The 144,179-nt window shown below is 37.0% G+C and overlaps 1 long non-coding RNA gene across 2 annotated transcripts; it reads left to right on the plus strand.

The window, feature by feature from the left end:
• The first annotated feature begins 11,605 nt into the window (after window positions 1-11,605).
• On the plus strand, window positions 11,606-68,757 carry LOC103566234 (uncharacterized). Of its 2 annotated transcripts, none has more exons than XR_548452.2 (4): window positions 11,606-11,748; window positions 19,867-19,948; window positions 29,505-29,898; window positions 68,557-68,757. It is a non-coding gene; the product is annotated as an uncharacterized lncRNA (long non-coding RNA). The 2 variants fall into 2 exon arrangements; XR_011528733.1 differs by lacking the exon at window positions 68,557-68,757 and adding an exon at window positions 33,393-33,554.
• Window positions 68,758-144,179: the final 75,422 nt, after the last annotated feature.

Below are 144,179 nucleotides of genomic sequence, written 5' to 3' on the forward strand. Positions count from 1 at the left end.
GATATTTTTATTAACAAAAGCCCCCTTTTAAAGATTATGAACAACTTTTGTTTGTCCAGTCCTCTTCAGTGGCTCTCTGGATAGTGCCCTGTTGCTGTCGCTAGCTAACGAACATTTGCCCTAGTGTCTGCTTGGATAATGCAAACCTGAATTTTAGGGTTTTACCTAGGGATTTTTTTTCCCAACCCTCGTTGACTCTGCCCTGGCTTTGGATGTTAAGTCTCTGTCTCTGGAAAACGCCCTGAGTATTGTGAGCAACCATTGTCTTCCAAATATCCCTCTTGGTGGAAAAGAACAGCCTGTGATGTGACTTAATTCACTTCTTTCAAGACCAAAGTAGAAGACACAAGGGAATCCATGGTGAGGAATGAAATCAGACATTGGTGGACTGTCTGGAGTGACTTACGCATCTTCATTTGTTTACTCTTTTGTATTTGAAGCTGGAAGAAGGCAGTGATGACAATTATATATGAGTGTTCATCTAGTGAGGTTTGGCTTGGAAATTAATTCTGAGACATTGTTTCAGACCAGATAGGCTAGGGAATGTTGTAGCAACAAACAACACCAAAATCTCCATGGTTAACCAGAATAGTGCTATTTTTAGTCATGCAAACCTTCTGCTGGCCTAGGCATCTCTCCAGGGGTTCTCCACGTGGGGACCAAACATTCCAGGCCACTTCTATCTCACAGCAATTTTCTCAACATGGGGCTTCAGGGTTTCTCTAAGCAGAGAAAGAGAGTGTTAAGAATTATGCATTGCCTCTTAAGTATTTCCTCCCCAAAGTGACCTCCGTCTCCAAATCCATTGGCTAGAATTAGTCATTGTCCCACTCAACTGCAAAAGGGGCTTAGAAACGTAGTCTTCTGTGTGTCCAGGAAGGGTCGGAAAACCAAGGTGGGCATCAGCAAGGTCTATTACAAACACCTTTGGAAAATGTTTTGAGTCTCGTGTTTGACATTCAGATGGCTGAGGTACGAAAGGAATGGCCTTACGTGGAAGAGTGTGTAGGCAGAAGGGTGAAAAATTTGTCCCATCTCGAAGACGCCCACACTGTCATTACGCACAAGCCTGGATGACGAACTTCCAAAATTTTTCTTGTATGCCATCTTGGCACAGAGACCATTAAAGAAAAACAGACTAATCTCCTTGTAGCCATGAGTAAATACATACACTTTTACAAGATATTTTATAAGGTAGCCAAAGACTTTGAATTGAGGGCTTAGATCTAGCTCTGCCTAGGTAGAAAATAGGCAAGTGTGGATTTATATATTTTTAATTCTGTTTCTTCTGAGGTTCATTGTAGGAATTAAAAATTAAAATGGAGTCCAGGCAACAATGATGAGTCAGAAAGGGTATGTGGCAAGTTCAGGCACATAGGCAAGGGATCAACTATAAAGCTGCGAGCTTTCTCGGAGGGGCAGGAATGGGATCTTTCATTTAACACATCTTCTTAGTTTGTTATCCTGGGAGCGGTTTGATACCAGCCTCTCGTTATGGGAATAGTGATCATGCCCCACTACCTTACAAACATCATAGATGTGTGCATACAGTCTCACCTCTAAAATTTCAAGGTAATAGAAAGTAATCTAATTATGTGGATAATTAAAAACAACAAAAGTGCAAGTTTAAAACTTGTACTTTTATGACTGCAAAGCAGGCTATCAAAATGACAGGGTGTCTGGATGTGATCGTTGCACGCACTCAGATTAAATGAGTGCATTAGTTGATTGTTTCTGGTATGAAGATAAGCAGAGAAAAGTATAATAATGCTGGCATTTAAGTGGACCTAATTAGGCTTCAAGTTTAACACTCCATTAAGATGAATGGGAAAGGGTCACCCCCTGTTCAAGCTGTGGCATTGTCTTAGTGTGTCTGGATTTTGCCTCTGAAGACAACAGTCTGTCAGCATGCATTCTCACAGTCACCCCTGTAAAGCAGACTGGAAATTTAATTCTTTTAAAATTAAATCTCAGGTTCTGGAGGCCACAGTAAAATCCATGGGGAGGTCTTAAATCTTCAAGTTCTGCAGCTGTGTTAGTCATAAACAACAACAACAATAATGATAATACTTTCCCTTGTCTATAAGAACTGTCAAGCATAGACTTCAGTGTTTCCTGAATATAATCTGGTGAAACTAACAACCTCAAGTTTACCATGGAAGGATCCTGTCCAGAGAAAGGGTGAGTGACTTGGGTAAAGTTACAGAGCACATCACTGGTAAAGACAGAAATAACATGGAGGGACTAGTCAGTTTTTGTTGCAATAGTCTGTCATCCATCAAGGAAAGGGAGTAAGGAATAATGATCTCATCTATTAAACTGAGTGCACAAGCATTTGAAAGAAAACTCAGGAATCAAAGGGCAGCACGGCACAGCAGACATGTTTATAGGGAGAAGACTGGGGGAAATCCTGCCATTCTGCCATATGGAAATTTGGCTCAGTAGTGTGTGAGTAGGAGAAAAGTTTAGTCATGACAAGGGCCAAGGTGCATGGATGTGGTCTGAAAGTTATGAGACTCTGGAATCACATTTGTAATCGTCACCCAAACAGCCACAGGATCACCCTATGCCCTTCAGTGACGGGATTCAGAAACTAGATGTCTGGAGAATGCCTAAGGAGAAGACACATGTGGCTTGAATCGAGTGGTTGGGTAATGGTTGCTGTGATTTTCTGATTCTTTGGAGGGTAGTATGACTGCATCTCCAATTGCAGTCTGAGGACTGGTAACTTCTAATTCTGGTTATGCTCTAGACTTGCTGCATGTCATAGGGCCAATAATTTTATCTTGTTAAATTTCAGTTGCTTATTTTTTAAAATGAATAAGATGAAATATGGCCTGCTTATCAAAATTCTAGGTTTTGTTATTCGGTAAGATTGTGGAAAGGAAGTTTTAGTGTACCACTGGTGCCTAGATTTTAGGCCCATTATAATGTCCATTTCTTTTCTAAACATGAAACTTTTATGTATCTTGCAACTGTTTAAATGGATCCAATTATAATAAAATAATGGCAGCATTTATATTAAAAAGAAACCATCTATGGAATCATTGATCTTAGAATTTTGTAGTCAGATGGAAGGAAAAGTGGTTTTCTGAGCCAACTGCTTATCAAATGCTGAGATTCAATATTCCAGATCTTTGACTCATGAAATGCTGTAGCTTGAACATCTCTAATAATGGAGAGTTACGAATGGGATGTCCTTTCCTAGTGCTGATCATCTTGGGTTATTCCTTCTACTATTTCTGTTTGTCTGTAATATTCTATACCAATTGATACTAATCTTTACTCTGAGAATACAACGTCTGTTCCCTCTGCTGTTTGATAGCCTTTGGATATCTGAAGCAAGTGATCATGTTAATTCCTCGGATTTCTTTTTTTCATTCATTTTAGGGTGTATAGGAGTTTTCAGAAACTTCATCACTTCTAGATTTCCCTCAAGCTTCAGTACTACATGAGGATTCAATGTAGCTTATAAATGTCCCATGTCATATCATTAATATTTGATTATTCCCAGTAATTGAGAAGAACTGAGTTGGCATTTGGAATGTATTTTAAGTTATTTTTGTTTTAGGAAATAAACATGTTTGAGTTTGTTCTATAAATGTTTATATATAAAATGTTTGAGTTTATCCTAATTAGTTTTAAAATTTATTTGAAGCTTGCTTTACTCCAGAATTAGTCATTTAACACCATTTACAATAATATATTGACAAGATAAAAAACACGGAAATGGCAAAAGGAAATAAAATGTAGAGAAGTAAGACAGAACTGGAATAAAGTTCACTATATAAAATACATTGGTAAGGTTATTATATACTTATTTGTGGTGGGTCCAAATTTGATTTTGAACTTGCTGGCAGCCAATTCAGAGACAGAGAGAAATATGATCAGTTACGTGACTGGTAGCATCTAAAATATTTAAAAAGACAATTTGAAGAAACTCAATGATTCCTCATGCTGAGTCTTGAGAGCATTTTCTCCCGAGTTCTCATAAGGAGGCTCTGTATGATGAAATAAGAATATCTGCAACAACGTTTATATAGTGAATTCCATAACAGATTTCACAGGATTTTCCCATGATAAAAATGATAAAATTCCCAAGTACAAGTGCCTGGTACCTAGTAAGTGCTTGTTCCAGGTTGGATTGTGTTCCCCCAAAAGATGTTGAACTCTTAGTCCCTAACACTCCCACCTGTGAGTGTTACTTTATTTGGAAATAGGGTCTTTGTAGATGTAATTAGTTAAGATGAGGTCATACTGAATTAGGGTGGACCATAATCCAATATGACTGGTGTCTTTACAAAAAGAGGAGAAGAGACACAGACACAGAGTGAAGATGGCCATGTAAAGACAGAGGCAAAGACTGGAGTTGTGCTGCCACATGCCAAGGAATGCCTGGGGTTCTTAGAAGCTGGAAGCAACAAGGAAGCATCTTCTCCCAGAGGTGTCAGAGGGAGTACGGCCCTGCCCACACATTGATTTTCCCTCTAGGTTCCAGAACTGTGAGAGAATACATTTCTGTTGTTTTAAGCCACTCAATTTGTGATACATTGCTACAGCAGCCTTAGGAAACTAATACAGTGCTCAATGAAAATTTTTTAAATGTATGGGTAAATTGGACCCATTGATTGGTGGGAAAAGGTTGCTCAGATATTTAGAGACACTGCTGAGATCAACAAAGAAAAAAATGGACATAATCCTACTAGATATATTCATATCAATTTCTATTCTTACTGAAGTCAGTATCGAAGATTTACTTATTGTGAGGTTTATATTAACAACCCATGATCAGGAGATTTAGTGTGTACATTTGGTCACTTCCATGAGCCATTTTATTTCCCATGACATACAGCTCTTCTTAGAGCTTTGTGCTCTATCCAGCCTATAGCAGGAATTCAATAAATGTCTATAGGAATAAGATATATGGTAAAATTGTTATTACACGATTAATAATGAGGGTAGGGGAAGGTCCTGTCTCCAATGCCATTATTAGAAAAGGGACATAGTACACATATATTTTAATTAGCTCTGTCAGAGGCATCCTGTTATCTTCCCTTGTGAATTTTACCATGTATGGGCGTTCCTGTTTCTTTTTTATTACTCCTTTTCTCAAAACACATACCCATGACTTCAATCCCTATCATCTCCAACTATCTTCAAGAAATCAGATAAATCAATGACTCCCTAAGCATTGAGAAGAAAAGGAAATGAAAAATGAGCCAAGAGAAAAAGCAATGTTCTGATTCTGGTTGGAATACAGGCTACCAAAGTTGTTGCAAGGCCAGTTTCAGTCTCTTGAGTACTGGCCGCCTCTCCTACTCCATGCCCAGGCAGTCAAATGTTATGACAAGATAAAGCAAGCAACTAATGGGTCATATGCCTACCACAAAATAAAAAAATCACCAAACACAGATGGATATGATGCATGATGAGCTAGTTTGGGGGGAAAAAAATCCACGTTCTTTTCAATAATCTAATACATTATTGGAAATGATAAAGGTTTTGAGAATCATTGACTCCCTATGGATAATGATATCTTCAACTTAAAAAGCACAGGGGGAAAAAAAACCCCAAAACGTGGTGGGCAACCTCTAGCGGACCCACGGAAATATGGAGTGCCTGAATGCTCACGTGTTTTCAAAAAGTTCTGTTCTATTCGTCTTTCCCAGGTTTATCCCACCGGCAGTTCCACCCCTGTCAGAAATATAATGGAGCACAGTCTCGGAGCTGCCCAACGCCTGTAACATTCACAGGTTCTCTCTCCCCCCCAAATTTGAGCGGAGGCACTTTCCCTTTCTAAAGAGCAGCATCTGGCCTCTTCGTGCGCTCATTTGCATGCCAATACTGGATTGCTCTCCCAGCGCACAGCTATTTAATAGTGGTGCTGGTGTCCGAGCTCTGGGAACAAACCAAATGGTTTGGGTGTGCTTTTGTGTGCAGTGCGGGTCGTTGCTACAGTGTGCTTATTAAGAATAGTACACATTCATTATAACAAGATTGCTCTTTTGCTCAGGGGCCATCACAGCGCATTCTGTAAATGAATTAACAGTAGCATGCATTTGTGTATTCCGGGCCCAGAAGATGCATTTGTTTATTAAATAAATCCGCGACACAGAAAGTATAGTTGAAAAAAATCTAGAAAATAATCAGAGTGCGCATGTACAGTAGCTATTTGTTTTGTTTTGTTTTGAAACCTCAACGTCTTGGCGAGTATTCCTCCTTTGTTTCTTTTAAACAACCAGAGATTACAGGCCACACCATAGACCAACAGCCTACAAAAATTGATGTTAAAAAAAAAAAAAAGGAACCAAATTTAAGCTACAGAAGTACAAAACATTTCCAGAGGTGGTATTGTAAATAACCCCATAACTTTAAAATGATTTAATATTATGATTCCTTTGTTTTTCTTTAAATTCTTTTATTTTTTCTTAAAATCGTTTGTCTCTAAACATCACTATTATTTTTTTAACTTAATTTTTAAAAAAAAATTTTGCTAAAATGTAGCTTGCATCACATATATAATTTTCCACACTGAACTTTGTTTTCTTTTGAAATACAAACTCTGCTTTGGGGCACTTCAGCTAATATCGGTCCGTTTATTTCCAACCTTTTGGCCCAGGTAGAACCAGTATAAGTATATTAATAAACATGAGTCAGTCTGTTGGATTTTATCCGGGTTAACTAATGATTTTGTAAAGCCCAATGGCAGTTCACAATTGCACTGAGAACGCAGAATATGTTTTTAGATGTGTTTATTCTCTATTTCTCTCCATGTATATTTTGTATCTTACTGTCTTTAATATGTAATCTACTATGTTGTACACTTAAAGCATAATGGAAAGAACATGGAAATATTTTAAAATATGAAATGCTAAGAGTGTAAAGCCACAGCAGGGATAGTGGGAAACCTATTAAAATGAACAGAGGAAACAAGGAAAGAAGAAACAATCATATTCCCAGATTTTGAAATTCTTATGTTATTAAGAGAATAAATGTCTTTTAAAAAGATAAATTGATTTTGTATTTGATTTCTTGAAATCTTTCTGTAAAATCCACTAAGTGAAAAGTTCACTAAGTGAAATTTGCCAAAATATTTTAAAAGGGAAAGCCTGGTAGAATGAGCAGATTAGGACTTCATAGATTTTTAGGTCAGCAAAAGATCTATGACTATTAAAAAATACCCAGCTAATTAGTACATTTGCAATATAAAAAAATGTTTTGTAAGAAACATGGCAGGACTTATAAAACATATTCCACACACAGCAAAAATACATAGCTGATTGAAGAAGGATTACACTTTTCTCCCACATGGAGTCTTAAATACTTAGCATTTTGTCCTTAAAGAAGTAATATTCAGCTCTGCTATTTATTGGGGGGTGGGGGGGGGACAACCTACCATTGTAACAACTGATTTGATAATTATGTAAGGGAGAAGAAAATCTTTGAAACCCGATTTCTTTTCTTTCATCTCTTTCTCTGTCTCTTTTTTGGTAAAAAGCGCTATTTTCCAGAGCATTTTATTTATTCCACTGCAGCTTTTAGAGAGTCCAGCCAATCAGAAAGTCTGTAAGGGCCCAGGCCCAGACTCAGTGCTGAGCTCCAAATGCGATTCCAGTCCTGACAGGGGGATTATAGGAAACAGATGACTTACGCTTCTAATTTGTGGCCTTAAATTGCAAACAGAATTTCAGGAGTCGAGCAGAGTAATAAATGGCAATAGAAAAAGCCACACACAGCCAAATCAGTATGTGGTGGTTGTAGGTTAAACTAAATGGGAAGAGACAGGTTATGATGGTTCAGTGTATTACAGAGAAGAAAGTCTTAAATTACCAGTGCTGAGAGGTATTGCTCCACGGCAGACAGCATTGCATTGTGCAGCCTACAGATATCCCAAGCAGAACAATAAAAACGCAGGTTTAACATAGAACCTGTTGCTGGAGGAATCATTTTTTTTTCCCCTCTTTTAGAAATGGAAGCTGTGTTTTATGTTTGTTTTGACCTCTGCTGTACGCTTGGCCCCTTAACATCTGTTTTCTACCGTTGCTGTTTTTCACACCAAATTAAATGTCGAGGAGTCAGATAAAATAAGTTCAAAATATGTCCAAATTATTTTTGTTGACTTCCAACAAATGTCTCAGTAACTCTTTTCACACGGAACGATACCATTTAAATGCCAACGTAGAAAATTATTTTCCTTTCAACATTTTAAGAGCCAAAGAAAGGAATTTCGAGGTGTACTTAAACTCGGGAAATATTGCATTGGCATTTTTGCTAACTTGTATGACTGTTGCAGACTTGCTGTAAGGCTATTTCGTCATATAAAGTTATATGCATTTGTTTGATAAAAATTCCAGGAAAATTGTTTAACAGCAGCATATAAAAGAGCCATTATTCAGAGCTGCTCAACACCACAAACATCAGAACAAACAAAAGAGATCCAAAGTGTATCATGTGGAGACCAATATGTATTTGTTTTCCTTCATAATCTCTAGATGTGTGTATTTTTGTGTGCGTGTGTGTAGGACTAAAAGTTACGGAGACAATTATACAAATTTTCACTGTCATCAGAAGTCTGGCTGTCATAAGTCTGTAGTATGAAAATAAAAAAACGGCATCACGTTTTCAACTTCTAATTCAATAAATATTTTAATAAGAGAAAACTATTTTTCTTTGAAAAGAATACCATCTTCTTTTAAGATCCGATATATCTGTATATTGGAATTTGACAACTAATTCATGATAAAGATTGATTCAAAAATAATTACCCCATCCTATATTATTTATTGCCAATATATCAAAATAATGCGTTCCTAGTGCATGACATTAACAGGGCTTGCTTTAATCCACAATGCTGTGCTTGAAGTGGGGCCAACTCGAGTCCATAGTTTTTCTTCCACTTTCCTTATGAACAGGAAATCTACCACACTACAATTCAGATTGCCTAACTACTGTATTAACTTTAAACTTGAACCTTTTGTTTCATATGCTGAAGAAACGCTGTTATCTGATGGGTAACCTGGGGAAAATTAAACTCTTTGCATTGTACTATTAAGCAAGTCTGTTGATAATCATTGAAGATGACTGACTAAATAGATTTTGATTAATCACTTGCAAAAATTATGCTTGTTAGAACCACTTTATATTCTGTGCCATGGTAATATCAATGCAGGTTCTAGCAATTTCTTTGTAGATGGTGTGGGGTTTCTTTTTGTTTTTAAATCACCTGGCAAAAAGAGAAAACAAACCTTAGTTGAAAGCTTTTGTCTCTAACAGAAAACTCTTTTCATGCCTGTCTTTTTTTTTTTTTAAAGAAATGCTCAATTATTATTTGTGTCATAGTGGGAAGGCTGGGTCTCTATAGGGCCTGAACCTTTTCAAACAGGAGATAGCTCTTGTTTTTGTACCCCATCAACAATGATCACCTAATTAAAGCTGATATCTCTGGCTGAAGCAAAATGATTTGTAATAGTTCTTTGGAGTTTACTTAATTAGTTTCGATGTCTTTTGTGAGGTAAATGTGGTGATATTTTATAAAATGGAGCTGAAAAAAGAGGAGGGAAAATGCAGCCTTGCAAGGGGTGAGGGAGAGGGGAGGCCAGAGGGAGGGCAGACCAGGATGACCAAAGCCCGAAAGCAAGGTGGAGTTCCAACGCCAGGGCTGGCGGACCAGAGCCATTCATTAGTTGAGATCATCAAGCAGATCTGACCTGGAAAAAGGCTTCCTGTCAAATGTAGGCCTGGGCATCTGTCAGGGCCTCAGATCCTACACCTTGATCAGCCCAAGACACTGACACCATTTTCTTTAACAAACACCAACAGCCTTTTTTCTCCTTCATTTTAACATCTCTCAGGGGTTGGATTCCCTTTCTTCTCCCGCTCTGTAGAGAGTAAAGGGAGCTTGTTAACTTGCTTAGATATTTTGATTGTGGATGCTCTTTGGCCACTTGCCTGTGGTAACAGTGTCAAAGCATAACTTGGTATAATTGCTATATTTGCAGTCAGAAAAGGGTTCTGTCTTTATGTTCTATCTGCTGAATAAAAAAGAAGTGTCATTTTGGAAAATCCTGTAAATTATCCTCAAAGTTCATGCCAAACACAATGTGTGACATACCTGGTATGTCATGTGTTCATTGCCGAGGTACAGAAGAGTAAAATAATGGGATTTTTAACTACGTCAGTAAAAAGCTGGTAAATTCCTGTGTTTCTTAAGCCAAGATTGGAGAAGAATAAAATAAAATTAAACTTAAAAATGAAAGTGGCAGACCTGGGCTCTTTGCAATTTAAAAAGAAACTGGAAAGCATTAAGATTTTTAATCATCCGTTGTGTCACAAATAAATACAGTATGGATTAAAAATGACAATTTTTGGTGGACTTTCATTTAATAGAGATGTGCATAATTTACAGACATTAGCAACACCCATTCTGGAAGTGGCAATTAAGATGGTAATAGAACTTTATCTTATTGATAGGTAATAATAGACGGCAATCTAAAACCTCATTTATTATAAATGCACTTTTAAAGTATTAGAGTTATATTCACTCTGTATTTTGTATGTTTTCAAAGAGACGTTACAGTAGGAAAAACTGTGAAATGGGATTTGTGGGTTTTTTTCCCTTAGTACATAACAATGTGAAATTTGGTGCACATTCTGCCTCTCAGCAGCCTGGGGTTCGCAGGTTCGGATCCTGGGTGGAGACATGGCACTGCTTGGCACGCCGTGCTGTGGCAGGCATCCCACGTATAAAGTAGAGGAAGATGGTCATGGATGTTAGCTCAGGGGCAGTCTTCCTCAGCAAAAAGAGAAGGACTGGCAGTAGTTAGCTCAGGGCTAATCTTCCTCAAAAAAAAAAAAATAAATAAATAAAAAAGAAAGAAAGAAATTTGAGGCAAATGGTGATGAATGACAGAAAACGATGGATATCCCTTTGGCCTTTTCCATGCAAGATACACGTGTGCCCATCTTCAAGGATGATCCTTACAGAACGTGTGCCAGCTGAATATTACGTAACACTGTTAGGTACACGGCTGCCAATGCTGGCATTGCTTAGCCTGAGAAAAATGATCCTTCTAGTTAAGTAGACCCTCCCTGTGTCTCATAAACCACACAAAACTGTGTGCTGCTGGCAGGTAATGGCTTGCAATTAGAGTGGCAGGCAGGTAATGACTTGAAATCACATGCCAATTGTTTCTGAGTGTTCCCCTCCGTTTCAAAACTCTGGATGAGTGGGAAAGTCATGGGGGGCTGTAAGAATGCAAACAGAGGAAACGGGAGGGACACAACCAGGGAATCTCTTTCTGAATAGAATCTTTCCCCATTTGTTTCTTATTTTACCCCCAGGTCCTCCCTGAGCGACTCCAAAGAGGCGCTGAGAATTGGCAGGTTACTTTACCTGCCTGCTGCTCCTACTGGGCGGGATGGTGCCTATTGAGAAATTCTTTGCTGTTTTGGAATCAAACCAACCTTCTTAGTTTCAGCCTCTACACGAGAAAATTGGAATTGAGAGAGTAATGGCAGCTCAGCTTGTTTGAAAAGAAGCATGAATTACTCAAAGCCAGGTTTTACTTCCCTGTTACAACTTCTTTCTCTTTCATGAGCTTTCCCCAGCTTCATGGAGAAGAAGCATGGTGTTGAAGCAAGAAAAGCTGGGCAAGGAGCCTGTGCAAAATCAAGGCTGTACCACTTCTCAAAGGAACCCATAAATGATTTAGGCCACTGTTCACGAATGAAAATGCCTGTGGGGTCCATGTGAGTAACGTAATTGAACATACTATTGAGAGGAGGGTGGGAAGGGAGGAAGTGGTGGCCAGCTGGACAAGTTTGTGGCCTCCCTATGCTTGGGCAATGTCCATTCCGCTCAAGCCAATTGCTAGAATATGGGTACAGGGTGGCCAGATTTCCAAAATTCATCAGAGGAGCCAGAAATCTGAAATTTTATGGAAAAAGATCCCATTTTTAAAGCATTGAAACTAATTTTAAAAAATTAAAATCTTTGTGTGAGTGGAGCAAAACCAGTGGCCTGATTTCAGATCACAGGCTGTAAGTTGATGATCTCTGTTTTAAATTACATTTTTCTACTTGGTACCTTTTCTCTTTGCAATCTCGTTAGACTAGTAAAGAAGAATAAACAAAGGTGGACTTACACGTGCAAGTGTTACTTGGCTTTAAAAGTTCTCTTGTGATTGTTATGTCCAAACACTTGGAAAAGGACGTTTTAGGAAATTGCCCCACACAATGTCTGCCTGGTTTTGAGCTTTTCCTAAATGCAGAGGGCTTCCTTGGGTCAATCCTGTGGGGCTCTTTCAAGCTTAGTTTTAGAGAAGAACCTCTTTGAGCTCTGAAGACTGGTTCTAATGAGTCATTATTAAGGGGAATTGACTGACTTCTCTCAGGCCAGCAGTCTCGTAGCCTCCAAAGAACACATTTTAGGAGCTGGAAAGGCCTGGATTTCATTTGATCTGGGCTCTGCCTACTTCTATTATTGTGACCTTGGGCAAACCACTCCATCCAACTAAGCTTCCAGGTCCTCACAGTAAAATAAGAGTGAAGTACTTATCTTGTAGAACTGTGGTCAGGATTAGAGAAAAATGATTAAATTATTCCTTTCATTAATCTTTCATGTAACACAGATGAATAGATTGTGGTCGTAGAACGCAATAGCCAGATACATACTTTGCACTGGTTAAGCTTCAAATCATAAATACACTTTATATTTATTTGAGTTCAAACTCTTCTATGCTTTTCTAGAATATTTAAAGAAAATTAAGAAACTTTCTTGAGAAAATTTTCAGTTAAACAGTATCAAATAAAATCATGTTCCAACATGTAGAACACTAATGCAATTACATGTCTAGCGCAAAAAAGGTTCAGCAGTTAGAGTAAAATAAATTTATCTTTTCAATGTAAAATCTGAAGAGAGAACTTGCTTTCATTCTGGAACTTGGTCTACTGGGCAAAATGATGAGAGTTATTTTTTCAAAAGGTAGATTGTTGTTCTTTTACATACAAGTAAGAAATTATCTAGCAAATCAAGGTTAACAGAGATTAGTCATACATAGAATTTGTTAGGTTTGTGTGAGAGTGATAGCAACGTGTGGCTGGTCACTCTGAATGTGCCAAGGACTAGAAGAAAAAGAACTTGCTTAGGTGTTTTGTAGTCAGGGAACCAGATTTCGGAGGTGGTCTCAACACAATCTTAAAAACCATCATGTCTACATGTTCGATTTTCTTTCTATCCCTTACTCTATTTTTAGAAGAGAGGTTTCTAGCTATCTTACGTCAAACTGAAAAATTACTTGCTTATATGTTAGGTGGGGTTTCTTGAGCGAGGGTACTAAAGCACTAAAGTACTAAGTACTAAAAACTTTATCCTCAACTGAAAAACAAAATTGGATCTATATGAGGGCAAAGGTGCAATTGGCATTATTTGCCCTTTTTCCAAATGTTTTTTTAAAATATAGTTGACTAAGCAGTTTGTGGACGCCTATCCTTTTTCTACCTGGCATCAATTTTGTGTATAGATTCTCTTTAAGAGAAAGATATCAAAATCAGTCTCACATTCAGCTACTAGCTTCCAGTTTTTAGATTTTGGTTGTTCAGTTGCATAGTAATTAAGATAAACTTCCAGTCCTAAAGTTTTTTGAAGTTTCTTTCCTCACGGTAAAAAAAAAAAAAATCAGCTAAATTGTTTAAAGATCCAGTTTAATTTAGAAAGGGCAAAATAAAATCATAGGCATAGAGAGCTATAAATATTACCCAAATGTATAAGTTGAATTACGTGGGTTATCTAAAGACAAGAGAAATTGTGTTTTTTAATGCACTATTATTTTTTTCTGAAATATCTGACTATAACTGAAAGGATTTAATACTCTACTATGCTTTTCACATAGTCTGATTCTGTAGATCCCGAGATGTTACTTGTCTTCCTCCTCTGTTTGCTTTTATGTGTGTTCATCTCAATATTAATAGGAATATTAAATGATAGACTTAGTTTTCCGTAAAATAGAACTCTAATAGAACTTAGAGAAATCCAAATACAATTATGAACAATTATGTATAAAATTGCAATACTTAGGTAGTTTATCAGCATATCAGGTAGTTGTCACCGTTTTAAGGGGAAAGAAATCACCTTAAGGTCAGATTAATTATTTTGTTAAATAACTAATATTTTCTATTCTAATTTGTGAAAACTTAAAAACTAGAAGAATTGATAGCATGCTTTAAAAAAAATTAAATCATTTACCCCCAGATTTTTATAAGTCCTTATAAGAGTTTATGCATTTTCTCGAATTTCATTATTTTCTTTTAAAAAGCCAGCTTCGGTGGGGGTGGGGTGGGAGAGAGGGCAGAGGGAGAAGGGAGCTCAAGAGGTATATACATAAATTGTCTTAATTTCTGAGAAATGTGGGTCTGACAATCACTTAAGACAATATAGTTGGTATGGCTGTCAGGACGAACTCTTTTCAAAAGAATATTTTTATAGAATATCATTGTGACACTTTGCTCAGATGGATGTCTTTAGCAGTATTTGATTAATGTAACGTAATAAAAGAGATGCTCACCAAAGTGTCCGTACATGTCTTGTTAAGTATGTTTGATTCATTATATGTGGTTCTCAGTTCTTTCCTCTTTCCGCAGTTCATTTTTTATCATTTCAATAATATATCTATAAATATGAAAAAGTTGGCACTTTCAAAGTCTTTGACATATATGGCTATTAATTCATAACTCTAAAAAATTGTATCTTTCAACCTGTCATTTTAAAGCTTGTAGAGTTTATTATAGTAAGTAACCTGTGTGAGAAATTATATTTTGAACTTTAGCGAGAAGATAAATAAGCTCTTGAACCTAAAAGTTAAAGAAAAGATACCTAGACATAGTTCTAAGACAGAATTACATGAAAAGATCAGCTGTTAAAGATTATAATTTTAACTCCCTGAAGATATCATTGAGGTTTATATTGATTACTAATTTCCAACTTATTTTGTTTTCCAACTGCAGATATCAAATATTGAGCAAGCTTGTAATTAACAAAGCTATCCAAATTCAGTTTCAGGATGATCCTGTTGCAATGGGTTAATGGGTTAAACTTCACGATTTATATATCAATGACGTAGATGGTTTTAAGCCAAGATATTCTGAAGGACAAATAATAACAGTACTTATTTATGTACATATTCTAGGTGTTATTATTTTAACAAGAGTAAGCCCTATAAGGTCGATATAATTTTACTGTCATTTTACTGATGAGGAAACTGAGGCAGAGGTAACATGTCCAAGATCACACACATGCTAAGGGGCAGAGCTGGGCTGGGTTTGGAACTCAGCAGTCTGGCTTCAGAGTTTTTGACCTCCTCTAGGAAAAGTTCAACTCGAAACATTTTCTTGATGCCTTTAGTCCTGTTTCATATCCTTTACTGGATAAGCAACAGCTTGGCCCCCTGACTCCCCATGTTCCTTTCCTTAGTTCGATTAAGAAAATAATGGCCAAACATAAGGACAGCAAGTCTAAAGTGTTCCACGTAATGAGCTCTGACTCACGGATGATTTGGGAATTTTGGGTGCCAGGCAAGCACATCATGAGTGAATAAGCCTGTGGCAGGGGCTGAGGGTGAGGCCTGAGGACATGGTTTATGTTGGAGCCTCACCGTGTTCTGGGTGACTCATGTACACTAAACAGCAGAGTCATGAACCATTTACCCACACCCAATATCAGGTTCACGCCGAGGCTGTTCTCCCACAGCCATGTTACAGCTCTCTCTAAAGAGCCCAGAACTCATTTGGCCTTTTCCCAGGAGGATCTTGAAGGAAAATTAGAGAGCAGATGGCTTTGAGGTCCTGATGGTCCTTTCCTGGGAGGACTGTTCTTCCTCTGTGCTCTGAAAGACACACAGATGGTACTTTCCTCTCTCTTGCGCTGTGTGGAAGGAATGGGTTTGGGGTCAGTTAGTTGGATGCCTAGCTCTCAGCAATGCCCTCGCCACCTCTGAGATCTTGGGCAATTCACTTGTCATTCTTGGGTATGGCTTTCTTGGAAAACTATAAAACTTATAGAATGAAATGGAAGAATTTTAATGCATTGAAAGGAAATTAACACAGAAGAAATTTTAACATTATTTTCAGCAGTCACTTAGCCAATTGCTTCAGCTCAGGAATGACCAATGCCAGAGCACTAATTAAGGATGTTAATTTTATTCAGTTTTGAGTCTGTTTAGTGTTAAGGGAGAGAAAGAGAGGGTTTAAAATGTGCACTATTAATTTTTTTTTACACAAGGCTTTTTGAAACTATAAATAAAGTTAAGGAACCTATGCAAGGACTAAAAGAGGATCAAAAGAAAAGAAGCATTCAACACTGTAGGCTGAAACACACATGGCATCTTCCAGACAGGGAGGAACCTTTTCCATCTTGCACTGCTCACAGAGCCATCCATTGTGGCTCAGCATCCTTCAAGCCTCTGAGCTCTTCTACCCTAGAAGGAACCTGACGCTGCTTATTATCAATGCTATCACAATAGCTGGCAAGAGGAGGGGGCCTTAAAAGGCTCAACTACGTTGGTTAGGACTATAGGTTTTGGGAACACATTGGCTAAAATAAATCATAAAATCATAGTTCTGAGTGAGCCTCTGTTCTGAGAGGTAGAGAATTGGAGAGGAAAGCTGTGTTTGTCATTTTAGAGTGCCCAAGTCTGGCACTTCCCTTCAGTATGTATTTTGGGCAAGTCTCCTCACTTTTCGGAGACTAACTTACCACCCCTGGGTGTTGGGGGGGCTGGACTCACAGAAAGCTAAGGCCCCATTTGAGTTTGCATGCCACTGACTCTGGACTTTTCTATATAAACACTAAGTAAACTTACAGTAACTATGGAGAAAGACTGTGTCCTTGCTGATAATTGTAAATGTCCATGATGTCAAAATGCAGGATGGTAAAAAGTGAAGTTGAAAAATGAGGAAGAGGTGTGACAGGGTGTAATCTAAATAGTTTTGAAGGGTGTGCACTTTTTAGGCTGCCTAAAGTCAAGACTGAAAAATATGTATCTTCTCCTGGCATATTTCAGAGTTGGCCAAACTACATTTTAGTTAAGAACTACATTGTCCAGAAAGAGAGAGGATAATAATTAAAGCACAGATAGCCCTGTGGCTCAGATAATCCCTTTTTCTGATGGATAAAATCCTTGGATGGTTGTTTTTTAATTGAGTCTTTAAAACAGAACGCTAGACTTGACAAAAGACCAAGAACCCTCGCAGAAGGAGGCAGAGAGGAGCAAGGGAAAGAGAAAAGATTTAAAGATTTATTATTATGATATTACATATATTATATTAATAAATTACACGAAATTTAGCATTGAAATTTATATGTTTCAAACATATAAAAAATATAATGACAAGTATAATGAATCTTCATATTCCCATTAAGATTCAACAATCAATTCTTGGCCAATCTTGTTTCATCTGTATCTTCACTTAATCTTGTTCTAATAAGAGTATTTTGAGTTAAATCCCTCACATAATCTGTAAATATTTCTAAAAGTTAAGGACTCTTTTTATTTTAAAAGGCTATTGCAATATTATTAACACGTAAAAATTTAACAAAAACTCCTTAATATTATTCAGTTGAAGTCAGGGATCGTATTTCTCCGATTGTCTCACGTATATATTTTTACAATTTGTTTGAATCTGGATCCTAATAAGGTCCATAGATAACTATTGGTGATATGAAGTCTCTTTTAATCTACAGGTGTCTTCTATCTTTCTTTCTTTTTTTTTTCTCCTTAACATCTATTTGGTCAGGAAACTGGGTCATTTTTCCTGTGCATTTTCTGATTTTAATGATTAAATTTCTGTGTTATCTTTTGACTTGTTCGTCCGTCAGTCTCTTCTGTTTCCTGTGAACTGGTAAGGGCATGATTAGATTCAGGGTTTTTTTTTTTGGCAATTCTACTTCGTAGATGTGTAGTGTATTTCTATTAGGAGGCAGATAATGTCTCCTTGCCTCCCTTTTTGTCATATTAGTAGACATTATTGATTATTCATTATAGGTTGTAATATACTAATTCATTATAGGATGCAATGTATTAATTCTATTAATATAATTCCTTTTTAACCTGGTAGCTGAAAAATTTCTTTTAAGAGAAGTCTCCTTTATTTTATTACGAATTATATGTTCAGTATTATTTGCATACGGAACTCAGGATAAATACTGGATTTAACCCTTATTTATTTACTAGTTTCAGCTTATTTTCTGGCATTCTTCAAAGAGGACTAATGACAGCTGTGTTTGTTTAAACTGTATTATTTTGAATTCATGGATTTAAAAATATTTGGATGGTGAGCTTTTAAGTCAGATGGATGTAGGTTTGAATCCTGACTTTCTGAACACTGGAAGGAATCTTTCCTCCTTTCCCCCATGATTAGTTCCCCGCCACTTTTAGCTCTCTTCTGTAGTAAGACTTTCTCTAACTTTCTTGGCCAGGTTAAAACCTCCCAAACGCACAATTTCACACTCATTTGTGTGGATGTTTTCGTACCTGACTTCTTTGCTGGGCTACAAATTGAGAGTGCCTATAAATATTTGTTTATCGAATGCTGAAAAACTTGAGCAAATTAATCTCTGTGAGCTTCAGTTTTCTCATCTATAAAATAGGGGTAATAATACTGATGCTATGATGTTATTGTGAAGATTAAATGAGACAATGCAAGGTGCATTGTCTGTGCCTGATGCAAGGCACCTGTAGGCTTTCTCAGGTGGTAGCCAGTTTTATTACTATTTCTTATCTAATGGCCTCGGACACTTCACTCCTGTTGTGAATTACTTTGCTGATATCTGTCTGAAAGTATTGCCTGAGAAACAATTATGAAAAAATAATTGTCTGCTTCTGTTTATGAAATGCTAAGTCAGATGACAAATTAACAGCATTTACAGAATTCTAAAATGTCCTGAAAGGGGGAAGAGAAAGAAATAGCATTCAAGTCTCCTGCCTCTAACGTGCTGCGGGGAGACAAGGTAATAATTGAGAATGATATCAAAATAGCCGTAAAGAATTATGTGAATGAATTAAATCTGAGAAGATGGATGGAGTAGTTTAAGTCAGGGAAAGGTCTCCAGGTACATTGGATGCTAAAGGAGAGGAAGAACATACTTTGGAGGAGTCTGTGTGAGTGGAAGAGAAATTCTGCAGTTAGGACTGGTCTCATTCTCAAAAAAAGGGAAGTTGCTGCTTTAGGAAGCCTGAATAAATGTCCTCACAATACTCGCTTGACTAAAAATATCTCTTCCATTTGTTTGAGATCATTCAAATCAGTCTATCCTTATGCAAATGCTAGAACTTTAGATTTTCCCCTCTCACACCACACTTTGTCCTATCTTCATGATTTTTCTCAGGCTCGTCCTTCCTCTGGAATGCCCTTCTTGCTTTTCTTTACTTACCATTTTTATACCATGTCAGGAGTCACTTCTTTAGAATGTCTGTCATAGACCCTTACCCCAAACCACCAGGTAGGTAGGGATTTGTGTTTGAGCAAACTCAATATGCTAACAGTGTGGAGGCTGGGAGACCAATTAGAAGTATCCAGGGAATGGTGATGGCATTGTCCAGGTGCCCGACGATGAGGGCCTGAACTGAAGCCGTGCGTTTGGAGAAAAGGGGACAATGAGAAACAGATTTAGTAGGTAGAACTGAAAGTGCTTGCGTACAGCGTCTTGTTTGAGTTGGCTCCTAAGCATTCAGTACATGAGTAAATCAAAATGTTAGCCCGTTAGTGCAGTCCAGAGCTTGCGATTCCTGTATTATTTGGTGTTTAGAATTACCCCTACTTCTATTCTCTTTCATAAAGCTATGTGACCTTGACTTTTCCCCTGTGTTTTCCCAGGACGTACTGTACATATTCCCATCACTCCATTTACCGCCCTGCTTGTATCTGCTGACTTCACTGAACTATGAGCACCTAGATGGTAAGAATTCTCTTATCCATCTTCACAACCTCAGCAGTGTGCCCAGCACATATTTAGTGTTTAAGAAATAACAAATGGGTGATTGAAGTCTTATTGGGCGACTTGTACGTTTACATTTGGATAAGATATTTAGTTACCTGGAAGGAAAGATCAGGAATGAGTTAACACACGAACCTACTTTATTTATCTGATTGACCTCTTTTCAGGAGCAGGAACAGAGTGGTGGCGAGCTGGCACAGCACAGCAGGTTGATTTTGGGTGGGTAGGTAGGCAGCACAGGCTAACTTTCAATCCTGGCAGAGATGCAGGGAAAGAGCAAAGGAAAACTGCCTCGTTTGTATTTTTCTGGTAGCATGGCCGTTGTGTGAGAGAGAGGTGGGAGAAAGTAAGAAGTGTCTAGGGAGTATTGATCGGTCTTATAGTCTTTTCTTGACTAGATTGTAGAAATTGAGCAGAGGCAAACCGTACAGAGGTTAGATGGGGGTGGGCAATTGTTGGAGACTGGGTTCTATGTAGAAATGTCCATCATAGAAATTCATAATAGTCTTCCCAGGAAAAAACCATCTATATTCGCAGGGTTTTGTATATTTGCACAGAGAACTTGCTCCTCTATCTAGGTTCTTAAAACACTCAGTTATCTGCCTAAGAGAGGTGCTTTTGACATAAACAACTATCTACCTGGTGTCAGAATTTCTCAACAGATAAGACACACTTGTGCTCAGGAAGGAACTTCTGCAGTCAAAGAGCACACTAAACTTTTACTGTGAATATGAGAAGAAAGGCATGCATCAGAATGACAGGAGCACCCGCTCTGGTGTATCTGAACCTGACATGAGGGAGGGGCTGTCGTTTTTATCAGGCATGCTGAAGGCAGCCGCTCTTGCAACATGGACTGTCTTAGATTTTACTGCTTTCTGAAATTTTTAGTACCATGGTAGAGATTAAATGAAATCCAGGATTATTGCAGACAGTGTTAGAAATGAACCATAAAATGTTGATCATTAAGAACCAGACTGATCTTGTATTTCATGGGATTTAGCACTTGTCTGTATTTATCCAATTAAATGTCTCCACCTATAACATTTGTTTTTTTCCTGGGTGGAGTGATGGCCAAGAGTAGATCTTTTTCTACGAAATTTTTTTTTCTATCATGTTTAATTATATAAAATTTCGTAGTTATTTTCCAATAGCTCTGTATTTGCTAAACAAGTTTGTTTAGATATAAAGATTTATCACTGACATTTTTGACTTCTGATTTATATGGAATCTTAAGAAATTATACTAAATAAATTTTTAAACTATACTCATTAGGCAGTCTGATAAATTCTCCTCAAAAGGAAAATAAATATTTTAAATTCTTTTTATAAATATGTCTTGGTGTTTGACAATGCCTCAGTCTTAGAGTAGTGAAAAGATTAAATAAAATGCCAGTTTGAGGCAACTTTTTATATTTGTTAATTTCTTATCCTAACAATACAGAGATAATTCCTAGGAGACCTCATTTCCCTGACAAGTCAAAGGTTTACTGTGCTTCTTATTGTTTGCTTTTTAAGTGTCAAGAACTTCTATTTATTTTTTCTTTTTTTCCCAAAGTCTATTGAACTAACCAAACAAATCTTAGTAGTATTGTTAAAGTCTTATTATTATTTCTTATAATAATTATTTCTTAAGGGCCAGCAGGAAGTCCTCCAGTATTCAACATAGTTTACAACCTCTGTGGGATGGACAATTTACAGAAGTGCCAACTGGGGTTGAAACTAGAACTGGGTTGTCCAAATGTAATGGTTCTGGCTTCCTTTGCATTATTGCAAATTTTTCTTTGTTTCCTTGTTACGGTTGAGCAGACCTCCCCCAAGATGTTTAGATGGACAACTTAAGGGAGGTGTGTTTTCGGGAAGACTTAGTGGCAACATCGGTGAAAAGTCTTAGTGAGACATGGCAAAGGTCATTGTAATGCGGCCTTGGCTCTCATAATTTCGGAGGAAGTAGGTAGGAGGTGGTGGCAGAAAGGAAAAGATACTGAGGTGTTTCTAACACGGGCACAGGAATATGTGGCAATAATAGAACGTTACTAAAGTTTTCCTCTAGAATGAGTCATTGCCAAATATAATTCGAAGCTTTGTGCAGCCCCAAGAAAATACCAATTTGTATGATTTTTATGAAGCTGCACTTTGGAAAGGTGGGCGAATTGGTTGATAGACAGTGAACAAATGCACACAGGATTCACAGTTGAAGTTGAGATTGTGGCTTGAGGTTAGCGAGGTGTGACACCAAAGTTAGTGACACATGGATGTCTTTCCAAAGGTCTGATTTGTTAAAAACAATGCTGAAATACTTTGACAGATAACTGTAAGTATTCTAGGCTTAACTGGGAGGGAAATGTTGCATTATAGTTCAAGAATAGACAATAGCCTTTCAAACCCAAATCAAGTATCTAACCACCCTAAAGAAATGAATTTTGTTGTGAAGCTGAAACAGTTACATATTATATTCTTTAACTTAATTAGCGGCAGATGTACCTTGGGTCTAATAAGCTCCATATTATTCAGTGGCAATGCTAGCATCTCCTCCATCAATGTTATCCAAATTTAATCTTTTTTCTTTTTAAAGATTGGCACCTGCGCTAACATGTGTTGCCAATCTTTTTTTTTTTTCCTTATTCTCCCCAAAGCCCCCCACTACATAGTTGTATATTCTAGTTGTGAGTGCCTCTGGTTGTCCCATGTGGAACGCTGCCTCAACGTGGCCTGATGACCCGTGCCATGTCCGCGCCCAGGATCTGAACTTGTGAAACCCTGGGCTGCCGCAACGGAACACACGAACTAAACCACTTGGCCACGGGGCCGGCCCCCAAATTTAATCTTAATATTATTTTACTGAATCTGTGGCAACAGCTTGTTATTTTTTCCTTTTTGTTTTGTTTTCTCTTTTTTTTTGATGGTAGCCAGGGAGTGTGGTGGGGCAGACATTCAGAAGCTTGGGGCCAGTTTGATGTATCTCCAAAGGTTAACACTTAAATAATTGTCGGAATTATAAAGTGTTCTAGGTCCTCAACTTTTCATATCCAGGAAGATTTGCTACTTTCAACAAAAATCAGAACAGAGAGACTAATAACCTATACCCATATGAATTATTTTCCTATCAGTATAAAGTATGATAAAGTGTGAAAAAAAGCAAAATTTGAGATAGTTTTGTAGGAGCTTGATAGTGTAGGTGGACGTACGTCAGATATTGTACTAATTTAGTCTAAATACTTTCACATGTAAAAAGAGAGGCAGATAGGATATTTTGTCTAAAGAGGACAGAGTTAAAATAATATTTGGAAATGACAAGTAGTCAGATATGGGCATAACGTTTCATTTTAGAGATACGTTATTGTACAGACAAATTTGGTAATAGTGTGTATTTTACTTCTAAGAATTTGGTGAGTAAAGTACTTTGCTTTTCCCCTCATGTTCTGGTAATAAGATTTCATATTCTGTGAGCATTTCACGTTTCTCAATCCTCCGAGGCTATGAAGAGTCCTCCGCCCTGACATCTCAACTTCCCCAAGATAATGCTAAAAAGAAGTCCAAATCCTTCCACAGGCACTGCCAATACCACATGGCAATCTTCATCTCTTCCCAGGGCCTTTGATTGGCTTAGTTTGCAGGAGCCCATGGAAGACTCCACCTTGTTCAGTGGGTATTTAGTAAAATTGAAACACCACTTGTCTACAGCCCATTTCAACTTTTCCGTGATTCTTAGGAAGGCCCTAGGCTCCATTTGGAAAACAGAAAACAAACCACAGATCTATGAAGGTCAAAGGGGAACTTAAGAAAGCAGTAGCAATTGTTAAGACATGGAAACTTCTTGTTTAAATTTCATTGGACTCATTTATATTGACTCTCAAGTAGACACTCTAATGACATAATTTTGTTGGGCACTTTATGAAGCAGAGGAAAATGTCAGGCACTGCAAAATGTATGGATAGAGTCAAAGCTGCAGTATTGGTAATTAGTTCAATAGAGTAAAACTGAGAGTTAGGTTATTTTCTGGGAATTTGAGCACAAATTTGACAAGGCAAAGAAAATGGATTGCATTCCAGTGAGAACTAGCTTAACACTTGAATTCAGAAAACTTCAGATTTCTTCCTTGTTCAGTCGTGCAAATAGAGAAGACGGTAAGAAAGAGAAGTAATTCAGAAGGAGGGCTTCAGAGAGTAAACTGAAGATTTCCATGGAAATATGCTGGGTTTTTTTATTTTTTATTTTTTTGCCACTTTTAAGCTATTGCTTTCAGTTTACTTCAATGCAGTCACTGAAGTAGCTTAGAAAGAAATCTTTGATATGCCAGATCAACCAAAAGTTTTAAAATATGCTTTTGTGCCTCCATTTATAATGCAAATAGTAAGTTGGCATTTTGGGTTCATTTCACCATTGTCTCTGAAGTGTGTTAACATATACAGAGTGAGGAAGGGAAGGGAGTCCCACAAGAGAGCACATCTTTGATAGTTCAATAATAATAAAAAAATGTATTTAGGTCTTTGCTAAATACCTTTCACCTCCTAAGAATATAAAAAATGAGAGGAAGAGATCTAAGAAGAATAAATTGTGGTTGCCCTCTATGTTAGCTGAATGACTAAAGATATTATTCTATGAATTACCCACTACTTAAATATTCCTAAGTCTAGCCTTTATGAGCTCATAAAAAAGACTCTGCTTATGTGTCCAGGAAAGCCAATATCTTTATATACTGTCAGAACAGAACTAACATGCTGTTTCAATATCAGTTGGAAAACCAGTAGATATTTCGTTATATAAAGCAAGCTGGGCAATCACCTTAAACCCACGTTTATGTTTTAGTTTTATCATACATAAACATTATCTAGCTGAAATAGTTTTAAAAAATGGTAACCTATGTTTGAGAATGATGGAAAGAGACTTGGAATTCTGGTTGCAATAGGATTGCCACTGTAGTGCTTTATTCATGAGAATCTCCAATCTTTTTTCAGATATACTAAAAAAGTCAAAATTAATTAACGTCAGAAACACAAATGAAGGTTGGCAATAATCATACATCCATGCTAGGAGGGGGGAAGACTGGGAGTCCTATATGCTGTATAAACCCCAGAGTCCACTTTTCCTTTTGAGTTCCTCTATAAAGCCTCTTATGCATTCTGAAGCTTCAGAATTTCTTCTAGGCAACTGATGTCAAAATACATTTTCTGACAAATACCCCCCAAAAATGCAACCAAGAGCAAAAATATTTCAGGAAGCTTCAGTTGAAGTGTGAGTAATAACCATTGGATAAACAGAAGTTTTGCCATCTTCTGTTTCATGATTGAACTTCTCAAATGTAAACAATTTATAAGGAAAATAGTGAGCATGTCAGATTTGAGCAACAGAGAAAAGCTTGACAAGAAAATCAGAGTTGTGCTTTGTCAGGACAGGTAGGTAGGACACGCCTATGATTCTAAACTGTTTAGATATATTCTTGTCTTTGAAATCATCATTCCTTCCCTTCTCTCCCCTTCCCTCTTGGGCACTGGCTTGGACTTTGTTTGCCTTTGCTTAACTTGGGGACCTGAGTTCAGAACTTCTCAATACTCTCCCCATTCTCCTCTCATTCATCTCCCCCGGAGCCTTCTCCCACTTGGGCTTATTGGGTAACCATTTCCTCGCAGGTGTCTCCTCACCTCAGCATTGCTTAAGTACCTCTTATATGTGTTGCTTAATGGTTATACTTTACGGGAAAATGAGTCTCCCCGTGACCTCCTTTCTTTTGTTATCTGACTTGAATTAAGTTTTACAACTCTGATTAGAGACAAATCTTTATTTTTCGACACTGCTACTCTTTCTGCTGGCTCATTTGACACAGCTGATAGAGAAGGGATCAAATGCTGCAACTGATTAGCATATCAAGACCTGTTTGCAGGAATGATGATAAAATACCATGAGAAAACATGCTATATATACTCTGTAGTAGATGCTGTTGGTACCCTGCCTAGATCCCCTTCAGTGGCTGGTACATACTCCCCCCAGCTGCTTTGAGTGCAACTGGTAAACTCACAGCCGCCTCCTTCTCTGGAGAATTGCCCCCTGACCATGGCTGACTGGGAAGGGGGGAAGCTTGCAAAGGCCAGCCGCTTGGCCTCAACATGGACCTAAGGCTGTGGTGCAATCTGTGCTCCAGAGCGTCTCCGTGGGATCCAGTGAAGCTAGTCTCCAGCTGAGCCCGCATTCTTGCGTAGCATCCACCCCCTCTTTCTTCCCTCTCCTTCCCCTTCAAACACTCCTCCGAAAAATCACTTGAAAAAGAATTCCTTTGTCAGTCTCTGTTTCTAAGGAAACTCACCTAAAACGTACACCTTTAAAATAAAGAAAAGTCTTAGAATGAGTTAACTAAATCTTCAATATGTTAGAAACGACCAGTTTTAAGACAGACATTGATAGAATAAAGTCTTAGATTTGGAAAAACAGAAGGAAAACTTAAGAGGTTTTCAGATGTGGCAAAACTTAAGAAGCATAGAGATATTATCTTTTGCCTCATAAAAAAGAGGAAATACTTTTAAAGGAGTTGCAAATATTTAAAATGTTATTAACCCCGAGAAATCCCGTGAGTGGGACTGCAGAGGTCTCCTAAGAAGTGACATTGTGACCAGCTTTAGAGTTTCCAAAGGAGTTTCAGGTACATGACCTCGACTCAGTCTCAGGAGAGGCATGACAGGTAGGGATAATTATTAGCCCCACTTTCTACAGGTGATGACTGAATCTCAGAGAGCTTAAATGATTTGGCCATTTTCTCACAGTTCGTAAGTACCTGGCCTATAGTTGTCTGTGTGAAACCTGAGTAAGATTTGCCGATTAATTTAAAGTACTTTCTGGTGTTTATCATAGTTGGGCTTTCATAATTCTGTTATTAAATCTATTAGTTAATTACTAATCTTAGTGGTTCACCCAATAACCTAGAGTTAATCTTGGGCGAAGTGGTCAAATTCATATTAAATGTATATATTAGTTATCGATTGATATGTAACAAATTGTCCTAAAACAGCAATTCAAAACAACAAACATTTATTATCTCACACTTTCTGTGGGTCAAGAGCTGAAGGTTGCTTCAGCGCTTCTGTCTCAGACTTCTCAAAGCTACAGTTATGGTGTCGGCCGGGGTCGTGGTCTCATTTAATGGCCTGGTTGAGGGAGGATTAGCTTCTAAGCTCCCTTGGGTAGTTGTTGGCAGGATTCAGTTCCTGGGGAGCTATTGGACTGAGGGCCCCGTTTCCTCACTAGCTGTTGTCCAGAGGCCTCCCTCAGTTCCTTGTCACATGGCCTTTCCCACAGGGCAGTTCACAATATGGCAACTCATGTCCCTCAGAGCGAGGAAGTGAGAGAGAGCAAGAAAAGACAAAGTGGAAGCTAGAGCTTTTTTGTAACTTAATCTTGGAAGTGACAGCCCATCATTTTTACTGTGTTCTCTTGGTTAGAAGTGAGTCACTAGGTCCAGCCCAGACTCAGTGGGAGGGGATTACACAAGCACATGAATATTGGGAGGCAGGAGCCATTTTAGAGGCTGCCTACCACAATTGGTACTTGGCTGTCTCATGCACGAAGCCCTGCAACTTGATCCAACCCCTTGTTCTCCCAATAGGGAAGCAGTGGATTATTTTCACTATGTTAATTTTATGGGTTTAGGCATATGTGCTTTAGTTTAATACTCTTCTCACTTGTTCTTCCTCCCACCCACTCTTCAATTTCTCTTCTCCTTTTGCTCTTCCTTTCTTGCTTCCTCTGCTCTCCTGCTTCAGTCTCTACTCACTTCTCTTTCAGACTCCGTATTTGTCTCTTTTCTCCATTCTCATCCTCTCAGCGGTCACCTTCCTTTCAGAATCCAAGTCCTCTGTATCTTTCCTGCTACCGTGGGCGTTCCTGCTCCTCTCTCTGCTAATAGGGACCATGGATGACCAGCAATTTTAGATGCTGGCTTTTAAATTTCTAAATAAAGTGGTTTATTTCAGCTATCGAGTCTTGTTTTTCTCCCAAGTTCCTCTAGGAAGATGACACCATGGTGAAGTGAGACAACCTACTTTTTATAGAATATTGAAAATCCCATTGCAGAGGGAGCAGGTGGACTTTTCTATTTCTCCACGCATAATGTCAGGTCTCAATTGTGTCTAGTGTTCAGGCTTGCAGACATTTTAAATTCTTTAAAAACATAAGATGAGGGTCCGGCCCTGTGGCTGAGTGGTTAAGTTCATGTGCTTTGCTTCGGAAGCCCAGGGTTCACTGCTTTTGATCCTGGGTGGGGACCTAGCATCGCTCATCAAGCCATGCTTTGGCAGCGTCCCACATAGAGGAACTAGAATGACTTACAACTAGGATATACAACTATGTACTGGGGCTTTGGGGAGAAAAGGAAAAAAAAAGGAGGAAGATTGGCAACAGATGTTAGCTCAGGGCCTCTCTTCCTCACCAAAAAACCCCTCCAAAAATACCCCCAAAACCCAAAAACAAAAAAACTTGACTTGTAAAGATTGTACCGTCATGCTACTAAAAACTACTCCCTGATTGACATCTATCAAAAATAGAATATTAAACAAACAGACATAAGATGATGATGCAGGCCAAAGGACACTGTTACATCACTTATCTCAAATGATCTATTTGATTCTTGATGGCAGGGACACAAACTCTATCTCTACTCCCGGTATCTAGTGCTGTTTGAGTGAGTTAAATGAACGTGGCACTATAGCACATCTACCGTGGATTGGATAGGTTGGTTATTTCAACAACTAAATATAGGGTGGAAAAGTGGTTTTCCGAAATCTTATGTGAAATTCAGGAAAAATGTTAATAGCATCTGCATTTCTATTTTCCAGCAATTGAAGATGCTCTCAAAGAAAAGGGTCTATTTGACCCAACAGAGAGCATATTTCACACGTGAGGGTGATGTGCAGTAATTAGCTTTTTTGTTCTAGGATGACTGATAGTGATTCCACGGACTGTTTCAATATTAGGCAAAGATTCTTGGGGCAAAACATGATGAGAATATGTTCAACTCAATGACATGTATGCTAAGCCTATTGGCACATAACAACCAATTTCATTGCATGACCTACCGCCTAGAAACATCAAAAGTAGACGTCAAATCATTTGGAGAACAGTTGTTTAGTGAGTTAGAATGAATGAAGTCTTTAGTGAGTGCTGGCATCAAATTCCGTCCTAGTTTGTTGCTTGTCATGCCCTATTCTCCATCTGGGATGCCCAAGGCACTCTTTTTCAGGACACTTGACCTACCAGTCATATTTCAGAAACTACTGATTTGGTGCTGGCTGACGGAATTTAGACTCCGAGGAGTCCGGCTGCTGGATTACATACAGACTAATGACCCATCAGATGCTAAAGGCAAAAGCTTAAAGTGCACTAGTGAATTAAACCACAGCATTGTCGGAAAGGAAGAATTTATTATGTCATTAAACCTAACTCAATAAGTTTTGCTTCTTTAGATGCACTGCACTGAGGGAAAAGTAAGAAATTAATTTTAAACAAGTGTTATCATTTTTCTTCCACTTTCCCAGGTAAAACATATTCACATGAAATTAAGAGATGGAGTATTTCATTGAGATTAAAAGAAAGCCATTAAAAGGAATGATAAATTGTGAAAACCGGGTGTGACTGCCTAGCCAGACATGTACTTCCAAGATCAGAGACTACGTGCTTCAGTTCATAAACACAGAGGAAAACCGGCTGGCCTAATTTAATGGTGCCCTGGGTGAAGTTTTCAGGGCTTTGCAGGAAATCTCAGAGGCTCATTGATACAAAGAAGTCAGCAAGAATCATGACCGATACTGAGTTTAATGTGAGAGTTAGGGCACAAAATGAAAACCAAAATGGAGGTTTTTGGTTCAAAGAAGAATTACGAAGATATAAAGAAAATTCTCATAATTTAAAGATTACTATAAAACATAAACGGTAAGATATTTGGTGTTGAGTCCTTCTGTATATACCTTATGGTTGCTTTAGAGCAACAGATGATATGTTTATAAAGATAACTTGAAGACGGCTGAGGTGATTGCTGAGTGTTTATACCTCTCATCATTTATCAATCAAAAGAATCCCAGGGGCTCTAAAATGAATTTCAGGATTATAGAGGTTAAAAAAAATTAGACTTATCATCATATCTATAACGCCAGTTCTAATAATGGACAGACTTCTATTATTTGTATTCCAGGTAATAAAATATATTTTCTATTAGGGGTTATTATGTAGTAGGATAAAAGAAAGAGTTTAAATCCTCAAAGAAGAGATTCTAGTCATTCTTGTAACTGAATAAATTCCACCGCAGATGGCTTATGTCAAATCAAAGAAAAAAAATACTCCAAGGATGGTCTGGTCCAAGGGACTAAACATTGTAATTTCCTTAAAATTCGTTCCTATCACAGGATATGCAATATTCTGTGCTTAAGATAAACATAGGAATAATAACCAATGGTGCACTTTTTTTCTTTTATTCATTCACTACTAAAGATGATGGCTTTAGATTTTTTTTTTTCTTTTCCTGTGGAAGATTCGCCCGAGCTAATATCAGTTGCCAATCTTCCTCTTTTTGCTTGAGGAAGATTCTCCTTGAACTAACATCTGTGCCTGTCTTCCTCTATTTTGTATGTGGGTGGCTGCCTCAGCATGGCTGCGGACGAGTGGTGTAGGTCTTCGTCCAGGAACTGAACCTGGGCTGCCAAAGTGGCGCGCACTGATCTTAACACTAGGCCACAGGGCCAGCCCCCTAGAAATTTACTTAAAAGTGGGGTTTTAAAGCCAATCTGATTTGGAATTTTCCTTTTCCTTCCTTTCTTCTTTCCTCCCTCTCTCTCCTTTCTTCCCTCTCTTTCTCTTTCATGCAGGAATCACAAGATATATTTTGATTTTATTCCTGAAATTATTTTTATCTTGGACTGTTACCTGGAATAACAGACAAGAAATCCCCCCTTCTAGTTATTCAATATGCTTAGTAATGCAAAGAATTTTTTTTTTTGAGAATAGCTTTCCTCCCTATGGTGGTCCCAAATTTCAAGGTAAGACACACCTTGGCAGGAAAGGAAAGCTGAGATGGAAAATTCATCTGCCCTTTGTGGAGCTTGCAATTTTCCCAGAAGCGTCCCACTCCACAATTCTGGGATGAGTATCTGGCCTGGTTCCTCTGTCAATTGCTTCTTTGCCAAGAATGGAAGGCTATAAAGAAAGGAATGTTACAGACCAACATCACCACAGCTGTCCATAGAGATTTCCTAAAGAAGCATTTTGTGCCCATTAGTGAAGTGTCAGAAAGGAAACCAATTTCCAATCACAAATACCATTTTAAACATCTCTCATGTATTAGTGAAACAAAGTTTTTGCCTGTGTCTATAAAACTGTGGTCTTTATACCAACTTCATGAGTTATCATGTGGGTTAATTGAGTAAATGGATACAAGCTCCTAGAACAGTGCATGGACTATAGAAAGACATTCCATATTTAATGCCTCGCAAATTTTAATGTTCCTAAGAATCATCTGGGGATCTTATTAAAATGCAGAGACTGACTCAGTACATCTGAGATGGCCTCAGAGATTCTGCATTTCTAACAAGCACTCAGGTGATGTTGGTGCAGCTAATCCACAGACCACACTTTGAGCAGCAAAGATTTAAGTAGTGATTTATCTAATTGTTTGGTTATGACTGTGACTGTAGAGTCTATGAGGTCTTAGTCCTGACTGGTCATGGTTGTCTTTTAATGATGATCTAGAAGCCTATGAGAGAGGAGTTACCCAATATTATTTTATATGTGTTTCTTCCCACAAACTCTCTTGAAATATGAAGGATTATATAATGCATCATAGGAAGAACTGTAATGTGTAATCCATAATCTAAAGTCTAATCCATAATCCCACCGACTCTCCAGGTGATTCCCATTTATACTTTGGCAATCTTTAAGACATTTGGGAGAAATGGGTGATCTGGGGGAGCAAAAATTTGTTTTGTAAATTCAAAAAATATTTCTGGTTTAGACTAAAAAAAGTTTTCATGATGAAGCCCACCTTATACATCTCTGGGAAGTCTCTTAAAGGTTTCCCTTTAGGGAAGGTATTTAGTGAGATCCAGGTGCTCGCCATGATCAACAGGTTGCCGTGGGAGCATTCGCTGCACCGTTACTCATCCGGTTATGAGGTTTAACCTACCGACCAATGTTGCCCGTACTATCATTTCAGGTATGTGATTGTGAACATTATGAATAGACCTTTTCTCTCTCCAGGATCTTCATCTATTTTTCTGACCGTGTTACACATGTTCCTAGATATCAGTAGGATCTTGTCTTCCTGACTTAGTCTCTTTTCTGGTAGTGTATTTTGTCTTTTACTTGATTCTGTTTCGCCCCAGCTTGATTGTACTGGTTGCTGATATAGGGCCAACCTAATTTGGAGAAGCAAATCAAAGAAAATTTGTGAAATAATAGTATTTATTTATCTGATTCTGAGTCTCCAATGATCAACGAATATAAAGAAAATCCAGTTGAGAATTAAGATTTTGAAATGATCACCTTCTAGAAACAGAAACTAGCATTGCTAAAACAAAGAGAAAAAAAAAATCCCAACAGCTCTACTACCTTATTTTTGGATTTTTCTTAAATTTCCTTTAGATATGGTATTTTATGTCCAATCCCTCCTGCCAGGTAACTAGTTCAAATTATTATGATAAAGATATAGATTTTGCTCTTACATGTGTATTTTGTACTATGGTGATAGTTCGCCTATTCAGGGATGTGGGTCAAATATATTCAGAAGATTGTCATGAATAAAGACTCTTTACAATTTATATATATCATGAATGTAATAAACTCATGTGCCTCATTCATTGGCAATAGCCATAGACCCTCACTTATGACCAGGTTAGTTTTCTAGCTCCGGTATCTTGTTTCCTGGCTAACATTATATTAGCAGCAAAAAGGTAGAAGGGATGAGAGATAGCTGTAAGAGTAGCATGGCAATCTATGGAAAGGGAGAAGATTAAAAAAGGGTCCACAAAATCAGATACAAAAATGGAAAAAGAAATTGCAATCTGCACTATTTTCTCTGAGGGCAAACAGCCGTCTAGATTGTAAGAGCTGTGTTACAACCCAGTTCAGTCATAAACGGCCGTAATGGTGGTCTGCAGTAATCAAGAAAGGTTAAACTTGTCTTTGGTTTGCTCTGTCTCAGAAAACCAGAACATTTATAACACAATTTAAGAAGATTTCAGTGAAAATGATTTTTAAAATTTGATAACAAGGTTTTATTTCTTAAAGAAATATACCTTTTCTGTGATTATGGCAGATAAATCAAGCATTAATTTAATTCCAATTTGGATTTCTTTTCAATCTTAAAATGGATTCTGAGTGAGAAGGGGGGGGTTCAAAGTTTTAATTTCACAGGTGTTTTAACTTTTTATTTATAGTCAAACTTTGTGTGGAAGAGTAAAACTTATTCCTGTCCTGGGAAATGAAGTAAAATGGAATCCAGGAGTAATTCTGACTAAAAGTCTGAGTTTACGAACTTCCAGTGCTGCAAAACTGACAATCTGTGAGTTAATCTTTATTCTGCACCTTCATACTTTCAGGTGAGAAGTATTACACAAATACCAAGCGCTGTAAACCCTGTGGAATTCTCAGTCCTTACAACTACTAACAGCAAGCTGCTCGGTGGCTTATTAGGGAAGGTGTTCCTCTTGCAGGACCACAACAGGTCTGATTTAGGCTGGTGTCTGAATTCATTAGTAAAATCACAGCTCTCACCTGTTTTCTTTCTCACATTCTTTCTGAATTTTAGTATGACCGATGACGTAGGCTATTTTTTAGCCTAAAATATTTTGGCAGACACTTTTTGTCTGAATACCCAGAGTGAAAAATGCATTTGAAGTCATAGCAGATGAATTCTGCATAGAGACTATATACCACCTGATATTACACGAAACTTGAGGTTTTGCCTTGACTTTGGTGCCGGACTCTAGTGGTAGCTGTCTCTAGGATGAGGGTCTCTCAGGTGTGCAATATACCTTTCCTTAACTGTCAAGCACAGGCAAGGAAAGGCAGCTCAGAAGGGTCTTCACTAGCTGGTGTTATATGGAAAGAGGTGTTGGTTTATCTATATTTTTTGTTTAACTGGAAGATAATCCGTAATGTACAACACTGTTTTGAAAGCAAAATACTGCACAGAAAAGCTTTCTTATGTCTGTAATTTCTGGAACTTAACTTCTGAAACAGTTGTGCTAGTTATGGTCTATTATATATTTTTAGAAATCCGGCGTTTTAATGATCACAAATCTGCAATGTAGGAAGTAGTCCATCAAATACTGAGCCAATGAATTTTGATAGCACTTTCGTAAAAATAAGAGGTAGAATTCTCTGATGACTTCAGTAAGCAGAATAAACTAATACATATTCTCACACTCATACTCCCTCATACCTGCACATACACACACATACACACAATCTCAAACACACTGGTTCTTGCCCCAAATTTCACATAGAAAATAGAGAGTCTAAAATTCTCCATCTGACTTATTTCACTTAGCATAATACCCTCACAGTGTATCCATGTCATCGCAAATGGCAAGATTTCATCCTTTTTTATGGCTGAGTAGTATTCCATTGTGTGTGTGTGTGTGTGTGTGTGTGTGTGTGTGTATATATATATATATATATATATATATATATACCACATCTTCTTTATCCATTTGTCCATTCTTGGGCACTTAGGTTGCCTCCAAGTCTTGGCTATTGTGAATAATGCTGCAAGGAGCACATGTGTACAGTTCGTATGGCAACTAGACTTTTGGTAGTGAACAAGACGTAGTCCACACAGAAGTCAAAATATTGTGATGTACACCTGAAATTTATATAATGTTGTAAACCAGTGTGACTTCAATAAAAAGATAATAAAATTCTCATGAGAAATGACTAACTTTTAAGAAAGGCTAGGTAAGAAATATAAGGAGCTGACAAATAGTTGGCAAGTTGAAAGTGCTTGTATAGATGAAGAGGTTTAAAGATTAAAACAAAATGTAAGTCCCAGATTCCCACTGTATCCCTGTTTCAGTCACTGTACCCTTTCCCCATCCCATCTCAGAAGCTGAATTATCTTCTCCCCTCAGACTAAAACAGTTTTTATACACATAGTCTAAACACAGGAAATAGATATTGGAAAGCATCAGGAAATTAGGAGGAATAATGGTTAAATGAGTAAGGATAACAGTTAACCTAACGTATGTGACAAATACCGTCTCGTTCTCCCCTTCCCACCCCCTCACACTGACCTACACCCCACCAGGTATCATATACACAAACTCAGAGAATTTCTTGTTGTCTTTGCTTTGGAGCAATTTCCAGATCATGATACTTTCTGACTACAACTTTTGACATTTTTAGTTTTTTCTTTCTTCCCAAAGGTTTTTTACCAACAATGTTGGAATGTGGAGCTGCTGGTCTTACAGGCTGTACTCTAGATTTTGGTCTCTGAACCTTTCAAACATTGTAATTCCAGTTGTTGAAGCTCGGAGTTACCCAGGTGGTAGTTATTAACTGACGTGTCATGGTTCATGGTGAACAAGCTAGGTCAACAAACTTGTTTTTCATCATGGCTGGTTTTAATTTGAAAGGGAGCTTGTTACCTATTTGATAATGCTTCACTGAAGTTCACCTATTTCAGGTAGATTAATAGCTTGTTCAGGGATGAGGAGCCCAGGGGCCCTGTTGTAGCAGTGTGCTGTAGGTTCAAGGTTCAAACTTCAGAAAGTATAAAAGTCCTTGTTTTTCTTCTACCTGTTTGCCAGTGCATGCCTTAGTGAACTTTTATACTCGGTAATGCTTGAACAGTCACAGGTTGATGATCTTATAGTAATATTAGGAGCTGTGTTATATAATTAAGAAAGAGATGTGCTCTGGTAGTAATTTCCAGAGTAGAAGACTTTTCAGTTTTGAAGAGCATGAGGTTGGTGAAGATTGAAAAATATACATATGTAGTTTCCTGATCATTCACAGAAAAAAGATTCAAAATCTTTCTAAAATAGAATATTAAATTTTATGCAAATCCTGATACCATAGGTAGGTATTAGATTGAAGAAAATAGGTGAGAAAGGCCGTTTGTGTTTGGACCAATTCTTCATGGTGATGTATCAGTAATTCCTTAAATGAATGTCTGCTTAAATATATTTTTAATACATCTTAAAATTTGTAGTAAAATATTCATGGAAAAATTCTCTTCTTTTTGTAAGGGGGAGTTTCACTATGTTTGTTTTCTTTTAGCCTTTCATGAACTAGATCGCTGTGCACAAAAGGTGTATCAGCTAGCTCTGTCCATCTGGAGAAGAAAAAATTCCCGCTGCACTTCCTTCGTAGCGTGATCCTTATGAATCTTAATGTGGCTGAAGTTCCCACTCAGATTTTGCTCCTGGAGCGTTTAAATTCAACACTACTATTTGAAGATTAAACCACAGTGGAAATATTAATGATGTCTCTGTACTGAAAACAGCTTGGCAATCTCTTAAATTGATAGGTTTCTAAAGAAACTCTCCATTTCAAGTAAGGATCTGATATTTGGATCTCCTAAGCAGTCTGAAATGTAGTTTACCTCCATAGATTGGCTATCTAGGAGCTTGTAAACAAATTCATAAATTTGTCATGCTGATTATAGTGTTGGCAAACACAATGGCTGATCATGTTATAAATGTTTATCAACACCCGCACTCACCCACCTGCTAAGAGGTGCTACGCTTTAATGAAATTGTTTGAATATCAAGGCTGGTTGCTAAGATACAATGTTCTTGTTACTAGGGATGTGATGCTTGCAGATTTCTGTTATCAAATAATGATTAGAGATGTGCTAACCTCAAGGTGCTTAGTGTGGTGAAAGGTTTACCGAGCTACAAATTAGTAAACTGTCTGCTTGAGCAGGCACTGGCAGAAGAAACATGAGCCTCATCCATACACGACTGGCATTTTAAAGGAAGACAAGAGAAGACGGGAGCAGGGCCATAAATGATGGCTCCTTGAAAGTTTGCCATGGAAGGTTTACCTACTCTATGGCTCAGCGTGATATATCTCTAGCCAGCCAGGGAATTTGTTGAAATCCATTGCCAATAACTCCTTCCTTTCTTATGAAAAGACCATTTTTTACATTTCCTTTTAACTGATTGTTAGGCAATTATTAACATTAAACACACCACATCTTTTTGTGAGAAATAAAAGCACATGAAAATGTAATCCTACAGAACAGAGGTGTATTTTTAACATGAACACATTTTTAAGATAATGCCAGATTTAAGAGAATTCTTGGTATAAATGCCGTATTTAGTATGATAAATTTTGAAAATGGTGCAAAATGTTTTCTGTTTTTATTTTATATTTTTATTCTTCCATTTTCTAGGAGAATTCAATCCCCCAGAATATTTAATATAATATAAAACATCATCATGTAAGTGTCAGAATGTTTCTTTTTATTTTCACATTATCTCAAAAAATACCATGGAGATGACCAAAGCTCTGTCGTCCACATTAGGCTAATTGTTCGTCTTGTTAAAGCAGAACCTGAGTTGCAGTATCACACTTACATTGGGGATACTCTGAGCACAACATTTTTACAGTGAAAACATTTCCATGATTTTATGACAGTCCCTGGAATTCCCAAGTGCTCTACTCATCACTAGTAATAATTCAGAAACGTGTAGGCAACTGTACTTCTGGTGTCATGTATAATTTTTACTCTTGTTGCTTTATAAGAAATTTCAATTATTAGGATCACAGATCTGATGGGTATTAAATTGACTCTTGAAATTTCCCTTAATAAAAATTGAAATTGTAGATATATTTTAATAATGAAAGTGTTAAAATGATATTCAGATATAACATCTGGCCTTCCATTAGATCATGAATACTATGAGAGCAGATTCTGAGTCTGTTTTTGCTCATCAGCAGGTAACCATCCTCCAGAAGAGTGCCTGCACAAATGAGGCACCTTATGAATGAAGGAATGACAGCTAAATCCAGAAAATTTTGCTAGTATCCATAGCAGATTCTTAGGAGTTTGTAAGTTAAACTTTCCTGCCTTTTGTGTAGAGTACAAAAATATCAAAGGAAAATGTGATAATATCTTACCCTTGTGAAATGGATTTTATATATCTCAATTTTACAGATGTGGAAGGCAAAGTTTAGAGGAACAAGGTAATGAATTTCTCAGTATCACACAACTAATGGGAGGCAAAGCTGGCTCCAAAACTCAGGACCTTTTAGTCCAGTCCTGACTCCAGAACCCCAACTGCCTCTCTGATACTGTCCGAGCTGAGTGGGGAAAACAGGGCTGATAGTTAAGTAGACATGGATGAGAACACATTTAGATGCAGTAAACATTATATGCCTACTTTTTGCCAAACACACAGGTAGGCATATGAAGGATAAAAAGAAATCATTTATGAAGTCCTTGGCCATGAGAAATTTTCAGTTTATTTGTTGAAATATAATATACCCACTTTAAAGAACTTGAGGGCTAAATATGAGTTCCAAGGAAAACATATTCAGCTTGAGCATGGAGAGAAAATCCTCATGGTGGCTGAGGTTCTGAGAGGGCATTGAAAGGATGAGTGTTTGGTTGGGAGATGTGACTGTTAACCTGAAAGATCTGTATTTAAATTCTTGTTCTGCCACATACTGGCTACATGAATTCGGGCAAATTTCTTAACTGAAACATGCTTTTCTTGTTATTATAATTTTCTCATGTGGATTAAATTAGCTCAGTAAGGTAATGTGCTTTGCACATACTAAACAGCCAGTGAATGTTAGTTATTTCTAAGACATATCCATTGACCATGCCCTACAGAATAGAGCTATATTACACTTGTTCCAGGCCCAAAATTGTTTCTGAAACTTAAATTTCACCTCTTTAATGAGATACTTAACTTGTTTTTATACTGTCCAAAGTTTGGTTCAATGAAATTGATTCATATTTATTGATGAATGCAAAACAGACATTGCAAGAACATTTCCGTGTTCTTATTTTAAGACTTTTGTGCTTCGAATAGATTTACAAGCTAGCACATGGCTAATTATAGACATATGGAGACATGTGGAAGTGTTGCTTGGGCAGGAGTGTGCTGTCATGGTGGAGTGACCAGTGCTGGGTGGGCTTATCTGAAGAGATTTGTTCTCTTCCTACTCAGAGAGTTCTTGTGAGACTTAAATGAGCAGCTAAATCTGAATGTCAAAAGGTCTCCAGGGGCTGGCCCAGTGGCATAGGGGTTAAGTTCACACGCTCTGCTTCAGTAGCCTGGTGTTCGCGGGTTTGAATTCTGGACAAGGACCTACACACTGCTCATCAAGCCACACTGTGGCAATGTCCTACATACAAAATAGAGGAAGATTTGCACAGATGTTAGCTCAGGGACCATCTTCCTCACCAAAAACAAACAAAAGATCTCCAAAGTCAAGGTAATTCAGATGACCCTACTGCAAGTAGGAAGAAGTAGACAAACAAACGCCAAATTTCTTAATATTCTCAGGATTATAACGCTTGCCAGTGATACCATATGTACTGACTTTTCTTGGAAATTAACTGTTGTGGTATTCAGCAATGCATCTCTGCTTTCTCCCACTTCTTTTTTGTTCTTTTAATCAAAATTCAATGCTGCTTTCTTTTTTCTGTGCTTTCTTAATGTCTGCACTTCCAGAGTATTTTATCTTTAGTCTAAATACGAATACTAAATATTTGGCCTACTGGCTCAGAAGCCAGCTTGTCTAAGCCAAAAACTGCCTCTACTGTTTAATTTTTAAGGCTATATTTTAAAATGCCTCTTATTCACCAGTGAGAAAATTACAAAATGCACTATTAAAAAAGTGAGGTTTGTGCCACTTAGAGAATATATTCCATACCCCCAAAAACCCATTATTCATATTTAGAGATGCCTCTAAATATAGATGTACTGAACTACCTCCCAATAATTCAGATCATGTCAAAGCACAAACCCCTCTCAGTGTGGGGTAGTGTGGGCATTTTGTTATCTACAGCAGCTGTTGCCTCTTTTTGAGGAGAAAAAACCTACTTCTGTTTAAATTTATGTTGCATTGAGCAAGTTGTGTTGCTTGTGATTATGGGTGGCTCAGTTGTGTCACATGGCATGACCTGCTGTAACCTGGCTTAATGTAGTCCACATGTTGCACTGAATGACACACGTGAAAACATTCCACTTCTCCACGGAACTGTGTGAGCAGGTGATTTCTCTAAATGGCAGACACTCCCATGCTTGTATTTTAAACCTCTACCACTTTAGCTAAAAATATCTTCAAAAGCCCACCCAAAACATTTCCCTTGGTTATTTTTGCAAATTGTTGGGTGACTCACAAAGGGCAGGGAGGGATGCACAAGGGGAAGTTTTGAATTATTTACATAATTTGATGGGATGGTGTCTGCTATAAAAAATCCACTTGGTGGAAGTCATAAATTTATTTACTTCACATAATCAGAGTGCTAGAGAGGGAAACTAATCATATGATTATTAGCTTGCTGCTTCTTGGATTCCAGCAAGTTGATAGTTATGTTTCTCATATAAACTTACTCTCAAACTAAACTTAAAAAAACACTTATATGAAAGTGACTATGTTCCAGCAAACGGCTCTCTTTTTACCATTATATTTATTCCTCCTCTGTGAGAACAATGCACACCATTGATCTTGAATTCAACTTGAAGCGGTTGGCTATCAGTGAAAACATTTTACGTTGGGCCATGCAGACATTTTCCCCTGGTTTCCTGAATGACCAATGAGACACATTGGTAGCACATCTGGAGCAGAATTCTCCCTTGTTATTAAGCAAACTGACCAAATGAGGGTCTAACATGTAGTCTTGGTTTCTCCAGCATTGTGCTCTAAGCAACTACGGCAATTAGTCAGGTGTGTGGCTCAGAAAAGAGATCCTACGAACACAGGTCTGGGAATTAGACCTACTGCTGAAATCCCACTTTCAGCACATATCAGCTGGGTGACCCAGTGCAAGTCAGTTAACCTCTCTGAGCCTTTCCTTCTTCTGTAAAATGAGATGATAATATTATATACACTGTACGGTGCTTTTAAAGAGGAAATTAGCTAAATGCTATGAAGTGCCCTGTAAAATGCTTGATATATAGGAGGCATTCAAAGCCAGGGAGCTACCATTAGTTTTGTTAAGTTCAAGTAGAGAAAGATGAAACCAACTCCTCACAAGTAAGCTGAGTAAAATAAATCAACACATTTACCAGATACGCCAAGCTCCCTTCTGCTTCTTTTTTCTGGAAATGTTTGGGGCCCCAGTGCACCATGCAGGTCAATTCTTCTGGGCACTAATTTTCTGAGACATCTTGTTATAGGCTTGAGAGCCTTTGCTTCCTTTTCCCTTTAACTAATTAAGAAGACTGTTTATCTAAAGTATTTGAAAATATAAAAGACCAGAAGACTAAATGCCACAGCAAAGGCAAGAAATAAAGCTGGTGCTTACCTAAGACATTAATTTGCGCGATGTAATGTATACATTTTAACCTAGTGTTATCAAGATCTCCAACACTGTTTGACTCACTGAAGACAAAATGTCAGGTTAATTGAGCCTATCAAGAAAGATAATGATTTCTCAGTAGAGTATCTATTAATGATTGAATTATTTATCATTGTAAAGTGCATTTGTACCAAGATATGTCCATATTGGATGGATAGAGCATAGGAGATAATACAGCAAAAACCTAAATCTAATGTGTTAGATTTAGCTGCTATTTGACATAAAGTAAATATTTGAATGGGAACATGGATTACTGTATTGGAAAATTTACTTTTTGCATGTAAAGAATAAGATATAACTGACTTGACAACTATGGTTATTTCTTTCCGTTAGAGTATTCGAGTAAAAGTGATCTGTAAGGTTTTTCAATTATTCCTAAGGACATGACTTTACCCAATTTATCAAGCATCATTTTCTCTTCCTGTGCAATGAAGTTAACATCTTTCCCGCTCTTAGTCATCTTCCTTCTTTTCTTCTGATTTTTGGGGGACTTTTTTTCTTTAAGCTAAGTATGAGGGTTTTTTGCTTTTCTTCCATAGTTAAACTTTCTTAAAGTTGCTTATTTTTTACATTTATATAGCATGTTCTAGAAATGAAATAATTTCTTGCACTTCATCTAATATGACAAAATTGAAACTGAGCAGCTGGATCAGTTGCTGATCCACAGTATATGCTCAGTACCTTCATATTGGATGGATGAATGGATGAGTAAATGAAACGATAAATTAAAGAAAGCAAGCATGAAGGAAAAAATTGGATTGTAATGAATGCTGTATGCCATTGTAATTGTTATTATACTTCTCATGGTTATTGTTTGTGCTGCTTTAATTTTGACGTTCACCTGTGACACACGACCTTACATTAAATACAGATATACCCTAGATTAATAGTAAACTTGATGAAGTCTCCATTTAAAAAATTTGAATCCATTTCCCCCCTCCAATACATGTGGATGACTTAAGTAAAAGCTACAATACAAGGACAGACAGGATGGTTGGCAAGATGGAGCTAACTCTGATATATGTCTCACATGTGAACATACTATTTTATTCCTAGAGCATTATGCGTAGGTGAAAGTCTCAATTTCAGAATAAAGAATATTGAGTTTCACTAACAAATCGTATTTACTGAAACGTGTGTGTTAAATACATCTGAGTGGCTTGGTGGGGGTTTGCTTTGGGAAACTGGATATAATTTGAAAAGAGCCTCTGTTAGTATTTTCCATACTGCATCTACTGGACCTTACCAATGAAGTGGAAGATACTGAAGTGAGAACTGTCTCTGGGTGGAGAAAAACTTGGATAAGCTGGGCTGCAAAACTGTATCACCATAATGGTAAATTTTCTTTTTAGAAACACAATGTAAAATATATAATGATAAACATTCTGTTTGGGTAACATCTACTCTAAACCCTTTTGTTTACAGGAGAAGAAACTGAGATGTACTGAAATTATATCATTTGCCCCCAGTGGCACATAGGCTATCAACTGAGGTCTCTTGACTCCTAATCCAGTGCAATTTTTGTACGTGATGTCACCTCTTAATTTATTATAAAAGAATCAAATGATACAATTCATGAAGATGGAGACATAATTAGCATGGCATTCTTAGTATTTTCAATAGCAGTGAAGCATTTGTACTATGCTTATGACATACCAACACTGAGGAGAAGACGAACTGGGAAATTTAAGGAAAACGAAAATACAAGAACTTATAATGCAACTGAGATTGAAATAATAGCCTACTAGGAAAATGGTTCAAGAAAGGACATACCCCAAACTTTTGCTCACAGAAGCCAAATTGTGCAATTCACGTTGAGAAAGGATTAGGCTGGTGGGGAAGTAAGACTTCATGTAGAAAATGGCTTTTAAAGAGAGAGTAATGTTTGCATAGTTAGAGAGGAAGAAGGACATCCAATTAGGGGGAAAAACCTGATGTGCAAGCGTTTATAGTGTGGATGGGCCTGTTGCAATGAGATCCACTGTTGGTGGGCAGTAGCCAAGGGTTTGGAAAAGGGAAAGCAGATTTTGACGTGTGGGGAAGGCTGAGATGCGGCGTGTTTGGAAGAGCATAGACTTTGGAGCCAGATAGATCTGAGTTTGAAGTAGCAACTCAAGTTACTAAACTTTCTGAGCCTTGGATTCCTCATCTGTATAATGGACATAATAAAGACAGGGTTGCGTCAAGTGAGATACGGCAGGAAGTCTTTAAAGAGCCTCCAACATAATAGGTGTGCAGTAAACATATCCTTTTATCTTCTTTCTACTAGTGGTTCCTCTATAATGCATGACATACCATTCTAAGAAAATGGATTCGTTCGTTTAACAAATGTACATGAATTACGTGTGACAAATCAGTCCCTACACTGGTGTTGGGAATATTACAGAAACAATGCAGAGAGCTGTCCAAGATCAGGAATATGTTCTGTGGCAGCACCGTAAAGAGTGAATATAACTGGGCCATATAGCTAGAGAATACACAACCTTCACCAAATTAATATTCTTTCCAAATGAACTAAACTAAGTGTTGATAGTAGTTTGTGGAGAGAAATATTCAGTTGATCTTTTATTTTAGCCAAGAATTAGGTGCAGAGCATGACATTAGTACTGCCTTATGCATCTAAAAGGTGATATTTAACAATTCCAAGTACATGGATTACTTTTATGGAATAGTCAGCTTCACGGGCAAAATCTATGAGGTATATTCTTGAGTATTCTTTGGTTGATCCAATTTCACTAAGTCTTGCTTCTTGCTAATTGGAAAAGTGTGCGTAAGGAGGTATGACTTGTGTGAAGGATCCTATCTACTTTGGAACTTTTATCTAAGGAACTTGGACAGAAAAACATCAATTCAAATGGATTGTGGTAATGGGAACAACTTTGGCTGAATTTTAAAGTTTCCATAACTCCACAAATTAGCTCAATCTCTCTCTGTAGGCCAATTAATATCAGTCTGTATTTTATTGTTGATGCTGTCCATTCTATGGGACACTCTCTGCAAGCATGCATAGCATACATCATAACTAAATGACAGTTTAAGGATTTGGATGACCTGTAGCTTGTGGATAGACATGGAACAATATTCCCCTGGGTTTGGAAATACCAAAGCTTCTAGGTACTTTCAATTATTCTCATCTATCTATGGCTGTGGACCTAGGGTTTTATAAACCTGAGCCTATTATATAGTCTTCCTCTTTTCTATTTAGAGTAATGAAAGTGTTTGAACACAATGTCATGAAATAGGTATTAATGCAATCCTGCCAGAAAGTGACTTCTTATGTCAAAAGGCTAAAATTTAACAAAGATGTGAATGCAACTTACTTTAAAAAATATGAGAATTAAGAATTTCAAGAAAGGTAAATTAAAACAAATTGTAAGAATAATTTCAGTTTAGGAAACCTTAATAGGGCAAGTTTCTTTTGTCTCTATTATTCAATTTCCACTATTTTAGTGACATAGAATTTTTTCTGTGATGCCTCTGTCAGTAAAGGTGAGGTATACCTGTGTGGAGGTCTGTGGGCTCTGTTCTGTGTATGAATTCTGTATTTTCCAGAAGCTACAGTGTGATTCTGTGTTTGATAATCTGGTGCAATAGGCATTGTTGTGGTAAGAATCTTGCCCTTGATGGAAAGTAATGAGACCACATTTGTTCCTTTTTCACTTTTCGTTTGGAAGATGTAAGTGCAGGTGGCGTCTTGGCTCTTGGGGGCTGTTCCTCAGGCTCTGTTTGTTGAAGAAGTCATATCAGATTTGAGTGCCAATTTTTCAACTTTATTCAGAGATTTTGATGTTCAGGCACATGGCAGACACTTATATCTTGTCTTCTCAGAGTTTATTTTTAACTAGGGAAGGACTCGGCTGATGAGAAAAATGTAAAGATAGAGATGCATCAATGGATTAAATATTCATCTTTATTGTTTCTTCTTTTAATCTTGAGATTGTACATGGTGATAACTCCTGGGCTTGAGCAGAGAAAAGAATCTCTCCTTTTTTTGATTACATACATTTTTCCTTGCTTACTACTGTTTTTAAGATACATTTTTCTCATATTTTTTTCTTTTCCTCAAAACTCTCTGTATATGTTTTCTCTTCACTTTCTAATATATTCTCTACCAGATACAATATGGTTACTTCCTAGACTGTGAGCTGATCATTTTTATTCAATTTACCTTTACTGCCATGTCATTATAATTAAGAGAAAAAGATTTAGAAATTGCGTATGTTCAGGTAAAAGAAGGATGAGCTAGGTTGTGCTGTGTAACAAAAATTTTCAAAGTTCCAGTGTCCTAAATAACAAAGTTTTATTTTCACTTATGCCCCTTGTCCATCACAGATCAGCAGAGGGGTTCTACTCATTGTAATTACTCAGGACCCCGTGCTGATGGAGTCACTGCCGTTTTGGACATTTCTAGGCTTAATACAAGAGGAAGGAGAGAGTTCTGAGAGGTAGTGAATTAAAGACTAAATATTCCATCCTATACGTGACACATTCACTAATATTCACAACACATTGGGCAGAACTAGTCACACATTCCTATATAACCAAAGGGGAGGAGGAAGTATCATCCTGTCTTATGCCTGGAAGGGGTTGGACCAGAACTGCGTTCAGTACCACAGCAGGAAGCTTGCCAGGCTGCCTTTGATCTTAGTTGCAGGTTATGAATCATAGATGGAAGGACAGGGAGGTTTGACTTTATTCAGCAGTTTTGAAAAGATGACTGGCATCTGACAGTGTCTACCACGTAGCCAGTTCAGTTACACTGGGCCTTGGAGAGTCTAATTTGGGCCCCAGGTACTTGACATCATTCTAGCTCAGTTCCAAGAGTGGAGACAGTATGATGATATGCATAATGATGACAAACACAAGCTTTGGAGCTGGAGTTCTGGATTGGAATCCTCAAATCTTCAAAGACTATCAGTGTCTCTAAGCTCTATGAGGGTAGGGATTTTTGTCTGTTTTTGTCACATAATAATTTCTACATTCTTAGAACATTGCCTGATACATAGAAAGTGCTTAATAAATTCAAGTTGAATGAATACATGTGTGAATAGGATTTTGATCAGCATCAAATGAGGTCATGTATCTGAAGTCCTTTACACTGTGGCTAGTACATATTTAGGGATCAATAAATAGCAGCTATTATTTTTACAATTCTGGAAGGAAATTAAGATATAAATTGAGGTATTCAAATAATGGGGGAAATCTTTTCTAGGTCTATTCATAGCAGAATGTATTTCAGAGAAGACGCAAGGCTAAAGTAAACACTGTGGTAGGTTTGGAGGTTCAATTTGATTTTAAAGTAAAGAAATTCATTTCTATCCTAGAGAACATCCTAAATATGGAATATTTTTATAACTGGAAATGTTTTATAACTGTCTGGTGTCACTTTGTCACTTTTCTTGGGGTCAAGACAAACTGTCACAGAATTGTGTCTGTTGGGACTTGTCCAAGGGCTGAGGGGTTGACATCTGTAGAGCCAGGCTTCATAATTCTTCCTACCATCACGTATCCATCCATCCATCCATCCATCCATCCATTTAATTTAAAAAATATTTGTTGAGTACCTACTTTATGCCAGGGAATGAAACTTTCCTCTTTATGTTATTTTATTTTCTGATAGGTTAGGAGAGATTTTAGCTTGGCATTGTAAGTAATGATAAAGACCTATGGATTAGATTACAATAGGACCCTTCTGGTAACCAGAGTGTCATATTATATGACAGCACATTCTTGTCCACAGAATGATGATGTATTTGGAATGGTTTTGTAGGTAAACTAAACTGAACCAGAGAGTCAGCAAACATTCTAGCAAGGATGGGGTGATTATGATGCCAATCCTTCAGTTGGTATGTCTTCTAGACAAAGGGTCTGACCTGATTAACCCCATCACTATATTTTTGGTGCTAAGCGTAGCTAAATGCCATTTCAGGGATTTAAGCTGAGGAAGTTTAGAAACGTATTTTTCCTCTTATTCTGAATATTTGTAGATGGTTTGGCACAAATAAAAAAATTCTCTGCTGTATTTATTTATGATACTTCTCTGTTGGGAAATAATAATCTTTTGCTTCTTAATCTAAATTGAACTGCAGTATACCAATAAAACAAGTCAAAACATACAAAGTAAATTTTCTCTGTATAAATAATTAACTCTTTAAGATTTATTGGCCTTTCTCTATTTCCCCCTTTCTCTGAGTGGTGTAATCCAAATAAAATGTTGCGTTTATTCTCATCTGATAAAATATTCATAAAAGAAACCACCACCTTTGCATTTGGATTAAGAAACCATGAAGAAAATACGGCTATGAATGTTGACCTCTGTCTACACCTAAAGCCTGTTAGCTGAACCCGACCGTCTGCAGGGAATCTCCTTTTACTTTACCTTCTTTTTTGCTCCTTGGTTCTTGTTAAGACTTTCATTGACTTTACTACATAATGATTTCGAAACAAACAGAAGTCAGTGATTAGTTTGTATTTTCATCATGAATAGGCTATGATGTGAGCCAGGACTTCGCTAAAAAATATTCTTGGGGGGCTGGCCCCATGGCTGGGTGGTTTAGTTCGCGCCCTCCGCTTGGGTGGTCCAGGGTTTGACTGGTTCGAATCCTGGGCGCAGACATGGCACCACTTGTCAGGCCACGCTGAGGCAGCGTCCCACATAGCACAACCAGAGGCGCTCACAACTAGAATATACAACTATTACTGGGGGGCTTTGGGGAGAAGAATAAAAAAAAATTATAAAAGAAATATTCTTGGATGATCGGGAGTGGCTTTGGAAGTAATGAGCGCAATCAGGGAAAAAGATTCCCTCCGTCCCAGAGGAGCAGATTTTGCTGCTGTGGAAGTGAGATTTGAATTGCTATTTTGACCTTTTATGGTTATCTATTGCTCCGTGCCACGTGGAGATAAAATACATCTCTATCAATCCTCAGGGTAAACTTGCTGCCATGTCTCTTGGTTTATCCTGTGTCCTAGAACAGTAGGTATATCTTGGTTTTGGCTCACATCTAGGCTATAGGATTCCAGCAAGACTAAATGGATTCTGGTGCCCAACTAGGAATCTGAGTTTACTATGAGATGGATTCTCTTGTGAACATTCTAAAAACCCAAATCCATAATGATGGCCAGCAGTGTTCTTAGAAGAGGTAGATCTCAGATGCTCCTTTTACCTTCCAGAGAAGTTTTAAAATTGATTATCAAATAAGCAATTGCTTGATTGTTCTCTTGACAATGTCCCATTCTGGGTGAACAAATAAATCTTTGTGCCTTGGCTCATTTTATGATAAATTCCTCAGTTTAACAATGAAACCACCTTAGCCTCTGAGGGAAAGCCCCTCAGAAAAATCACCAGACAGCTGGCTCAGGAGTTCCCAAACACAGTCCAAGGATCAGCTCCATTTGGTGATAACATTTTCACAGGATGGTGTTACACATATGTTTTAGTGTAAGGCCGATAAATTATTTTTCTTGAGAAGCTCAATATTTTATTTTGAGGTCATGCCCTTATTTTTTCATGAAAAAATGTGCTTTCTTTTATGAAATGATGGTGAAACTAGAAGGTAGAAAAATAAAGTTTTTGACTATGTAGGTCCCTTAATTTTTGCTTAAAATAGGACATTTCATAAAATTTAAAAGTCTGGGAACCGTGAACGGAACAACTTTAGATTTACAAGGGGTCTCTTGGTTCTAAGTGCAGTCAGACTCTTCTCTTATAATTTTGGGGGTTGACTGTCTTGATGAGACTTCAAGTCATCACCTGTCCTAGCCCAGCCCAGCTAAATGGTATTGGAAGGATTAGAGTTCATATTTAGTGTTTTTTAAAAGCTGAGTTAAGTTTGACAGGAACAGCAAGTCCAAAGAGGATCTGAACCAACAGGAACTGACATGGCCTTTGTAGTTGAAGTGTCAGCATTTGACGGCCTTGTTGTGGGATAGACACATTTTAGTGTTAGCGTCAGGGTTTTGAGTAATTCTTATTTTCTGACCTGGATGAGCCCTTGAGTTTTTCAAGATAATTTTCCTTTCTGTCTTAAATAGTGCTTGAGTATTATTGGATGTTGTTTCATTCTACTTAAGAGATGATTACACTTAGTGGTTAGAATTACAAAACCCCGGAGAAAGTTGTAAAACTCTGTGAATGTGTATAATATTTTTAATTTTAGTTATGTGCCTATTGAGGAAATTTTAGGAAATTTAGAAAGAAGTGAATAAGAAAAGGAAAAGTGTTTATACTCTTATTCCCCAGAAACGACAATTGTGAATGTTTTATTACACACTCTTTTAGTCTTCTTAGTACATATATTTATTAACTTGGGATCATACTGTAAGTAACATTTTGTAATCTGATCTATTTTTGCTATTTTATAACACACAGTGAATATTTCCTTTATCATTTATCAATCTTCAGCAATGTAATTTTTAATGGCTGTGTAATATTCTACTTTACAATCCTATCTTGTTGGATATTTGGTTTGCTTCCCATGTTTCACACTTGGGAATAAATAATTCTTTGATGAGCATCCTGTATCCATTTTTTTTAGGGTGACTTCCAACAAGTAGAATTACTAGGTAAACGTATATAAATATTTTCAATATCTGAAGGAAGGTTTGAACATTTTCTGAGGGCACAATAAAAGTCAGGTGCTGTTTTTGAGACATATAAATCACAATCTAGATTAAATGTCTGGCCAGCAAACATTCATATTTTTGCTAGAGATCCTGAAAGTCTGAGAAAGAAATAATGTAGAGAAAGAATAAAGAGCTGAGCTGTAACATCAGTGTGACCAGATAGCAATATGGGAGAGCAGAAAAATATTGACTTGCTAGTCCTTGTGATGAGCTTAGAAAATGTTGACATTGATGATCATATTGGCTGTAGTATCTGTATTTACAGGATTAAGAATTACCCCAGAATAAATAGTCCAACAAAGTTGACATAGGATTAGGTATTGATTGCATAACATTAAACTTACATACACTTAAGAAGTTACAGTTTCTACCTGCTGAGTTTTTGTGTTTTGCATGAAATATAAACCACAGATTTGTGATGTTGGTGGGGGGCTGTTGTTAACCCTGAGTTTGGTTGACGAAGGTTTTATTTAAGAGGTAACTGGAGATAAAATGCATGTGAAATATCAGGTTTCTTGTAATGTATATCTGATTTTGTTGTGTGGTTTTAACCTGCAGTTTTTCTACCTACACCTTAACTGGTGAAACATGATAAGAATGCAACACGCTGAGCAAGCATCGCTCCACATCCATTGCTCTCTGTGCAATCTGATCACACCTCTGGCTCGGTGAGCTGTAGCCATGGCTTTCAATTAAATTACCAGACTGCCATAAATCTGACGTTGGACTGAATTTCATATGTTTAAAATACTAAACCACTATTTACCAATCTCTAATGAGAAATCATCAAATAATTGAAACAGCCGTACCAATACTTATATTTAACTGTAGGTAGAGGCAAATGAAATAGAAGTACATCTTTATGAGAAAATATGTGCAAACATAGCTCAAAAACATTCACTCTGTTCTATTCAATAAACAAAGGGGAAAAGTTATCGTGAGTTTGTTTTAAACACCTTAATGTAGGACACGTTTGAACTTCAAAACTAAATTTATAGCCTAATTGACCCAAACTCCCCTCAGACAGCATCTCCTCTTGAAGGTTTCCCGGATCACCAGGAATAAATAGCCACTCACTTCTCCATCCATCCACAGTACCCCATGCACTGTCAGTGTTTGTCTTCTGGTTACTTGTTTCCAGATGTTCCTTTCCAGTCAGCTGTTGACTTGGCGAGATCTGGCCCTGAGTCTTAGTTATCTCTGTTTTCCAAGCTCCTGGTACAAATAGATATTTGAAACTTGCTACTGAATGCATGCGACATATGGAGGTTGGCAATTTACTAAACTACAAACAATTTAAGTACACCTGAATTCCAAAAATTTTCTGTGGTTCGTTATTTTTCTTTCATTTCTTATCTGTTTTCAAAGATGACTGGTACACTACACCTCAAAATTTCAATAATGTGCACTACCATTTGCAGGTCCATGTCTGGGAAGAAGGCATAGAAATAATGACTAGTACCTTTGATAAATTAATAAACACTAAATTAATAAAAATATAATATATTAATATATATTAATTATAAATAATTAATAATAATAAATTAATAAAAAGTTCTAATAGGAACTTTTCCATGGTACAATACCCTTTACTAGCCTCTTAAGATACAAAAAGTAAGAGGATTGCCCTTAAGAAATGAAGAGTCTAAAAAAAAAAATACAGCATTTTTCAAATTGTGTTAAGGGATTGTGCTATTTTATCTGAAAGCAACAACAGTACCATATGTCCTGCAGTGTTGCTGGGACACAAAATCTTAGAGCCTGGAGATATCAAACTCTTAATTACCTTGATCAAGAAGGGATACGTGTCACATTCACTCATAACTTTTTGGCCAGAGGCAGTCACACGGCTTCAACTAGACTGCAAGGGAGAATGGGGGCCTTTCCATGTGCCGAAGAAGCACAAGTCCTGAATTGGTGAACACTAATAACTTCAAAGACTAAAATGGAAAAAAATTTTAAAATAAAGTTAACATTTTAATTATAAAAGTGCTAAATGCTCATGTTAAAAAATTCAAACGGTATAACAGAATATAAAGTGATTAACAAAATCTTTCCCTTAATCCAGATAATCCAAATATAGCTACTTTTAATAGTTTTTGTGCATTGCTTTGGAAATTCTCTATTTTGTTTATGTATACACACATAGATCATAGATTTTTTTTGTGGAATATTCTTTATTCAAATAGTCCATCATGAGCATTTTTCCCTACGAGCATATATAGATCTATCATTATTCTTTATGATTTCGAACTGCAAGCTTTTCCATTTGCAACGATAATATTATACAGAGAGAGTGTTTGGTCTAACGGTGATAATGAGGGCGATGAGGAATTGGAGGAGGAGAAGAAAGAAGATGGTGACGTTTGATATTAGTCAAGTGCTATTACGATGGGCCAGGCTCTGTGCTAAGCACTCTACAGGCAGTGTCTCTTTTAATCTTCACAACTTCGGGAGGTACAAGGTTAGTACTATTATTATCACCATTTCACAAAGGAGGAAACTGAGGCATAGTAATGTTAACAGACTTGCCCCAAATCACATAGCAAGGAAGTGACAGAACCACAGTATGACTCAATCCCTTCTGGATCCAGAACCTGTGCTTATAACCACTAGGATATATTGCCTCTCCAGGGTATGAGTCTTTAAATTTTGATGTATTTCAAAATTACCTTCTGAAATTTTAACACCATATTAAGGTCCCAGCAAGAGTGAAGAGTGCCTGTTTCCCACACCTTCATCAACCCTGAGCTGGTTTAAACTTGGCCATCCTGACATGTGAAAAATTCTCCTGTTAAATACTGTACTGGTTTGTGAGGACCTCCAGAGCTATGAATTGGAACATGAAAAGATGCAAGAAAGAGGCTAGACACTTCTGGGAAATGATACTTGTTTTGCAAGAATCTCTTGCATTCATACTGTCTGAGAGGAAGGATTTGACAAGATGATTAATTTGTCTTTTCTCTTACCTAATTGTGCATTTGCTACTCATTAGAAAAAGAGTTCCTTTCCAATGTCAGCATCAAACCAATCCTCAACTGTTCACAGTTACATTTTTATTTGAAGGACTCAGGGCAAGAAATGAGAAGGAGAATTTCCCTGGTTTCTAGAGGGTGTCAGTTATGAGAGTGAATATTTGAGGTTATGGGTTGCACTGTGCTATGGCTCTGTGCTGAAAGCCATGGGACAGATGCTTCCACATGTTCTTTAGTTCCCTTTGTATGTGTGTGTGTGTGTGTAGGGGTGTGTGTGTGTGTGTAGGTATGTATGTGTGTGTCTGTGTGTGTGTGATATGGAGGGAGGCTCTAGAGAATAAGACCATGGCAAAGGCTCATCTTAGCCATATCTAAAGGCAGTACTGCAGACAACAATTTTTTGTTGAGCACCTACTATATACCAGATCCTATGCTAAGCACTAGAAATACAATGAGAACCAAAATAGATAGTGTCCCTATCCTCACAGAACAGATAATTTGCGGGAGAGACCAAAATAATTAAATTATACAACCAAATATCACCTGAGTTAAGGGACCAGTAGAATAGCACATGATACTGTAAGAACCTAGGAATAGTCATGAATGTCTTCCAGGGGGAACTTATGTTTGAGTTGAGATCTGAAGGCTGAGGAGTCATTAAAAACTTTGCTTTTGGAAAAGATCACATTTGCCACCCTTAGGAGATCTAGTTGAAGACAAGTCAGATGGTGCTGGGAGCCGTGTTCTCATTGTTCAGCAAGAGACAATGATGTTTGAGGTACAGGTGTTGGTGGAGATGTAGAGGAGACACATTCAAGAAATGTTTAGGAGAGAAAGTCAATAGGACTTACTGATGGCTTTGATTTGGATGGTAAGGGGAAGAGCAGTGTCAAAGATGATGCCTGCTTCCTGGCTTGCATACTCGGTGATGTCATTCTTAGCTACGGGAGTCACTGGGATAGGACTGAGTTTGGGGGAAGTGGATTATGAGTTTGGTTTTGGACACATTGAACTCTCCATGCCTTTGAGACATCACGAAGGCAGAAATCTTATCTTTCTTACTCACTGTTGTATCCCCAGTGCCTAGAGTGACGTCTTGCATTTTGATAGGTACTAAATAAATATTTTTTAAAGTAATTTCATGAAGACACATCTTTTTGATTATCTCACTTTTCTTAATAGCATTTTAACACTTTATTGACATATTTACACAATTCTTAATGGTTCTTTTTTTCATAATATTTCATCTGTCTTTTTGTTGTAGTTAATGGGTTTTCCTTTTACCCATGATATTCTCTAATTGGTTAGTTTTTCTATGAAATAACGTTATTTACTTTTAAAATTAATGTAACCAGTTACTTTACTTAATTATCAGATTTTTGTAATGGATTTTCAATCAATTCTTTAGGTTCTTTTAGTTATAGATTTCATGATTTGAAAATAAAGATAATTTTACCTTCCTGTTCTTGTTAAAAATATCTTAAAACATATATTATCTCATTTAATCTTTCTCATCACCTAAGTTCAAAAATTCTGATGAGCTCCTTCTCCTAGTAACTCAGCATGCAACTTTATAGTATAACAAAGTTATATTCCATTTTGTTAATGGATTCACCTAAAAAAGACAAGTTGCAAAAAATCACTTCTTTCAAAATTTACAATTTTACCACCTCATTAAGAAAAATCAAATGTAAATGATGAGGCTATGGATCCTGTAAATGAAGCCAATGCCTGGAGGTATCTTTACTCATTCATTCATTCATAAATATTTACTGAAGACCTGGCACATATTAGGATCAATTCTAAGTTCTGGGGTACAGTAGTTAAAAAATAAAGGTAAAAATCTCTGCCATGATGGAACTTATATTCTAATGAGATAATAGAAAGTAAGTAGGACAAGTAAAGAAAATACATGGTTTGTTAGCTAGTGAAATGTGCTAACGCTAAAAATATCATAAAGGAGGAAAATATAAGGTGTCAGAAAGGGATGGTGAAGTTTTAGATAGGATGTCTAAGGAAGGCCTCACTGAAAAGATCCAGTTTAGATAAGAAGAAAATGAGGAGCATGTCATCTGGCCATCTGGGAGATAATTCTAGGCAAAGGGTCATGTTTAATGCAATGGCATTAAACAGGACAGTGTTTGGTCTGTTCTAGGAATGGTGCCATGGCCAGTGTGCCTTCAGCCGAGACGTGGGTGTAATCAAAGATTCAGAGAGGTAATGGGCATGAATGGTGGGATGGAGGTGGATAACATAAGGCCTTGAAGGTCATAGTAAGAACTTTGGTTTTTTCCTCTGAGTAATATCAAAAGCCATAGGTGGGTTCAGATTGAAGGTGTAACAGAATGTGGTTTAGAGCTGTAGAGTCACTCTTTGCTCTGTTGAGACTGGACTGTGGGTAGGAAGGAGACCTATTTCAACAATCCACACAAAAGATAATAGTGGATTGGGCCAAGTTGTTAGCAGTGGAGGTGAAGAAAAGTGGTTAGATTATGGACATATTTTGAAGGTAGACTCAATAGGATTTCCTAATTGATTAGATATGGGGTATGAGGGATGGAGAAAAGTTAACGATGCACCAAGATTTTGGTTTGAATGACCAAGGTGGAATTGCCTTTAACTGGGATGAGCACACAGTGGAAGGATCAGTATTTTTATTCTGGATTCCGTTATTAGGGGCTATGTAGTAATATTTAAGCATTACAATTTTAAGGATGGGCAGAGGGATTTACAGGGGTTTACCACTCCATTCCATCCTCAGTTCTGACCCTTAAGGCTCCAACTATGGCAGTCAGTCCACTGATGACTGGGTAGCATTCAGGCAACATCAGGCTGAAGAGAAGTGGGGAGAGACAAGAAGAGGCCAATCTCAAAATGGGCAAGGGAAAGGAAAAGGAACCAGGCTCTCCACTCCTATGTTAAGAGATTTAACTATATTTTCTTACCATGTAGTGTTTGCTACTGAATTACAGAATGTGTTACTACTCATAGATATACGCTTTATAAAGACTAAGATTTATCTGCCATCTTATTTATTTAACAAATACTTACTAAGTATCTCATCTGTGCCAGTTTCTGTGCCAGGAGTTGGGGCTATAAGGAAGTATACTATTTGGCCCTCTTCCTGAAGCAGTTTGAAGCCTGGAAAGCAGACATAGATAAATAAACAATGAGAAGTATTATTACAGAAGGATGGTCCCAAGCTATGAGATTAGAGAATAGGGCATGAGGAATTGTCAGGTGAGCTGGGCTGTGTATTTCTCCTTTGCTACTTAATTCTAGGATTCCGTGTTGTTGGTATTCTTATTTTCCTTTATGAATCAGGGGTTTAACTACTAAGAGATTGCAGGGTAATATATCATAAGACTCTTTGTTGGCTGAGCTGAGTTTCCTTCAGGACTTGCAAAATCTTGGGTCATGGGATTCCAACCTAAGATTAAAAAAAAGTCCAAAGTTTCTGTTCCCTGTTTGTAATTCTCCTAAACGCGATTATCTAACTTCTTCTCCAAGTGCCGTGACAAAGCAAAGTTTTTTTCAATAGGGGTACCTATGTGCAGATTGAATGCGCTGTTCACGGTCTTTGTAATCAGGTGCTTAAGAAGAAGCAAGACTAGTAATATTCAATTACTAGGAGAGGAATTGAGAAAAAGGAGAATTTTTTATTGATGACGGACAGTTGAAGATACCTGTATATGTTGTACTCTTATTGTACATCCCTTGAAAGCGCTCTACGAGCACTTTCATTCATTCTGTGAAGGATGTACTTATTTCCCATAGAAATCTCCTTTTTTGTTTTTGATGTAGACCAGTGATCCAATGAAGTTCGATAAACTTGACTGCTGATTACCATAGGATGGTTACAACCCTCTCAGCTTCTGCAGCAAGATATTACTGAGAGAATCCAGCTTTCTGACTTTAAATTTAGGCAGATGTAACAATTGCTTTGAATTCACAACAGCCAGCTTGTACAGTTGTCTACTGAGCCTAAGATGGTTTCACCCTCGAGTTATTTTCTTTTCAGAGTCTTATTTCTATAGTCAGAAGATGGAGAAATAAACAGAAAAATAAAATGATGATTAAGTGATATTTGTTCATTTATCTGCATAACAATTACTTTTTAACTGCCCAGTACATATGGGAGTCATTTTGCATGGTTAATTTGTGAGTGCCACGTATTAGGTTTGTGCCTGGGGCAGGTTACGAGGAGACTTCACCCACTGTGTTTGTGTTTAGGGAAGTGTGACTTTCTTCAGTGCTCTACCACCCTGATGGAGCCCACATCCCTGCAGCTACCAAGAACTGTAGAAGTAGTGGCTTAATGTTCTTCCTATCCAAAGTTTTCCTCCCATCATCTCTCCAACTGGCAGCTAATCTATGATTTCTGCTGTGATTTCCACTCAATATACCTGGCTTGGCCAGAGTCACCTAATTAAGGTTTGTTTGCAATTCTAATGAAAACAATTTTGAACTGATAACAAATAAGCTTCTTAAAACACTGAGTAGGGCAGGAAAGGGCTAGATCAAGGAATCAGATTTCTTTAATATGTAATAATATGTATTTTTTCTGATTACCAATGACCCTGGGATACGTTATAAACTAAACCAGATCATGTTGCCCCTAGACTATTTTTACAATAAACTTGATTTAAAATCTTCTACTTTTTATGTCAAATTTTTAATCTTAGGTGTATTCAGAAGGACATATTAAGCCTAGTTCAATAAACAATTATCAAGCCCTACTGTGTGCTAGACACTATGCTGGATGCTGGGTAACAGTATGATTGAGACGTGACACTTGCTCTTGGGGAGCTCATGCTCCAGTGAAGAACATTGGAGTGTGATATTAACAATTATCACAGAAGTCACCAGGTTTGGATATCTGTTATGTACCAGGTACTCTGCTTGAGATTTTTCATACATTTAATCCTCATAATAGTTGTGCAAGGCGTACATTTGTTTTCCACATTTAACAGATGAGAAAACTGAGGTTTAATGAGGTCTAGTCTCTTGCTCAAGGTGACAGACAGTAAGCGGTAAATTAGGGTTTAATATTTGGATTATCACATTTCATGATTTGTGCTCTCACCATGATGATGCACTGCTTTCTAGTACAAGAAAATCCATCCCTTTAGAGCAACATGAAATGGCTTGATGTTCTCTTGTGTCTATGTAGATGCCATTAAGTTCCATAAGCCAAAATTTCTATAAGGTATCCTTTTTGTATTTTCTGTTGTTGTTTAATAGGGAAAAAAGAAATCAATTTGAGTTATTCCATTTTCTAGAAAACCAAGATGTGAGGGCAAAATAATATTGTATAATTTTAGCAAGCATGCAGAATTTACAAAGGAATGTTACCTTCTCCAGAAAAGTCATTTTGGGCAGACTACATTTAATCCTGTGGTATTTGCCACTATTCAGAATGCCTCCTTTTTTGAAATTTTTTTACATTCATTTTTTTATTCCTCACAAAGAGCTTACTTTATTATTTAATGAGCAAATTTATTTTTATTGTAAAAAAGACCTGATCAATTTATCAGTAGACTTGACTCTGGATAAACTCTAGATGTTTGCAAAAAACAAACTTATCTTTTACAGAGGACAATTTGCCACATTTGACATTCAAAACAATATGAGAGAAGTTTTGATGGCAATTCCACAAGCATTTCTTAAGCAATCAATAGAATTAATGTACAGTTTTCCAAGGTCACTACTTGAAAGTGGACAACACTTATTTATTGCTTGGAGTTCTTATATTTTCAATGAATGATTACTTTATAGTTGCATATCATCCAGGTGGATTCACTGTAATGAAATAACAGCTTGAAGAGTTCTGCTTAACGTGGGAGTGTGTTTCCTTTAGCTTCACCTCTCCTGTCGTTGTCCAGCAAGACGAGAACAGCCATCTCAGACAGCACCTTCCAAAGGATCAGAAGTCAATTTAAAAAAGAAACAGGGAGGCAGCAAGAGCGAGAGTAAGAGAGGGAGAGAGAGAAATCATCAAAATGAGGAAGTGATTCCTCTAGATATCAGAAACAGGAGCAAAGTAACAATAGCTGAAATTCACCTCCCCATGGGGGAATGAATCATCAAAATAACCGGTGGAAAACAAGGTTGTGCAACCTTGACCAGCGTGTGTCACCGGCTGGTGGAATTTTTAGAAAGGCAGCAGTTTGGGTTCATCACTGCGGTTCGTGATTGCACACACCTGTTTGGGGTATGGATTTTGCAACCCCCCAAAAAGGGGAAACTGAACTCACTGCTCCTCCCGAGCTGTGCAAAAAAGCAGAAAACCACAGCTGCTCGAGCAGTTAACAGATATCAGTAAAATACCCATGTTACATAATTAAGGATAACGTTCTTGAAGCATATGGGCTGGAGGTATTATACTCTCATTAAAACTTTAGGTAGGAAACAATTTAGCATATTCTCACACATTTCTAGGGTTGAATGCTATAATAAATGTTTGTAATTAGGCATGCTCTAAACAGTTTATTAAATAATACATGAAGAAAATGGCTGATGAAATATAGACGGCTCTGCATTTTGTGTAGAATGACACAGAAGCATCAAGATGAGACATAAAAGATTTCTTCTCATTGACTTGATAACTAGTCACTCTGGGCAGCTTAAGTAAGACTGCAAGAGGTTTCGTTTGGCAGAGCAGCCTGTCTGTAATCTTAAAGAAATAGGAATTGATGGCTCTGGGTTTTTTTCCCTTTTCTTTTTAAATACATTATATGTAGCAGTCTTCTTTGAATCGCTACTCCTGAATAGGAAGCAGTGCTTTTGACCACAGCAGTGCAAAAATCTCATGCACTTTATTCTGCCAAGGATAGATCAGCTTGATAGGAGATAATAGGGATGGATAGAGCCCCAAAAGACCTAAAACAACATTTAAAAAATTATACCTTGGCCAACAGGTGCTGGTATTTATAAGTTGGAGAGGAATAGGAGAGAGAAGTCTCTTGAGAATCGCCAAGGCAGGTGTTTGGTCCCTGAGGAAGTGGTGGGAAACGTGCCCTGAGATGATATTAGATGGAGGAAAGAAATTCTTTCAGTTCTGCAGCCCTGTTTGATATTCAGGCCAGGTGATTAATGGTCAACAATTCTTATCTGAATGGAAGAGGGGGTGATCTGTGGAAAATGAGTTCGGATGATCCAGGGAAGTTCTCAAGGGAAAAATGACCACTTTCTGAAGTCACCAAGGTCAACTGGAAATATTGTTTTCTAAAGCACGCACATAAGAAATCCAGCAACAGAATGAACACGAAATTTGGAATGCCTTCTAGAACATACTTGGAGAAACTGGGCAAGGTTGACATAGTTTTTACTGATTGGTCTGCTTAGTAGGTAAATGGGGCTGCCAGTCTGGCAGTTTGCACTGGCCATAAATCACCACTAGACATTTTATTTAAAAATTGGCACTGGCTTGGGGGAGGTAAGGGATCGTCAATTTGCTTTTCTTTTGAGGCCAGGCACAATCATAACACACAGGCCGCCTGGAAACGTCAGCACACATGGAGAGGAATGGCTCAGGTCTCTATGGCTGTATTTTCACATGCTGGGAGAGTGCGTGGCTAAATCAGAGTAAACCTCACCAGAAAGATCCTAGCAGACTGGTACAGCTTGGAGACATTCCTTTTGGAAACCAATTTCGTTCTGGAATTATGATGTAGGAAAGATGTCATAGATTTAATGTAAGACAGAAAATTTGGTGGTTTACTCTTTTACTGGTGGTGGTGATAGGTGGACCCATGGAGTCCATGTGGAGCACACAACTAGTATGTTCCAAAAACCACTCCATTATTAAAGAAATGAGTAACTCTCTATTTTTTTTTTCTGTTATCTCATTTAGAAGTTCACTTTTTAAATTTGTGAGGAATGGAGTCATAGTTTGGAAAGACAAAAATATACTGAAGTAAGGGATCATGCAACCACTGTTCTCGTGTGAGGAATGTGGGTGTTCTTTCTCTGAAAATCAGTGTAATTAAAAGATGATAAAATGGATAAGAAGAAATGCTTACGTTGGACACATCGCTACTCTGATAGAAATGGTGGAGATGCATTCCCTTCCTTTCATCTGTTTGCTTATTCCCTGAATATTCTTCAAAGCTTCACAGCGTGTTTGCATCAAGTTTTTTGATTTAAGTATATCAATTTTGAAAATATGAAAGTTAGTGTGTCAGGACAATTATATCACAAATAAACTGATTTACCAAATTACCAGTCTTTCTTCTCTGTTTACATAGGATATTTATAAATCTTAATTTACTGCACATTTTGTACTATGCAAACTATTAGAAAGGATCTGGTTAAGATAGAGATGTATCAACTTAACTTTGGCCTCATGAATAATTCAATTTGTTCACTTTCTGCAATATCCATTTTGCTGTTGATGCTACAAATATTTGAATGGGATTCAACTCGTTCATCAGAGATGTTTTTCCCCTCTTTCCTGGATTTCATGTACGTAATTTTGATGGCACTCTCTACCAAAAAATAAGAAAAATATACACTTTGGTTTCTGCTTGGTAAAGTGTTCAAAGTGATACAAAATGTCAAGAGCAAACAAGGAAACCACTCCAATGTGCTGAAGCAATTGGCAGTTTTCCTCGTATTTGGGACATGGGAGTATTGAAGGATTTGTGGCATTAATTACGCATAAACGATTGAAGCAAAAAAAAATGTGACCTGATGGGATTTTACTTTGTTTTAAAATATATAATATTAGATCTTTTACCAAATATTTACAAAAGTTCTGCTATAAATGCAAGGGGATCTGCATTCCTTAGACCACCATGTCCTACAAGCTGCCTGCTAGTAAATGGCAACATTCATAAAATGAGAAAGAAAAAGAAAAAGAAAAGAAAAATGAGAAATCCCCCAAAGCAGTCACTTAAAAAAAAAATCCCACAATTCTGCCAGTATTCAATGCCTGCATTAAATGTCATGCCAGTAAATCTTCACTCAGAAAGATCAAAATGTAGCATATACAAGACTAAGGTAGGAACAAAGTGTCAACATTCCTTGGGTAGCTTCTGAAATCATGCAGGTAATTAGCAGGTGTTTATAGTTTTAATTTTGATTTGTCCACAGGTATTCATTTAACAGTATGTTTTGGAGACAGTCATGTAAAGATTTTCATCTTGGTGTGTGTCTCAAATATTTGGATTTAACATACACATTACTTTGCAGTGAAATATTCTGATGGGGATTTATCATACTTGAGGGCCCTAAAAGCTATTATGTGAATATTTACAGCATCCTGGATTTTCAGCTAACTTGTAAATTTCAGGACAGTTAAGCTTCTAGTATTTACCTTTATTTTTGCTCCTCCTGCTTGAGAGTTATCATGGGACATAAATTGTGTGTGTATGTGCGTGTGTGTATGTTTTGTGTGTAAAGAAAGTGTAAACTCACTTCGTGGAGATCATAGTTCTAATCTTATTTTCACTGCTTTGTTAAAAAAAAAAGCAACGCTGTCTTCTTTCATCCTGAAGTTTTGGAGCGGATAGCATAGTTTGTTTAAATAATATTATTAAGATATGAGATATATTGTGGATAAAAATAATTCAGGGGAAAAGAATACATTTTTTAAAAGGTATCTTACTCTCTACGAAATCAAAATGTCATTAACGTTCATTGAATTCTCGAAACATAAAAGGGCACATACATGCACATACGTTCTCGTGCTCGCTCACTCGCTCGCTAACTCAAGCAAAAACAGTCTCTGAGGGAAAGAGCTGCAAGGCTGGTGCCAACTTCCCCAACATACCCAGGCAATTCTTTATTTAGAGCCTCCCATGCGCTATTTTTTTTTAATCTCTGGAATCTCAGGGATTTTCCCATCCCTCTACATGCTTGAGACGTTTCAGAGCATGGTAACCCCCTCTTGGAATCCTCTAACTCCTCTGCTTTATTTTTAAAATGTGGGCAGCATTAATATACAGGGAAGTGGCTGTTCCTATGACAAAGAAGGGTGAGATTCCCAGTGTGCATAGCAATACCCCTGAAAAGCATTGTTGGGCACAGAAGCCAACAGCATGAGCCACCAATGCTTCTTTTAAGGGGCGCTTGAAAATCACAAGGTTTTAGAACAAGAGCTCTCTGAGAAGGCGGGAAGAGCCGTGCGTGGCAACATTGATAGAACACTTTGTGTCATTCTTGAATGTTCATTAGGTGACAGTTGATCTTTGCCAAAAGCCCGACATATAATACATGTCTAGTCTTTTTTGTTTTTTCAAACTTTAATAGATATAGTGGACCTGAATTTTGGTAATACATTTGCTTTCCACACAAGTGTGGTAACTCGGCTCTCTTTGGACCAGACTGTGATAACCTCTGAAGCAGTTATTCTAGAATTGTCCTCTTGCATCGTGTGGGTGAAAGTATTAATATAAATTTAAAAGTTATATCATATTTACATATTGTGTTTCTGATATAAACACACTCCTGTCTTTACAATAAAGCACAATGTGCAGTTGCAGAAAACTCCTTTTCACTTATGAACGTCTGAGTCTGAGATTCACACAAACCACACTTTTGTTTGACTCCAAAATGTGGGTGCCAAATGAATCTACTGCACTAGGCTTATGAACACTACTGCAACTGTGCAGCCACTATTTCTCTACTGGGAGAATTGTTTCGGCAGATAAACCATCTGGCTTGAAACACAGCCCTCTTTGAAAATATTCCCCATTATGTTAGCTCTGAAACAATGTGTACAACTATGCTCCAGTGGAGGACATGTTAACAGAAATTCAATGTCAAACAATATCTGCTCTGTAATCTTTTGCTAAATGTAAAAAAGAGGTAATCAAAATGCAAGATTTTAATTCTTTAAAGAGTCATTGTGAATGTGGCATAAGATGAAGAAAATTCAGGAAAATATTTAATAAGGATCTATAGGAGAATGTTTAACATAGTGGTTTTTTCTTTATAGATCACCCATGGAAAATGTGGCTCCTTTTGTTGTAAGCATCATGAAGATGGCGCATTAGTGCTTTGTGTTCATTCATTTCCTTTTTACTGAGTGTTTTCAAATATGAACTGATTGTATATGGTGGCAGGATTGTTGGAAGCCAGTATTCATAGCTAGAGATCCTGAAGTGAACAAGGTGACTTATGAGTCAGGAACACTATATGGAAAATCTAAAACAAATGATATTGGGTAGAGAAAATTAGTATGCAGTGGAACAGGTACTATCTACAATCAGCTAGAGAGAATTTGATACAAGTTTTAAGAATCCAGGCCAGCAATGTTATTGTTATGGAAGAAAGCTAGAGGGAAACAAGAGACTTTTAAAAATATTTTTTTAGGTTCAAATCTATTTAAGCTGATATTAAAAGAGAGGACTTGAGTGAAGTCACAAGAATGTTGTAAAAGTGTTGAGCACACCTGAGTCTATGAGACCAGAGAAATCTATGGTGGATGAGTTGGGCCCGTTGGTTGGGGTGGTTATAGGAGCAGTCAGCATATTGCCAAAATGAAGTGAAACTGAACTAAGTCCTAGGAACAAATACAACATATGTAGAGTGAAAGTCTTAGGGAACAGAGCTAACTGGTCAACGGATGGGAAAGATTGATGCCATATGATGATAATTCCCACAAGGCTAAAAGAAAATGGTACATAGATAGGTTGCGTTGATTTATTTTTTTCCTTCATTACAAAATTGGCTTTGTACATCAAAGATATTCAGTTTTTAAAATTTTTTATTTATTTATTTATTTATTTTTGGTGAGGAAGATCGGCCCGGAGCTAACATCTGTGCCAATCTTCCTCTATATTTTTTTATTTTTTGTGGGATGCTGCCACAGCATGGCTTGATGAGCGCTGTGTAGGTACATGTCTGGGATCAGAACCTGTGAACCCTGGGCCGCTGAAGCAGAGAACACAAAATTAACCACTATACCACCAGGCTGACCCCTATTCAGTTTTTTTTTCTGGTTTTAGTACGTGGAATTTAGTCCTGGTTACTTTGTCCTTCCTTCTAGGTTCTTCCTTCACCACTCTGGCTTTAGCTGTGCAAACAAACATGTTTCCACAAAAATCTCAACTGTAGACTTGCAAGGAACCATGCTGTTTATTTTTTTCTACCACTTTTACAGGGGAGAGAACTGAAGTCCACAGAGTTTAAATTACTCTTTCTTTCACTTTATAATTTTATTGTACTGGATAACCAAGAACTTGTATTAATCAAAGGCTTCATTCCACATGTTCTGCATCTTAGGTGACTTCTGAGTAAAGGTCTCCAACAAAGAGACCTGGGGAATCATGTGAATTGACCAGAGGACCCAAGAGAGTCCTCATGGAGGACTACTCGATGAGCTAGTAAATAGAACAGAGATCTGTCCCTAAGTGGGAGGAAGGCTCTTTGGGGGCTAATTGGTGAGCATGGGATTTATTTATTTCTCACGATCCTCTTAGATAGACCTAGAAATGCCTACCACCTGGGAGCCAAGATCGCTGACCTACAGAAAACGGAACTGACGGAAACTTTTGGTCAGGTCTGATTCTACCATTGTTTCCTTGCGGAAGAGGAGAGATGCATAAATTCCCTCCGTATGCTGGGGAATATACTATACAGTGCTAAAAGCCCTGGGATTTTCTCAGTCCATTCAGGGCCATTAGCTGGAGCAGGCACTCTATTAAGTTGTATTGTGTCTATGTTTATGACTAGGAAGTGAACTCTGGATTATGTCTCTAGCAGGAGAAGAACAATCAGCAAATTAATGTATTGGACTTCTATGAAGTCTTCTTTGGTGAAGGTTAATTATCACTCTAATACTGTAAGGTCTGCTGCTGTGAGGAGAGTACTTAACACATGAGCTTCTGTTTGCCTTTCCCAATTTATTTTTCCTCACCAGTGACGGACATACACCGTCACACGGTAAGGACAGGTCTTCGTTGAAGAGAAATTGAAGTATTGTTAAACATTAACAGACCATTTGGGATTTTTTTTTTTTTGGATGCTTCGTCCTCCTACAATTTTATAAATTATGTGTGGGGGGTGTGTGTGTGCATGCATATTAAATTGCCAAGTCTCTGACAAGTTTTAAAGGTTCACCAGAAACATTTAGATATAAATACACAATGAATCTTTAATTTATAAAAGATAAAACTCAAATAATTTTCATTGGAAAACAGAGAGAATGTGACTTGTCTGAAGGCTTATCAGAATTGATGAGGTGATTATTTGATGATATATACATAAAATTGAACTTCTCTATGTTTTGGTTAGTGTTTTAAGTGAAACATTTTAGAACTGAAAAGACAGTTATGCCCAGTGAGCACAGTCCCGAGAATAAGATTCTGAGGAGATCTGAGGGACTCCGGGCCCCGCAGGGCTGGCTGAAGGGACAATGGTGAATGATTTACTTCTTTGCGCCTCGGGCAACTCTTCAGGTAGCCTGTCTCCTGACCCTTCTGAACTTGACAGAGAAACTCAGCGCGACAACTCCAGGCGGATTAGGATGTCTCAGACGGAAAAACGTAACTCAGCAATCCAAAGCAGACTTTGTAATTCGATGTTCATCACCATTTACCCCAGTAAATGAAGCAATAGTTGAGGTTTAAAAAAATAAGAAAGGAAAACCAGCCCACCAACTGCACTGAGGTGCGTGAGCAGGCCCTGCTCAAGGCAGGTAAGGTAGATTAATAACAGGCCACTCCTAAGAAGGTTTAGGCTCTTACTGTCAGAGGGTAATAATTAATGATCAAATGTTAATGGAGATACTGGGCTGTTGATGTCATTAATTCAGCTCAGTGGAGCCAGTGCTGCCCAGGACCTGCCACAGCTGTCACTGCATTTGCTTAATTATTCCAGTGCCTTCGGGCTCTTTTTCTTTCATTTTTTTCCTTTACCCTTTTTTTTCCTCATACCAACTACCGGACATTTTGTTTTCACTGACGCAGAATTATGAGGAGTATCCTGTCTCTGGGCAGTGCCAGGCCCCAAATACGTGAAAACCCAAAGGCAACAAAGGAGACCATAACTTTTTATTTAGATGAAAAGATGGAAAATGCTGAAGAAAGGCCATTTTTAAATAGCCTGATTGTGCTGATATAATTTTGGGGTTCTTTAAGGATTTGGATGTCGAAAGTGAACTCTGAGCTGTATAAAATGTCAAAGTGCTCACCCTCTCCCACAACCAAACAAAGAGAATACAGCGAAAGTGGCGCAAGAGTGTTGGTAAAACATAATGCCGTATAATCATTCATCCGAGAAGGGACCAGAAAGTTAGCTTTGCTGGGCAAATTGAGTCAAGGAAAAACACGGTGAGGGAAATGCCACTATGATGAAAATTCGGCTGTAGGAGTGTATGAATTTGCCTGCTGTTCTTTTAGAACTTTCTTGCATTTCTTTAGCTTTGTGTCTCTTTTATCTATGGCATTGCCTTAAGTTGAAGGAAAACCATTCTTTGTAAATACTATTTGGATCTTTCTCCCTTGGCTGATCTACTAACCACCACATTTCTCACTTTACTGTTTCCTACTTGGAAAAGGGTGTTTATTAGGGTTTAAAAAGAGACCCACCTTTCAAAATGTGAAATTGAAAAAAACCCAGTTCTGTGACTTTCAGGTAGAAATTTCTAGTTTTGATGAGTGTTAGGATGTCAAACGAGGCCAATGCGTCTTGTGCCTCAATGCTGGAATGCTGCTTGACTCCCTTCCAAACTGAAGCGCTTAAAAAAATGCGAGGCACTACAACAATTTCACATCTCTCTCCATGCTGCACATGGTGATTTAAAATAATTGGAGCTCTTCAAATTTTTATATGCCCTCAAATTTGGAAGTGATCGGTTCCGAGCATGGGCAGTACACAATGATTTAAAATTATTAGTCCCTCAAATTTATTGTAAGTGTTTCAGCTTGAGAGTGAGAGGAGAACCTGGATGTGGGCAATTAAAAGTGATTTAAAATGTTCATTACACTCAGATGTTATAGAAGCGATCAGAATTCTGGACACTTGTGTACATTTTTTAACTCATTGTTAAAATGACTCATTTTTTAGATTCAAAAGATATTATTAGCCCACCAGAAGAAGCATTTAAATAAACCACTTAAAATGCACCATAACGCAATTTGACTTTCACTGCATAGTCCCTATTGATGACCTGAATATGATTATGATTGTAAAGCCAAATGCTCAAACTTGGCAAGGAAAAGAACTCTTCTTTTCTAGCGCATACATGAAAAGGAAATGTATTCAGTAAAAACACCTGATGTGCTGTGGTGACATGTAGAGTTTGTAATCTATCCTTATAAATCATGCTGTTTTTGCTTTGAACAACAAGGACCTTTTTGAACTATTGCCTAAATTATTACTTCTAACACATGGTCAAACTTGTTTTTTATTTAAATATGCAAATAAAGTGTGCTTTTTTTTTGCTGAGGAAGATTTTCCCTGAGCTAATATCTGTTGCCCATCTTCCTCTTTTTTTGCTCGAAGAAGATTAGGTCTGAGCTAACATCTGCACCAGTCTTCCTCCATTTTTATGTGGGACACTACTACAGCATGGCTGATGAGTGATGTATGTCCTTGCCTGTGATATGAACCCATGAACCCAGGCCAGCAAAGGGGAGTGCACCAAACTCAACGACTACACCATGGGGCCAGCCCCTCAAATAAAGTGTTTTTATGAAAAAATATTTTACATGGTCAAATTTGTTTTTTACTTAATATTTCAAATAAAGTGCTTTTATCAAATATTATTTAGCTTAAATACTCATATTCTATCATCTCTGAGATGAAATATATGCATTAATTTTAAGCCTTTGGTTTGGTTTGGATATTTGGGTATTGAACCAAATGCAAAGGTACACAATTATGAAATGTACAAGATGGAATCCTCAGATGATTTACTTGGTCACTTGACAGTCATGTAACATTCCTCACATCTTTTACCAAAAAATATTCTCTAAGTGAGAACATTTAAACTTTTGCTGAGTGCCCTGATGCCAAGATTCTAAGATGGAAGGTAGATTTATGGTTCAAAAGTTAATAATATATAAGAAGAAATCCAGTCTTTTAAGAAGTCAGCTAAAATTCTTAACATGTTTTATTTGTACCTTTGAAAGCCACATGGACACTCTTTTACTTGATTTAAATGCAAGTGACAAAGGTGAAATTCCAGCATATTTCCCAGTCGCTTCTCTTCCTCAGTAAATGTTTTCATTTTGATAAAAATTGGGATAAGTTAATTAGGATTTGATTTTTTTAAAACCAAAACCTGGAGTTGGATTTTGAAATATTGTGATACTTGAAAACTTTCTGATCTTATAAACTAGCTTTACGCATCTTTATATTTTTATTACAGTAAAAATTTAACAGTATTAGAAATAGAAAATTTTAATAAGAGAAAATATGTTGTATTTGGGATTTCTATAAACCTAGGGATTTAGGACCCTGGACAGTGTGTAAAGTCCTATATTTGGTATAGTAGTCAACTTTTGACCTCAAATTTAGTATGAGTTTTTAAGGTTTGAAAAATTTTTTTGTGTTTGTGTATTTTTAGTCCCCATGATCACATGCCTTTTTTGTGCTTAATTTTGTCAGAGAGCAAAAAGTTAAGAAAATTTGTTCAATTATCTGTGGCCGTGCTAAATTAAGAACATGTCGGTGGGCTAGTGCTATGCTATTAAAGAATTGGATTAAGCCTTATTTAGGTCACAAGTAGAATGAGCACAGTTATATCAAGATAGCCTTTGTTGAACACATAAGAATGCCTAGAAATGGCCTCATTCCAAAGCATGGTTCAACCAAAATAAAGTTCCTGCTTTTAGCTATATCCATTTGGGAGTCCTTGGGAACTGGAAAGGTCATTTGGAAAAAGTAAAGTACTGTTTGTGCTTAAACGCTATATCTTTCAGTAGCGTTAGCTCAGTAAACCAATTCAAATAAACATCTGATATGTATTGATACATCTTTTAAAATACAGAATGCTGCTGTTCCATATTTTGATATTGCCTTCAGGGACAGCTTGTATTGTTTTGGAAACAATAAAGACATTAGTTACCATTTAAAAATAACACACACAACATACAACTCTTGGCCTTGCGAGATTGGTAAGGAGGTTCTCAGGTTAGAGCTCATTGTCCTTTTCAATTGTTTTCCATTTTTAAAGAAAGATCAGTTTAGTAAATCCTTTTCTCTCACATACAAAATAAATCCCAGGATAAAAGAAGGGATAATTTAGAAAAATTAAAGCATGTAAACTTGAGGAATAGGGTAAATTATATGTGTTTGCTCTGTAGGTGTAAAGGGACTTTTAAAAAAAGTCTAAGAGAAATGACCAATAAATCTGACCTCGTAAAAATGAAATTAAAAATTACCCTCTACATCAAAAATATCGAAATTGAAATACAAACACTACATAAGGAATATTTCTATAGATATCACAGATGAGATAATATCTGTAATATAAAAACATTTTATCCAAATTAATAAAAAAAAAGTAAAGCCTCAGTAGATATAGAAGACAGGGCAAAAAATGAATACTGAAAATAAAGAAATTATAAATGGTTAACAAATTTATGAAAATAAAATTTAGTGAAGTATATTTAATGTATTATATACTAAATAAGTTGAAATTAATTTAATTATAATATGATATTTCTTAATTGTAAACTGCAAACATTAAAAAAACCCCAGTCCTTCATTCAATACATGTTTCTGAGCCTTCAGGAGACTGCAGGAGGTCCTAGGGATGTGGTCATGAACAAGATGTAAACAGTCCTTAGCCTGGAGAGGCCTGCAATCCTGAATGGATAACAGAAAGTTAACAGCAAACATGGGGTGGCGTGATGATTATTTTGCAGTCTAAAGAGCAGAGCCATGGGGTATCACCTAATCCAGACTTGGGGAGTCAGGGAGAGCCTCCCAAGGGAGTGAGGCCCCGGGCCCAAAAGTTTAGTGTTATTCTTGTCTGTGCTTTTTCTCACGCCCTCATCCAAATCCCTCAGCAACCCCCTCATTTCTACCTTCAGAATATACTGAGAATCTGACCACTTCTTGCCGTCTTCATTCCTGTCACTCTGGACCAAAGTGCCCTTTTACTGGAATATTATAATATATAATATTATAATAGCTCCTCAACTGCTCTGCCTGCTTCCACTCTTCTGCCATACGTTCCGTTTGCTACATGGCAGCCGGGTACTTCCAACCTGTGTCTACTCACAACCCTACAGAGTGCCTTATGTCCTTCAGAATAAGACCCAAAGCCTCTTATACCTTCCAATCGTACATGATCTGCCCCGGGAGCCTGTCTGACCTTAACTCCTCTATTTTCCCCTCACTGCCTGAACTTCAGCCCTTCCATCTTTCTTCTCTTCCTCAAACAGGCTAAGTGTTCCATCACATCATGAGCTTTGCATTTGCTAATCTCTAGACTAGAAATGTTTTTCTCTCAAATACATGTAGGCCTTGCTTCCTTACTTCATTCAAGTTTCCATGCGAAGTTCATATCATCAAAATTTTTTTTTGACACTCTGTTTAAGGCAGTCTGTCTTGTCTATGCCTTTACTTAACTTCTCTTTGTATTATTTATCGCCTCTTGATATATTTATGTTTATTATCTGTCTCCTCCTACTAGAAGGTAAAGATTGTTGCAGTCAAGGACTATATAAGCCAAGGATCAACAAAGAAAGAGAACAAGTAGGAGATTATCTATCTATCCATCTATCTATCTATCTATCTATAGTATATATATCACAAAGACTTGAATCAGGTGATGGTGGTAGCCGGCTAAGAAAGTTCCAAGTCCATAATACAGGCCTTCAGGAGTGCAGATTGTGGTCAGCATGAAACTTACAGGCACAGGCATAAGCTGCTGTCCACAGGCAGAATTTCTTCTCCCCTCCCCAGCTTTATCGAGGTATAACAGACAAATAAAAATTGTTTATATTTAAGATATAAACATAAAATCACATATAAGTGATTTGATCGACCTATACATTGTGAAGTGATGAGCACAATCAAGCTAATTAACACAGCCATCTCCTCACATAGTTACTTTGTTTTTTACTCACTTAGAAAATTTCAAGTATACAATGCGGTATTATTAGCTATACTCACCACTGTATATTAGGTCACCAGAGGTTATTCATCTTATAACTAAGTTTGTACCTCTTGACCAACATCTCATCACCCTCAACTCCTGGCAACCACCATTCCACTGTCTGCTTCTGTGAGCTTGACTCTTTCAGATTTCACATATAAGTGAGATCATACAGTATTTGTCTTTGTGTGTCTGGCTTATTTGACTTACCACAATGTCTTCCAAGTTGTCACAAATGGTAGGCCAAAGGACCTGAATAGAGATTTTTCCAAAGAAGATACAAATGGCCGACAGGTATGTGAATAGCTGCTCAACATCTCTAATCAACAGGGAAATGCTAATCAAAACCACAATGAGATATCACTTCACACCTGATAGGATGTCTATTATCAAATAGACAAGAGATAAAACATGCCATGGGATGTGGAGAAAAGGGAACCCTGGTAAACTGTTGGTGGGAATGTAAATTGGTACAGCCATTATAGAAAACAGTATAGAGATTCCTTAAAAAATTAAAAATGGAACTACCATATGACCAAGCAATCCCACTTCTGTGTGTATATGTCAAGGAAATCAAATCACCATCTCAAAGAGATACCTGCACTCCCATGTTCATTGCTGTATTATTCACAATATCCAAGATGTGGAAACAACGTAAGTGTCTGTTGATGGATGAATGAATAAAGAAAATGTATAAATATAGAATCGCCATAAAAAGAAGGAAATCCTGCCATTGGTGACAATAGAATTTCTTCTTTTTTAGGGGAGCCTCTGCCTGGCTTTTAAGCCTTCTAATCAGTTAAATTAGCCCACTTATTATCCAGGATACTGCCCCTTATTTAAGTTAATAGATTATGGATTTTACTTATATCTGCAAGCTTCCTTTACATCAACAGCCAAATTAGTGTTTGGTTACATACTGAGGACCGTACCCTAGTCAAATTGACATATCAGAAAAACCATCACATTGGAAAGATCTCCTCTGGGAATAAATGGAGTCCCAGACACAAAGGTAGTTACACTCACTCGGAAGTATTTCTGCATGGACCTCTGCTGGGTCCTCATGAGAAAAACTGGGGGAAGGGAAGAAGACCGGAGAGAGTCTCCCTCAATAGTTTAGGTGTGAAAGAGATATTGGCTGCTATAGGACAGGGTGGCAGAGGAGGCAAGCATGAATCAGGTTTCCTGCACCTTTCTCTCCTATGAAGGAAAACCTTGGGCGGGAAAGGGCGGCAAATCCTCTCTTCCAAGTTCAAGTATTGCTTGTATGGGAGAAGGAGAAGCAAACCTTGTCTGCTTCTGGAGGAAGGATAGGAAACAATCTCTTAGAAAGAAAGGAAAAAATTCATTGCTTTTGGAGAAAAGATGGAAGCAAAAACCCCCCACAGTTAGGGGAGCAGCAGGAATCCATCTTGGACCCCAAATTCTGTATTTATAACAAGTAGAGAGCTGCTATTACTGGGGGAGATGAGAAAACTCCTATCCAAGTACAACTGCAGATATAAGGTAGAATTTTATTGCCATGGATGAAAGAGGCAGGAATACTGAGAAGGCTCAGGTATAGAAAGCCTACCTAAGACTGAGGCTCTATCAGGACAAGCGAGAACTTCTCTCCCTTCTCCATGAGCCTGATGCTGAATAACAAGCAAGAGCAATCTACTGCTAGAGGAAGAACAACGCATGGAGGGAGACCCTGGTGTGGTGTAGGCCTTTGTGCTCTGCTGAAAGCTGATGGGAGAGCAGGGACACTGAGAACTATTAGGCACTCTAGCCCCCATTCTGAATCTAAAGTCGTACCAGTCTACTGCTAGAGGAATATGAAAACTGAGGTATACTGAAGTTAATGTTAGTTAGCAATAATGAAACCCAAACTCAGCTCAATTCCTCACTAGATTGGCTCAAAACCCCATTCTAATCACTTTATAGTAGAAAATGGATATCCATTTCCAGGTATAAATATTATCTACCCCTGTCTCTACTATTCTTCTACATAATGTTTGACATTCAATAATAAAAAAAAAGTATAGAACATACACAAAAATAGCAAGAATAAACAGCCTATAGTCAAAAGGTAAAACAATCAGCAGAACCAGAATTAGATAGATGTTCAAAGTATAAGAAAGAGATTTTAAAATAATGATAATTAACATGTTAGAAAACTAGTAGAAAATGTGGACAATATGCATGAGTAGTTGGGGAATTTAGCAACATATAGAAAGTATAAGAAAAGGCCAAGTGGGAATGCTGAAAGAAAAACATGATATCGGAGATGAAGAGCTGATCTGATGGACTCATTAGACTGGACACAGCTGAGGGAAGACACACTGAAGTGGAAGAGAGGTTAACAGAAAATATCCAAAGTGAAAGACAAAGAGGAAAGAATGAATGAATAGCAAACATAACTGAGCATCCAAAGTCTGCACAACAGTATCAAGTGGTCTAATGTGTGTATAATTATAATTCCAGAGGGAGAACAGAGAGAGATGAAGACAGGGGACATATTTGAAGAGATAATGTCTGAGAATTCTCCTTCCCCTCGAACGAGTAAGAGATCAAACCACAAATCCAAAAGCTCAAAGAATGATGAGAAGGATAAATACCAAAATACAACAAAACTAAACCACACCTAGATGTGTTATACTGAAACTACTGTAGACCAAAGACAAAGAGAAAATTTTCAAAGAAGCTAGAGCAAAAAAAAAAAGAACATTGCATACAAAGGAATAAGAAAAGGATTACACCAGAATATTTGTCAGAAATTGTGTAAGTCAGAAGCCAGAAGCCAAAGTACTTAAAGAAAAAAACCTCTGTCAACCCAGCATTCTATACCCAGAGAAGACATATTTCAAAAATGAAAGTGAAATAAAGATATTTTCAGCCAAGAAAAAGCTCAGAGAATTTATTGTCAATGTGCTTACACTACAAGAAATAAAGAGGAAGTTCTCTAGGATTATAATACCAAATGGAAACTTGGATCTACACAAAAAATAAAGAGCAGAGATAATGATAAAAACTAAGTTAAATTTGAAAGATTTAAAAATATTTAATCACTTTAGGGGCTGGCCTGGTGGGATAGTGGTTAAGTTCACGTGTTCCACTTTAGCTGCCCAGGGTTCGCAGGTTCTGATCCCAGGTGCAGACCAATACATTGCTCATCAAGCCGTGCTGTGGAGGCATCCTACATACAAAATAGAGGAAGATTGGCACAGATGTTAGCTCAGCAACACTCTTCATCAAGCAAAAGGAGGAAGAATGGCAATGGATGTTAGCTCAGAGCCAATCTTCCTCACCAACAAAAAAGGAAAAAATTTAATCACTTTACAGGGTAATAGACTGCTAAAGCAAAAATAATAAAAACATATTGTGAGAAGTTTAAAATATGTAAAAATATATGTTTGACAAAAATAACACAAAGAGGGGCCAGCCCAGTGGCATAGCAGTTAAGTTCGTGCACTCCGCTTTGGCAGCCCAGGGTTCACCAGTTCACACTTGGGGCCCAGACCTAAGTACCACTTATCAAGCCATGCTGTGGCAGGCATCCCACATGTAAAGTAGACGAGGTGGGTACAGATGTTAGCTCAGGGCCAATCTTCCTCAAAAAAATTAAAAAATGAAATAAAAAATAAATAAATAACACAAAGAATGGGAGGGAGGAATTGGAAATATATTGCTGGAAGATTTTCACACAATGTTATAGCATTACTTAAAGATGGATTGTGGTAAGTTAAAAATGTATATTTTAAATCCTATGGCCACCACTAAAAACAGAAGTATGACTAATAATCCAATAGCGGAGATGAAATACAATTATAAAAAATAATTGGCTAATCCAAGGAAAGCAGAGAGAGAGAAAAAGTAAAGAAAAATTTGGACAAACAAAATACATCTAACAAGATGGTGGATTTTAAAACAACCAGATCAACAATCATATTAAAAGGAAATCATCTAAATGCTACATTTAAAAGACAATGCTGGTAAAACAGCAAGACCCAATTATATGCTATTTATAAGAAACTCACTTTAAATATAAAGACAAAGATAGTTTAAATTTAGAGGATTGAAAAAGATATATCATGTAAATCTTAATCACATGAGAGCTATAGTGGCTGGGTTAAAATCAAATAAAATATATTTCAAAGCAAGGAATATTACCAGGGTTAAAAATAGACATTATATAATGGTAAAGAGTTCAATTCATCAAGAAGATATCACAATACTAAATATACATTCACCTAATAACACAGCTTCCAAATACATGAAGCAAAAAATGATAGACTTGAAAGGAGAAATAGACCAATCTTCAATTCATTTGAAGACATCAACACTCTTCCCTCAGTAATTGATTCAAAAAACAAAGAAAAAATCAGTAAGGAGGTACAGGACATTAACACTACCAATCAATTTGGTCTAATAGACATTTTTGAACACTGCACCCAACAACAGCAGAAGATGTAGTTTTTACAAGTGCAGATGAGGGCCATAAAACAAAACTTAACTCACTTAAAAGAATTGAAATTAGACAAAGTAGGTTCTCAGACCACAGTGGAATTAAACTATAAATCAGTAAAGGAATGAAGGAATGGTATATAGAAAATCCCCCAATATTTGGAAATTAAACAATACCCTTCTAAATAACTCAGGTGTCAAAGAGGAAGTCACAAGGGAAATTAGAAAATATTTTGAGTTGAATGAAAACAAAAGCAGAACATATCAAGATTTATGGGACAGAGCCAAAGCAGTGATTAGAGGGAAATTTATAGCATTAAATGCTTGGATTAGAAACCAAGAAAAACTTCAAAACAATAATATAAGCTTCACCTAAAGAAAGTAGTGAAGGAAGAGCAAATCAAACCCAAACTAAGCAAAAGGAAGAAAATAATGAAGACAAGAAAAGACAAACAATACAGAAAGCCAAAACCCCAAAAGCTGGTTTTCTGAAAAGGTAAAAAAATGTTATACATCTCTAGGCAAACTGATAAAGAAATAAAGAGAAAAGACACAAATTGCTAATATTAGGAATAAGAGGACATCACTACAGCAAATTCAGACTTTAGGAGGACAGTAAGGGAATATTATGAACAACTTAATGCCAAAAAATTTGATAACTTAATGAAAAGGACAAGTTCCTTCAAAGAAATGAAATGGAGAATTTCTCTCAGAGGCATAAACTATCAAAGTTTACTCAAGAAGAAATAGATAACCTGATATATCTGTACCCATTAAAGAAATTAAATTCAGTTAAAAACTGTCCAAACTCCAAAATTCCAATTCCTGATGGTTTCATTGGTGAAGTCTACTAAACATTTTAGGAAGAAATAATACTAATTCTAGCCTAAATTTTCCGGAAAATAGAGGAGGAGAAAAAGTTCGGAACGCATTTTATGAAGCCAGCGTTATCCTGATACTAGTAATTGAAAAAGACATAACAAGAAAACAGAACTACAGAGTACATCCTTTATGAGCATAGACACAGAAGTCCTTAACAAAACTTGGAAATTAAATCCATCCATATATAAAAAAGATAATACATTGTGATGTGGTGAGAAGCAAATTTATTTTGACATTTGAAAATCAATCAATGTAATTTACTGTATCGAAAGATGAAAAAACAGAAACTATATGATCATCTCAATAGATACAGAAAAAGTATTTGACTAAAGTCAACATTTACTCATAATAAAACTCTCAGGAATGTAGGAATAGAAGGAAACATCCCCAGTCTCTTAAAGGACATCTGTAAAAAACTACAGTTAATGTGATGCTTGACGGTGAAAGACTGAATTCTTTACCCCCAAGTTCTGGAACAAGTTAGGGATGCCCATTCTCATCACTTCTGTTCAAAATGATACTGGAGTTCCTAGTCAGCACAATAGGCAGTAAGAAATAAAAGGGGTATAGATTAAACAAGAAAAAATAAAATTCTTCCTATTTGGAGACATATTGTCCACACAGAAAGTCCAAAATAATCTATAGAAAAACTACAAGAACTAATAAGTGAGTTTAGCCAAGACTCAGGATACAAAAATCTGCTCCCTTTCTATATATTAGCAAGGAAAAGTTGGAAATTGAAATTTTAAAAAAAGTAGCATCATTTACAATAACATTGACTAACATGAAACATTTATGGATAAAACTAAAAAGACAGTTGCATTATTTGAACACTGAAACTCGTAACACAGTTGGGAAAAATCAAAGAGGATTGAAATAAATGGAGAGCTCTATCATGTTTACAGATGGAAGACAATGTTAAGATGTCAGTTCTCCTCAACTCGATCTAGGGACTCTGTGAAATCCTAACAAAAACCCTAGGAGGATTTTGTGTGGGAATTACCAGATTGATTCTAAAATATATATGAAAAAGGAAAGGACCTAGAATAGTAAAAGTGCTTTTGAATAAGACAAAGTAGGTAACTCACACTTTGTGATTTAAAATCTCACTATAATTCTACAGAAATTAACAAGCATGGTTTTGGTGAAAGGTCAGACATATAGATCACTGGAACGAGATGGAGACTCCAGAAATAGACCCATACAATTGTCTATAGACAATGGTTCATAGACATAGATGTCAAGATAATTCAATGGAGGAAGGATAGTCTTTTCAATGTATGGTATTGGAACACCTCATAAAATACTAGAAATTAATATCAACCTACTCCTCATCCCATTTCTAAAAATTAACCAGAAATGTATTTTAAACCTTAAGACACACCCAAGACTAAAATTTCCAGAAGAAAACACAGGAAAACAATCTTTGTGACTTTTAGTAAGGCAAAAATCTCTTAGATAACACACAAAAAGCAGAAACCATAAAAGAAAAAAATAATTTAGGTTTCATCATAAAAACTTCTTTTGTTCAAAAAATGATATTAAGAACATGAAAAGACAAGTTACCAATTGAGAAAAGATATTTGCAAAAACAGATATCTGGTAATAGACTTGTATTCAGAACTCTCATAACTCAATAATAAGAAAATAACCAACCAGATAAAAAAACAGGCTGATGATTTGAACAGTTCATCAAAGAAAAGATACAGATGGCAAATAAACATAAGAATGGATGTTCCCTATCATTAGTCAATAGGGAAATGCAAAATAAAATCACGATGAAATACCACCATGCACCTATTAAAAAAGCTAAAAATTAAAGACAAAAAAAGACAATACCAAGTGCTGACAAGGATGTGGAGCAAGTGGAACTCTCAGACATTGCTGGTGGGAATGCAAAACGGTATAGCTACTTTGGAAGACAGTTTTTAATTTTCTTACAAAATTTACTAAAAGTAAATTACTTTTACTTACTTACTAAAAGTCACAAAGATTGTTTTCCTGTGTTTTCTGCTGGAAATTTTAGTCTTGGGTGTGTCTTAAGGTTTAAAATACATTTCTGGTTAATTTTTAGAAATGGGATGAGGAGTAGGTTGATATTAATTTCTAGTATTTTATGAGGTGTTCCAATACCATACATTGACTTAGATATGCCACTTAAGGTATTTACCCAAGAGAAATGAATACATATGTCTACACAAAGCTCTACGTGAATATTTATAGAAGCTTTATTCATACTCTCCAAAACTGTAAACAACTTAATTGTCCATCAACTGCTGAAAGTATAAACATCCATACAATGAAAAATTACACAGCAAAAAAAGGGAAGAAACTACTGATTTATGCAACAACATGTATAAATCTCAAAAGCATTATGTCAAGAGAAAAAAGCCAGATACAAAAGCAAACATAATGTATTATTCCACTTATGTGCTATTCAGAAAAGGGAAAACTTCTGGTATGGGTAAGAGAGCAGTGGACGCCTAGGGTTGGGATTAGATGAAGAGATGGACTATGTAGGGGGCACAAGGAATTTATGGGATGATGGAAACATTCTATATTTTGATTCTATTGATGGTTACATAGCTGTAACTCATAAAACATGTACCTAAAAACCTGGCCTTGAAAAAATACAATTAAAAATGTTACAAACTACATGAAACTAAGCAATAGTTTAATGCATTTTCCTATGTGATATCCTCTCTTTTCTTTCCCCTATTCCTTGAAATCCAGGTGGGAATGAACTATCAGTTTTGTAAGAGACAATTTTAATATCTTTTAGTGATAGAGGTGTTGAATAAAGCTTAGTCAAAATACTCTCTTTCTAAGAGAATGATATTTGAAACTAGTGTCTAGATTTCAAATTACTAAGATAAGAAATTTACTTGTGCTTGTAAGAGTGGATGAACGAACAGTTTTATAGTAAATGAACTACTTTTATAATTATAAAATCCAGGCCTGGTTGCTGTGGCATATAAAGAAATCATACCTTCCATTTAAACTTTTGAAGGACAATAGCGTTGGTTTCTGGAATACCAACAGACCAAGAGGTATATCTACGTGCTTTTCAGGTAAAAGTTGACATCTGTACTCTGAGCTGTTGAAGGATTTCCACTTACAAAATGGGAGACAAGGGCTCTCCAACAGCAAAGATGAGCTGGAACTTGGCTTTTCTAGTAGGTTAGTATCTTTATGTGGTCCATAGCCTACTTGCATGTTCATGCACAACAAGAAATCTGCAGCATCTATTATCTTTATCTTTGTAAAAAATATATACAACACTCAGCAAGAGTACCTGGAGTTCTTGGAGCGAAACCTAATCAATATTAGAAATTTCATTTTCTTCATTGGTCAGTGTCCAGACGTCCCTGAAACTACAGCCCTTTAGTTCATCCTGCCAAGTTCTCACTTGCTTTGCAGTCATTGGTTTGAAAAAGTGTAACGGCAAGAAGCAGAACAGAAAATAACATATTTTTGCAAGTGATGATTACAAGTATTCGTCGTCAAATGAAACCCCATGATTCATTTCTTTCCACTGGAGTATATCCGTCAGGGTTAGTGAAAGGATCATTAAAGACATTTCTAGTGATGGTGGGAAATTACACAAATTCCACATTCTCTTATTCTATACTCTCTTAATAAGAACAACTACAATTTCTTTATTTCTTGCCAGATGTCTTATATGCATTCTCTCATTTATTTCTTACAACTCTGCATCGTAGGTATTTTCATGCCTCTTTTACAGATGAGGAAATGGAAGATACTGAAGGGATTTTGTGACTTCAATATGGTCACAGAGTTAATAAATAATGAAGTGAAGATTCAAACTCAGTCCCCAGCCCATGCTTTTTCCATTTTACCGTGTGTGGATCTCTCTCTCTCTTAGTTGACTCTGTTGGTCTTTGACACTTTGGTGATATTTCTTGCTCCATTGGCTTTGCTGACTGCCAGTGCAACATCCTACTCCCTAATTACCTTCTGCTTGTAATTCTGCAACAACGTCCCAGTTCATTTTCCTTCTTCCAGAGTCTCTTCTATCCATTCTACAAACTCATACCTCAACACTAATAATTTCTAGAACACCCATTCCATCATGACTTTTCTGAATTCAAAACTTGTAATCTTCCTTCTATTTGCATTATGTCCTCCCTTTTCTGCTTAGCTTTAATGACCTTATGTAGTCTTGCATTTTATTCATCTTTGTATTTCAGTTTCCTCAAGAGCATTCCTCACTCTGGTCAGGTTAATCTCTCTGTCCCCAGCAAGCTCAATCTTGTGCTTTGATTCTTGTTCGTAACTCTGCCCTGTGACTTACTTTCTTTTTCATTTTTCTGTCTTTTTCAATCCTATCCATCTCTCAAGGCCGATTTCCAGTCTCATCTCTTCCAGTACATTTGTCTTCTCCCAGCTATACTGACTCTTTCCTTTATAAACTCCCCATGCATTAGGCATTTGCTTTGGGAATGAACAGCTAGTTGTTTCAAAAGATTTTAATTGTGTTAAATTAAGTAAAATGCCAAATTATTTCTAAGGATTGTCACAAAGCAATTGGTATTGCAGATATACCTTCTGACCTCTAAAATGTTCTTTGGGGGATGGAGAATTTGATATCCAAGTGTGTTCTAATCAATTTTATTCTCAGTCATTGGTGCTGGGAAGCTGTTATATTTTCCTTGGTTTTTTTTTTAAATTGGTTTTTATTGAGTAAACTCCTTGGACTCTACACTTAAGAAAACAGCACCCATAGTAACTAGCATTTTGTAGAATACAATTGACACAGAAGTAGTTGAATCTGTGGCCTTTTGCCTTTTGTTTCTATATCACTCTTTTAAAATTCCTTAAACTATTTCCCAATGGTTCTAGGTAATTCTAGCAGGAGAGGTGCATTTAAAATAATTTAGACCTTTATAGAAAGAATTTTATTTTGATTGTAAATCCAAAGTTCATCATTTCTTTCATACTGATTATTTCTAAGAGCAAGTCAACTCATGAGAAAAATCATATTATTATATTAAGATGCTTTGGCTATCATCCTTTTTCTGTCACCCCTTGTATTCCCAGGATTTCCTGTACTTAAGGACACTATGGATGTGGTCCATAGCTGGCCCCAGGGTTCTTTCTTGAAGGAGGGTAATGCTGACACAAGATCTGAGGAATGTATACCCACCAGGCTCTAGTAATAAAAAGTTTATTAATCCAAAAGGAAGATGTGCCAACACTCCCACATTTTGAGCTCGTTAAACATCTCAAGTTATTTTACAAACAGCTTGTTTTCAATAAAATCCCGAATGCTTTCTATCCCAAGTATTTCCCTCCCTTAATTATTTTTAAATGATGTCAAGGAAATTTCATCCATATGTACTTGCTTTCAATATATTTATTGAGTCAACTATTGTTTGTAAAGATTGATATAATATTGTCCAGGGCCCCAGATATGCTTTGAAATTATGTTTCTTCTGTTATTTAGGAAGTTCGTTTCTGTTCAGGCCGTCTTGTTTGTAACCAAAGCTTTGGGTTATAGTCAAAACTAGCACTTCTGAATCAGCTTTGAATTTCTTCTTTATTCTTGCATGTCACTTCCATGTGGAGATGCAGGAACTCACTTCTATTTTACTCTCCTGCTCAAAAGTTACAAAGTCGTTTGTAACTGGAGTAAACCTTGCTCCTAACATTCTCCTTACTGTTGAGTGCTTTTTCCTTTATGTTTAATTTTCTTGGAAATCTCGATGCACAGTTAGGCGAATATATTATGGAGAATACACCAGAAACACGTGAATGAACGTTAAATAATTTATTTAAAGTTGTCACCCTAGACTTAGGACTTGAAAATATTTTTATATTTAAGTTGTTATACCACATCTATTGTATAACCATATCTAATGTAGTTATTGTGTGAAATGCAAAAAGGAAAGGTTTTTACTATGAAATACATTTGTTTTAAAATTATAAGTTTATTTGAATACATTAAAGGATAAAAAGTTACGTGGTTCGTGTACATGCTAGATAAGGTTTAGTTATCCACTTAAATTATTCTAGGTGAATAAAATTATTTTATCTTTTTCATCTTCTAAATAAATACATGAAAATGCATTTTTCTTTTGATATCCGTGCTAACATAACGAAGGGCCTGAAATTATACATGCAGTGGTTTTTGCATTTCAAGGTTGTGGAACCTGTCAGACTTGGTCAAAACTTATTCTTTAAGCTCTAAACTATCCAGAAGACAACTCACAGCTGACTGGGTGGCCTCTAGGGGAACCTGCTGTTTAAAACTTTTCAGGGACAAAAAAGAGTCCTAAACCATTTTGCCATGGATGAAAGAGCTGCCTAGTGACCTGACATTATGGGAAAGTAGAGAATGTTTATTGATGCTAAATATAATGGTGAGTCACTAAAGGTATATCTTATTTTTTTTTTTAAAGATTTTATTTTTTTCCTTTTTCTCCCCAAAGCCCCCCAGTACACAGTTGTATATTCTTTCGTTGTGGGTCCTTCTAGTTGTGGCATGTGGGATGCTGCCTCAGCATGGCTTGATGAGCAGTGCCATGTCCACGCCCAGGATTCGAACCAACGAAACACTGGGCCGCCTGCAGCGGAGTGCGCGAACTTAACCACTCGGCCACGGGGCCAGCCCCCAAGGTATATCTTATTTTTAAATTGCAGTTTGATTTCTGTCTGCTCTGAGGAAGAGCTGTGCGTAAAGATTTTTTGTGTCTCGGGCTGCTCATTTTCAAGATATGTTCTAAATATTTATACACAGACTATAATAGCATGGTGGAATTATATACTCTACTAGGTAAACAGTATTACTTAAAATATCCAATTTGTATTTTAAAGGCAGATTTGAATAGCCCCAAGTAAAATAAATATAGTCAGTGGGATCAATAATGTGTTTCAAAGTCCCTGATGAGTATTTGCATAATCTACATTTTAAAAAGTCCACCAGTAAGTATTTACACATCTTTAGAACCTTTGCAGTCTATCATGCCATTTCTTTTACACTTCTATGAGGAATTTCTTCCATTAAAAAACACTGTTATAAAAGGAAATTAACAACTTTTAAATAATACTCTTAGAGAAAATCTCCAAAGCTGGGAAGCTGAAGTGAAGGCTAACACTTAATTCCTCACTTTTTCTGCTTATTCCTACGTGTTGGAGGGATCTCAGATCAGTATGGTATGAGCCATATGTGCTGCAATAACAAGATACAATGGAACAAGTTACGGTGGGAGCGTCAGCTTGGCATCCCATCCCCGGACTCCTCCTTCTCTCCTGTTTAGTGCCAACACAGGAGAAAGTACATTGAGGTGCATACCTGTTGTACTTTTTGGTGTGTTATGATCTCAGTTACCTTGGTCATAGTATCAGATGACTTAAAATATCTGTCTAGCAAATGAAATATAGCTCAATCATCTGGGGAGTTTGCATGTGATTGCATTACCTGGTTAAACATGTTCAGCTGAATTATTAATTTTCTGTCTTGTTAAGTACTGGATTCATGGCTAGAAGTGAAAATGCATGCAATGTAAAAATATGCTGAGAAACAGTTGTAAAACCATCGTTAGGTCTCAGTATTGCATGACTTCTTGTGAGACAGGGTGACACGTTTCTTAAAACAGGATCAGCTGTCATTTTCACAGGTTTATCCAAATAGTTTATATTGAAAATTATATATTCTAAAAATTTAGATGACAGAAGGTTCCTATAAGATAATTTATATGCAACAAATGCTGGGAAGATTGTGGGAAACTGTACCTACCTTGGAAAAATTACTCAGTAGTATTATGGACTGTTGGTCCTAGTTGGAGAAATCTTTTCTGACACTTAGAGAGTTCAGCAACCATTAGAGTTTATGTTACATAAAGAAGTCATGGTTTCAGTTTACTAGTATTTATTCAGCTTCACAATATAGTAGCTATGCTATTGAAAGTGATAAGAGCTCTATGAAGGTGAGTGTACATGAAAGGGATAACTATTCGTTTATTATCTGTTTATTTCATTGGTACCTTCTAAATGATCACAGTGTGTTTTGCAGTTACATTTTTACAGTTTACTTTGGAATAACAAATATGAAAATATTTATAGGAGATGTAAAACAGAGTTAAGTAAATAACAAATTCACTCTTTCTTTCCGGAAGATCTATTATTAAAGTTTGTATAGTCCTACTTTCTATTCCAGGAATAGAGTTTCTATTTTAATGATGTAAAAAGTTAAACCTTTTTTTTAAATTTAAGCAGGAAGTTGGTTAAGTTTTTAGAGAGAACACTGTAGTAAGAAAAAAAATCCAAATCAACTAACTACTTAGCTTTCTGGACACATTATCTTCTAAATAATTACCTTTGCAGTAACAAAGATCTGAATTTCACTTACTGATGATGAGTAACAATGCACTTAAATTATTGGAAATGTTTGTGAATAAGTTTATTTTTAAAGGTCAGCAATTTCCCCCAGGGCACTGAATATATAACGTTCAGTATTATTGGATTGTAAAAGGATTTAGAAATAATCTTCTACCTCACTGATAAAAACAGTAAAAACTTACTTGAGAGAGTCATCTTATTTTAATGATAGTCATTGGATAAATCACCTTCATCTCTCTGAATTTCAGTGTCCTCATAAAAAGGGGGCAGGACTTACTTTTAGGGTTTTAATGAGTGTTACATTGGCGTCTGGTCCACGTGCCAAATAAAGGTCACTGAGTATTAGTTACCATCGCCATTATCATCAGCATTTTCTTCGTCATCGTCTTCATTTTAATCATTATCAGTAAGATTATCCTCACTGTTTGTGAATGTCAGGTTCTCTGGTCACTTAAGTAGTTGTTCTTTGGCTGGTCAATATCTTTAGGGAGTATCTATCTTCATTTAATAAGCATTTCCAGAATATGTAATTCATTAATTCATTCATGCTACAAATATTAATTTAGCACCTATGATATACTGGAGCAGGGAATACCAGACCCCTCACTGCCCTCATGGAATTTATTGCTTATGTATATAAATCTGATGATCATACAGATAACTTTCATGTCATAACTCTTTTTTTGAAGAAGATTAGCCCTGAGCTAACATCTGCTGCCAATTCTCCTCCTTTTGCTGAGGAAGATTGGCCCTTAGCTAACATTCAAGCCTATCTTCCTCTATTTTATGTGTGGGATGCCTGCTACAGCATGGCTTGATAAGCGGTGCTAGGTCCGCGCCCAGGATTTGAACCAGCGAACCCCAGGCCACTGAAGCAGTGCATGCAAATTTAACCCGTACACTGCTGGGCTGGCCCCCAGGTTATAACTTTTATAAGTGCCATGAAGTAGAGGTAGACGGATATTGTTATAAGAGCATATTATTGGGAATTTGGCCTAGTCAGAGAGGTCATGGAAGGTTCTCCCAGGAAGTGACATTAAAGCTGAGATCTGCAGGAAGGATTGCCTGAGGCACTAGGGAAATAGTGCTCAGCAGAGGGGACATCATGTGAGACAAGAAGGAACAGCATGTTATGGGAAATGAAAAAATGATAGGTGTGCCAGAAGCAGATGGTATAGGGGGGAGAGTGTAGGAGATACGCTAATGAGGTGTGTAGAGGATAAACCATTAAGAGCCTTGGTCTTTATCTAAGAACAATTGGAAAATATCGAGGTGTTTTATGAACTAAATGATATAGTCAAATTTATTTATTTATTTGCTTCAATTATTCTGGCTTTAGTGGGGCCTTAGTTTGAATGGGGCAAGATTAGAAGTGGAAAGCCCAGTTATGAGACTTTTAATGGTCTAGATAAGATATAGTGGTAGCTTGAATGAGGGTAGTGGTACAAGAGATGGACAGAAATGGATGAATTCAATTAAAAATTAGGGAGAAATTTTGTAGGGATTTCTGGTGTATTGGTTATATGAGAAAGAATTGATGAAGATGGCTCCCAGGTTTTTGGCTTGAACAAGTGGATCATGGCTGGTGCCATCAGGAAACATTGGGAAAAAACCAAATTTAGACTGGAGAACTACCATGAAATCAATTTTGAGCAACTGAAGTCTGTTTTTTTGTAAGAGAGTTGAGTGAACATGTCAAGGCAGTTGGTTACCTGAAATGGGAGGTCTAGACTGAAGAGTTAAGTATGTGATTTATCTCCATAAAAATTGCATGAGTTTCAGGGAGATTGTGTATAAACAAAGTGCGTAGTGAAAAGAGAGGATGACTTAACACCAACACTAATATCTAGGGAGAAAGGAATGAGCCTGCAGAGAAGAATGGCCAGAGCAGAAGGGGAACCAGAACGACATGTTATAGAAGCCAAGAGAAGCGAGTGTTTCAAGAACAGACTAGTAAAGAGCGGCCTACGTTTTTTTAGAGGTCAGGTAAGATGAGGACTAAAAATATGTCAATTAGATTTACTGATTTTATCTACTTGTGTTAATTAAATCTTATCATTGGTAACTTCAGTGGAAGGTGCTTCACCTAGAGTATGTGTTTGTGTGTGTATGGTGGGGGAATAGAGCTGCAAAAGACAGAGTGGACTGAGTTGATGGCTGAGGGGGAGATGAGAAAAGAGAAACAATCATTTTATACAACTGTTTAGGGAAATTTGGGGTTTCTTTCAAAGTGTTTATGGTTTTGTTTCTTTACCACTGAGATTTTTAAAAATCTCAGAGGTGAAATTTGATTAGTTTTTTTTCTCTTTTAGGAGATTCCCTTAGTAAAGGCTACTACGATAATTTGTCAGGGCTTTAATTTTTTTTTTTTTTAATTTTAATCATCTCTGACAATACATATGTCTCTAAGATTGCCACTGAACTCATCATGTGCAGACTGAATTTTTTATTTCTTCCAATTAACAGCCAATCTTGATTCATGATTAAATCAACTATATTTGAGTGTAATTAACTATTCCATTTATGAATCTATCTGGCCATTTTTATAATAAGGACATAATGTCTATGTCCCGGTGACTCACAGTGCTAGGACAGAAGTCACAGGCATGAGCCCAGACTGATCACTTGGAATTGGTCAAATCAGCTATTTTTTTATTGGGCACTTACTTTTAGATACACGCTGTGGACTTTTCTTATACTTTGCTGTATTTTTTGATAGTCTATTTTTGGGGAAAAAGTAAGTATAGAAACACCTGCAGTAAATGATGGATATTTCTTAAAACTTCTGCAAATTATTTATTTCAAATTTTGAGTCTTATAAAATTGGGATTTTTATATTTTCAGGTTCATAAAACATTTTCCCTCTTAAGTGGAATCATTACATTTCAAGAGAAAATTGACTTAAAAATAGATTTCTTGCTTGACTAGATGGAAACCTAGGTTACATCAACAATTCAGGTTCTTATTTAAAAATACTACTTCCCCTGCTCCTGGGTCTACCAGGCCTACCAGGAGAATAAAATGCGATAACAGCTAAGATTTGTAGCAGCTCAAAACTTCTGTAGTGCCCAGAGCCAAGAGAACGGCAGAGTTTAAGCTTCTCTTAAGAGGAGAACCCATTTTTGAATGGGTTCTCGGAGCAGCTCCTTCCCTCGCTGGCAGCACAGGGCTATGATGTTGCAATCTCTAGCACAGTTAAACCAGCAGGGATATCTGTAGCTAATGGTTATGCCTTTCTGTTCTGCAGTTTGACTAAATGAATGGGCTGTACTGTCAGTTCTAACGACTTTGGAAAAGAGAGGCAGACTCCTGGTCCCCTCATGAAGCATTATGTTAGATCTCACCATATGAAGCAAATATCTTGATCCCTGCTTCAAACCATGGCAGTGCATGCCTACAAAATTCCAGCGAGAGACCCAAGTGTCCCACATATTGTGGCAAATTTCCCATAATGTCCTGCAAATTGCAGCAGAGTTCGTGGGAAAAGTAGGAGGAAATGATCTTCCTGCATAGGGATGGCTCATGTGGGAAGGCTAATCCACAGGTTCCCGCAAGAATGGAGAAATTCATCTGGTACATTTCTGAAGCACATCATGCAATGGTTATTTTGTATCTTAATTTTACACTTTGGGGAAGCTTTTGGAATGAATGAATTTCTAATAGATGGCTCTCGACTATGTGTTTATACATTGCACCTTTTTGCTATTAAGAAAGTTGCTTCCCTAAAGAATGGTCACAGCCCTGGCAATACTTACATTTGGCTATTTCTCCAAACTGTAGGTTCTTAAAGCAATTAGCATTGACATCACAAGTAGATGGCAAGCTAGTTCTAAAAGCATCAGTTTTTAAAAGGGTGTTCCCCCAAAACCAAACTGGTGAAAGTATTAGTATAAATTAAAACATGTGGGGAGACAGTATGTTTACAAATTCTTCCTAGGCAAAAGCAGAATAAAATATGTTAGTGAATAAATGAGTTTTCTATTGTCCACTTTCACTGTCCTTCTATTTACTTCTTCTGTACAAGAAGGAAATTAGGTTTCTAGCAGTGGTTTTATTCCTGTGACTCCACAAAAAATTTGTGATCCCCCAAGTAGGAGGAATTTGATAAGTAACCATTTATCCTTTTTGTGCTTGTTCCTTCTGAGCAAGGGCAACGGCTCTCTCCTGAACTCTTTTACCCTCCCACGCTGAGTTTGACATAATTGCCGCACTGGAGCTGAGATTCATAATCTGATTGCTAATGTCAATGGAAATGAAGGCTCTCATGAAAAACAAAACCTGTTAAGTATACTCAAGGCTCAGTATCAATCCCACTCGTGAGTAATTAAAATCACAATTTATGATGCATTTGTCTTTTACTGGCAAATCTGGAAATCCTATGGAGTTTTTTTCTCCAGACATAGATGCTTGAAGGAGAATAAACTCTAAGGACAGTTACACAGATTCAAACTTTGGATTAGAATTTAATTCCACAAATATTATTTTGACATGCCTGCTATGTGTGAGATAGACTAAAATAAACTGAAATAGTTTTTTCATCTTTATGATTTCTTCAGTCCTAAGTAAGAAGGAATCTCGGTTAATTTCAAATGATTGAACTATCTGTTGAATTTTTGTTTTTTTGCTTGTATCTGGGGATACGGTTGAAGGTTGATCTTTAAAGGAGGACAAAGCTATAACATTCTGTGCACTTCTCATGTCCTAGGCTCTGTGCTAATAGCTTTATTTATTCTATGCATTAATACTATGAAGTAGGTATTATTATCTACTTGCCTAAGGCCACACAGTCATGCAGTAGTAGAATGGAGTACACCAGAGAGCCTGGACAAAGAGGTACAATGGCTGGTTATGGAGGAAATAGTCTGTTTATCAAAGAGCTTCAGGACTCTGCCACATTCTGTTAGTAAGAGTCTGTGTAGTATACATAAGGAGCTTCTAAGGGTATTAAGCCAAGAAGGAAAAATGTAAGATTAGATTGGTCAAATTTATCTATATAGTTGACTTTACCTGGGTTTTGGGATTTAATGTGTTGCATCAACCACTTGGGAATGATGTAAATATGGTGAGTTGGAAACTATACTCAATGATGGTCTAGAGTCAGTGAGGAAGAAATGCTGGAGCTCCCCTGGAATGTTGCAGTGGAAAGAGTCCAAAGGCTCAGGGTGGTGTGGATGTTGGGATGAATCTAATCTATGCAATTTGGTCGCCCACTTATCATGCCTCACCAAAGAAACTCCTTTCACTTGAGCATTCAGAAACATGTTGAGAAGGAGAAACACCAGCCTCTGTAGTGGCTGTCCTCTGCAGGCTGGAGATGATAGTGGGAGAGGTTACATTGGCACCGGACTTCCAGATTTCAATGGAATAATGGGATCACAGAGTGGTAGAGGTTGCATGTCAGTGCTTAACCAGCAGAGAAAAGATGACTGCAATTATCTTATAATGGTGGAAGGATGGGGGCGGTAATCAGAGTGTTTGACCCACAGGAACTTGTGGCAATGACTCATGGATCATGGAATCCCTAGGGATGAAATGGATGTGAGGCTTACTAAGGTGTTGCTACTCATATGTGGAAAAAGTCTGGGGGGAAGAAATTTAACTCAGGCCACCAAGGTGAGCATTCATTGCCTCATATTCAATTCCTAGACATAATTCAGCTCACAGACTTGGAGCCACTAAGTTTGTGGTAATTTGTTACAGCAGCAACAGGGAACTCATACAGAGTCAAAGTGTAAAGTTAAAGACAAAAATAGGTGAAAGATCTTGCTTGGCTATGAAAGTTGGCAGAAGACTGAGAGACCAATTAATTTCACTGTGAATAGGACAAGGGTGTGTAAATCATTTCAAACGACAAAATCTCTACTTTAAAAGAAGAGATTTGGACATTCAGTTACAATTAAGGATAGGAATCTGAGAATTGCTACATGGACACTTCTCTGATAGATGAAATGTAAGCCTTTTGTGTTTTAAAAAGGTAATAAAATGCTAGGCCAATTCATAGAGAATATTGTGGCCCTCTAGGGGAAGAATGTTCTCTTTGTTGCTTTTGTATCAATCCTTCCTTCTCCCAAAGGGTTAGTCAAGTTCAAGAATCTAAAACCTATTCTAAGGAGGGGGTTGAAGCATCAGACCTAAGGTTGACTCTGGTCATATCTCTCATTTTGCTTTTCATTCCCACCTTTGCAATTGCTTTTACTTTCTTTCCTAAGAAACTTTTTTCTCTCTTCACAGGGTAGATAGGCCTCAGCTTTTGATAATGCTGGGGTGGGCAGCTTAAGTTTGGGGATAAATACCCTCACGTGTCCTTTCAGAGAAGATGCCTGGGCTCGGTAGCAGCCCATGTTGCAATCAGTGGTAAGATCTGAGATTTTAGTGTAGGCTTAGAAGAAATTGTAGATCACACAGTGTGCTTTAGTTTATGTCTCTATTTTGCTTCTAATTAGAAGAAAGGAGTTTTCCGTTGGTCCAACCCGGCTGAATAGAGTTCTCGTTCTGCTTAGGCATTGAGACCAAAGTCCAAGTTAATAACGAAGAGGAATTTGCCTTCCTCTGCCATTTTTTATTTCTACGTGTATTTCCTGGGGATCTTTGTGGGGATGAAAGGTGGCTGGGCCAAGACAAGATTTACATATTTCTGAGTTTCTATATTATCACCACCCCTTACAACTCCCCTCTCCACATCCACAGCATCTAAAGATGGTAGACAAAATGAAAATTTTACTTTACCGTTATTTAATGTCTAGCTCTGGAGTGCTGTGGACTTCATTCTAGTTTGCCCATTTTAAGAGGGACAATAGAACAGGAAAGATGTACATAGAAAAAGAGTAAATTTTGAATTTGCAAGTTGAATCAATTATTGACAATAATCTCATAGAAATGAATAGTGCTATAGTAGGTTTACCATTTAAATATGCTTTTAAAATTAGAACAAATCATAACACATGGAGATTTCTAAACCCTATTTATACAAAATTATATGATGAGATGTAAACGTGTAAACGTAAAAACATTTGGTATGTTCTCATTTATTCTTAGTTGAAACTTTCCTTAAAGTTAAAACTCTTCTACCCTCAGCCTATTGGAGTTTATTGGAAAAATCTGGGGATATATTTTTAAATTGTGCATGCAATCCCCTCCTCCAAGGTTAGATTATGCTTCATCCTTCAATTTAATAACTCCTGGGGATTTATTTCTTGAAAACTTTTTCAAGGAAGGCTTTCCCAACCCTAACCCTCAAAGATTTCCAAAGAGGAAATGCTTATCCTCTTTGAGGATAAACATTAAATTAAGTTTTTGCTTTTTTTATTTTTTGAAAAATAAAAAGTGGCATTTCTACTCCACATGGTGGCAAAAACTATGTGACGAAGAGCATAACCTCTTCTACACACACCTTTAGGGAATCTGGCTTCCTCACAATGGTCCCTTTCCCAGACAAAAGATATAATTTTTCATATCTTAAAGAAGGTATCTTCATCTCCCTGTTTGAGATTAATGTCTATTTTTCTATCATTCTTTTCTTCCTGCCTCTTTCTTGGTCTTTCCTCCCTCTCTCTCTCCCTACCTTCCTTTCTTTTTTTCTTTTCCCTCTTGTTTCCCTATCTTTTCTCACTTTCTTTCTTTCTTTTCCTTTTTTCCTTTCTTTCTTTCTTTCTTTCTTTCTTTCTTTCTTTCTTTCTTTCTTTCTTTCTTTCTCTTTCTTTCTTTCTTTCTTTCTTTCTTTCTTTCTTTCTTTCTCTCTCTCTCTCTCTCTCTCTCTCTCTCTCTCCCTCTCTCTCTCTTTCTTTCTTTCTTTTCTCTCTCTTCCTTCTTTCCTTTCTTTCTTTCCTCCTTCCTTCCTTTCTATTCTTTCTTTTCTTCCTTCCTTCCTTCCTCTCTCTCTCTCTTAATATTTCTCCACAGAATAGGCCTTTGGTATAAACTAATTTTAAAGTAACAATAATTTTCATAAGATCAACTTGAATAATAACCACTCAGAAGTTCCAGTTCTGCATAAAATGGAGTAAGCACACTTCAACCTGTCATTCACAATGCATGCAGCTGTAAAACCTGGCCAGAATGCATGGAATAGATATTTGAGGATCTTCCTAGAATTTGAAGTATCACTGAACTGACACTGAGTTTACCGTTTTTCCCCCTCCAGTATATCCTAGCCTGGATTCAAGTAGTCCAAAACATGGGAGTAAGGATCAGACCGAGAGAGAGAACTTGAGGTGAAGCCTCCTAGTTCTGGCTCCAGGAGCAAGAAAGGGAACTCTGGTAGCAACAGTGGTGGCTGCAGGGGTCCACAGGTGCTTCAGACTTTGAGAGATGGTAACCCTTAATTTTTTTTCTTTCTCTATCCTCCTACTGCTTGACCCTGAATGCAGGTGCAATCATGGAGGAAAAGTTTGCATCAGGGTGGGTAACTAAAGTCCCCAGAACTGATAAGGGGTCCCAGGGAATCAGAAAGTATCAGAGAGATTATGGATGTAAAGGAATTGGGAAAGTAATTCCATAAAATTGTTTGCGAACTCCTTGACTTGCTTGGGCTGCACATGCATGGGTCTAATCATAAACAATATACCATATACTTTGAAATGGAATTAAGAGATGGACAACTTCCCAGGTCCTAGACTGGCCACTGGGTGGCAAACACACAAGACAGATGTGACTAGCACTGCAAAGGCATTGAATACATTGAAACCACAAGCCAGAAAAGGTTTGTCAAAACATGGTACCTGAACCCAACCTGGCTGATTGCCTGCTAAAGCAAAATATCAACATTTTCCATAGGACTTAAACAAGATGCAGAGTCTTATAAGGTAACAGTCAAAGTTTCCAGAATATAATGGATAATTAATTGGCAAACAAGAACCCAGGAAAACCAAATTCATGTAAGAAAAGGAAAAGAACAGACATCAATGCTGAGATGATTAAGATGTTGGAATTATCTGACAAAGACTGTAAAGCAGCTATTGTAAAAGTGCTGAAAGAAATAAGGGTGAACACTCTTGAAGTAACTGTAAAGAAAGTCTAAGCAAAAAATTAAAAGACATAAATAAGTACCAAAAGATAATTTTAGAGCCAAAAGAACCTAGATTCTCCCAAAATAAGCAAACAGAAAGAAAGACCAAAAATAAGCAAACAAATGAAAACTCTTACTGTATGGGCTCAATAGTAAACTGGAGAGGAAAGAGAAAATAGTCAGTGAATTTGAGGATAAGTCATAGAAATTATATAGTCTAAGGGAGAGAGAAAAAAAAGGGAAAAATAAACAGCACGTCAGGACAATAATCACAGGTCTAATATTCATGTTATGGGAGCCCCAGAAAGTGAGGAGAAAGAGTGTAGTACAGAAAAGATTATTTGAAGAAATGATAGCTGAAAATTTTCCAATATGATGAAAGACAGAAAGCTAAACGTTCAAGAAAATCAGTAAGTTCCAAACATGATGAACTTAACGAAATTCAAACCCAGAAGCATCATAATCAAACTGATAAACACTAACAAAGAAAAACAATCTTAAAAGCATCTAGAAAAAAATGTATATAAGATTCTAATGATTGCAGATTTGTTGTCAGATATTATGGAGGCCAGAAACAAGTGGATGAATATTTTTATAAGAAATATTGACATGCTGAGAGAAAAGAACTGTCAATGAAGAATTCTCTATCCAGGAAAACGATAGTTCATGAATAAGAATGAAATAAGGACATTTTCATATGAAGGAAAACTAAGAGAATTTGCAGCAGCAAACATGCTGTGTAAGAAATGTTTAAGGAAGTTCTTCAAACAGAACAGAAATTATACTAGAAAGAAACTTGAAATAGGTGCAGTGAAAGAAGAGCAATAAAAATCATAAATACTTGAGGAAATATGATAGATACTTCTTTTCTTGAGTTTCTTAAAAGATTATTGAGAGTTGAAAGCAGAAATTATAACATTGTCTCAAAGAGTTTTCAATGTATGTAGATGTAATATATAAGGCCACTAAAGTATCAAGTGGTGAAGGTAAAGGGATCCGTTATCTACCTTATATTTCAAGTGGTTAAATATTGATTATAAGTGAGGAGTTAAATGTTAAATATGTATGATAATTCCTAGAGAAATCACTAAAAACAAACAAAATAAACAAAGAGTAATTTAAAAAAAATCAATTGCAATGGAATACTAAAAGAGTATTCAAATAATGAAAAAAGCGGCAGGAAAAGGAAAACAGAATCAAAAACAGAGAGGAAAAAACAGAAAACAAATAATATAAGAATAGAGCCTAAGTCTAAACATATCAGTAATTACAATAAATGTAAATGATCTAATCGTACCAATTAAAAGACAGATTTTCAAAATGGATTAAATACGTGACCCAACTGCATGTTGCCTACACAAAACTCATGTCAAATATTGTGATATTGATAGGTAAAAAAAATTGCCAGGACAAGAAATGATACACATGCAAACACTAAGTAGGAGTTGCTATATTAATATCATAAGAAGCAGACTTCACAGCAAAGAAAATTAAGGATTATCCAAAGAGAGACCTAGAATTACGAGGGACATTACATGATGATAAAATAGTAAATTAACTTAGAAGACATAATCGTCATAAATGTGCGTCATCAAACTACAGTGCTTCAAAAGACATAAGAAAAAATTGACAGAATTAAAAGGCAAAACAGACAAATCATACTTATAGTTGAAAACTTCACTACTCCTTTCTTAGAAATAAACAGAACTAATAGAAAATCAGCAAAGATATAGAAAAGTGAGTAACACCATAAACTAACTGGATCTAATTAACTCAAAGTATTCTCTCAAACAACAGAAGAGTACACATTCTTATCTAGTATACATAGAACATTCACAAAGATAGGCACATCCTGGGTCATAAAACAAACCTTAACACATTTAAAATAAGTGAAATCATACAAAGTTTTGTCTCTGAATGTAATAGAATTAAACTAGAAATCAATAACAAAAAAATAAGAAAATCTTCAAATATTTGGAAATTAAACAACACACTTCTATATAATACATATGTCAAAGAGAAAGTCCCAAAAGAATCTGCAAATATTCTGAATTGAAGGAAAATGAAAATTCAACATGTTAAAATGTGTGGGATGCAGTTAAAGCAGTGCGCAGAGGAAAATTTATAATATCAAATGCTTATATTAGAAAACAAGAAAGGTGTCAATTCAATCACATGTTTCCATCTTAAGAAACTAGAAAAAGTGCAAAACAGACCCAAACGAAGTAGAAATAAAAAGTAATCAATATAGCAGCAGAAATCAATAACATTGAAAACAAATGAAAAATAGAGAAAAATTATTGAAACCAAAAGCCAATTCATTAAAAAGATCAATAAAATTGATATACCTGTAGCAGAACAAAGACAGAGAAGACACAAATTACTAATACCAGGAATGAAAGAAGACTATTAATAAACTTCCTGCAGACATAAAAAGCATAAAAAAGGAATATTAGGAATAAATTTATGTACACAATTCAATAAGTTAGGTAAAATAAACGATTTCTCCAAAACAGAAAACTCTCCTACGATGAAATAACCATAATAGTCCAGTAATTATTTTTTTATTTTTTTTTGAGGAAGATTAGCCCTGAGCTAACTGCTGCCAATCCTCCTCTTTTTGCTGAGGAAGACTGACCCTGAGCTAACATCCGCACCCATCTTCCCCTACTTTATATGTGGGATGCCTGCTACAGCGTGGCTTGACAAGAGGCTCTATGTCCGTACCCAGGATCTGAACTGGCGAACCCTGGGCCACCAAACGGAACATGTGCACTTAACCACTGTGCTACTGGGCCGGCCCCTAGTCCAGTAGTTGCTAAACCACCTAATCCATCATTAAAACCCGTGAAAAAGAAATCTCTAGGCCTAGATATTTTGTTGCTAACTTCTACCACATATGTACGGAAGAAATAAAACCAAATTTACACCATCTCTTGAAGAGGAGGAGACACTTCCCAACTCATATTATGGGATAAGCATTACTGTGATGTGAAAACCAGAAGGACAATACAAGAAAACTACAGATCAATATTGCTCATAAACATAGATGCAAAATCAACAAAATGTTAACAAATCAAATCCAGCACTGTATAAAAAATAGTTTAACATAACCAAGTAGTATTTATCCAATGAATACAAGGTTGGCTTAGTATATGATGACTAATGCAACTCATCTGTGGCATAAGTATATATAGAAATATACATTTCATCTTTGTCCCCAGTTCATGGTGCAGAGCTCCTAAAACTCTTGGAATCTCCAAAAGGGATGAGTGTCTTTTTTGTGTTAATGGGATGACCTGTGGCTGGAGACTCCTTGATAGCTTCTGGCTGATCACCAGAAAGGCCTAGGCATGATTAGAAGCTTGGATGTTTCAGCCTTATTCCCTCCTCCCAACCTCCAGGGAGGGGAGAGGGAATCGATATCGAGTTAAACACCAAGGACAAATGATTTAATCAATCATGTCTATGTAATGAGACTTCCATGAAAAGGACAGGGGTCAGTCCTCTTAGAGAATCCCTAAATGAAGGAGTCAGAGAGCTTCTGGGTTGGAGAGCACATTAAGGTGTTGGGAGGGTGGTGATCTGAGAGAGAGTATGGAAGCTCCACATACCTCCTTTTTCCCTCCATACCTAGCTCTGTGCATCCCTTCCATTTGGCTGTTGTGAATTGTAGCCTTTATAATAAACCAATAATAGTAAGTAAAGTGCTTTCCTCAGTTTGGTGAGCCCTTCTAGCAAATTAACAAACCTGAAAGGGCAGGGGTTGTGGGAACCTGTGGAGTGTGACCATAACTCCAGGTCATTAGTGTCAGAATTGATCTGAATTGTAGGACTACTAGTTGGCGTCTGGAGAATTGGTTGGTGTGAGGAAAAAACCCACACCTTTGATACCACAGTTGTTGTGAGTAGAAACAGTACAGACCACTTGTTAACTAAGTCTGAGGAAAAAAAATCATATGATTATATCAATTATTCAAAAAAAAGAGAATTTTTCAATATTCATGCAGAAGAAAACCTCTCAGTAAATTTGGAATAGAAGGAAACTTCTTCAACCTGATAAAGGCTATCTACATTTCTTTTCTTTGATCACCATGGTATACCCATGGGCCAGGTGGGGCCTGGTCCTGGTGGGTGGAGTGTGGAGTTTCCCAGGAAGGCAAACAGGGTGCAGTTGAAGCCCTCAGGGTGCACTATGTGGCTTGGGGTGTGTTGGGGGAGTAAGTGTGGGTCCTGATGGAAGTGCAGGGATGGATGGGCTGGGATTCACGAAGCATCAGGGGCAGCTCAGACAATAGGGGAATTAGGTTGGAGGCAATGCACCTGCTACCACACTTCCCAGAGGAAGGCTGATCTTGAGGGATCTTAGGAGTTCTACAGGGGTTGCAGGGGAGTCCTGGGATAAAAAACACCTGGGTTCCCCCCAGTGCCCTTGTCCCAGACTAGTCCATAAGGAGTCTGGCTCACATCATCACAAGCAAACCCCAATCCTCTTCCTTGATGCCTCTCTGGTCCCTACCCACCCCCCTGCTGCCACCCCCACACACTCAGATTCACAATGCAGCAGCACCATGCCCCAGGAGCACAGTCAGGTGCAGGGAGAATGGATTGGCCCAAATGCTATGCAGGGGCAGGACCACATGAGTCCAAAGTAGGGGAGTGAACTGTGCATGCAAGGGCTGCAAATCTATGGTCATCCAGGAGGGCGAAGGACTAGGGAAGTGGCAGTGGGCTTCTGGAGAGGACTCCTGGGGCCCCAATCTGATGTCTGTCAAGGTCCAAGGCTAGAGAAACTAAAATGCACTGTTCCATTTCACATCTATCAGCAGACATAATACTCACCAGTGAAAGATTGAGATACCAGTATATATTTATTAGAATGGATAAAATAAAAATGCTGGCAATACCAAGTGCTGATAAGGAAGTGGAGCAACTGGAATTCTTGGCAATGCAAAATGATACAGTCACTTTGGAAAAGTGATTTTGGCAGCTTATTATAAAGCTAAATATCCATTTATCATATGACACAGCAATCCCACTCTTAGACATTTTTCCTAGAAAAGTGAAAATTTATGTTCCCACGAAACTCTGTACTTGAATGTTAATAGCAACTCTCTTTATATTGGTCCTACAGGAAACCCCCCAAATGTTTTTCATCCAGTAATTAGAAAAACAAATTATGGTATATCTATGTAATAGAATACTACTCAACAGTACAAAGGAATCAGTTACTGGTACTATGACAACTTGGATGAACCTCAAATGCATTATGCCAAGTAAACAAATTCAGTCTCAAAAGGTTATATACTGTTTGATTCCATTTATATGACATTTTCAAGAGAAAAAGTATGGTGATGAAGAATAGATCAGTGGTTGTCAGGGGTAGGAGTGGGAGAAATGACCCCAAGGGGAGCACAAGCAGGTTTTTTGAAGTGATGGCACTATTCTATATCCTGATTGTGATGGTGGTTACGTTAATCTGTTCATGTGTTAAAATTCATAGAAATGTACATCTGAAAGTTTTACTTTATGTTAATTTAGAAAATAAAATAAAAACGTAAAAACTAAGTACACAAAACAACAGAATTAAAAATTAGAAGATAAGAATGATTTTCCAACAAGTTGTTGAAATTATTGGAGATGAATGTTGACTGTTTAAAGAAAAAGAAAAGTTTTAGATAATTACAACTGGAAGAGTAAAGATGAAAAGGGCATTTGACCAAATTCTTAAAAAAAAAATCAGACCTCAGTACATGAGAGTCATGTAGCATACTTGAAGCTTGTTTGAGGCAAATTGGGAAAAAGTATAAGGCAATATAATTTTTTTTAAGAACATAGTAAACTTACGGCACTCATGTTTCAATCATTAGGAAGACTTAAAAAAAACACAAAAAAGGCTAATACATGTCAGGGATGCTACACAATAGTGACCTTGGAAAGAAGCAGGAGTTTGAATGTATGTATATGTACCCAAATTTCTTAAAACTTTTATCAAAGGGATCAATGTAGAAGCTCAAAAATTAAACTGCATAGCCAGGCTTATAATAAAATGCAGTAGTCCCCAAACCTATCACTCCTCACTCAGGATGATGACTTTTAAAGGCAACACCTTTGCATCATTCTAGTTTTTAATCTTAGGGATGTTATTTACTTATTTCTAAATAATATGTTATATTGCTATTTTTTCCCCATTAAATTTCTGATATATTACCTAAGGATTTAGACAATTTATATCTTGTCCTTATCCTCTCCTTCTTTGTCTTAATCCATTTGAGCTGCTGTAACAAAATACCCCAGAGTGGGTAGCTTATAAACAACAAAAACTTATTCCTCACAGTTCTGGTGGCTGGGAAGTCCAAGATCAAGGTACCAGCTGATTGAGTGTCCACTGGGGGCCTGCTTTCTGGTTCATAGATGGCACCTTCTTGTTGTGTCTTCACATGGCGAAGGGGCTAGGGAGCTGTGTGGGATCTCTTTGATAAGAACACTAATCCCATTAATGAAGGCACCACCCCTATGACCTAAGCACCTCACAATGGCCCCATCTCCTAACACCATGATCTTTGGGGGTTAGGATTTCAACATGTGAATTCTGGGAGAAAACAAACATTCAGACATGGTATTCCTGATATAATTATATTCACAATTTTGCTTTTGTTCATTTACGTAATTTCAAACAACATAGTAAACCTTAATATCTTGTTGCATCATTAATAGCCAGTATCACTTGTCTTTATTTTATGACAGTGGTACTCTGTCCTTTCCTTTCCTTCTCTGCACATTCTGCTACCTTTGATTCTATGTAAGCTCTACCCTCACTTCAAAGATATTTATTTATGAATTTAAGGATTCTTATTTTGTTTAATGAGTTATAATTCACGATTATCATTATTTTGATGCCGAAATTTAGCTAAAGGAAGCCCTTTGAGGTGTCCTTTTGATATATTCTCATAGTTCTTTGAGGACTTCCTATTTTCTACCACAGCAAAATGTTTCAGGTTCATCTTGTATTTCTCCTGAGGCGTCTAGAATTAACCTTGTATTCCTGGAGAATGATGTTTAAAGTTAAGTTTAGGGGGCTATGTCTGCTCACTGTTACTGATCTATTACTGTTTCTTGGTCTGCTCAACGGTCATAACTAGGAAATGTATATATGTATGTATCTCCCTATAGAGATATGCATCCATCCATACACATTTGCACAAATATTTATATTTATTTTAATATATGTATGTACATATGTATATTATAGAGATACAAATATATGCACTAATTTAAATATAACATATTTACATTAACGTATGTATACTGTTATATATAACATATATGTATATATATAACAGTATATACATATATGTGTATATATATTATATTACTGTATATATAGTGTGTATTTACAATTCCAATCCAACATCATAGATGTTACCTTCACTTTTATATTTTTGTACTTTATAATATATGCTTTCTATTCTGTAACCTTCCTAATAGAAATAGTCTTCTGTGATTTGTATGTATGTTGATTCTAAAAATTAAAAACCAATGAACACATTTTAGATTGTTATGGTAGCTTAATTATTCATTGTAGAGACACACAGTGTTTGCTAGGATCACTTTTACTCCTTTGCATTTACAGATCCAATATAGCTCTCTCTCTACCATTCAAAGGAGAATATTTCCAGGGAGAAATTAAACAGATTTCTCTTTTATACCCTCCGCCAATTATCTTTTTTAAATCTCCAGATTTTCCCCTCATCTGTGATTACCTGCCCCATCCTCTCACTCATTTCTCTCTGAAAATCCATTTTTCACATTGCTTTTCTTTCATTTTGCTAAATGTACACCCCAAAATGTCTATGCATTTTCTGAATGTTTGAATGTTGGGGGAACGTCTTTATTCTGTTCTATGATAAATTGAACTATTTTGGATGGTTATAAAAATTAGATTAAAAATGCTCTTCCATTGTCTTTTAGCATCTTGCAATGCCAGTGAGAAGTCTGATAGTAATCTGATCCTTATTTCTTTTTAAGCAACTCTGTGACCGTATTTAGGACCCAGTCTTTAGTCTTAGCTTCCTAACTTTTCCTACTAGTGTGTCTAGGTGGCATTACCTTTTCACCCGTTGTGCTGGGCACATGGTAGCTGCTTTTGGTCTTAGTATTGACAACTCTAAGATCTTATTTTCTATTATTTTTAAAGTAATTTCCTTCCCTCCTTTTCTACTCTTCCCCTGATCCGTGTTAATCAGATGTTGGAATTTCTGGACTGATCTTTTATATCTAAATGTTTTCCTCTCTTAGATTAAATATGAGAAGAAATTTTCTTGTTTGTTGAACATTCCTTTAATTTTTGTGCTAAAACTTTGATGAACTTTTTAATTTTGACAAAGTTTAAAACATTATTTTAAAGAGCTCTAATTATTTACTTGTTCCTTTTTTGTATCATTCTGTTCTTTTTCTTTTCCTAAAATTAAATCAAGGCTCTCTTCGGCTATTAATTAGCATTCTAACACTCTCAGAATAATTGCCCTCATTATCCCCAAAAAGATCATTTCTTCTCTTTTGAGAAGAACTGTTTTTCTCCATTTGTCTGTTTTGTGTGGAGGATGAAAATGCCCACTGCCTGAGGTTCAGCGCATAGTTTTCAGGGGAGAGTCGTTCATCAGTGCACCCCTGCCTTCTGGTCTACTATTGTCTCCTCCTCCCCCTCCTTCCGATCTGCAATTTCTGACGTCAGAAATTGGAATTGGAATTGGAATTTGCCTTGCTGGAATTCTGTCCTGCAGATTGTTTTTCTTCTAGACTGTAGAGCCTTTTGTGCATCTTCTTGGGTGTGGTTTTTGTCCACACGGCTTGTCTCCATTCTATTTGTTATTGCAGGTGTATTTACCGTATTTCATCCATATTTAGATGGACATTTCCCCCACTTTTTGACATCTCTTAAATTACGTGTCTTACAATTGATGACGTTTTAGAATAGATTAAACCTGTATATTACTTTAAAAAAATTGGGACCTCAGGTAAATAGGTAATTAACTCACATGCTCTGTGTAATGTCTTGAATGAGTTTCTCTTGTTTCTAAGTTTTGGAGTTCCTATCCAAAAGGGTAGCCCATATTTCCAGGTCACTCTGCTTGGTGCCTCTCTCATAAATAAATCTAACATAGTATAGTATATTGAGTACTTTTTTTATTTTTATTGATGAAGAAGTTGAATAAGAGGTAATCTAATAGAATACTTATAATATGTAGAAAGTGTTCATGCAGAAAACGATAAGGAAAAATTTAAATGAATGAATTGAAGGAAAAACAGTTATTTCTCCTCATTAGTATGATGTCTGAATTTTATATGATGGAAAGGAAAAATCGTGGGGACTCCCAATCTGGGTTCCATGGGCTATCATTCCCTAGAGTTGATCTCTATCTCTACCATCTCTATTGCTATCTCTCTCTCTCTCTCTATCACTATCTCTTTGTAATTTCCTTTGTCAAATAAGTTTGAGAAACATGGCTTGTGTTGCTTTTGGAGAGTCATAAAATTGATTAGTGTGTTAAAGACTGAAAAGTCCTGTAATTAAGAAACCCATTAATATTGCTTAATCCAGTGCATCCCAATTTTTTGATGATAGAATTCTTTCCTTTTTGGCAATAAGTTATAATCTCCAATAGAGTTCCTGTTTCAAGAAACATCCTTGGATAATGCTGGTCTAATAGGATAAATCAAAACTTGGTTTCTCAGCATGATCCTGGCATAAAATAATAGTAAGACTTTTGTTGTCACTCGATGGTTTGTTCCTGTTTCCCACTCTGTTAATTGGAGTCTATTCTCTAGACCTTGTTTGAAGTCTCTTTTTTTCCCCCTAATTTCCTATTTTCCTCATATCACTGTTAGAATTATTTCCACAATTCTTTGTGTTCTTTGCTACTTTTAAAAGAAATTTCTTTCGGTTTTTCTACTGAATTCATCAAATATTTCCATTTTATTTTGCTTAAAGTATGTTATATTTTTGGTCGTATATAACTATACTAGTTACATGAAATAATTCAGAAGGCAGTGTTTCTTTGATCAATTTGTTATTTTCTATTAAAAAAGAGAAAATGGGTGAAACAATGCAAACAAGAGATGCAATTACATGACCCTTGTCCTCTTACTGTCTCTAGCAGAGAAAAGTGTTCATTTTGTTGCTTTTTATTTTCTGAAGAGGTATTAGGCCTTTGCCTCAAAGGTGTAACATCAGAATAACAAGACATCCTCTTTTGACTTAAACCCGACCTTCTCCACATCCTACTCATCCTTTACTGAGAGTCAGCTAAATAGGCTGCCAGATATTGCTCTCTTTCAGGAAGTTCTCCCTGGAATCCTGTAGTAAACTTTCAGAGGGAAAAGGCAAATGAAGTAAAATTGTCTTGTGGAATGCTGAATACGAGGAACAGATCAGTAGCACTTTTGACTTTTTTCCAGAAATTTATCAGCTATTGATGTAGACACATGATGCTGTCTTGATTTAAATTGTTGGTTGTTCTCAATGATTCCTAGTTAGTTTGGGCTGAAAGACTTCTTTAAAACAGAAAAAGGGATGCTTTCTTATCTTAAAAAGAACTAATTCTAATATAGCTTTAGTTTTTTGTCTTCATACATGAATGATCAAAGTAATTAGGGATCACAAGTGATTTGATTGTTTATCATATGATGTTAACAAACAATGGGTCAGAATGTGGCAGAATAACTTATCTGCCATTGAATAGCAATATTTTTGTGCTATGGTTACATTGTTAAGCAAACTAAAATAAGCAAGTCTTCATGCCAGGGTCTTAGTTCATGTCATTTTGCTTGGCTGAGAAAATCTGAAACATCTCTGAGAAGACATATTTTAAGAGAGCATTAGGACATGCATATTTTTAGGATGCTAATAGAGCCTATCACCCCCTTTGGTTTTAGCTGCCAGGAATTATGATTCATAGTTCTTGATAGCATAGAACAGAAAACATTGTGAAGGGAAAGAGATGCTAACAGATTGCTCCGGAATGATTTCTGAGTATCAGTTAATCAAACATTTCTATTTCATCCCTTTAGGAAAATGCACACTTCTGTTTTGAAAAATGGACCTAGAAAAATCTTTATTTTTGCTTTCTAATAGCTCACAATTATTGATGAATTCTTAGTAGTTTTAGGGAAATTGAGTGGTGAAGGAATATGCAGCATCATAATGATTTATAATAGCAAAAACAACGTAGCTGAAAAGTTGCATGTAAAGAATGTTTCAAAGGAACAAAGGATGTATTTTTTAAAAAAGATTTTGAAGAACACAGTAATAATATTATGTATTACTCCTACTATTCATGTTACTGTTCTGGAGAAAAAATTAGCCAATCAAAAAAGTACTTTATTTTGTTCTACTACTTACTACCATGCAACCTTAACAGAGTTACTTACCCTCTCTTTGTCTCAGTTTGCTCATCTGAAAAATGAGGAGAACAGCACTACATCTATTATTGCTTTTTGTAAACATTATGTGAGTTAGTCTTAAAGAAGTACTTGTAGTAAATTTTTAAAACTTGCTTTGGAATGTAAAATTTCAAAATATATGGCAACATTCTGAATTATTTGTGTTATTCTAGAAAGCTTTGAAATAATTTAGATTTAGGGGTTGAAATTAATTACTTCCTATCATTATAATTGGTAGTCAAAATATTCTGTGTGGAATAACAACTCTTGCAGAACTTCTAAGTTACACATGGTTTTGACTATGATAATACATTTTCTAATGCTACTGCTTCTTTATTAATGTTGATTTTACTTGCGTTATGATTTTTTCTGAGATTATAGTTGTCTGGGCTATGATTACCTATTCACCTTAATAGATTTCTACTCCCTTTTTCTTATTACAGCACATTTGGAAATATACAAGAAGATGAAGAGAACACTATTGCCATTGAGACCTTTGCAGTGTGATGGTTATTTAGCTTTTGAATGGGCTTTTACACAAAATAGTGCTTTGTGGGAATTTTCAGGTATAAGAGAGCATCTTCCTTACAAAGAAATCCCCTCTTAACCAACCGATCAGTCAGTATTAAAAAAAAAAATGAATGTGTGGGATATTGCAGATTGAAGTGTGCAAAGCATTTGTGTTTTAATTAAAATTTTAGAGGAAAAACTCATTCACATGAATTAATAGCAAGATTTTTAGCAGGTTGCATAAATGGTGACAAAATTTACATCTTTGTATTCAAGAAGAGTATGAAGTTACTTGGTGAAGATCACTACATATGTTAAATTCTTTCAACATGTGCTATAAATATTAAAGATCTGTGGCTATTAAATTACGTGAGAGCAAATGACTCACAAGTAATTACAAATACCTGTTCTGCTTCTACTTATCACTTATATTCTAAAAAGTAGCATGGAAATGAAGTGCGAACATAGCATAAAGGAGTATAACTTCCTGTTAAATGATGCTTTATCATATAATGGGATATTACAACCTAATTCAATGCTGGCCTAAACCAACATTGGAAGAAAATGAGAATTCCTGAAGCCAGGAGCCTCAGTACTCTGAAGTGCATGCTGTTTACGTGTCTCTCAAAATTTCTGTTTTCTTTTCCAATTGTTCCTATGGAATAGCAAAAGACTTTAAATTCAAATGGATTTCACAAATCATAGCGGTTAAAACAAGCCAGACAATCATATAAAAAATAGCACAAAGTTATACAAAGCTATCTATAGAGCTGGTGAATGAAATGAAATGAAATTTACCTCTGTTAGAGTTTTTATTATCAATCAAAAATATTGGTAATTCTCATCTTTTTGTATTTTGAGGGGGTTTCCTATCTCCTCACCTGTTTGCTTTTTGACATGTTTTTCATCCAACACCGATGAACAACAAGCATACTCCCTTCAATACGCTGTCAAAGGGAAGAACCACTGTCTGGTTCTTTGGATACTTGGATGCTTTGTTATTAAGAAGTGAGAGTGTAGCAGCCAGAGAGTCATAGAAAGTAGGAAAGGAAGACACTGTGCTTTGGAGTTCTGAGATGCTCTCTGAGGAGCCTCAGGACTCCAGGTCTCTCAATAGGTAACTCAGCTCTCGTGGGTTTTATATATTGGCCTCCCAACTCAGATAGTATCTGAAGAAAGGATTCCACTGTTCAAAGACCAATGGCCTCTAAGTATAGCCTGCCATTTTGTAGGTGAAGAAATACTACTGGAAGGTTTAAATGACTGGGGACAGGTACCAAGATGCTAAAGGGGCTCACATTCTTCAAGGTACACTTGTGGGAAGTGACACTGGCAAACTCTTCAAGAAAGGTAAAACTCTCGCCTTTTACGAATTCCAAAACATTTCTTTTCCATTATCACGCTTGTTCTCTAGCAGGGATTAGATCACTCCCTAAGACACAAAGCAGATGAATGGTGTGACCAGGAAGCGACTTCTGATCGTCTAGAATCTTAATTCTTGTTCAGTGCTGCTCCCGGTAAGCTAGAGTATGCTAGATTCACAACTCCTCCTGAAGCAGGAGCAAATTATCTTATTTCAAGGTAACAAGGGTCTGGTTTCCATTGGTACTTTCATTCCCAAGTGGATGGAGCAAAATGAAAAGACCATAAACAGTGGGGTCTCTCTGCGCTGGGCTAGTGGAAGGCAGTGATCCTGGGTAGGCTCGTCTGCTTTTCAAACCTACACTTTCCCTCCGCTGAGCTTTCCTAAGGCTAGACTGGGGGATGGCATGTGGATTGTGGGAGTGTTAGCCAGCCTTTTGACCACAGATCTGACGCCTAGCTTTCTAATCAACCTTGCTGATCTCTGGATGGCTGTTTTCTGTTTTGGTTTTGGCTTTTTGGTCTTATTTTTTCAATTGGTTCCAAACCTGGGGGAAAGAAAGCAGTTACTTATTTAACTCTCTAAAATGCCTAGATTCATATCACTCAAACATGACAACAAAGATGGAAAAGATCCCTCAAATAACTAGGCAATACCAATAGTACCCCAATCTGCTCTTCACATTTATTGTATATTTCAGAGTACACACCTTAAGAGAAATAGTCCCTATATGACTTCTTTTCTGAAGGTGATGCTTTTTGACTGGTTTTCCCAGAGTACCCCGTGTTTAGGTCTATCTAAATGAAAATTTGGGTGATGTTCCTTCACTCCTCCAAGGCTCGAGTCCAGTCCTGGATTCGTTCCTGCTGCTGCTCTCTTCCTCTCCCCTACTGCTAATGGATAACCAACTCCTGTCAATTCCACCTTTGAAAGAGCTTTGAGACCCATCTGTATCTCTCCATCACCATTGCCATTACCTGATGCTAATCCATTATCATTTTTTTTCCTGTGGAGTTTATCTCCACTGTGATAAATTCCTAATTGATCTTCCTGTTTATTGTCTCCTCATAAATGCATTTCCCACATAGCAACCACAGTGATTAAATTATGTTAGTCTCCTACCTAAATTTCTTCAGTGGTTTCCCATCACAAGAGAATAAAATCTAAGCCCCTTGCCGTGGCCCATAAGGCCCTTTGTGCTGTGATGCCTGACCTAATCCTCCCACTGCATTTTAGCGCCGCTCTCTGTCAATGACTATGTTTAAATACCACTCTGGTTGCCTCTGATGGTCTGCACTCAGCTCCCTGACTGGGTTCAGTTTTTCTCTGCCTTGGGAGCGTCTTACTCGTCTCTTGCCTGGAAGTCTTCTTTTCTCCTGCTTTATCTCTGAGTTCTTACAGAGCTCAGCTTAACCATCACATCCCAGGTCTTTCCTGACCACTCGATCTAAAGTTCTCCTTTTTCTCCATTGTGCTCTTTAATAATACTGCGTTCTTTCATTGCATGGCACTTGCCAACATCTTAAATTATTTGCGTATTTAATTGTTTGCTTTTAACTTGAAGAAAACTCATCTCAAACTATTGACTAAATAATTATATCCAATTAACTAACAAGTAGGACTATTTATATAGGCATAGAGGTCTATCTAATTAACTTATGTACCGTTATAGCTATATGAAATATCTTGTGGTAACAGCTAATTCTTCCTGTCTGGAGCTCTGGTGAAATTCTTAGGTGTGAACAGAGCAGGATCTAGCTCTGGACCAGGTCCTCTTCTGTATTTGTCATCTTGGTGGTGTGCCTCAGCTGCTTCCGAGTCTTGCCCCATCACAGATCAGAGCTGATGCCAACTACATCCGTCAGCTGCCACTCAGTCACAGACCGGATCAGAGCTACAGCAGTCACTGCTAGAGAGCTGTCGGGCTTTTGGCCTTAGCTGTGCCAAGAAGAGTCTTTCAAATACAGAAATTTCCCTTATATGCTTATTGTGCTGGACATTATGTTCTTGTTCCTAAGTGTAAAAATTATACATTACTGAAAATTCTAGAGGTGACACCTCTGCTAGTATCTGCTGTAAAATTCCTGTTGCCTGTCAACACCTATGAATGCTTTAAGAAGAGAAGTTTTACAGTTCTTTCTGACTTTGGGGATGAAGAAGGACACATTTCTGGAAAGTTCTCTTTGTTACTGAGAACCATTTTCCTCTATAAGTGGTTCTTATCTCCCGATAATCAGTGTCCCTCTGGATATAACATTTTCCTTACCTGAGCCCACAAACTTGGGATAGTTGTTTCCACTTAATTGTTTCGGGCCTATATTGTTGACATTTTTTTTTTTTTAACTTTTAGGAACCAATGTTCCAAATTAAGATAAAAACTACCTGGACACATGCAAGTTTGATATGGTCCAAAAGGCTTGTTTTCTTTCAGAGAAGTGCTGAGGCTGGTTAAATTAGGTATCATCTTGTTGTTGTTAAAAGCTAGCAATATTCTTTGTAGAAAAGTGACAATTTCTTAAGGACCAACTCTCTTCTAGGCATTGTGCTAAGGATATACATTAAAATGTAATGCTGATGCAAGAAACAAAAACAAAAATATGTCTCTCCAGGTGCTTTGGCAGGAGGAGAGAGTTGAGCTTTATATTTCAGTGAAACTTCTCTCTCTCTCTTTTATTTTTGGTGAGGAAAATTGGCTCTGAGCTAACATCTGTTGCCAATCTTCCTTTTTTTTCCTCCTCAAAGCCCCAGTACATAGCTGTATATCCTAGTTGTAAGTCCTTCTAGTTCTTCTATGTGGGATGCCACCACAGCATGGCTTGATGAGTGGTGTGTAGGTCCACACCCAGGATCTGAACCAGTGAACCAAGGGCCACTGAAGTGGAGTGCTCAAACCCAACCACTATGCCACTGTGCCAGCTCCAAAACTTCCCTACCTTTGTAAAATTGTGTTAAAACATTATGTCAGTAAATGTTTCAGAATGAGAAAACAATGCTCGTGGTTAACAATGTCTTTTCCCAAGATGTCGCAGTGAGTGAGTCCTTGGGGAACTGAACACAGTCCAGTCTGGTAGTCAGCCTCCCAGTCTCAAAAGCCTGGTTTCAACTGCACACCACGAGTGAATCCATTGTTCAAGGTGACTGATGTGGAGTCATCTTATTAATGTCCTCTTATTCATTAGAGTGAAAAACATAGCTCTCAGACCAGGCTCATAAGCACACTCAGTTACTCTGGGCAGTCTTATCCGAGCATCTAATTTATTGACAGAGGTGTGCTTGGTGAGAGAAGAAGGAGGAGGAGGAGGAAGAAGAATCATCAAACAGTAAAAGGATTTAGGTTGTTACATCTACCTCCACAATAGGAATGGAAGTTTCAAAGTTTTTGGCTAAATATTTGTCTCTCATAGACAGAGCTGGATAGCACTGCCAAAATGTGCCTCTGTGACTTTTTTTAATATTTTGTTGGTTGACCAACTCACTTTTGAGTGCACATTTTAAAATTTTTTTTAAAATCTCTTTTCAGTCAATTCATGTGCAAGTGAATCTTGCAGAACTTGGAGGCATTTCATCTGTAAGGTGGCTATATATGTCTTCTCTGGTACATTGTGTGATAATATTAAATTAAATTTCTCAAAATGAAATCTGGATTTCAAATATGGAAAACACTATGCTTAAGAATACTGGGTGAATCAGCATTAAATAATCATTTGTAGGCTAGCCAGTTAACATTGTATTTCAGGCAATCACAAAAAGAAGGAAGGAATCTTAGACATAAGTGAAAAACTAGAAAAAAAGTAACAGGCAGCTAAAAATAAGGATTGTTTTTAAAGTGCTGCTTCTTGGGTTCCATTTGATTGGGGAACATTGATGCTCACTTGCTTGCTTCCTGCATAGCCTGGACAGAAGAGAAGGTCCTTGTTTGCTACAAATTTCTAGAGCTGGGCTGCTCTTTTTCTAGATAAAGTACCTTACTACAAAGCTTTTGATTTGGATGTTGGATGAGAAAATTTAATTTGCCTAATTTAGTTTTCATTTATTTACCTTTTTTGTGTGTCAGCTAGCCAGCCCACATTAAATGTCATTTGGCAAACACTCTTCGCTGACTTGGTTGTTTTGCTACCTGTACGGAGGCCCTGTTGGAGCTCCCTTCCTGTGCAATTGTCTTCTTGTCATTGTGAGTTTTGTCTTTAATATTGGAGGAAGGAAAAATAACCTGTAAGATTTCCTTTCAGCTTGAAGCATTCTGAGGACCCTCTATTCTTTGTAAATGATTTTACAGAAGTTAAAGTCCGAAATGACTATGGACTAGGGATTGGAAAATTGGGGGAAATTCACCTGGGTATTTGCATGGTCATTCCCTGAAATGCATCTGTGGGTTTGAGATCATTATGGAAAAAGAGCAGAAACAGATCAATTAAGAAAGAAATATTTATTAACAGAACAAACAAAGCTATTTTTGTTCTTTACTGGAGATCAAAGTACTGTTAAGAAAAAACTGAAATAAATGAAAAGTTTGGCCATTTACAATTATCTTAAAATCTATAGTTTAAATCTGGAGTGTGCTGATTTGCAAAACGTTTTCAATGTTTCATATTGAATCAGATGGCTGCTTTTCAGAGTTTTGAAATGAAGGATTTGCCTTAGAATTAACAGTCCGAATGTCATTATGAAGGCAGGAAACAAGATCATGAGGTGGTTCTCCAGACATGCTGTCCAGTTTGGGCAGTATATATTGATCATGTAGGAGCAGGTTTACCTCAGGCATGGTGGATCCGTGGCTTACCCTCTTACAAACTGTAGAACATGAACAAGACCATTTTTATTCCCATTGTTCTGAATATCATAATAAATGCTCATATAAGATAAGGGACTTTTCCAGGTTTGGCTAAATACATAAAATCACAATTATCTATATAAATACATAAGTCACACACAATATGATCCCTTCCATTTAATTTCCGTACAATATGGAAATCCTTAGTTTATGAGAATGACTGGCCATGGATTTTTATTCTGAATCATGGTGATTAGGTACTGGTTAAGGGTTTCTGCCTGAACTTTTGTTTAAAACAAAACAAAAATTAATAATAGTACAAAGAACCCTGGCATTACGTAGATGGTAATCTTTGGGGGAAGTGACTCTTCTAATGTTGCCAATGCTATTGCAAGTTCTGGAAGGACTGAGAGCTCTGAAGTGAATGGAGAAGTGATCTTTTCCGATTTGTCTTGATTGCCCTTTAAATGGGCTGAATGGGAAGCTCTGCACAGGTGTCCGTGAGATGGCAAGCAGAGTTTTCCCGGAAACTAGGCAGGAGACTAAATGAACAGCCTCCGAACAGTGATTCTTTACTACTAACCAACGGACTCAGGCTGATCTGTGACGACATTTTCACTGAATTGCAGTGAAATGAGATAGTCAAGAAAAAAATAAATTTTTCATTAAGTGTATTCTTTGCGTAGAATTATCTTTTATTGAAAGATTCTGTGCTTCCTACTCTTTTGGTATTTGTATGGCGTAATCATGTAATGATGATAGTGCGTGTAGTTTTATTCCTTTCGTTTAATATTCTCCCTTGCTGAAATTAAAATAATAATAATGGTAACTGTTCATTTTCTAACATTTTGGGGGATTTTTACTGGTTCAAAAATTCCAAAGTCTAGAGAGCCCAGGATTAGGAGGACGTTCGCCTGCTATATAACAGGTTCTCAGTTTATTCTTCTTCTTGCTTAGCTTTTACTGTGACATTATGATCATTAAATTTGGTAACTCTGGCCTGATTTTGTCTGAGATTAGAAACCAGATATAAGGGTAGTTTTAAAGCTATTTAACGATACCCAAAGCTTAAGAATTTTTCGTAAAATTTGGCCAATATAGTTATGGCCTAAATATTGTTAACAGAGGGCCACTGTCAGATTCTGCAAGTGTCTCATAAACAAATATTACATTTTATACTGGCACAGTTTGTTTGTTTGTGCATTGTTTATGCTTAACTCTGACAAGTGATAGAAACAAAGTGGATTCTGCACCTTTAGAAAACATGTTGCCCAGTTAACAAGAACATTTTTGGTAATTTATATGCCAGAGCTAATCTGGGTTTCCATACCTTGTAAGCATACTTCTGAAGACTAAGCCCTTCCTTAAGGTCGGCAGGCATTGCACACAGCACAAACCCAGCCTGGAGATGCTTCTTGAACTGTGTGGATGCGCTGGAGAACCATGACCTGTACTACTTACTAAAATGGACTCTAACATAGGCATATTATAAAATTAATGAAAAATTAGATGAAAGAGACTTTCAAGTTCCTATAAATCAGCATTACCCAAACTAACTTGTATGGCAAATTGCTAACTTTCTAAATTCTGTACAGTAGACTCCAGATATGGCATAGATGAGAGAAAAAGAGGATGTAGGTGGGAGGGAGTAAGCCTGAATAAAAATTTTGCATCATTATTCTGACCCAAACTCCATCTGCTTACCAAGACCTTGCTATTTTTCCAGGAGGCTCATTTTATTATTAAGCATTAAAAAATCTTCTATACTTCAATTATTTTATTCTGCAATCGCTTCTATTTAAAAATTTAATATCCGTTTTTATTTTTAATGGATTTTAAAGATAAATTATATATTATGTTAATAAATTCTTGACAATAACATTATCAAAAACAAAAAAATTACTTAAAATAGTTTCCTTTTACTAAGGATGGTAGGCATGCAACTAATAATCATATGTCTGAATATATATTTATTACATACAACCATGGCTGCACATTAGTATCAACTGGGGAGTTTTAAACCGTAGCGATGCCTGGGCCCACCTGGTTTGGGCCTGGACCCGGTAGTGTTTAAAGCTCCCCAGGTGATTCTAATAGCTCTGGAGAAATATATGTTCTGTCCGAAGGCAGGTGCTTCTGAAAAAGGTGACGACACAAAGAGAGAGTTTTCTTACGCATTATTTGTCCTTATAAAATTCAGTTCCAAAGATGAAATTTAAGGTCCGTTTGTTCCTGAAGAGTGGGTTTCTGGGGGAAAAAACTAGAAAGAAGATATTTTTGAGGGGAATCTTGGTACTTAGTTTCTTCTACATCCTTATGACGTCCTCTGCGTATATCATCCCTTTATTTACCTCCTTCCATCTCTTCCAGAGCTGATTCCCAACTCCTACCACTGGTAACCCTCATCCAGGGATGAGCTTCTGTCTACCAATCTGAGTGGGCTTTAACATCCTTGCATATGTTCAATTCTTTAAAACCTGTTGAAATTCAATAAAAGACCAGGAGACATAGGAATGATGCCAGGAGAAAGTGTGAGAGGATCTTTCCCCAGGGGACTGGAGGTATTTCAGGATCAGACTATGGATAGACATATGTATGCGTTTGTGTGTATAGTACAGAGTTGTGCTATAGATATGTGTTATGTGTGTAGTATATGCTGTGTTGTGTTACAGGGGTGTGGGAAAGAACATTGTGACAATGTGTCTTCCTCTTTCACTGTAATGTGTGCTGTTCAAGATCAGGGATCTTGATTTATTATTTTGTGTCCCTAGACTCACCCAGTGGCTAGCATATTGGTGCTCAGTAAACACTGGTGAAATGAATACATGTTAAAAAGAGGGAAGGAGGAAGGGAAGAAAGAAAGGAATAAAGATGCACTTAAGGTGGTATTCAACATGACAGGACACAGGATACATAGTTTCGATGTTTTCAGCTGTGCATAGGTAGGAGGCATGCTTGGCAGGGTCGGGAAAGGAGACTGTTTGGCAGAGACTGGCCCTTGGGCTTGCATACATAAAGACTGTCTCTAGAAGACCATGACCCAGGAGACCTCATGCCTACAAAGGAGCCTCATCCCTCCACATGGGAAGCGAGGAAGGGGTGGCTAATAGGTAGAGAAAAGAAATATAGATCCAAAATAGCTTCATTGGTCGTGGAAATAGCATTTCCTTGTTCCTCATCCCCCACTGCCTGGGGAATTGTACTTCTGTATTTCTAGACATTTTCTTCGTAAGATTGCTTCGAACGTAGGGTGGAAACTACTGGTTTGTGGAAGAAAAAAGCTTATCTCTACAGTGGAGTAAAAAGAACAGTGAGATTTTAGGGGAATCCTTGGATTTCTGCTTCTAGGAATTAACAAACATTCTGGGGCTGCATTGTGGAGAAGAAAAGGAAAATGCAAAGAACCATGCTCCAGTGAATTTTTCTCTTGGGCGTCTGTCATTTCTTGTTTTACTTTTTCTTTTTCCTCCTCCTTCTCTTGCTGTTCCTCAAGTTATGATACCTCAATTGCATAGATTATATTTCTTAACAACAGAGATACTGGGGCTGTTGGCAGTTAAAGTTATCTATAATTTTATACATTCTTGTGTTTTATTGTCATAATTTTATATGTTTTTATATTTTTTAGTTTTATAATTTGACTTCTATTTTTCTTTTGACAATTCAGTATGCATGTGTGGGGGTAGATATGGGTGTATGCATGTATATTTTTTTATCCCGGAGTACTGTCAAATGTTCTTTCTGAAAAAGACATCATGTTTTTTTTTCCATAAGGTCATTAACATTTTGTATTAATGTTAAGAAATATTTCCTCTCCACAATTAAATATTAAAACACCTGTGAACCAGCACTGACAGCCTAGTGGTTAAAGCTTGGCATGCTCTGCTTCAGCTGCCTGGGTTCAGTTTCTGGGCACGGAACCACATCACCTGTCTGTCAGTTGCCATGCTGTGGTGGCGGCTCATATATAAGAACTAGAAGGACTTACAACTAGAATATAGAACTAGGTACTGGAGCTTTAGGGAGGAAGAAAAAAAGAGGAAAATTGACAACAGATGTTAGCTCAGGGCGAATCTTTCCTGGCAAAAAAAGTCACCTGTGTTGGTTATCTTCTGACTGCCCTTCCAGGCTACTCTCTGCCAAGGAGGCTGACTAGGAGCGCTGTCCTCTGCCTTTGGGTTGGTCTCTGTCAAAGACTGACAACAACAGCGGAGGAGAGTGGGGTCAGAGTATGTGCTCGCCCAGCACCTCCCTGGTGAGTGGCTGCGGTTGGCTGTGGCCCTCTCTCTAAGCCACAGCCGCTGTCTGGTAAGGAGTCCTATGTACCCACCTCTCTCTGGGTCTGGTAACCATCACTTCCTCTTGCCTCTTCAGGCCTTAGGGTGTACCAGTTCTCTGCTGTTGCTGGCCCTGATGCACTCCATCCCTGAGCAGTTTGCCTGCCTACATTTTTTTTTTTTTTAAAGATTTTATTTTTTCCTTTTTCTCCCCAAAGCCCCCCGGTACATAGTTGTGTATTCTTCGTTGTGGGTTCTTCTAGTTGTGGCATGTGGGACGCTGCCTCAGCGTGGTCTGATGAGCAGTGCCATGTCAGCGCCCAGGATTCGAACTAACGAAACACTGGGCCACCTGCAGTGGAGCGCACGAACTTAACCACTCGGCCACGGGGCCAGCCCCCATCCCTGCCTACATTTTTGTAAAGTGTCCTTTTACTAAACTCCTTTCAGTCTCCAAGCTTAACTGTGTCCTCTGCTTGATCTGTGACCCTGCCTGATCCATCACCTCGGGGCATTTATGCCAGGCCCAGGCTACGTGGTCAAGGTGTAGAGGATTAAATGCCCCTTTTCATCCTTGGTAGGTCTGAGAGAAATCTGCTTTTTGCTTTTGGTCTTTTATTCTTTTTGGTCTCTGGGGAGGGTTTTATACTTTTAGTTCCTCTTCAACTTGCCCCCAGCTGAGAGTGTTTAAATATCAACAGATTTCCAGGGACAATAGGTGTATCGAGGAAGGTGTGCGTTCTCAGGCCTGGCCTGGTTGGGCTTTGTGGTGTTTTAGGAGGATAGACGGAGATCTGAGGGTCGTGGCTTTATCTGAAAGCAGACATAGGTAAGTTCCTTCTACCCTGCTGTACATTCTCTGAAGTTATAAAGGTATCGGGAATTCAGGGGAAAAAGCCCAGTTTTCATTTTGTCAAGTCACTGAAAATAGTTTTTCATCATTTATTATATATTGGCTCAAAATAATGATTTTGCTATTTTTTCCTCAGATTTGGATATGCCTATCGTTTGCTTTTTATTTCTTACTTTGAGTAATTTTGCATGCCTGCATATCATCCTAGTAAAAAGTAAGTTGTTCAGGTTTTTCTTTCAGTGATCAGTATTTAGATTGACTTTATCAATCTTTTAAAAAAAACCACACAAATCAATTAACTACAAATTTCAAGGTGTTTCTTTAATGGAAATCAAATACTTCATTCATACATTGTATCTTATTTTCTTTGAAAACTTAAAATTGTAGAGAAAGCATGGGAATAAATGCTACCTTTTAATCTACTGTGAGAGATATGTAACACGTTGACAGATGAAAAAAACTAGGGACTATTTTATAAACCTCCAATCATCAAATAAGTGACATGTTTGAGTCAATCAATTTAAGAGGTTACCGGTCCACTGATGAAACCATTTGAAGAAAATGTGCTGTTTGATGTTACCAAAGCCAAAAGCTGAATAAATGTGTCATCTGTTTTTCATTTTAATTCACTATTTCAGAAGTATTTACTGTGTATTAAAAAATCTTTTTACCCTTTCAAATCTTTTGGACAACCTGGAAAAATTCAGAACAGTTTAACATATATCTATAAAAGCACATTCTCAGCTGAGTTATCTTGTTCATAAGTGATATTAATAACATTATATATGAACTTTTTACTAGCGTAAGAAAACTGTCATTTTACTATTTAGCGGCTGATTTTGAGACAGAATCAACAAAAAAATATAAATGATAAAGACTTTTAGCTCAGAACAAAAATGAATTCGTTTAAGGAGGGTTTTTGAAAAAAATTGTACTTATAAATCTGAAAAGTATTTCTAGGTTGGAACAAAAATATCTGGAAGCACGTTACATTTAAAAATAAAAATATCTTGAAAGGATGAGATCTGTTTTAAGAAGCTAGAGTATTTTGTACTGTTGTCCATGAGAAAATGCCGTTGGAATAAGAGAGTCTCCTGGTTCAATTCTCCTCCCTCCCACCCCTATCCTTCCCTTGCAATTAACACCCAATTACTGTTTTCCTTTTCTCTCTCTCTCTTTTTTTTTTACCTCTCTCTTGTGTACAGAGTTGCTTTTTAAAAAGCTCCCTCTCTTCTCTCCAGACACTCTCCTCTGCTCTCTGCCCTCTCACCCCAGGCCACTCCCTGGAGCCTGGATCCATCCTACCCTACCTCTTGACAATGCTAATTTCCTCTTCTCAGTGTGGCTACTAAATCTTACACTCTGCCATAAACAGGCTACTTGTGATGCCTCTGGGTATCCATGAGACATAGCCAAAAACCCTCTAAATGCCACCACTCCTTAATTCACTGATTTCTAGCCAGAAGCAGGGAGGGAGGGAAATATCAATGCCTTACTTTAAAGCTATTGTCTTTCACTAGTTTTCATTAAGGGGACAGGAGAATTAAATGTGTAATGTAATAATCGTCAGGTTTTCTTGAGTTAGTTTCTAGGAGTGAGTGTTTTTACCCAGCCACATTCAGGCAGCAGGCATGGAAAGTGGTGAGGGAAAGAGACAGGGGTGTTGAAAGTCCCTAAAAGAGATCCTATAATTTCTAGAAAAGAAATAGTTCTGCAAACAGGAGATGTGATTACATAGGCTTAATTAACAGTTCAAAGTATTGGAGAGGACTTATGGTAGGATGCATGTTTCTTGTTCTTTAATGAGTAAATGACCCATCGAGTGCATGAGCGCATATCAGAAGCACATGGCGATGAAGAAGCTCAGTGGTGGGAGATCTGATCAAAGTTTTTCAAAACTGACTCCAAATATTTGATGAAGAAGATTAACATGGAGACAATTTACCAAACAAATACAGCATAAAGAGCCAAGAGACCTTCTAGGGGACTTCAAGACTCCAGCTTGCCCACATAAAGAATATCATTAAACAGAAAGAAAACAAAGACAAGAATAAATATCTAGAGCGCTGAGTCCATAGGGGAACTGAACTGCCGATGGATGATTTTTTGTTCTATTTTTAATATATACACTGGAAGATGTTTTCAGTTTTTAAAACAAAGAAAGCAATGCGTTTGACCTGGGTTCTAACTGTGTAACTCTCTTAAGTGTCCCAAAAGATGTCTGGACCAGAATTGGTTAATTAGTGCTTTGTGTTGCTCTGTGTTACATATGACCTAACCAGAGATAAAAAGGTTTAAAGGTCTCTTGTAACCCTGCAATGCCATTTGTAACACAAAAATAACCCCCTCTCATTACTAGCATGCCACTGTAGCACGCAGGTTATTTTTTCCCTTCACTGCAATAAGGGCAGCTTTCGCATCAGAAGAATTCTTGGCAAATTAATGCGGTACCTCTTGGGCTAATTAAATTAGAAAGGATCAAAAATACAGAGCGGCTTTTGTGGTGGACACAATGTCGTGCTTCATGCATCTTGCTCAGAGAGGAATTTCTGCCATTTAGCCCCCTTTTGCCTCTAGCAGTGTTCTGGACTCTCTAACACAGTCAAGTTCCTAATTTGCCTCAATGAGAGAGAATTATTAACTGATAATAAGAAAAGGAGCATTCACAGCTCCAGGCTGGGCTGTGTGGAAAAGGGTGATCTACCCCAGCACCTGAAGCGCATGCAATTTTTATTAATTCCTGCCTAAAACAATGCATTCAGGAGTAAAATTGCTGTGCAGATGACAAAAACAATTATGCCTTTGATTCGTTCATTCTAAAAATGTGAACTACTGTAGCTCAAATATAACCAGATTAAACAGCCAAAGCGGTCGCTCACCTCTCTTTAAATCCAGTTTGGACTGCAGCGAGCGTGTTTTATGTCGAGAAGTTGCCACCGCCACTTAAACTGATTGTTCCTATTGAAATCACTGAGGGCACAAGTGATTTTGACAATAATTAATATTGTTCTCTCTACATTGTGATCCTTTGTTTGGAAGATGACACTGATGATGGTGTTGCTATCTTTATGGGCATTAATCCCAGAAAGAGAGATGTAGGCTCCCGCAATCAATCCTTGCATGACTATGCGCTTCTCCAGACTTTCTCGATTTGCTGCTGTTTATAGACTCATTTGCAAGTCTGTCTCTTTGCCTCTTAGGTATCATGGAAGCTTTGATCAAAACAAGATACGCCCATTTCTACTTGCTGCAACATCACTAATGTCCTATTGCTTCCCAGATATTATTTCACAACAGCCAGAGTTTCTTCAGCTGATCTTTGCAGTTTCTTCTGCTCTTCTTTTGGGGATGACTATATGTTAGTGAACTTTGCTGTCTTCCAGGTTCCACGTATCGACAGGAAGCAGAGCTTGGACTAACCAACGTGTATAACAATGTTACCTTGAGTGCATTTCTATGTATATGGATAACAAATGTAAGCGTGTTTGTAAAAAAGTTTGAGAAAAGTTTTGCCAGTTGTGCCATGACCATACTTGTTCTCATGTAGATCATTGACTGGGTCATAATTTTTGTTGGTTAGGACAGCTTGTCAAAATGAGAAACAGTCTCATTATGCTGTTGATTTCTATGTGCATTTTATTCATTTTTGAGCTTCCTTTCAAAGTAACAGAAATTAGTGATTGTGTTTGGATATTCTGTTAGGATCTTTGATTTTTTAAGAAATTTTCATAGTCTGTGCAAGTGCATCACCTTGGTCTTCTTCAGTACTTCCATGGTGAATTGCTGTCTTTAAACTATGATCAGCAGTTCCCTTTCCTGTGTGTAGCATGGACAAGTCCCCAATTCACTGGCGAAAAATTCAAGGGCTATTGGTAATGTACGGAATGTATCAAACCAATGATTTCTCTGAAAGCCAGAGAACATTCTAATGTCATTTTCAAAATTTCTTGTTTGAATCCCAAAATATAATGAGCAATCAATTTGTTCTGTTTGAATTGTCACTCTGCCTTTTTATTTTTTTCATAATTCTTTGGGTACAAGGAAATTGTTCTAAAGTAGGATTATCTATTTTGATCTCATTGGTCATTTAACTGTGTAGCAGTAACCTTAGAAACTTGAACTTCTTTCACTCTATCTAATCCATACTTCCTCTTCCATATTTATTTCAAGCACTACCTACAAAAATTCTCTTGGATTATTACACATCACACTCATAACATTTTCCCTTCAATCCCTCTAGAATTTAATTCATGGAATAAAAAGATTTGTGATTGTTATGTACTAAAAAACCTTGGTCTGGTCTCTGCAGTTTTCATTCATAATCTTTTAATTACTTGAGGATTGATATTATGTAGTATATTTTCTTTTGTTGCCCAAAGCATCTAGCTTGGCATACCATAGATTCTCAGTAAATTTTTTGTTTTAACCAATTAGTTTCTTTAATGGGTGCTAGGGATCAGTTCTATTCACAATGTTGAATGTTGGTTAAAGAAAAAGATGTATATAGAGTCTTATCTCATGTAGCTATGAACTAGTTTCTAAAGTCAGGATATAAGGAGAAAATTCTGTTAGACAAAATCATCTTTAGAATTTTTTCTTAGGAAGCTGCCATATTGGAGACCAATGGACTCTATTTTCTCAGTAAGTCCCAAGTAGCAAGGTTTTCCTCTGGTACTGGAATAGATAATTATTTTTGTTTGTTTGAACATAAATAAAGTAGTCGGCTTGTGTTTAAGGGTCCATATTGTAGAAAACAATGATTATCTGAGTCACCCTCAGTCCTGGAAACTATTTAATGTATGAAAGACACATGAGAACTGGGATTGGCTAAAGGAAGAGTGGCTTCATGTCTCTTATTTCAAGCTCATTCTGTAGAAATAGCTGGCAGAATTGCCTTTATACATAAATAGATCTTTCCCTGTTTATTTTTTTTCAGCCAAATTACATATAGTTGTGATCACATATCTTAAATATACATTATAATTTAGCTCCATTGTGCAATTTCTCTCTTATTCCAGAAAAATTCTCCCCACTACATTTTGAAGATGTGTTCAGTGCATGGACCTGACTTGTCAATGCAGTCTTGGGGCTCATCTTTTAATGTCGCATATACTCCTCACTCTTTTGTCTTCATTATGACTAATTTAATGTGGTGGTCAAGCTACATTTGATGTATAATCCTTCATATGGAAAGTGTGTCACTCCCTCAAATCCCAGTGTTGTCAAGGAAAGTGCAGTTTAGAAAGATGGATATCTGCCAGATTAGAAAAAACACTAATGAGCTTTCTCACTGTCCCCAAGGAGTCCTGTAGAATTTTCTCATTGTTCGGCAAGATAAGCAAAACAGGTATGTGTTCAACCTCCTTGCTTCATGCTGAACTTCCCCACTTTGCTGTTAATATTTATTTTAACTCTCACAAGAAGCTGGCATCCTAAAAGTTTGGGAAAGACTCAGGGAGGGAGGGGTCACACATGCTTCCTAGGAGGTCCCTTATCCTCAGAAAAGAGACTTTCAGTTGTAGGATTTGCGGGATTTTATAGCAGTCTTTACCTTGAAGATTATTTCCACAAATTTAGGGTTGGCTGAAATGTCCGATGACATTGACATTAATGAATAGATATTTTCAGGACAAACTACTCAGTACTTTTTTTTTAAATAAAGGGATTTTAAAAAATCAAACATGATTTAAAGTGGTTGAAATTTACCTGAAACTTCTCATCTTCCATATAGTGATTGCATGTGAAACACACACTCACTTTTACACATACACACTTTTAACAATGAAATGCACGTTTTTTTCATGAATTTTCACGTTAGGTAGGTGGACTATATGAAAGATGCCAATTCTTTTCTAAATGACAGTTGTAACATCAAGTAGTTCCCCAATCTGTTCTTGTTCTTCTCTACTTTTAAGCTGCTACTTTCTCTGAAGATACATATTGGACCCAGAGAAACAGAACATGCCTATTTTCCTTCTAGTATATGAGAGTGCTGTGTTTGAAAATATCATCTGCATGTGCTTTATTTTTATTTCAACCATACGTGCTTTTATAAGTTTTTGAAAAGAAAATATTTTAAAGATTTGAAATAGAAACAAGGGAATATATGCTGAGTTACAGCAGCCCCAGGGTAACAGTATCTCACACACTAATGATTCATATGGAGTTTATGTGTCTATTTATGCTGTCATTTATTTGGAGGAGGGGTGGCTGGAGAAAGGAAGCAGTGTATAGCATATTCCTAAATACCAGTGATTTCTGGAAAAGAAAAAAAAAGAACACCCTGAACATTATCCTTATTTAATTAGGAGCAATCATTACACAATTATTCACATTAATTCAGTTTCTTACAACAGTCTTATACTTATCGGCACTTCCTCTTTTTTCCCTCTTTGTTCTAAAAGAAAGGAAGAGTGTTCTTTTTTATTTGAGAGGGAAAAGGGAAAAGGTTTATTTTCTGATGAAATTTATACAAAAATATCCGCATTTGATGTGGCTCCTGGGGTCACATGGTGTCTGTATACACGATCCTGGACTTTTCTCTAATTATTCCACACTCAAATAAGTAATGAGGTCTTTAAAGAAGCCAGAAAGCTTGACTCGGATCTCTCTCATAAATGCAGGGTTTAGATCATCAGAGTCTAGTTTCTGACTTGAAGGGACTGAGTGCAGCATCTGAGAGAGCTGTATGTGATGATATAAAACTAAAATTGCACGGGGAACATTACTAGTGGATCCAGAACTAGTACAAATGAGTGAAGGGCAGTAGGAATAGATGAAACATTATTAAATCAGCATCCCAATGAGATATTTTTACCCAGATTACTTACATAGTTTACCCAGAAAATTAGCTTTCTAAGAGATGTTATAGGAAATAAAGCGGTTGTCTTTATTTCTATATATCTTAAGTCCAGAAAATGATTACACTAGCCAATATCTAGATTAATTTTTGCCGTCATCACAAACCTGAAAGAAAGTGCAGATGAGTCTACAAATTTTCAGATGTCACGTTTTTTTTTTGGTGTGCGAATGTGAGATACCTAAAGGAGTAAAAGAAGCAAAAGCTGGGGAAATTAATCGAAAAATTATTGGTTCTTTCAACGCAGGGGCAAGAATAAATTAAAGCAGATGCACGTTGGAAAGTTCTCTTTCTAGTTTTACCCACACATCCATTTCTTTGCCTTTTGCAATTAAATAGAAAAGAAGGAGAAAACTATTTCCAGGTGTCTTCACTCAGTCTCTCAGTTTCAGAAATACTGATATGTGACTTTACTACTGACAGGGGACAGAGAAAGAGAATATCATCTCTTCTGATCCTCTCTTACAAATATAGTTACAAAATGGTGTAAAATAGTTCTGTTGAGTTCCAGATTTGCGACTACAAAAAATTGAGTATTTCTTTCTTTTTCTCTTTTCTTGAAAATCAAGTCCACCCTGTCTCAACCACATAAATAGAACAATTTTCCTCTGTGAGCTGCTTGATGAGGCTGTGGCCAGATTCATATAAATGTCATAAAAACAGAGTACAGAATGGATTATTTTATGATTAAGATCTGTATGGATCTTTGTATGAATGCAACGTGCTTTGGCAGGGTTCTGCTGCACGCACACTAGTTTTAGTGTGTGTGGTGGAAAAAATGGCCTGCCACACTGTCACTTTAATGTCTTTCTGAAAAGGAACAAAAATCACTGGGCTCCACCAAAGGTTACAGCAATCATACAAAGGTTTGGTCTGCTAACCAGTACAGTGTGTGTTCTATTTCTCATCGTGATAATAACGAGAGTAAGATTCAATAAAATGCCACAATATTTCTCAGCACTTTGTCACCAAATGACATGTTGACATCCAATTGTAACTGCAAGGTGAAACTTTCCTGTTCTCTAATTTATGTAATAAGATTCCGTTTTCTTTCCATATCTTTGATTGTGTCAATGAGCTGAAATCTTTCTCTCTCTGTATCTTTCTCTTTTTCTCTTCAGTTCAGATCTTTTGGGGGAGAGAGAGGCTTCATTCAGATTTATTTTTTTGAAACATCAGACAAGCTGCTATCAGCATGTGGATGCCAAGATGGTCCTTTAATAAAGAATTGGGGTTTGAGAATTTCAACCAAAGGATTAATGTATTAAAGTGAATAATAGCATCTAGGCAGTAGCAAAGATGATGATCAGAGTTGGTGAAAGAGAGATTATTGATCATCTGGCTCCATCAGTCACAAACAGGGAGGAGGAAAACAAAAGAGAGGAAAAGGAGATTAAAGAAACGAAATATAGTTTAGTGATGCCAGTTGATTCTGTTGCTAATTATACATCTTTGGCAAGAAGCCTTTGGTCATACAGTAACGCTCCCCTTATCTGGTGCTCAGATTTCCAGCAATCTTTACCACTCAGGACTCAGAAGAGATCCTAGAATTGTATCTCTCAAAGCTTTGACTATACTAGACCAATTTTCTTTGCTGGAGATGTACTGCTATCTTCTAAAAAGTTTATTGGATGAATTTTGTGTATACATTTAAGATTGCTTATTTACTGTAGTTGATTGTCTGGATTTTTTTTAAGGCACGTTAAGTTCTTCCCCAAATTATCAAAGAGGGTAAGGGAAGGGGTGGAAAAGCATTGGGAGGGGGAAGGATGAGCAATTTATCAGGCTATAAATTAAATATCCATGATAACCATTGTTAGATAGCAAGAGTAGATATTCTAAGAGATAAACTTCTAAATTGTCTTGACTGCTTAGAAGAGAGAAAGTTAGCTCTTAGCTGTGGAACCCAAGGAAGTCTTCATGGAGAGAGGACATTGGTATTGGGCCTAGTGTGATAGCTAGGATTTGAAAAGGTAGGAACTGGAAGATGGATGTTCAGGAAGGCTTGGGGTAATAGAGGAAGGCAGGAATGTCTGCAGTCATTAATGAAGTGCTGTGACTACTCAATTTGGTTGAAGTATAAGGTGAGTCTATGAGAGCTGTAGAAAATGAGGTGCAAATGACAAATAAGGACCAGGCTATGGAGAGTTCTGAGTGCCAAACTAAGGCATTATGAATAATAGCATTCAGGCAGGAGCAAAGATGATGATCAGAGTTTGTGAAAAAGAGATTATTGATCATGTGGCTCTATCAGTCACAAATGCAGGAGGAAAACAAAAGAGACTACTTTTAAGGCAACTGGAGCTACTTAAAGTGTTCAGTCAGGGGTGATGTGATATCAAGAGTTGTGCCGTAGGACGTGGGTGTCAAGGAAAGTACCCGAACTTCTGGCTTGTTTGACTCTCAAGTAGTGGTCTCATTACCAAAAGGGGAACACAAGAGGGCAAGCATGCTGGGAAAGTGGAGACAGTGGCATATTTTGTATGGGAAATGTAGTGTTTGAGCTGATGAGCATCTGGCAGATGGCTAATCTGCTGTGGGGCGTCATGAGACAGGGAGGCTGGAGAGAGATCTGAAGTCAACTAAGCAGAGCAAAAGGCAATTCAAAGGTAAAGGTTATAATTCAAAGGCCAGATGGAGTACTAAGGGATAGAAGGTAAAGAATGAAAGAATGAGGAATAGTGACAGATCCTTAGAATCCACATTAATGGGAGAACAATAATGGAGGAGTCTGAGAACTTACAAAGAGTATAAGAATGAGAAAGGAGGACTGTCATAGATAGCAGTATTGGGGAAAATGGAAAATGATGAGTATAAGAGGAAGGGGAAAAAGAACCAACACACTGGGTATCAATGATATATCAGATCTGGATGCACACAGTATTATTTAATCTTTCCAGGCATCCTATTAGAGATATATTCTTACACTAATTTTAGAAAGGAAGAAATTGATGTTTAGAGAGGATAGGTAACGTGCTCAAGGTTACACAGCTGGCAAGCAGCTGAGCTGCAATTTGTGCTCAGGTCTGTTGAACTCTGAATTCCATGCTTTTGCACTGTTCAATGCTGCTAAGTTTGAAGTGCGTAGGAGAAGAGAAAGGGATGTTTACGTTGTTGACCTTCAGTAGAGTTGTGAGCAAGGAAGCCATATTTTTAAAGGATAAGAACCAAGTCGGTGATGGATTCAATTTAGTTCATGTACTATTTATTGGGCTCCTGCCGTGTAATAACGAGTGGTTCTAGCTGCTGGAGGCACAAAGATCAGCAGGACCTAGTCCTTCATCTCAAGGAACTTGCTGTCTGGAAGGAGCAGAACACATATCTAGATGATTTTAATATAATACAGTGTCTGCTTTGAGAGCATAGTTTACCCTTTCGAAAAGTAGAGTGCTAGTTTAACAGAAAAGCGAAATGAAGTTTTTTCTGTGTTTAAGATAATGTGCACGTGAAGATGTTTGTAGGCTACTGGAGGACCCAGGGGTGAAAAGGTCGTTGAAGGTATCAAAACAAGAGCAGATGAAAGAGGGTGGGACCAAGGACATAAGAGGTGGAGTTGGGTGGAGTTGTCTTGAGGAAAAAAAAGGAAATAATGTGATACTATCCATGGGTATGTTTAACAGATGCCCATTACTATCTTATACATACCTGTGGAAAAGGACTAGGCCTGAGAACATTAACCTGGTATTTTGGGTGTGATTAATATTGCTTGTTAGGCAGACTACCCTGCCACCTTTGACCCCCATTGGCTCTCCATTTGCAGAGGGGATAAACTCTGGGCAGTCAAGACCAAGGCAGAGAAAGGCTTTTTCCTGTATTTGCACCCAGGAAGTACAAACTGAAAATTACATTCATGGCAGAGAGAAGTCTGAAGATGATTACATAAGTTTCAAATTCTGGTTTATTTTCAAACAGAAGACCAACAGATCTATAAATTGTAAAGAAAACCTCCGTTTTGTTTAGTCTCTACTGTTCTAATTTTAAAGGGTAAATAATTTGAGTACATTTCAATACAGGTTTCCCCTGCTTTGTGAAAGTTCATTTTATGCCACTTTGCTTTTACGGAAGACCTACATTAGTACCTGTTTTCGCTCACCAAAAGTAATCCTAAGAAGCTTTTTGCTTTTACGAAAAAAGGCGAAAAGCGAAAACAGCATTCAGCGTTTGTTTTGCAGTGGGCCATTTTAGAGGCTAAGCAGTCAAGCATACTGTCCTGTTTCAAGCCTTCCACATCAGCCACATCAGCCACAGCAGATGACAAAGCTTGACCTTCAACATCAAGGCAGGTGGACAAAGAAGGGTAGACCTCAGCAACCTGCCTGCCCTGATGGATGATACAATGACACAATGAGATGTTGATAGATGACCTCTTCTCTCTCCTACAACTTGTCTCCTGGACGTCCCACCACCCCAGCCTCCAATGATTTAGTTTAATACCATCATCACCACCACCACCTCTCAGCCTCCAGTGTGACTTCTGTCTTCCCGATTCTGGTACATGAATCTACACTGTACAGACATTATTTCTACTTTATGTAGGCTGTGTATTTATTATATCATTCCTGCTCTTACTATAGATTGCTGTTATTTTAGGTTATACATGTTATTTGGTATGGTTTGGTAGGTTATTTTTTGGGTCTGGGAATGTTCAAAAATTTTTCCCATATAAACTAATGGTAATTGCTTCTTTACGCCGTTTCAACTTACAAAAGTTTTCATAGGAAAGCTCTACTTTCAGATAGCAGGGGAAAATTCTATTGTGATTAGAGATGACAAAGTTGTGTCCAAAAAAATCCATGTGTCTTCCTCAGCAGAGACTTCTAAGAGAAAAAGAAAATTTTGTGTTTTTGTACCAGAATAACTTTGGTAGACTGATAATGTCATCTCGTTGTTTAAGGGCTGTAGAAAATAATCAGAAATCTTGTCCTGATAGTGTTCTCTATAAGCTGTTCTCCTTCTCAAGTTGTGTTGTACTTTTCCCATTCACCTATATATTTACAGTTTTTCTTTTAGGATTCAGGCTATGGTTTATGACGATGCAGCCTCTCTCTCTCTCTGTCTCTCATTTTTATTATTTGTGCTACTTTACCAATTCTTATTAGCATCTCTACGTCTGAAAAGAAAGATTCAATAATGTGTTTTGCTAGAGCAATAAATGCTATTAGGTGCTTACAATAGAAAGATATGTATGAACCACAATGGTACCCTGATATTACTAAAAAGGCACCTAAACAGAATGATTTGTGTTTGCTAATTTTTGATGTATCAAATATTAAATAAATAATTTTTACTTCTCATCAGTATAAGTTTTCAGTAACAATGTAAAAATATGTGAATAGCTCATTTTTAAATCCTACAATAATAGTCATGTGATCTGCAATCTCAGAAATCATGGGTTTGCCAACTTACCGGAAACGATAATGACTTGACTTTATTTAGAGCAATGTCAAAGAGAGTAAGCTCTAGACTTGATGAGCCTAGTTTAATTGTTCAACTCTTATTAGCACTACTGGGACTCTGGAAATTAAGATTCACGCATAGAATTGAGAGGAAAATCATCCATAAATCAGGCGTCAAGAGAAATGTCTGCTATTTTGTAGGAAATATAACAGTATCTTTGTTAACCCAATATTTTATGAAGAGTATAATGTTTTGTCATTAATATCATCATTTTCTTTACCATCAGCATTTTTGCAAAATCAACCAATACTATATGGATTTGCTTCCGGACATATGAAAAAAGAGATTAAGAGGCCAACACTGATTTTTAAAAGCAGCAATAATATAACAGTGAATTCCAAAAATAGCAATGACATTTTATTTTATTTCTTGAAAATATATGCTTTATAACCTTTGCTATTTCAATCTCTGATAGGGTTAGACCCCCTCACCCAGCCAAAAATGACCCGCAACCCACAAGTTATATCCTATGCTTTAAAACTCACATAATGATTTTGGCCTTTTTTACTGAATTATACAACTGTCGTCCATTCACATTTTATCCTAGAATTATAATGCTGTAATTCAACTCGACAGAGTGCTATAATAATCTACAATCTTTTCCATATATGATAGTTTTCTTTTCTTCATTCCTTTCTTCTTGGTTTCAGTGCTGTTTATCTAAATTGGAGATTTTTCTCTTCACTTTTCCAGTTTTCTCCACAGTCTTCTCAAGTTACCTCCGTTTTACTTTTCTCTTTTACTATTTCCCTTACCCCTGTTTACTCATGTTATGTTCTTTAATGCAATTTTATTTTGTAACACTGTAACTATAATAAAGCCGTGTATTCTCACCAAGTGAGGCAATTCTCAAGGTGTGTATTCAAAAGAATATTCATTAAAATACAAAGTCACATGTCTACTACTGTGTTGGTTGCTGGTGCTAATTTTTCTGACTTCCATTGTTTATAAGTAGGTGTTGCTAGATGAAGGCAAATATCTTTAAGTAACTTATCTCTTTTCAGATGTTTTTGGATTGGAACTCTAAGAAATATTTCAGGACCATACTAAAAGGCTCTACCCATGGACTGTGGTGGATGTATCAGATTGAAACCCAAGGGCATGGCCACATCATTATGACAATAGTTTAAGCTGTTAAGAAACTCAAGGACCAACAAGTGAGAATGTAATTCTCCATCAAGATTGCCAGCTGTTTTTAAGTGTTTGGAGACCAAGATGAAGACCACAAGAATCAGTGGCAGATTGTCAAAGCGATGATGCAGAAGCCTACCATTACCATTACAAGCCACAAGAGGTACAATTGTCTTTCCTGCAATGGTGAAATCCTAGTTGAGCTCATTGGAAGCTTGGATATAACTAGTTCGTGAATATTTCTAGAATTTAAAACTTTTTTTTAAGGAAAAGAATTATCTGAATATATAGCAAATGAAATAGTGTCTATATTTGTGAGAGAAAACTGGAATAGAAAATCATTTGCACAGGTCTCTTGCTGGTTCAAATGTTCTTAATTAGATTTGTGTGTTTTATAGCGGAATTGGTAAAGGGGCATACTGTGAGAAAGAAATTTAGGAGACACAAACTTTTGCTTCAAAAGAGTTTACCTTGGAGCTGAATGTAGACATGTGTTTTTCTACTGGCAAAATTTAACAGGGCAGAAATATCTATCAAAATTCTTGTTTTGAAATCTATCTTCATTCAAGGCAGTTTTAAAGATTATGACAATAACCTGAAACTTGAGTTATACGCAAATCTGTCTAAGCTTGGAATAGTTATGCTAATTCTGGAAGAGAGATATTATCACTTTTATTCATCTTACTTTTAGTATCTTTTAGTGAATTAGTCCCTTTTTATTAAATAACAAAACTCTTACTTTCAGAATGACAAACAGAATCCTGGCTTAAGGTGGACAGCTGTTAAAATAATCCTTGCCCAAGCTACAGAATCATACGTAGTTCTCTCTACCTTAGGCTCCTAAAATAGCCTTTGTAGACTCTACTAGAAGATTCAATGTATGGTTCTATTATAGATAAGGTTATAGATAAGGCAGCAGTTAGGAGAATAGACTTTAGAGTTGGACAGAAAAGGATTCAAATACTAGCTCGTACAAACACCAATAATGCGACCTTATAAAAAAAAGTCTGGAATCCTTTTTCCCCTTTAAAATATGAATAACATTATCTAATACCTAGGGTTGTTGAGAGGATTACATATGATGATGCCTACAAATTTCTTAACACACTACCTGACATTTAGTAAGGCTTCAAGAAATAATAACTGTTACAATTAGAATTGTTTTTAGGTCTTGAGTTATTCTGGTTCCCTGTGGCTCACACAAAGTTCCTTTTTTTTTTAATTTTTAAACACAGATTTACCATTTAGTGAAGTCGAGGCAATCTGGGATACTTCTATTTGAAGTGGTTGGTTGAATTTACCACGAATGATTAGACATATTAGGCCTAAGATGGCTCTCATTGTGCAATGTTAGATAATTACTCATTCATAATTTTGTTTTTCCTAAGATGTAGGGGTTTTTTTCGGGTTTTTTTGGTGAGGAAGATTGGCCCTGAGCTCACATCCATTACCAATCTTCCTCTTTTTGCTTGAGGCAGGTTGTCCCTGAGCTAACATCTGTGGCAATCTTCTTCAGTTTTGCATGTGGGACTCCGCCACAGCATGGTTTGATGAGTGGTGTGTAGGTCCACACCAGGGATCTGAACTTGCAAACCCCAGGCCGCCAAAGTAGAGTGTATGAAGCTAACCACTATGCTGCCAGGCTTGCCCCCTAAGATGCAGATTTTTTAGTGGGCTGTGTGTGGTCAGAGTTTAGTATATTTGGGGAAGCATTTTGTACAAGGTGGAAAGACATACTGGTGTAAGAATGGCATTGAATCCAAGCAGAGGGTTCAATACTTTCACTTGGGAGGCACAGGATCATCTTGTGCAGACTACTTATGTAGCAGATGATATAACTGAGGTTCAAAGGAGTAAGATAATTTGATGAAATGGCTGGAGCTGTAACTGGAATCCAGGACTCTTAACTTTTGGTCCTGTAGTACAATGTTTCTCTTCACAAATCTTATTTACTTGAAGACCGCATGAAACATCTATTTAAATGTGGCTAGGATAAAAATTTCTTATATTGAATGCTATTTCCAAAAGACAAATGATATGTATACTAGACTTATTTGAAGCACTTGAGATAATATTCAGTTATTATAAACAAGTGTTTGATTCTATAAATTCCTGTCAAAAGAGGTCTATGACTTAGTAATAAAAGGGTCTTTTTCACAGCCTTGATGCTTCTATCTGGGTTATCCCTGACTTATTTTTCCCATTTCAGCTGCTATTTTAAATAATTCTTGGTTACTCAGTACTTAGGGAATGCTAAATGCCTTGAGGGTGCCATCAAGCATGGTTCCATCAGTTTATCTGGAAGTGACCCAAAACCCCAGCTCACTGTGAAAATTGCCATGACATCACTGCCCAGGCTCTCTCTCCCTAGGATAAATAGTGAACTTCAGTTTCCATTGCTGTTCGCTTACTGCCTAAAATGAATGAACACAAATTTCTTATTCCTAGAGTTGAAAAGCAATGGAAAAAATATTTAAGTAATCAACTGCTGAAAGCAAGAATTCTATACTTAGGGCAATACACATTTCTGGGATTTTACTAAAGCTTATACAACCGATTTTAGCTTCAGTTGTACCATTTACTTCTATGTTAACATGACATCAAAAAGATATGGTTGAATAAGTGGAACATATAGACCAGTGTACCTGGCTATTTACATTGTGAGAAGAGAAGAACTGTGATTTATGTGCTGAATGGTGTTATTTCAAACTATTGAAATCATACAGGTATTCAAATTGGATTAATATCCTTAAGCTATATTTGTAGCCACTTATCAGGGGCATGAATCATTTTGCCCATCTTAATGATTTACAAGGTTATCAGCAACTAGGTTAATAGAATATGAAAATTTCTTAAGAGGTAGGAAATGAGATAAATGGTTTTAACCTATTGAATTGTGTCAATAATTTTTGAGTGTTTATGTATTTTGTAGGGTAGGTTTGCACTGTTTCATGTTAGTTGTGTTTTTTAGAATGTGTTTTCAGTGCCATGTAGGTTTCACATGGCACGTTGCATTCTATAATAATGTGTCTCCCATTTTAGGACCAAGAAATCCAGATAAAAACCCCATAAATCCATAAGATACTCTTGTAAGCAGTCTCACATTGGCTGCGGTATTAGTCATACTACTAAATACCATGACTTGACGCCCTTCAAGACCCTTTGTCTTCCAGGAAAATGCATTGTCATACATTGTGATCAATATTTCAAATGCTAATTCTTTTAATATAATCTTCCTAATAATCCTACTAGGTAAGCCTTATGCCTATTTTATAGAAAAAGGAAATTGAGGCATGGAAAGGTTAATCAGATCAGAAACCATCCTAGGCCAGTCTGACTCCAAAGTCTGTTCTTAATCAATGTAGTAAATTGTTTGTGTTACAGGTGTCAAGCCTTAACTCCTTCTGCATTTAAAAATCCGCCTATCCCATTGGCTACCTTTATTCTCACTTCTAATTAGCACTATGGATAAGGTCCCATTCTTCATTTAGCTTTTGTAAATTAGCAGGCTGATTTCTTACCTTGAACCTAGCTCTGACCTTACTGCTCTTAGGAGACTCAGGAACCTTGGGTTAAAGGTATCTTCTACTTGCGGGTTTTGTTTGTTTGTTTGTTTAGTTGAATTGGAGAGGGATACTGATCACTTTCCTGATCAAATTACACTTGGGGAGTCAGCATGACAAAGTAGCAAGAACAGAGATATTAGAGTAAAATCAAACTAAGTTCAAATCCTGGATCCAGGGCTTACAGCCTCATCACTTTAGGCAAATTTTAGAGTCTCTCTGAGCCTTCCTTTCTCAGAGTACAGGATTTCCATAAAGATTTAATGCAGGAATATATAACAAAATAATCTTGAAAATTAGTTTTCTTTCTACCTAATTGGTTTTAAGCAATTGTATAATTTTATTCTTATTACTGTTCAAAAAATATTATCTCCTTCATTATTTAGCATTTAATACTTATTCTAGCTCTAGATGCATAATCTACATTGTGGTGTGTTTGGGCCAGGGACTTTGTCAGAGTTTGAGGATGTTAGAAATGTAAGTGCCACTAGAAGCATGCCCAGTGTGGCAGAAAATTTACTGTTCACAGAAAATTTAAGTGCTCTCTCACATTCCTCTCCCCTCCACAAGTCAAGTTGTCCCATCTGACTACTACTTCTGGCCACCTGGCTCTGAGGGAAAGTAATGTGATTCTCTTCCAGATAAAAAGCACTTATGAGCTGGTGTGTGGTCCATCAGCTCTTTCCTTGATGCCGTAACCTGGGTGTTGAATGTTCCTGTTGATACAGTTACAAGATAAAAGTAGCCTGAAGCCCTGTGTTGCAATCTACCAGACCCATAAAGGATGTAGCATGAGCAATCAACTAACTCTTTATGAATTAGGCTGAGATTCTGGGTGGTATTCATTACTGCAGCATAGCCTAAGCTGACCTGACTAAGACATGCAGCCTTTGGACGAGTCTGTTTTTTACGTGGTAAGGATATAGGTAACTAGAAAATATTAAGAGCAGTTGCAATAGATTACCTAAGTCATCTATGTAGACACTAATAGGAAAATTCATTGTTAACAGTAACTAACTCTGCGGTTCTATATGTAGAGCAAATTCTTATTCCTAACATTTTTAAAGCAAGTGTTTTGTTACACTGAATATTTTCCTGTAGGATTAGAGGCTGATTCAGAGCAGCCTATGCTTCATATAAAACTCTTCAGTAAGAAAAGAAGAAAAAAGCCAACTAATCACATCATACTTGGTCAGGTTAATGCTCTGTCTAGTCCAGGATTCACATCTCTTATGTGGTCAAAAGTAGATCTTTTGAAGCAAGAGTAGAAACTCAAAGGTAGAACTGCCCACTACTGAAGATTGTCTATAAAGACAACTGAATTTACAAAAAAATTGACTCATGAAAGTTTCACAGTTCAGTTATTTCACTCACCATAATGACAAAATCAGATCAATGACCCAGCAATCCAATCAACATCAAAATAATATTTTTATAGTTGGCTGGTGAACTTGCAAGGTTAGTATGTCCAGTAGGCCAGCCAGTTACATACTGGAATCCTTCAATTCCTCAGACTTCACTTACTTATCTGCCAAAATTTTTGTATTTAATAGTTTGAAGACATAGGTAAGTTTTGATTTCATGTTCTGTAGGATTTGATTTAGAATTTGTGGGTGATGAATGGATGACGTTTAAAGTCTATATGAGATTCTTACTGATTATATTAATTTGATGAGGTTTTTGTTTTAATTGGAAAGTGCAAAAATTCACTTTATTTAACATTTATTTATTTATAACATCTATTTATTTAACATTGTTCTTTAATTATGTATTTCTATGCCTAAAGGTTTAGTTGTTGTTGTTTTATTAGTGAGGATATGATAAATGAGCAGGATAATGGTAGAGTGGAGTACACTAGAATGACTGTTGGGCTGGAAGTCAGGAGTCTTGTGGTTTGCTCCTGGCTTTCTTACAAATGCATTTGTTACCTGAGTCACCTTGGTCTGGCCTGTCTTTTCCTTATCTGCAGAGTGAAGATACTAGTACCCTCCATCCTTAAATTCATAGGGTCAGCATAAGGATCAGATTAGCTAAAGCATGTAAAAATGTCTTACTGACATACAAATGTTATATTGACATTTTTTTAAAAAATTGTGGATGGATGTATAAACAAATAACCATTTATTTGGCAAGTCAATTCTGTTGGTTCTTTGTCTTCCAACTTGGAACACTAGATCTGTTCCCCAGACTCCTCTTGCAGACATTTCTCCATCTTTCACCCCATCCCCAAATCTTGGCCAAATGCTCCTCACCTGTGCTCCAGAGAACTCTGCATAACTACATTGTAGCACTTACCACATTACATTGACAGGATGTGTCTCTGCTTGTCTCCTCCACTAGACAGTGAACTTCCTGAGAGCTGTGGCAATGCGGTTTTTATTTTTGTATCTCCCATTTCCAGCATAATGCTTGGCACATTGTGGATGATCCTAAATATTTACGAAACTGATCATAAAGCTTGGAGACACTATGATGACTGCTATATTTTTAAACAAATATTCTCATTTAAAAATATTATTCCACTTGGCTGGTTGACAACTTACAATAAATATGACTTTGCAATTTCTAATTGGAAACCTTTTAATTTCTTAATTAGCTTCATACAATTTATGTTACATCCAGTAGAAAGCAGTAAGAGTAATTTTTTTTTTTCTGCTTCTAATGTTACTAGGAATATTTTTCGCAAAACACAAAAATTCTTTGCAACTTTTTCTTTTTAAAGTTTCCCAAGCAGTTTATGGAATGGCAACCTGCCAAATGGTGATCCATTTTCTCAAAAACATTGTTTGAGATCATGCCAGCCAGGCACGCTGAGCTTATCTAGGGCATCATAGTACAGTCACATAATTCGTGCAAAATTATGTTTGACATTAAATTATAAACCCTTAGCGTAATAATAAAAAAATAAATAACCCTAAAAGCAAATTAAAAATATGTTTTCACTGGAGCAGGTTATTAGCCCACTAGAAACTTGATCTGTAGTAGTCAATCCGTGGGCGTGCTTCCATTTCTGGAGGGGTTTGAAGTTTCTCTCTGTTCAGAGAAAAATCCCTAATTCATGAAAGGAAAATTAGCTAATAAAATAATTTTTTCCTCCTGAACTGCTCTGTTGATGAAAACATGTCCACTGCAATCATAGAAATGAGTGACTTTTCAAATAAAGTAGTTTGTGTTGCCATAAACAGAAGGATGGTAAGGCCATTGCTGTTCTTTGGCAAAGGAAAGAGTAGCCAGCTGTGTCTGGCTTTTTTTCTCTACTGCAATATTCATATTAATAGTCTCTTCTTGGGACTGGAGTAGCCCAACTGAGAGCCCGTCAAAGAGAATCTGAGTTCTCTCTGAGTTTGTGCATTCTGAATCCTCGCCTATTAGAAAAACAAAAACAATAGACCCACAAAAATCTGAAAATGATGAAAAATGATTTCTCTTTTATTACACCTGTTGTTTCAACCTTTGTAACTGTTTTTTATGTTTTAATAGATTTTCTTAGCTGTCAACAGACCTGTAAATTACAGATTGAGATTTTGGTGGTGTCTAAAAGGTCATTCTCATGTTCTGATATACAAATCCAGGAGTGTATGTTCTGGTGGAAGTAGCATTTGATGCAGTCTGGGCTGCCGTTAAGCTGCGATGAAATTATTACGTAGGTACCTCCGTGATAAACCAAAACAACAGCCGTGCAATCACAACAAAGTTTATCTCCAACTTATTTATTTATGGGGTTTAATTTTAATTGGTTTTCATATAAGTATAATATTTACCCTTGCTTATTTGTAGTTAAAAATTAGCATTGTTTTTCTTGTAGTTAAAATATATTTTTGCATCTGGATAAATGTTTATGAAAGATAACTTGTATTCCTTTATGAAAACATCAAAAAGGGGTATGTTTTCTTTAATGTAATGAGAAATAAAGCCCCCGAATCAGACAGACTGCATCTGTGAGGAAGATACAAGGCTACGTTTTACCCAAGATAACATTTCAAAATGATTGCCAGGTAACCCGCAAAATTGTAGTGTGTTCTGCTGCCAAATTCATTTTAGCATTGGGAATTAATTTTCCAACGTGTTTTGGAAGTGAGAGGTGAATTAATTACTGCAGGCACTATGATATCATTGGAAGTCTGAAGTTAGACAGTGATTCAGATGAACATGGAACCAGTAATATAATTGGACTTCGTTCCTTTATCTTTCAAGGGCTCTTTTACATGACAACACAATATTCACACTGCTCCAAGGGATATCTTTGGCACTTCTACAATTCTAATTTCTTTCCACGCTTGCTAGTTCATTGTTGATTCTTGGAACCCAAGCAGAATAGAGGGGGGTGGAGCAGAGCTTGGTGTCTGCCTGCCTTCCTCAAGCAAGCCCCAGGTCCCTTGTTGGTTCAGGGAGCACCTGCGAAAGTTTTCCAGAGACAGCAATTGCTCCTCTTAGCAAGGAATGCAACCCTTTGCTAGGAATGGGAGTCAGGACTCTGGAGGGGTCTGAAGGCGAAGTCACGCTCACTGGGGCACTGGGATCCATCAGGCACAGTGGAGGAGCTGCGCGTAGGCCTGGGATGCACGACAGCGCTAGATCGGGAGCAGAAGACAGAGTCAGGTGGTTTAAATCTTCCCCACAGACACGTTTGGAATGCTGTCAAGTAATACATGTTTGCCCTTGATATTAGAGATTCAAAAGACTATTTCAGCCCTGAAAATAAGTCCCAGGCCTGTTGAAAGGAATGAAGTGACAGTAGCTTGAAAGGCAGCATAATCTGCCTCGACTAGCAGTTACTGTTCCTCAGTTTTTCCCTCTTTCCCTCAGTTTTCCATGTATATTGTGTTTATCTTTCTCTTTCTTTCCTTTTTGCTTTTCATCTCTTTCATTTTTCAGAATAGAACTGGACTAGTCAGAATATTGCGTTAACATTTACCTGATAATATTTGTTAAGATGTTCGCATTCTGTCAGCAGTTTTTCTTTCCTTTACATGATAATGGGTGTAAAAGGAACTTCAGCGGGTAAGGCAGAGATCATTAGGAAAAAAAAAAAAAGTAGTAGCTTAAACAGCGCAGATGGTTTTTCTGGGGCAGCAGGCCTCCTCAGCTCCGAGGCTACTGGGTCAAAGGCCCATTGGTTAGCAGTTAGCGACACTTATATTTGGTCTTTGAGTTCCAGACTGGACATCTCTTCTCTGGCCGAGTTTTATTACCATGTAATAAAATAAAATCCAAGGTACTTAAACTCTTTTTAATGAGGACTACCAAAATATTTTTAAAGTTATTCTGTGGCTCTCCCTTTCTCCTCTCCATACTTTAATGAGTTTTGGAGAAAAAAAAGAAAAAAACATTTAGACTGTGTCTATATACTATTAATATAATGGTGGAGGCATAAAAAATTCAGACCAGCCATCATTTTGTTTGTCAAATACGAAAAGAAGTAACCAAGACTTTCTTTTCTTTTTTTCTTTCTCTGTTGAATTGATCAGATAACTAGATGTCCACCTCAGAATTAAAGCAGTTATAGCTGGTTTCAAAGAAGAAAACAAGATCATTATACACTATTTCTCTTAGTTGTCCTTTTATTTTCTTCTACCTTGATAATTTGTTTATTTTAACTTTGGATTTTGGACCACAATGTTCTCTTAAAGAAGACAACAAACAAACAAATCCCAAATTGCCAAATCTAGTATTTTTTTAAGATTTTTTTTAAACTGGGGAATTGACATTTTTCAATATGAAATTCAATTTATGACTAGAACACAAGGTTTGGATCCTTTCTTTGTTGATACACTAAATGAACTATTATAGTATATATATGGAGACAAGTATATGCTCATTTAAGGAAGATTTAGTGTGTTGTGCCACAAGTGTGTCATTTTTTTAAAATATGTTGACTATTTGACTACATAGTTATTCTGTTATAGGCTTCCCCTCCATACAAAAATAAAATAGACAACTAGGGCAACTTCATGGCTAAGTCAGGTAACATTGCTCTGAGTTATTGAATCAAGATGAATTTCTTTTTAAATGACTCACTCTTGACTTGTTCAATAAGAAGCAATATGGGCTCCTCTTCAGGCATTCTGCATGCAGTTATTTGATGTTGCACTAATTTTGTATCAGATAAAGAAAATTACACGTATCTTCCCAAACCAACACACACAGCCGAGCACACTGGCGATGTCTCTTGCTAGCATATGGTATTCATCATTCACAGTAGCGGCAGCAGCCACCTCTTTTAGTTGACTGGTGGAAAATAGAGCTCCAACTCAAATCTCTGTCTGCTCGCCATAGCTTTTTCCAGTTAAATTGGTACCACAATCTGTATGGTTTCATCACTCTATTGGCAGTTTAATATAAACATCTGTTTCCAGTCTTTTATATCCTATCTGAGATTTATTCAGTCCCTCTGAGTTATCTGTCCTTTTCTCCTTCCCTGTGTATTTCCCTTGACTTCTAAATGATGTTATATTTTCCAATATTTCCTTGATCTTTTGCTCAGATGTGTGCATCACTAAATGTATTTAATTATCCTTTTTTCTTCTGGAGCTGAACTGTTTGTTTATGATCTGTTCCCTCCTTATGCACTATGAAGCTCTTTACCCTCACAGTGCAATTTTCCTTGGAAATAAAGTAATGAGACTCCAGGTTTCAGTGATGGAAGTGATTATTTCATTGTGATCAGCATCAAGATCAAATTGTGAAGAATTTTATTCAAGTTAAATGGTTTTGTCTATTCTTTACTCATATTTAGCATTTACCACTGTACAATGCAAGGATTTGAAGGTCTTAGTGATCAGGATTCATATTATTTTGCTTTCTCTTCTATTAAATTCATAATGTTGGAAAGTAAGGGCATTTCCTGCAAGGTAATAATCTATGGTAGAAGCAGAGACCCTGAATCAAAGACAGTAGAGTCTTTTAATTCAACTATTGGTTAAATGTCAGGATACGTTACGCCCAGAGGTCATTATTATTAAGTCAAATAGAAAGCTTTTATTTTCCTATCTCCTTTTTATTTTAAGAGCAGTTCATAAGATTGATTCTGTGTAAGTCACAAACTGCAGGGAAATGGTGGAATTCTGTAAACAATTGGCAAGTAGAACTTTGTTCTTGTTGTCCCATTAAGCTTAATACGAAGTGTTAAATTTAATGAAATGTGGTGAGTGAAGTGTTATTTTCCTATTGGTTACTGTAACAGTCATTAACAAGTAGGACACGACTAGTACTGAAAATAGAATACTGTATCCATGACAACACAGAGTTCAGCTTTTCCATTTTCAGCAAATGGGACAGCAATTACTTAATATTTTCTTGATTTATTAATTTCCTTATAAGTGGGAGTAACAAGAAAACTCTTGAGCTGGGCAGTTAGTAGTCTAAATTAGCTAAAATTTTTAGCTACATCATTTATATAACCGTTTAGTCATGCACTCATTCCTATAAACATTTGTTGAGATTCTACTATATGTCTACGGTAGACGCTAAGCATACAGAAATGAGTGAGACACAGTTTCTGTCCACAAGTTGTTCAGGGTCTAATTAATGCATTGGTTCTCAGAGGAGGGTCTCCGCACAAGCAGCATCAGCAGCCCCAGGGATTGGCGAGAAATGCAGAATTTCTAGGCCCTTCCGGGACCGACTGAATCACACCCACTGGGTAATCTGTGTTTTAACAAGATCTCCGGGTGCTTCTAGTGTTCCCTAAAGTTTGAGAACCACCAGTTCTTTGGAGAAATTAAAAGCTTTTCGACTAATAATGTCTTGCTTTATATCCAAAATGGTTACAAAGTAAGAAGATAGTTCCATTTAAGAGAGTTATAATTACATCAAACTTCAGAGGTTCTATAAATATTTATCCTTTAGGTTTATGGCCAAGAAGTATAGGCCATGGACAAACTTCACATGGTTGGTTAAAATCCTAATGAAAATTTTAAAAACTTAATGAAAATCTTACATATTCCATGGATCTTGCTATATCTCTTCAGTGATCCTATTGTTTCACAAATATGAGAAGATTATCTTTTAAGATAGAATTGTATTTTATAAGATGCTTAAAGGAGGGGCCACTGTTGCACTTATACTAAAAGTCTGAGTCTACTACAGTGCTAGAGAGATGAACATTCAATAAACTTCCAGCCCATTCATGGATTGAAATCTTGAAAAAAATCACTTACCCGTTTCACTTGCTTCTTCCTTTGCAAAATGATGGTGGAGGTAGGGACTGTGAGATGGACGCTCTCTCAGTTCTCTTCCAATATGAATATTTTGTTATTCTGTCTTTGGGAGTCTGGTTTATTAAGATAAGCTCTGGCTCTCTCTCACTCATATAAATGTATACGCATACCTATAGGCATATACATATATGCATATACATATATGCACACAACCAATTTTACTCTCTATATTTATCTATTCTCTCCATTGTTTATTAAGCCTTGATTCTTAGTGCAATTATATCTTAGCTTTTCTCTACAGTCATGGCCTTGAATCTTTGCCCACTCAGAACTGCATGTGTGTGCTTCCAAGCTATCACTCTATACTCTCTGGAAGTGCCTTTTCTTGAACACACCACAGGATACTTCACCCTTCCACTCTTAAGAGCCCATCTGTTCTGTGAAGCATTCCAATGAGTGGAACCAACTACCACTTTGTGCTGTTTATACACTTATCTTGTCTCTCCCTTCATCCTGTTGATCTTGAGTGATTACTTAAGGTGAGCACTTTTGTTCTTTCCCTGCTTTTAAATGCTAACTGGTAACATGCTTTGTTAACTCCCCAAAAATAATATTTCACATAGGAATATCCAACATACCAGGTAGAATGATTTATATTGTAGGTAGGGTAATAGATTAGCTCAATGGTTTAGTATAATGCCAAGCTTTTATGGTTCAGATGTGAGCCCTTGGGGGCAATGTGGCAGAGGGAAGCAATCAGACAAATCCATCACTACTGTTCTCTCGCTGTGTGATCCTAAACAAATTAAATGACCTCTCTGAATCTATTTTCTCAAATGCAAAGTTATGAAAATAATCTTCACATTATAGGATTGCTATGAATGTTAAGTGAAGTGATGAGTATTTGGAAGAACCTGTCACAGGGCCTGACACAAGCC

This window comes from Equus przewalskii, chromosome 17, assembly GCF_037783145.1.
Source record: "Equus przewalskii isolate Varuska chromosome 17, EquPr2, whole genome shotgun sequence".
In the NCBI taxonomy this organism is placed as follows: Eukaryota; Metazoa; Chordata; class Mammalia; order Perissodactyla; family Equidae; genus Equus; species Equus przewalskii.